At 41.0% G+C, this 134,944-nt stretch overlaps 5 protein-coding genes across 5 annotated transcripts; 4 read left to right on the forward strand and 1 right to left on the reverse strand.

Moving 5' to 3' along the window:
• Positions 1 to 4,006: 4,006 nt before the first annotated feature.
• LOC310992085 (transmembrane emp24 domain-containing protein 9-like) lies at positions 4,007 to 10,394 on the forward strand. Its single transcript, XM_083980065.1, has 6 exons — positions 4,007 to 4,158; positions 4,948 to 5,048; positions 5,955 to 6,089; positions 7,181 to 7,330; positions 8,184 to 8,299; positions 10,229 to 10,394. The coding sequence occupies exons 1-6, from the start codon at positions 4,134 to 4,136 to the stop codon at positions 10,230 to 10,232; spliced, it is 531 nt and encodes a 176-aa protein (XP_083836191.1). The 5' UTR covers positions 4,007 to 4,133; the 3' UTR covers positions 10,233 to 10,394.
• On the reverse strand, positions 10,198 to 14,736 carry tmem216 (transmembrane protein 216). The gene is made up of 4 exons (XM_083980066.1): positions 14,628 to 14,736; positions 13,596 to 13,688; positions 10,426 to 10,627; positions 10,198 to 10,253 (listed from the first exon to the last, which is right to left on the reverse strand). Exons 1-4 carry the CDS (start codon positions 14,641 to 14,643, stop codon positions 10,238 to 10,240), a joined length of 327 nt encoding a protein of 108 aa, XP_083836192.1. The 5' UTR covers positions 14,644 to 14,736; the 3' UTR covers positions 10,198 to 10,237.
• Positions 14,737 to 15,828: 1,092 nt separating this feature from the next.
• Positions 15,829 to 21,048, forward strand: LOC310993082 (transmembrane emp24 domain-containing protein 9-like). The gene is made up of 5 exons (XM_083981345.1): positions 15,829 to 15,997; positions 17,027 to 17,127; positions 18,241 to 18,366; positions 19,291 to 19,437; positions 20,564 to 21,048. Exons 1-5 carry the CDS (start codon positions 15,847 to 15,849, stop codon positions 20,711 to 20,713), a joined length of 675 nt encoding a protein of 224 aa, XP_083837471.1. The 5' UTR covers positions 15,829 to 15,846; the 3' UTR covers positions 20,714 to 21,048.
• A 3,912-nt stretch (positions 21,049 to 24,960) lies between these two features.
• shtn3 (shootin 3) lies at positions 24,961 to 79,377 on the forward strand (the record flags this gene model as incomplete). Its single annotated transcript, XM_083981174.1, has 16 exons — positions 24,961 to 25,038; positions 38,404 to 38,464; positions 58,329 to 58,423; positions 59,913 to 60,084; positions 62,083 to 62,180; positions 62,289 to 62,370; positions 63,325 to 63,419; positions 64,196 to 64,342; positions 65,141 to 65,294; positions 70,823 to 71,042; positions 72,251 to 72,321; positions 73,364 to 73,467; positions 74,944 to 75,009; positions 75,764 to 75,893; positions 77,691 to 78,045; positions 79,257 to 79,377. The coding sequence occupies 16 exons, from the start codon at positions 24,961 to 24,963 to the stop codon at positions 79,375 to 79,377; spliced, it is 2,049 nt and encodes a 682-aa protein (XP_083837300.1).
• Positions 79,378 to 87,349: 7,972 nt separating this feature from the next.
• Positions 87,350 to 93,447, forward strand: thoc3 (THO complex 3). The gene is made up of 6 exons (XM_083980500.1): positions 87,350 to 87,522; positions 88,251 to 88,407; positions 88,519 to 88,723; positions 90,859 to 91,020; positions 92,328 to 92,428; positions 93,270 to 93,447. Exons 1-6 carry the CDS (start codon positions 87,367 to 87,369, stop codon positions 93,431 to 93,433), a joined length of 945 nt encoding a protein of 314 aa, XP_083836626.1. The 5' UTR covers positions 87,350 to 87,366; the 3' UTR covers positions 93,434 to 93,447.
• The last annotated feature ends 41,497 nt before the right edge of the window (positions 93,448 to 134,944 follow it).

Here is a 134,944-nt window from a genome sequence, read left to right on the forward strand (position 1 = left end):
TTTCTTTCTTTTTTTCTTTCTTTCCTTCCTTGACCCAGGAGGACAACCGGAGGGTTAAATGTGCTTTAGAAATAAATATTGACTTTTTTATATTCTGCTATTTAGAAACGTGACATGTTGTTTCTTTCTGTGTCAACATGAGGAGAAAAGTTGTGTTCAGATCATTTAGATTTGTTATAATTAATTTAAGATGTGTTCAGTTTGAATCCTGACATTGAAAGAGATGTAGAATATATATATAGCCTACAGTATATGTATGTGTGTCTCTACAATCCTCACATTGTCGAACGAGCTTCATGCAAATAAGGCGACAACACAATCAAATGTTTTGATTGTCTATAAATAGTAAATCGGCTCAGTAACACTGTGTTTTATGGATCCAGTTTGATTTTCAAGAATTTTCCTTGAGGGGACTTTGTCATTCTGGCATTAACGAGGAAAATGGGATTATCGCTCTATTGATTTTTTTTTTTTTTTCCATTATGGTGAAATATGCTGTAACGTGTGTGAACCTCTGTTTGGCCTCAAATCCTTAAAAAAACACACAAGAGAGATGTGAAAGACCGAATTTAAGAATAAAAATGTTTATTATGAAGCATCAAACTGCAGGTTTTTTCATGTATTGATCGTCTCTGCAGCCGGTTTTGTTCTCAGACCTGTGGTGTGTTTGACTTTCAAAAGAAAATATGTAAAAAAAAAAAACATAAATCACAGCGTGCATTTTTTTTTTGTGAAAAGTTTCTGACGGCTGTGTGTGAACATGTCGTGCAGATGAAGCCGCAGTTATGAAGAGAGGTCGGTGTTCAACAAAGTGGCACAATTTAATTTGTGTGGCAGGAGCTGCTGGGCTGCGATAGGCTCGGTAATGAAACCTCTCAGCTTTAAGTTTCTGTCTGCTTTATATTCACAAAGAGAAACGAGCAGCGAGGCAGCCATCGTGGAAACATGCAAATACACTGATCTCTCTAATACGAGCTTCACCCAATTGGACGGTGACTTTGACAAGCAGAACAAATGCTCAAACGTGCAGGTCAGGAGGAGCGGCGCTGATGGCCGAGGCAGAATTCAACTTTTCTTTATCCTCTTTTCAACGCCGGCAGTCACATTCTGTCTGTTCGCTTACTGTTAAATTAGTCATCTCAGATTAGAGGCGGCTTAAGGAAGAAAACTTTCCAAGAAAAAGTTGATAAAGCTCTGCAACTTTATGTATATTGAGCATATGCAAAAACAAAGTGTGGGTGAAGTAACTCCATGTTTTTTTTTTTTTTCTTTTTTGAAAGTTTAGGCTATGTGACTTTTTTTTTTTTTTATCTCAGGATAAAATAAATGGAGTTCAGCAGGAGGAAGGAAAGATTCAGGTGTTTCATCATGATTTCAACTTAAAGGGATAGTTCAACATTTTGGCAAATTGGCCCATTGCCATAATCCCTGTAGTCATAGCAGTAGGTTCGTTACCTTTAATTGTCGGTGCAAGCTATTTTTAGAATGGAGGAGCAGAGCGGCGAGCTGCTCAGAGCTACACTACGGAGGCTCATTATGGGATTTCTTGGTTTCCCTCATCAAACTCATCAAATACACAATCCAACAACTCCACAACGCTCTGGTGGACAAGTTGTGAACTGCACATTCACCACTCTCAATGGTAAATTCATGAAAACCACTGATGCACAGTTTTTTTCAGAAAAACTGTCCCTGAAGGCAACATGCATCAGCGGTTTTGCATGAATTTCCCTCTAAAACAACTCTGTCTGGTAACGTTGTGTTATTATCTCATAGCGTGGTGAATGTAGGTCACAACTTGTCCACCAGAGCGTTGTGGAGTTGTTGGATTGTGTATTAGATGAGTTTGATGAGGGAAACCAAGAAATCCCATAATGAGCCTCCGTAGCGTAGCTCTGAGCAGCTCGGCTCTGCTCCGCCGTTCTAAAAATAGCTTGCACCGACAATTAAAGGTAACGAACCTACTGCTATGACTATAGGGATTATGGCAATGGGCCAATTTGCCAAAATGTTGAACTATCCCTTTAACAATCCCTCTAAACATGGCCTGTTTTTTAAAATTGCATTTACCAAATATAAAATATTGGCCACCACGCATTTGATGATTAATGTTGGCATTATCAGTGATGTTGCTAGGTGCGTGTTCTGCGTCCCTGACGCGTTAAAATCTCAAAGGATGCAGGTTGTCGACCTTCTTTCCTCCCTTCCTTCTGTCTCTCCATCCCTCCTTCCTCCCTCCTTTCTCCACTCCTTTCCTTCCTTTGTTCCTCCCTTCCTCCATCCTTCTTTCCCTCCTTTGTCCCGTCTTCCCACCATCATTTCCTTTCCTTCATTCCTTCTTCCTTCCTTGACCCAATCTGTTCCCTTTCTTTCTTTTTTCTTTCTTTCTTTCCCTCCATCCTTCTTTCTTCTTCCTCCCTTGACCCAATGTGTTTCCTTTGCCCATCCTTCTTTCCTTCCTTTCTCCCTTCCTTCTTCCCACCATCCTTTTCACTTCCTTCCTCCCTTCTTTCCCTTCGTTCTTCTTCCTTCCCTGATCCAATCTGTTCCCTTCCTCCATCTTTCTTTCTTTCTTTCTTTCTTTCTTTCTTTCTTTCTTTCTTTCTTTCTTTCTTTCTTTCTTTCTTTCTTTCTTTCTTTCTTTCCTTGACCCAGGAGGGCAACCGGAGGGTTAAATGTGCTTTATATTCGGTTATTTAGAAACGTGACTGTTGAGTAAAGTTTGTTTTTCTTGTTTCTCTCTGAGTCAACATGAGGAGAAAAGTTGTGTTCAGATCATTTAGGTTCATTATAATTAATTTAAGATGTGTTCAGTTTAAATCCTGACATTGAAAGAGATGTAGAATAATATATATAGCCTACAGTATATGTTGTGTGTGTCTGTACACCAGGACAGAATCCTCACATTGTTGAACGAGCTTCATGCAAATAAGGCGACAACACAATCAAATGTGATGATTTATGTATTTCTATTTAGATAGATAGATAGATAGATAGATAGATAGATAGATAGATAGATAGATAGATAGATAGATAGATAGATAGATAGAGAATACTTTATTCATCCTATCTATTTACTCATTATTATTTTATGTGTTCTACCTGGTGTGTTTATTGTGCCAAAAAACAAACGGGAGAGCTTCAGACTTGACGCGAGACTTCGTATTACAGCTTTCTTGAAGTGAACAAACCAGTCTGTAAAAAAAAATTGCGGTTTTGAGGGATGTAGCTAAACTGCCCAAGATCCAATGCGGATGGATTTTAGGTTGTTTAGGCTGTTTGTAAACTGTTTTGAGGGATGTAAACAGCCTAAGATGCAGGGACAGACAGAACTACTGCAGGACAGGAGAAAATCGTCAGATTCATTCAGACCTAAAATATTAGGAAACTAGAGCCCCAATGTTGAAATGTAGCCTATCATAGGTGTAGCCTATCTGTTTTAATTTTATACATTAAAAAAAAAAAGAAAAAATACAAGTTTTTAATTTTATTTGTAACAAAAATATATAGGCTATATTGTTGTCTTTATGTTCAGGGTACCCGCGGGGTCTTAAAAACTTGAAAAAGTCTTACATTTGATAACCATAAATTAAGGCCTTGAAAAGGTCTTCAATTTAGTTTGCAAGTCTTAAATTTCATTCTCAAAGGTCTTATTTTTAATCTGCATGATACATCGCAACAACATAACTATAGGCTACTTGTAAAAAATCATGGAATGCTGCGTTGTAAAATGACTGTTGCGAGGTTGGTCTTAAATTTCATTAGATGTGGTCTTAAAAAGGTCTTTAAAAGTCTTAAATTTGAGTTGCAAAATTCTGGGGGTACCCTGATGTTTCATGTCTGTGTTTTTGTGTTTGAAACTCAAAACCACTGACAGGTGAACAATCCACACTGAGCGGTTGTGAGCATTATGGTTGTAAGCATATGTCTATGGTTTTACTACAACTCCCAGAATCCCCCGGGCGCGTCCTCCCGCCCGCGCATGCGCAGTACCGGGGGAGAAGATGGTGTCTGTGGCGGCGCCGCCGTGCTCGTTGTTGTCAGTGTTTTTTGTGTTGAGTTGTTTGTGTCGTGTTGTTCCCTCTCTGTATTTCCACGTCAGCCAGTCGGAGGTGAAATGTTTCACGGTGGAAATGCCGAACGACACGCAGCTGCTCGGTGAGTTAGGACGTCACGACGTAAAGTAGCGCAGACAGCAAACTACTTCCGCAAACAACAACAGTCAAAGTTGTATAAACTTTAAAAAAAAACTTGTATACATAAAGTTGTACCCTACAATGTTGCACATAAATTATAACAAATCAATTCAAAAGTAATCTGGTTATTGGTCTAGGATTGAACAATAATCCAGATGAACTAAGAGGCATTTAATGAGGAAGTTCCTATTGGATGATTTCCAGCTGAGTTTATTGATTCTCTGTTTGATAATTCATTATTTAATAATAATCCGAGTTGTGATGAGGAATATCTGCTCATTTAATCCACATCACATGTTAATGCAGGTTAAAAATGATTAAATAACCCAAAAATCTACCTGTTAACTGATGCAATATGTTGTTTTATTTACAGTAATAGACCAATAATTAACACTGATTCAGCTACATTTATAGAAGTTTCTATATTGTTTCTACTTTTACTTATTTAACTGTCCCTCCTTCTTGTCCTTATTATGTGCACTATTTATAATCTCTGATGGCTTGTAGCCTAGGTGTAGGCTAATAAATACTATGAAACAATAAAAAATAATACAATAAAACGTTAATTCAGATTATGATCCAATCATTTGTTTAGCTTTGTCCCTGTTTAAAACTGATCAGATCAATTTCTAGTCACACATAAATTGGCCAGTATGCACCGGATAGATAGATAGATAGATAGATAGATAGATAGATAGATAGATAGATAGATAGATAGATTAGATGTAAACTGGTTTGTTTACGTCTTTAGGAAACTTTGGGACTCGTCTCTACGACGCTCAGACGAACAAACACCTGTCGGCCCCAAAGGACCTCAAGGTGCAGCTGGAGGTCAAAGACCCTGATGACCAGGTTCGACTCCTCCTCCTCCTTCTCCTCCTCTTCCTCCTCCTCCTCCTCCTCCTCTTCCTCCTCCTCCTTCTCCTCCTCCTCCTCCTTCTCTTCCTCCTCCTCTTCCTCCTCCTCCTCTCTCCTCTCCTCTCCCCTCCTCCTTCTCCTCCTCCTCCTCTTCCTCCTCCTTTTTCTCCTCCTTTTTCTCCTCCTCCTCTTCCTTTTTCTCCTCCTCCTCTTCCTCCTCCTCCTCCTCCTCCTCCTCCTCCTCTTCCTCCTCCTTTTTCTCCTCCTCCTCTTCCTCCTCCTCCTCCTCCTCCTCCTCCTTTTTCTCCTCCTCCTCCTCCTCCTCCTCCTTTTTCTCCTCCTCCTCCTTTTTCTCCTCCTCCTCTTCCTTTTTCTCCTCCTCCTCTTCCTCTTCCTCCTCCTCCTCTTCCTCCTCCTCTCTCCTCTCCTCTCCTCTCTCCTCCTCTCCTCTCCTCGTCCTCCTCTCTCCTCCTCTCCTATCTCCTCTCCTTGTCCTCCTCCTCCCCTCCTCTCCTATCTCTCCTCTCCTCTCTCCTATCTCCTCTCCTCCTCCTTTTTCTCCTCCTCCTCTTCCTTTTTCTCCTCCTCCTCTTCCTCTTCCTCCTCCTCCTCTTCCTCCTCCTCTCTCCTCTCCTCTCCCCTCTTCTCCTATCTCCTCTCCTATCTCCTCTCTCCTATCTCCTCTCCTTGTCCTCCTCTCTCCTCCTCTCCTATCTCCTCTCCTTGTCCTCCTCCTCCTCCTCCTCCTCTTCCTCCTCCTCAGTCAGTCTGATGAGGCTGATCTCAGATCTGTGTGTGTGTGTGTGTGTGTGTGTGTGTGTGTGTGTGTGTGTGTGTGTGTGTGTGTGTGTGTGTGTGTGTGTGTGTGTGTGTGTGTGTGTGTGTGTGTGTGTTTTGCAGCTGGTTTTGTCTCAGGCTTCGAGCTCAGATGGAAAGTTCAGCTTCACGTCCCATGAAGCCGGAGTTCATCAGATCTGCCTGCAGCCGTCGGCCGTGACCTCCGACCTCCGGCCTCCGTCTGCTGGAGCAACGCTGGTGAGAAAGAACCATCACTACAAAACAACACAACAAACATTTAACACAATGAAACACAACAGATTGACACAAGGTTAATTTCTCCTTTTTCATCTGTTAGTGACGTTCAAGTCACATGATTCATGATTCACTCAGTCTCTGTCCGACGGAGTATTAGGGCCACATTGATGAATAAAACAATCACAAACTTCGAGAATAAAGTTGTAAATTTACGACTTTATTCTCGTAATGTTATGACTTTTTTTCTCGTATGAAATGTAAGACTTATTCTCGTAAACTGACGACTTTATTCTCGTAATTTACGACTTTATTCTCGTAAATTTACGATGTTATTCTCGTAAATTTACGACTTTATTCTCATAATGTTATGACTTTTTTTCTCGTAGGAAATGTACGACTTTATTCTCGTATGAAATGTACGACTTTATTCTCGTAAATTTACGACTTTTTTCTCGTAATTTACGACTTTATTCTCGTAATGTTATGACTTTTTTTCTCGTAGGAAATGTACGACTTTATTCTCGTATGAAATGTACGACTTTATTCTCGTAAAATTATGAATTTATTCTCGTAATGTTATGACTTTTTTTCTCGTATAAAATGTACAACTTTATTCTCGTAAATTTACGACTTTATTCTCGTAATGTTATGACTTTTTTTCTCGTAGGAAATGTACGACTTTATTCTCGAAGTCTGTGTTTTGTTTTGTTTTTTCTCAGTGTGGCCCTAATACTCCGTCGTACGTTCTGCTTCTGTCGACAGAAAATCTTTTCCTCCTCAGCCGAGAAGGGAAATGTCTTCATGAGATATTTCAAGATTTATTAGAATTTGTTTTTGGCAGATGTAAAAAAACAAAACAAAAAAAAACACCTTTGTCTCCTCCATCTTCAGGGAGAGGGTCCTGATGATCGATCAATGTGCTGATGATAATCCCTCATGTTTATATAAACACTGTTGTGATCCTCAAACACGTTCCTCTGGTTCAGGTTCAACATTTTTCACTGTTTAACAATTAAAAAACGAGATGGATTCAGAGCAGCTCTGCAGGAATCAGCCCAGAGTAGTTGTCAGATGTTTATTTGGTCCTGCAGGCGATCCACGTGGACGTGACCGTGGGACGGGGCCGGACCAACCGCTACGCTCAGATGACCTACACAAGATACATTTCGACGCTGCAGCTGAAAGTCCTACAGCTGACGGAGACGGTCAGACAGATCCAGAAGGAGCAGGAGTACCAGACGGTTGGTCTCATTTTACATTTTAGAATATCACATACTGTACTGTATATACGTGTATATATTTAAGCAATATATCACTGCAGGCCGTGGTATATGCTCATTATACCACGGCTAAGGGGCGTTGTTACCCCCTACACCCCTTAGAGTGGTGGTATAATGAGCATATACCACGGACTGGAGTGATATATTGCTTTTATAAAACGGTTACCAATAATGACAATATGAAAGAGGGATACGCAATCAATTTCATGTAGTTTTATTCAACCAGAAATACATATTATCCAATAAAATAGCCTCACTGTGAAAAAATAGTCCCACCTCTCCGGACGTTAGCTCCAAGTAGCTCTGCATCTCATCTTTTCCTCTGTCACTGCTCAGTCCCCTCTACCATTGTTAACCCTCCCCGCAGGTGAAAGTTCACCTTAAACATGTGAATTCAACTACTTTAGTCCATTTTTTAACATCGTAAAAACATCAGCTGTATTTGCTACGGACTGCAACAGCCCGTTGTCATGGATACATGACAACAACTTCCATTCATACCAGTCATAGCTACGTGCCTGAGGCGGAGTGATAGCCTACGCTGTGATAAGGCTTTAGAATAGTAGCCGTGGTATATGCTCATTATACCACGGTTAACAACCAATCAGATCGCCGGATTTCACCTTTACGTTTTATAATGACATATTATATATATGAGTGGAGATTTTAACCTACAGCCGCAAAATAACAAATGGTGAAGAACAGAAGGGGGTCTGAATACTTTCCGTACGTCCTGTTGACTCCGTGGTGCCGGCGTCCGGGTCGGACCGCTGGTAAACACTCTAACTCCTCGTGTGTTTCTTCTCCTCCTCAGATCAGACTGAAGCGTTTCAGCGACGTCAGCCACAACACCGAGATGTGGATCTTCTGGTGGCCGGTCGTCCGCTCGCTCTACGTGGTGGCCGTCATCACCTGGCACACACAGTCCTGGTAACACACACACGCACACACACATAGTGATGGGTCCTCTGACACCGAGGCTCCGACACATGCGCGGTAGCTCATGAAGCATTTGTATCGAACCACTGTGCCGAGGCGTGGTTTGGTCACGTGACTTGTGACGAATGAACCACTTGGATGACGTTTGAACCACCTCACTGCTTCAGTCATTCATGAAGCACCGTCAATGTTTTGGTTGTCTCGGCTCTTTATCTCTGTGAGAGCTGAGCTGAGCCTTTGAAGCACACAGAAACTGAGGCGGCAGAGATTTGGTTGGAAAGTGTAGCATTCAGTACCAGGAATTCTATAACATTACTAAACCATGATATGTGGAGCAGAGGAAATCAATGTATTTAAGCGTTGTAACACGCATATTTGTAAAGATTGAAGCGTCAACGACCGTATGAGCTAAAGAAATATTTAAAGGGATAGTTCAACATTTTGGCAAATTGGCCCATTGCCATAACCCCTATAGACATAGCAGTAGGTTCGTTACCTTTATTTGTCGGTGCAAGCTATTTTTAGAACGGAGGAGCGGAGCAGCAGGCTGTTCAGAGCTACACTATGGAGGCTAATGGAATTTCTTGGTTTCCCTCATCAAACTCATCAAATACAAAATCCCAAAACACTTTCGTGGACAAGTTGTGACCTGCACATTCACCACGCTATGAGATAATAATAGAACGTTACGAGACAGAGTTGTTTTAGAGGTAAATTCATGCAAAACCGCTGATGCGCGTCGCGTTCAGGGACAGTTTTTCAGCAAGCAGACTCTGTATTTACCTCGAAAACGGCTCCGTTTCGTAACGTTCCATTATTATCTCATAGCGTGGTGATTGTGCAGGTCACAACTTGTCCACGAAAGCGTTTTGGAGTTTTGGGATTTTGTATTTGATGAGTTTGATGAGGGAAACCAAGAAATTCCATTAGCCTCCATAGTGTAGCTCTGAACAGCCTGCTGCTCCGCTCCTCCGTTCTAAAAATAGCTTACACCGACAATTAAAGGTAACGAACCTACTGCTATGACTATAGCGATTATGGCAATGGGCCAATTTGCCAAAATGTTGAACTATCCCTTTAACACATCCCGTATGCAAAGCTGTTGTGAAGAGTGGCGCACCGTGATTACATCCGGCTGTCACTCCTTCGCCTTCTCAGACGTAGGATTGAATCCCGCGCTGAACTAGTCTTCCTTCTTTTCTATTTTGAAATGAGATCACATTTGCCATCTACTCTACACCATTTCATATCGTTTAAGCCATAAACTGTTTAGACTTGTTTCAGATGAGAATGTGATTCACAGCAGAGGCTAATACATCAGGCTAAGTAGCCTATAAGCAAAGCCTATCACAATCAGATATGCCAAATGAGAAACAGAGTAACTTCATGTCAATTTTATCATTTTTATATTTTATTGTGTCAGCTTGAAACCATACAACCATGCAATGTTAGTTGAAAAGAGTGAGCATGGCAAATCAAATCTCAGACAATCAATGAACCAATGAATGACACGTCTCAATTGCACTTCATTTTATTGAACACTAGATGTCGTACTGGAGCAACTGTGTCAGTGAAGCCTCGAATGAATGAATCATTACTGGAAAAAGGTGTTGAAGCCTCAACAAAGCCTTGATTGCCCATCACTAGCTATGACTATAGGGATTATTATGGCAATGGGCCAATTTGCCAAAAATGTTGAACTATCTCTTTAGGACCTGCAGGTCTCTGCATCCCTGGTCTCTCTCTGACTGTGTGTGTGTGTGTGAATATATAAAATAAATGACACAGACTCGTTTCTAATGAACTAGATTTTATTTACAAAACGTCTTGATGTCAGTTTGTATAAAAACAACAGATTTACAGTGAAGCGTTTTAATATTTACAAGCTGTTTTTTTAAAGTTCCTCTTGTTCTGTTTCAGGTGAACTCTTCAGTAAACTTTGGACCTGCAGAGAGAAAGAGAGAGAGAGAGAGAAGAAAGAAACAAAGACAAAAACCATAATCAAAGAATGAACTTGAATATTTCCAGACGCAGAAGAATCATTATAGATGTGAAGTGAAGTTGGAGGAGGAGGAGGAGGAGGAGGAGTCAGAGTCAGAGGAGGAGGATGTGGTCACCTGGAGAAGGCGGAGACTGACAGCAGGCCCAGCAGCAGCTCCAGGCCGTAGAAGCAGAGCAGGACGGCGCTGAGGACGAACTCCAGCCGCAGGACGAAGGTCTGCAGCAGCAGGAAGTAGACGGCCAGCGCCGCGCACGGGACCAGGATGAAGATGGACACCACCGAGGACAGAGAGCGCTCGCACAGGTTCCCCTTCCAGCCTGGACACACACACACACACACACACACACACACACACACACCGTCACACACCGTCACACAACCGTTCACTGACACACTGAAGCTTTTCATTAGCATTTAGGATCAGACACATCGACGTGGGCCGGTGTGAGGATGAAGAACCTGAGCAACAATATCACAGTTTAACGGAGTTATTGTGATCACAGCTGTAAAACCTGTTGTTTTGAAACGCCTGAGGTTAAAAAAATATGCAACTTTCCCATTGAACACAGTCTTTTGTTGTTAAAGGGATAGTTCAACATTCTGGCAAATTGGCCCATTGCAATAATCCCTATAGTTTTAGGAGTTTTAGAGGGAAATACAGAGTCTGCTTGATGAAAAACTGTCCCTGAACGCAACGCGCATCAGCGGTTTTGCATGAATTTACCTCTAAAACAACTTTGTCTGGTAACGTTGTGTTATTATCTCATAGCGTGGTGAATGTGCAGGTCACAACTTGTCCACCAGAGCGTTGTGGAGTTGTTGGATTGTGTATTTGATGAGTTTGATGAGGGAAACCAAGAAATCCCATGAGCCTCCGTAGCGTAGCTCTGAGCAGCTCACGCCTCTGCTCCGCCGTTCTAAAAATAGCTTGCACCGACAATTAAAGGTAACGAACCTACTGCTATGACTATAGGGATTATGGCAATGGGCCAATTTGCCAAAATGTTGGACTAACCCTTTAAATAACATATAAAATATTTTTGATCAGTAGTAAATGTTTATCAAATTAAAATAAATAATTGTATTATTCTAAACAAAATTAAAATAAATGCAGTCTTTTAAGGGAGGCTGTTTGTTGGAAACGTGTCCCAGTGGGTAAATCTCAAAACGCCGCCACAGAGTTTTCAGTAGCCTCGTCTCTCGGATACTGCGTCTAAATCGGCATCGATCATCATATTTGGACCGGTCAGTTGGCATTTAGTCGACAATGTTTGGAGTTTAAACTTTCTCTCTTTGACCAGACATAAAAAAAAACTGTTTTCATAACAAATTTTACTTGTGACTTGTTCCTACCTTGAGCCCAGTAGCCGGCCCATGTCATAAATTAAATTAAACAGTGAATAATAATAACCACAACCTGCCGTTCTCTGCACAGGTTCTTAAAGCAGAAGTGAGTGATCCGGTCGTTTTCGCTAATGCTGCGTTCCAGGCAGGATTTTGAAATCGTAAATTACAGCTTCAAGTCACAACTTACGACTTTGTAGCGTTCCAGGCAACCCACTCGTGTTTTTCCGACCTGTTTTACTATAACGGCCACTCGTAACTTCTGACCGGTGAACTCGTACCAGATCGAACTGGTACCACTTCACAGGTCGGAAAAATACAAGTTTCCTTGAACGCACCATAACAGTCCTCGTCGCTACGTCACCACATTCACGGCGTCCCTTGGCTGCACACACAGCCCTGCATGCCGTTCTCTCTCCTCATTGGATAAAAACTGTAGGATACGATAAATGTTTTCTCTTCGGCTCAGAGCAGAGCAGAGTGACTGAGAGACCCGTGTTTCAGTCCAAACACTCTATGTAAGTGATTGCTGTCGGAAGATATAACTATTTAAGACTTATATTAACACAAATATATCACTCACTTCTGCTTTAAAGCAGAAGTGAGTGATCCGGTCGTTTTCGCTAATGCTGCGTTCCAGGCAGGCTTTTGAAATCATAAATTACAGCTTCAAGTCACAACTTACGACTTTGTAGCGTTCCAGGCAACCCACTCGTGTTTTTCCGACCTGTTTTACCGGTGAAAGTCACTATAACGGCCACTCGTAACTTCCGACCCGTGAAATCGTACCAGTACGTCTTTTTGTACAGTCTATGTACCAGATCGAACTGGTACGACGTCACAGGTCGGAAAAAAACGAGTTTCCTTGAACGCACCATAACAGTCCTCGTCGCTACGTCGCCACCAAGGGGGCAGTTGTCGGTCTGAGAAGTGAAGCTCACTTCCGCGTTCAAAAAGCTGCAATCCCCCTGGCTGTCGCTGGGGGCTGGCTCCAGAAGGGAGCAACTCCAATTGAGCCCCATGTTAAAATAGCCGATTTTACAGCTTAAAAAAACATATTTACAGCCTGGTACATTTCATTTTTTTGGTCTCAACCGAAAGTTTCTACCCCCGCACACACTCTGAGGGGGGTGAATTTTTTTTAAACTCTACCGTTTTACTGTTATTAGGTTTAAAGTTCTGGCCAATTAGGGCGCAGAACCGTTGAGTGACAGGTCCGGCGACCGCTGCTTCGAGGCCAGTGGGCGGGCTCTCGGCCGGCCAACGGCCGCACCGCTCCAAATATGGCAAGTAGAATCCAACATGGCGCGGCTCAAACCCCCGTAGTAGCGGCACAAAACAGACTCCCCCAAACCAATGGGTGACGTCACGGACGCTACGTCCATTCTTTTTACAGTCTATGGTCGCCACATTCACGGCGTTCCTTGGCTGCACACACAGCCCTGCATGCCGTTCTCTCTCCTCATTGGATAAAAACTGTAGGATACGATAAATGTTTTCTCTTCGGCTCAGAGCAGAGCAGAGGGACTGACAGACCCGTGTTTCAGACCAAACACTCTATGTAAGTGATTGCTGTCGGAAGATATAACTATTTAAGACTTATATTAACACAAATATATCACTCACTTCTGCTTTAAGGTTGTTAGAATTAAAGATCCAACCTTTTATTCAGCAGCTTCTCACTGAACAAGAACCAACATGTTGCACTTCAACCAGCTACATGTTTTTTGGGGGGAAATAACCATCATCAGCCTGATTAAAATGCTGCAGTTTACAGTAATAAAACCATTTGAGAAGAACCAGCAGCTGGCGTCCACTGGGCGGCAGCAAAGAGCCTCAGACGGCTGACTCTTTTAGAAATCAAACCGACCAAAGAGGTTTTCAGATTAGTTCAGTTCAGTTTTCTAGCTGTCAGGACGTCGCTCAGTGTTTCTCTCTCACCGTAGAAGATCCTGAGCGTCTCCAGACAGAGGAAGATGAGCAGCAGCACCACGTCCAGCACCAGGTTATCTGACGGGTACGGGAGAGAAACTCCTGCTCCAACACACAAACACACAAAGTTCAAATGTTTTATGTTTCGTGTGAATTGAATTGTATCAAAATGAAGCGACAGATTTCAATTCTTTCTGACTTTAATTTGAGCCTTGAAGTGAGTCATCATGTGATCGTCTTGTCTTGTTTTCTACGTGCCACCAAAGTTTTATTTTTAAGTAAAAAAAAAAACCTTTTATAAATTGTTTTAATGCTGTTCTGTAACTTCTGCCTTCAGTGTACCAAAGACTTGTATTAACGTACTCTTACTATGTGATATGCACTTTGTTTTTGCACCTTCTTGTTGATTTTCTTAATGAATGAATGAATAAAAAAAATACTTTAAAAAAAATCTCTCCTGTGTGTTTTAGACACAAGTGTTTACGAGTTTTCTGATCATTCTGCACTTTCATTTGCCATTTTTTGGACTATTAACACATCTCTAGTTTTTTTTCATTCCACTATTTAGGGGCTGCATTCACACAGTTTACAGTTATTTCTTTATTATTTATGTCCAACAGTTGCATTTTTGTGTACAAACTGCACACCTTTCTGCTCTACACCCCCATCTGTGCAATACGTACTTATTCCTTCCAACTACCAACATTGTCTATTCTTGTAAATAACTGTCTATATTCCTGAAACATTTTGGTACATATCGTTTTATGTCTCTATATTTGCATATTCTTCTTCTTTTTTACATTTTATGTTACAAATGCTCCTGTAACAACCAGATTTCCCATGTGTGGGATTAATAAACAGTTTTATGTCTTACAGTAACTGAGACGAATTCCTCCAGATAAAGGCTCAGGACAAACTAACTCGCTGTTTTTAAGAAGCAGATTTAACAGAAATCTACTGGTCACCATGCATGCTCAAACTGGTGATTTTACAGATGCAACAATATCACTATATGATCTTTCCAGCAGCTCACACACAGACCTTTGTAGATGAACATGAGGGTCTCTGCCAGGTAGTAGGCTGCAAAGTACCAGCTGTTCAGGTAGAGGAGGACCTGCAGGGGAGTGGAGGAGAGCTGAGGGGGACAAAGTCAAGGAGGACAGACAAACAGACCGAAAGAGACAAAAGAAATAATAATAGAATATAATAATAATAGAAACAAGCCCAGTGTCACAGTTCTGCACTGGCTTCACATGAAGGATACGATAGGTTGGCTTCCTGCAGAGTAAAAGAGAGAAAACAGATGTTAGAGGCGAATTACAACAGAAACTGTGCTTTTCTTTTATTAGCAATTAGATAACAAAGCGTGCTATAAATCTTTTATGTGTAATATCACATTTTCCGTACCTTACTTTGATAAATATAAACAAAACATACACGCATTCAGCCAAAGGGGATTTAACATGATGAAATTGACTGGATGTCAGCAACAGTAAGTGAACGTTAGCAGTAAAATATATCAGCAGTAGTTGCATTATTAGCGTTAGTAGCACAAGTAACGTTGTTTTAATCATTAATTTATCGCCTAATATCTGAACATGTACCGATATAAAGTGATTTAACTCTCAGCTAACGGCTAATGTAAAGGAAAAGCGCTGCGCTGTTCGGATAAACGTCTTATTTTTACAACGTTAACGACGCTAATGTTCGAGTTGTGCTGACGGTAACGACGTGAACCATCTGGTTTTACTCGTTTTTACTTTATTCGTTTATTTACTGAACAGTTTGTTTAGAAATTTAAAATGTTTCTCACCAGGCGCCATGTCTGATTGCCATGGAAACCGCTTACAGGAAGTGATTCTTCTACCTCACGCTCTTTGCTAATGCTGCGTTCGATACGACTCGGATCTCAGTGTTTTCCGACCTCCTACTTTAAAAAGTGCAATCAAACTTTTCTTTTTTCAGTAGTTTTTTACCCTTTGTAGTGTTTTAATGCCTTGCGTAAAACATTTTGAATGCAATAAATTTGTCCTGGACTGTTATGTTTTGGGTTATTCTGACGCGTTGAAGTCGGGAATCGGAGTTTTCGAGTTCCGAGTTGTTCTGAACGCACCGTTATTCGTAGTTGCGGCGCTACAACTACAATTCCCAGCATGCTCCCTGTCCGTGCGGCGCGCTGATTGGTCGCCCTCTGGCCATGGTTTACGTGGCATTGCTGTGTGTGCGCATGCGCAGTCGGGTTTCCTCCCGGTGCGTGAAGATGGTGACTGTCAGGATGAAGCAGCCGTGTGTGTTGTCGGTGTTACTCCTCCACGTTTACTGCAGCGTCGTCTCCTCTCTGTACTTCCACATCGGAGAGACGGAGAAGAAATGTTTCATAGAGGAGATCCCGGACGAGACGATGATTATCGGTGAGTGTAGAAGAATAAAAAAGAAAGAGGAGGACTCAGGCTAACGTTAGCCGTTAGCTCTCCAACTTGAGCTAATCGGCTAACTGAGCTAAAGTCAGTTTGTGTCCTCAGAAAGTGACATTTCCTGTTTTCTATTTAACTTAACAGCTCAATAAACACACACAGTCAGCGGCGGCAAACTGTTTTAACACATTTTAATGGTGTTTAATGTGTTAATTAATGCAGCAGCAGCAGTCTCGTTAATGTAGTTTTTTACTATAACACGATATATTCACTCAGTCTAAATTCTCCTCTTGACGTAAGTCACGTTAATTTATCTAAAGGGACAGTTTACATTTCTACAGGTACTTACTTTATTACAGTATCAACATGTACTCTACTTGAGTGTTTGCTCTTACTTTGACAACTCCGGCTAATCGATTCATTTGATGGTTAAATAGATTAAGTGGCAGTTTTAATCCCGCTCTTCCAGTGCAGATGTTTGTTATAAATTGTATGTTTTGGCTTTTGGGATCATTAATCAGAAAAAAAAAGAAACCTAATTATGTTACAGTTTAATTCAGATGCAATATGAATCATTTTGAACTGCAATACATTTATTTAAGTCAGCTACTTTGACTCTGCTGGTCAAGATGAGTTATATAGTGTATCACATATATAACCTACAACTTAATCAACTCATCATAGACTTAACACTCTGTATAAACACAGACGACAGTAGTTTAAAAGCAGCTGTTTCTTCCTCTTCCCGGGTGTTAAAGTGTTAATAGTAATACACCTGACTGTCCTCATTGTATCAGCTCACCTGTTTGTGCAAACACTGACCTGAGACCTGTGTGAGTCAGAGGAAACCGGCTCTCCCTCAGTAGACAGGAAGTGGCGGCCGTGTCACTTCTAATGCTTCTACAGTAACAGCTGTTTTGTTTTCCAGAGGCCATTTCTCTTGTCATTGATTATTGATCAGCAGATCAGAGTTATTGATGGGATGTGAACACTACAGGTGTAACAGGTGTGAGCGTGTCTCTGCAGGTAACTACCGCACTCAGCTGTACGACAAGCAGAGGGAGGAGTATCTGCCGGCCACGCAGGGCCTCGGCATGTTCGTGGAAGTCAAAGATCCTGATGACAAGGTGAGCTGCTGCAGGACTGAAGGAGGAGGAGGGAGAGTCCAGTAATCTAATAATCGGTCTCAGAAGTTTCTTTGTGATTGTTGCGGCCAAAAATCCTTGATTATGCAGCATGTTTTCTTAAAAAATGCGATGGAATATGCAGAATATTTATGTAATTTTATGCTATGAAATTGCAGGAACTTGCAAAAACTGTGGTTTGATGAATAAATGATTCCCCCAACACTCTGACAAACTATGATAAGCAAGCAGCAAACTAATACTAAGTTCTCATCTTGTTTTATTTCAGACCTTAATAAACACACGGCGCAAACTTACAAAATGATGATGAATCTAACAAGTTGTGTAGCTTTACAAAAAGAATCAGCTACAACTTCTATAAAAATGAATAAATTAAGCAATAAAATGAAATGTGTGCTTCCTGTTTTACAGAGGTAGCTCTACAAAACAGACCTTCTGTTAAAATACGTGCTTCTAATGCACAAAGTGCAATCTCTTACTGTAGCGTTAATTTACATGCTACTAATAGACTTACAACTATAAGGCTTTTACTATTTTACCATGGCTTAAACTATTATGATTTTACCAACTGATAACAAAAAAGTTCAATTGTCACTATGTAACGTTCCCAAGGCAACAGGAGGAAAATGTCTGCTCTTGTGTGAAGTAAACGCAACTTAAAGCAAAGATATATGTGACTTTTTTTGCAACTAAAATACGGGGATTATGTAATCATGCAAGCCTCGTGTATTTTGTGCATTTCATGCGTTGAATTATGCGATGGCATAATCGCATTTTTCTGGAGAGACTGAAGTCCAGTCCAGATTCTCTGATTCCAGCTTCTTCAATGTGAATATTTCTGGTTTCTTTGTTCCTTTATGACAATAAACTGAGTCTCTCTTTGGTTTGTGGACAAAACAAGACATTTGAGGACGATGTCGTCTGGTGGTTTGAGAAACACTGATTGATGTTTTAAGACATTTTATTGACCAAACAACTGATCGATTAATTGTTTAAATAATCAACAGATTAATCTTTAGTTGCAGCCCTAGAGGAGTCTCACCATTGTGTGTGTGTGTGTGTGTGTGTGTGTGTGTGTGTGTGTGTGTCCTGCAGGTGATCCTGTCTCGTCAGTACGGCTCCGAGGGAAGATTCACCTTCACGTCGCACACACCTGGAGAACATCAGATCTGCCTGCACTCCAACTCCTCCAAGTTCTCCCTGTTCGCTGGAGGCATGTTGGTGAGGAGACGCACAACAACACAACAACACAACACATAACATCAACAACAACACAACAACAACACTGGAGTTCAGCTTTAATTTACACTTTAAACAGAGAGGAACACTGATGCATTCAGTGATCGACTTGTCGTTATCATTATTGTTATTTACGCAGGAATATCCCTTTAAATCTTCAACTGCAGCTCCATTTGTCTGCAGTTTAAAGGGATAGTTCAACATTTTTGGCAAATTGGCCCATTGCCATAATCCCTATAGTCATAGCAGTAGGTTTGTTACCTTTAATTGTTGGTGCAAGCTATTTTTAGAACGGCGGAGCAGAGCTACGCTACAGAGGCTCATTATGGGATTTCTTGGTTTCCCTCATCAAACTCATCAAATACACAATCCAACAACTCCAAAACAGAGTTTTTTAGAGGTAAATTCATGCAAAACCGCTGATGTGTGTTGCCTTCAGGGACAGTTTTTCATCATCAGTCTCTGTATTTCCCTCTAAAACAACTCTGTGTGGTAACGTTGTGTTATTATCTCATAGCGTGGTGAATGTGCAGGTCACAACTTGTCCACCAGAGCGTTGTGGAGTTGTTGGATTGTGTATTTGATGAGTTTGATGAGGGAAACCAAGAAATCCCATAATGAGCCTCCGTAGCGTAGCTCTGAGCAGCTCACGGCTCTGCTAATGAACCTACTGCTATGACTATAGGGATTATGGCAATGGGACAATTTGCAAAAAATGTTGAACTATCCCTTTAAACAGAGAGGAACACCGATGCATTCTGTGATCGACTCGTCATTATCATTATTATTATTATTTACACAAGAAAACCCTTTAAATCTTCAACTGCAGCTCCTGTTTGTCTTCAGTTTGAATCATGTGGATGTGTTGTGATGGTGCGTTGTCATGACGACTGTGTTGCGTTGCAGAGGGTTCACCTGGACATCCAGGTGGGCGAACACGCCAACAACTACGCCGAGATCGCGGCCAAAGACAAGCTGACGGAGCTGCAGCTGAGGGTCCGGCAGCTGGTGGAGCAGGTGGACCAGATCCAGAAGGAGCAGAACTACCAGAGGGTCGGTCGCCATGGCAGCTGCTGTTTGTTTGTTTGTTGGGATGTCGCCATGACTGCTTTCACAATTCACCGACCGTACAGATTCACTCGCCAAAAAAAGAAAAGATAATGTCACAACTATTTAAGCAACTCGCACAGAACGAAAACAAAGTTACACAACAACTTTGTGTTTGTTCATTCGTTAAAGTTCGTCAATTTACACTGAATTGGTAGGAATTTAAATGTTTGCATCATTTGTAATTAAACTAAAGTTAAACATTTGGTTTAGACGACAGTTAATGACTTTAACATTTCAAACATTTCCCCTGGAGGATTAATAATTAGTCCTATATTAATAGATACTTTAAATATTTTGTGAGACCTTTTATTGATCCATGTGTGGGAAATTCAAAAATATAATGACTTTGCTTTGTACACAAATATATAATAGTAGAAATTTAAATGTTTGCGTCATTTCTAATTAAAAAAAAAATATATATAATATATATATATATATATATATATATATATATATATATATATATATATATATATATATATATATATATATATATATATATATATATATATATATAAATTTAAACATTTGGTATAGGTGACATTTCAAACATTTCCCCTGGAGGATTAATAATTAGTCCTATAATACTATATACTTCAAATATTTGTGTAATTATTTAAGACATGAGGCATTTTATTGATCCAATGTGGGAAATTCACTTGCAACAGGACAGGAATGAAAATATAAAACAAAAAAATGTACTGTTACAAACTAAATATTATTTAAATAGAGAAAAATTTGCACAATTTGCAAATATTGCACAGTGGGTGACGTGTAGAGCTTGTTTGACCTGAACAAGGTAAATATATACAAGGAAAAATGATATTAAGTTATGCAGAAGAAAAATACTTTATAAATATTTTGACTAGATTTGATTTACACATTTATAGTGTTGTGAAATTAATAAATTAATACATAATAATGGTGATAACTGTGAAACCGTTCATTCTGGTACCAAGAGAATCAGTAATGGTGACATCCTTAGAATAATAACACACAACTCCAGTGTTTTGTCAGTGTTGTAACCGTGTGTGTGTGTGTGTGTGTGTGTGTGTGTGTGTGTGTGCAGTACCGTGAGGAGCGTTTCCGTCAGACCAGTGAAAGCACCAACCAGCGCGTCCTGTGGTGGTCCATCGTGCAGACGCTCATCCTGGTCGCCATCGGCATCTGGCAGATGAGACACCTCAAGAGCTTCTTCGAGGCCAAGAAGCTGGTGTAGCCTCCATCCTTCCACCTGGAGGAGAGAGTGTGTGTGTCTGTGTGTGTGTGTGTGTGAGAGAAAGAAAGAGTGTGTGTGTGTGTGTGGTCTCTACTGATTGATGCAGTACTGAGCGGCGGCGGTCGTCGCTGTCGCCGCGGAGACGAGAGGCAGAGAAATCCATCTGCACGGTTCGGCCTGAAAACAACATCCTCATCCTTCTTCTTTTTCCTTCTTTATTAAAGGACGATTCCGGTGCAAATTCAACTCGAGGCTGTAGTATGTTCCTATAACATTTTAGGTCTAAAAAGAAGATTTTCAGTTTAATGTCTCCTGTTTTGCGGTAGTTGTGTCTGTCCCCGAGTCGCCACGGCAGCCATGAATGGGAGCGGATTGAAATTTACATCCCTCAAAGCCACAGACAGCGTCAGACGGCGACTCAAACATGCAACCAGAAGTTTATTTACTTCAAGCAAAGTCCAGAGGTGACGTGTTCACTGCAAAAACTCAAAATCTTTCCAAGAATATTTGTCTTATTTCTTGTCAAAATGTCTCATTTCTAATCAAAACGAATCTCTTTCCACTAAAAATAAGACTTGTCACCTAAAAATAATATAATAATAACTTGTTTTTAGATCATTTTCACTTGTTTCAAACTAATTTTTACTTAAAATAAGTAGAAAAATCTGCAAGTTTTTTGTGCTTGTAATAAGAAAGAAAAACTTGCTCCACTATCAGATTATTTCAAGTGAAAATCTGCTTGAAAGAAGGAAAATGATCTAAAAACAAGCTACTTTTTATGTGATGAGTCTTATTTTAAGTAGAAAGAGATTTGTTTTGACTAGAAATTAGACATTTTTGACTACAAATAGGACAAATATCCGTGGTAATTATCTTATGACACAAACGGGAGCTTCCGACTGCACGTGAACACACCGAGCTTCAACTTGGGTCTCGGTTTGCTTGAAGACAGACACAACTACCGCAAAACAGGAGCAACTAAACTGAAAATCTTCAGATTCCTTCTTTTAGACCTAAAATGTTATTGGAACATACAGCCCCGAGTTTTTTTTTAATTTCCCCGGAATTGTCCTTTAAAGTCGTCTTTGTTCCCCCTCCCTCCCTCCTTCACCTTTGCAGTAAACCATCAGGGGAAAACGTGAATCTATTTATTACTAATTAGTTTTTTTGACCTGGACGTGTTTTTGGTCTCGTTGTCGTCGTCGACGCTGAAACCAAAACCCGGTCCAGCGTTTATTTTGACTGATTTGCCCCTTTTCTTTTCTTTTCTTTTCTTTTTCTGTTTGTTACTGGCTGTGGTGAACCCCTGACCTGTTACTGGCCACTAGAGATGTTGTTGAGGAAATAAAAGTCGGGTTTTCACAAACTGTCGGTTTGAAGCTGTTGGTCTGTTTTTGCTCCTCGACCTCGAGACGATGACGATGAGTTACCGATTCATCTGTGACGTATTTCCCTCTTCTTCCTCCTCCTCTTCTTCTTTCTGCAGCAGCAAAACTCAACTGAACTCATTAAAATCGTTAAAATCTCGTAAAAAAAAAATCTCCTTTTCGCATTTCAATCACGTGCTCGTCGCTTTCTTTTTCCTCAGATAGCACGACCGATAATCAATCGATCGATCGGAGAGATGCTGCAGCGATGTGGCGACGAACTCTTCGATCGTTTCTGTCGCCAACTTAACTTTCCTCCGTTGTCGGTCGTTCTGTTGCCACGACGCTCGTCAAGTATCGGAGGTCGAACTCATTTCATCACTTCAGCTCCTGAATTGCCGGGTTTAAAGGGATAGTTCACCCAAAATTAAAATTTCACTCATTATCTACTCACCCTCATGTCGACTAAGGGGTATTTGTCCATATACCAACTTTCTTCATCCAAAAAGACACACCAAAAAACATCCAAATACCTCCATGCTGCTCGTCTGTAATGTCCCTCTTGTATTGAAGCCCCGACATGAGAAATTGTTCCGCCGGTCAGTGCAAATCACACGAGATCTGCACTGACACAGGAAGAGCAGTGAACTGAGACACTGGGAGCTTCTGCTACAAACAAGCTTAAAATATAGACTTTCTCATGTCGGGGCTTCAATACAAGAGGGACATTACAGATGAGCACTATGGAGGTATTTGGGTGTCTTTTTGGATGAAGAAAGTTGGTATCCATTCACATTCACCATTATATGGACAAATACTGCTGCGCGGACCCCCCCCCCCGTAACTCAGAGAAGGAACGGAGGACTCTGGGTGAGTAGATAATGAGTGAAATTTGAATTTTGGGTGAACTATCCCTTTAATTTGAGGCTTCGCTCGATCTTTCTGGAACCGGTTCAGACTCGACTAAAAGAATCTGTCCGTGGATCGCGTTAAAAATCGTTTTTTTTATTATAAAAATATAATAATGTTATTGAGAGAATAAAACAGAGCTGAAGACGTCGCGGTGAATCTGATCTAAGTTTTCCTGGTTCGTTTTCTAAAAACCGACCAAATGAGACGGCGGCGTTGCGTTGCGTGGTTTTTGTCGCTTTTTTTTGTGTTTGTTGCGTTCGAGTGAAGCTGGGTTTTTACTGCGCTCACACTGAATGTGTTTTATGTCGACTCTCTGACTCTGGCTTTGTTTTGTTTTGGAGGAAAAGTCCCAACGATCGTTTGACGTCAGAAGGAAAAACACTGCGTCGCTCGGACAGTTTCCTCCATCTTAGATTTTATTTTTTTCCTTTGTGCTTTTAAATTTTTATTTTCTGGTGGTTTGTGCGAAACAGTTTGTCGCTGTAGGAGTCAGATGTCAATTTTTTTCTTTTTTTTTTTTTCGGGGTTAGATTTTGAATCGTTGCCATAAAACAAAACAAAACAAAAAAAAACAGGTTTTAGGCTGGAGAGGGGCTTGAATTATTTTATTTTTAGAGAGATTCTGTCCATGTGAAATCTGTCTATAATTGCACTCGAAATAAAGTTTTGTCACATTTGGTTTAATCGATGCTGTTTCTTTTATTCTTGCAACATGAGAAGTTGATGGTGAAACTGCTTCATACTGTCCTGTAGTGTCACGTTGAGGCCTCATGGTGGCGCTGTAGGGCAGATATTCACACAGAGACTGTAGAAACGTGTCAAACTCTGACCTTTGCTGATCTGAGTTCAGTGGAGAAAACAAGAAAACTGATGATTTCAGATATGCAAATCAGACTGATTATTAAATTATAAGCCAATTAATGACGGTGTAATTTAAAACTATTGATACTACTGTAATAATATCAGTTATAATAAATGTAATAAGAACAATAATTAGAATTTTAAACTGTGTTTTGAAGTTAATGAACTTATTAATTAATGCGAATATTCTGGCTGTAGGCTACCATTGTTGTTGGTGAGTTCAGTATCTTATATGAACATTATTCCTGAGTCTCTGTGACATATTAGGATGATTTTACGGCCAGTTGCTTTAGATTTCTTTAGTATTGTACCTTTAATTAATCAAATAATATTCATCTGAATTGAATAAACGTGTTTTACTAGAGAAAAACTAGTTGGAAATGCAAAATTAGTAAATATTGTACCTTTGATTAATCAAATAATATTCATCTGAATTAAAGAAACATGTTTTACTAGAGAAACACTATGGAAATTAAGGGGAAATGCAAAATTAGTAAATATTGTGCCTTTAATTAATCAAATAGGACCTAATATTCATCTGAATTGAAGAAACATGTTTTACCTAGAGAAAAACTAGTGGAAATTAAAGGGGAAATGCAAAATTAGTAACAAAATAACTAAGAAAGGTACAAATATTTAACATTTGCTTTTTCTGTTTTGTATTTTCTGTCTGTATAGTTTATATTTCCTATGTTAAGTGCAATCCTTGACTCTCCCATCATCACTTGAACGCACCTTGATTGTTTCTAAAAGGATCTTTTGACTGTAGCTGATGATGATGATGCCTTCAGGGCCAAATCTGCCTGCAGCTGCGGGAAGAGGAGGAAGGGAGAGGAGGAGGGGTCCAGATGATGCTGACAGAGAGGAGGAGGAGGAGGAGGAGGAAGAGGAGGACCCGCCGGCAGCAGCAGCAGCAGCAGCATCGAGCCGCTCTCCATCCCATGTGTTTGGAAGAAGAAGAAATCCAGATGATGGTGGTGGGCTCGGGTCCAAACATGTGCTGCTGAAAGAAGAAAAGGAAGAAGTGTCGCTTTGTTTTCTTTCTAAATCACAGTTTGCATCTGTAAAAAGAAGAGGAAAAAAGAAGAGGAGGAAAGGGTGAAGAAGATGCTTCCCTGCTCATCATCATCATCCTCCTCGGCGCAGATGGAGGGAGGCGAGGAGGAGAGACTCATGCAAACAGAGGTAAAAACCCCACGAACAGCTCCGGTGTTTCAGTTTCATCCCTTTTATTCTGCATTTAGATAAAAAATAATAATTAACATTTAAACCGGAGAGGAGATGATGGTGCGTTCACGGGTTTTTTACGGGACATTTTGCATGGAGCTGATTCGCCGGCCGGCTTCTCTTCTGGTTATTTATTGTAGCTAGACAGACATATAGGCTAATGAAAGCGGCGGACGGACGGACCCCTCCCTAAACCTAAACCTAAACCTCCGGCTGCTCCCGACATTTATTCAGCCGACCGGAGAAGAATAGAGAGAGAAAAAAGAAGAAAAAACAGAATAAATTCACACCTAAGCACCGTTTTCTGTCGGTTGCAGGGTTTTCTTGAAGCTCTTTGTTGTTGTGTGTCAGGTTTATTCTGGTCTCTTATCGTGTCTGAATTGAATTGAAGCTTTTAAACGGACAGTGAACGCCTCATCTGCAGGTTTGAGCTGCTGCTGATGTGGAAGCGGAAATATATATTTTATTTTTTAATATCTATAGGCTATAGGCTATAATCGGTTTTATCCTGAAAACCAAGACTGCATGGTGATGTCCTGTAGAATTTTACCTTGAACGCCCCATTGCAAAGATAGAGGGGATGTGGTGAACCCTGCAGACCCCCCCCCCCCCCCCCCCCCCCCCCCCCAGTGGCAGTGGTAGTAGCTATAATAGTGCCTTATTGCTTTATTAGGAGGGAAGTGAATGCACCATCCAGTTGGTGTTGAGTGGCTCCACCCTTTAACCTCCAAGGACGAACATCAAACCCCTGCACAGTGCAATGAGATGGTTTTACTGCCTTGCTTCATTCATATTCATTAAAGGGATAGTTCAACATTTTGGCAAATTGTCCCATTGCCATAATCCCTATAGTCATAGCAGTAGGTTCGTTACCTTTAATTGTCGGTGCAAGCTATTTTTAGAACGGCGGAGCAGAGCCGTGAGCTGCTCAGAGCTACGCTACGGAGGCTCATTATGGGATTTCTTGGTTTCCCTCATCAAACTCATCAAATACACAATCCAACAACTCCACAACGCTCTGGTGGACAAGTTGTGACCTGCACATTCACCACGCTATGAGACAATAACACAACGTTACCACACAGAGTTGTTTTAGAGGGAATTGCAGAGACTGATGATGAAAAACTGTCCCTGAAGGCAACGTTTTGCATGAATTTCCCTCTAAAACAACTCTGTCTGGTAACGTTGTGTTATTGTCTCATAGCGTGGTGAATGTGCAGGTCACAACTTGTCCACCAGAGCGTTGTGGAGTTGTTGGATTGTGTATTTGATGAGTTTGATGAGGGAAACCAAGAAATCCCATGAGCCTCCGTAGCGTAGCTCTGAGCAGCTCACGGCTCTGCTCCGCCGTTCTAAAAATAGCTTGCACCGACAATTAAAGGTAACGAACCTACTGCTATGGGATTATGGCAGTGGGCCAGTTTGTCGACCTATCCCTTTAAGCTAAACAGGGAATTGAACCCTCAACTTAGTGCCTTGCTTCTCTCATTGACCTACATTTACAGAAATTCACTCTACACATTGCAGTGCATTGGGAATTTAACCTTTTAGCCTCTTGATGCCTTGCTCATGGTCAGTAAGGGACTTGAATCTTTGCCCTTCACAGTAGCCTATTTGTTAGTGCCTTGCTCACCTGCTCTGTGAGGAATAGAACCAGCAACTCTGCCTTTCTCTCTATACCTGCTGAGTCATAATGATGATGTCAAACTGCTGAGTCACCAGTAATCAAACCCTCAACCCTACCAGTGTGTTAGTGCCTTGCTGATGGGGAATTTAACCTTTCAACCTGTTAGTGTCTTGCTCTATAGCCACTGACTATCACAAGTCATTGTTGTTGTGTCCTCGGCTTTCAACCACATTTCATGGTCTTCATTGAGGTAATTGACTGGGCTCAGCTGTGTCGTCATTGACGACCGGCGTCATGTGACCACGATCACAACCTGAGCCGGCTCCATTCACTAAATGAAGACCATGAAATGCAGTCGAAAGCTCATAAATGGACCTTTGAACTTTGGTTATTCTGTTGTATTGATTTAAAAAAAAAAACATCTCCCACAATTCCTTTGGTTTTTACATGGGAGGAAATTTCAATGTCGCTTTAAAAGCTTTTAGGAAACTACACTTCCTGTTTTCCAGAAGCAGTTTATTGATTAATCAATACTATTTTCAGAAGACAAATCAATAAGTGAAGAAAAACACTCAAGTTGAAGCTTTGTAGAGAAACAAATGAAAGGAACCTTAATGATAGACTATTTGCTGCTGTTTGGGCTTCAGCTCCACATCCTGTCATGACGGGGGCTGGTCTCCTCCCCTCTGGTTAAATTATTCAAATAATCTGCTGCTCCAACATTTTTAACACCCAGCTGGTGTTTAAAATAAATACATGAAGTGTGTAAAATGCTTCCTAATCAGGCATAAAACTGTTTCATGGGAGCACAGCTAAGCAGCAAACAATAGGCTACATCACTACTTTAGATTTTTGTGGCTGAAAAAAAGGCAAACTACATGTCAAAGTGTTGTTTCATTTAGTTAAACATGTATTTTCATATTAAATCAGTTTTGTTGTTATTGGCTGCACAGCGATTAAGAAAGGAAAAAGCTTAGGCTAGGCCTACGTACTAATGTCAGTGCGTTAGCATTAAAAAGTTAAGTTCCTCTGGCTGAAAAATTAATGTGTAGAGCAGTGCGAAATAATAAAACAAACAGTATTTAAAGAGCTGTGTAATATTATAACCTTTCATTTAGGTTATTCATTCATTAACCTTAATTACCTTTCTTTAACCAATTATCTTTCTTTTAAATGACTGTCTTCTGCCTGCTGTTTCGGACATCTTCTCCCTACAGGGATAAATAAAGATTTTTAATCAATCAATCAAAAGCCAATAAATCTGCCAGCTGACAGGAGCAGCACAGCAAAAATAGGGACAAAAAAAATAGGCTATCGCGTATTTTTGATTTCTGTGGCTGAAAGAAAAGGAACATCATTTGGTCAAATATATATCTTCATAATTGCAATTTACAGAATTCATTATTGTTGCGCCGCTGCACAGCAACAATTAAGAAAAGGAAAAGGTGTTAGGCTAAAGTTAGCAGATAAAAGCTAAGTTCAGTCTGGGAGCGGGGCCCGGGGCCTGGTCCTCTCCCCATGGCCGAATATTTTAAGGATGTGTTATTATAAAATAATTGTTAGTACACACAGTAGTGCAAAAAATAATCAAGATAATTGTATAAAGAGCTGTCTAACATCATCACATCAAACTTGCATAAACCTGCCAACAGTCGCTAACAGGAGCAGCACAGCTAAGCTAGCTGTAGGAGAGAAAAAATCTACATTTCTGTTCTTTATTTTCTGAATTCTGTGGCTAAAAGAAAAAGCAAATCATTTTGTTGAATATGTATTTTCATAACTGTAATTTACAATGTCCATAGTTCAGTTATGTTGTTGCATCGCTGCATAGCAACAAGGAAAAGCGAAAAAGCCAATGTAGTTTGCTAAGTGTGTTAGCATTGAAATACTAGTGTCTGTTCTGCACAGATCTGACAGCTAAATGGAGGTTTGAGTTTTTATTTAAAGGAAATTGTGCGACCGTGTCTTCTCCTACTCGCTGAGCTACAGCAGCAGCAGCATCACGGGGGAATTGAACCTGTAACCCCGTCCCCGGCCTGGCTGCGTCGTCGGTGAACTCGCTGCCCTCGCTGCGTTCCTCAGGGAGATGTGAGCTGACAGAGTGTGAGGCTGCAGGTAGAGAAGGAGAAAGTGGGCCAAGTGCTTCCTGCTGCTGCTGCTGCTGGAGGAGACGGAGCTGCAGGCTCAGTCCTGCTTGTCCTGTTTGTCCTTTTGCTTTTTAATCTCAGTTTGTCGCAGTTACAACCTCAATGTTCAAGTTTTAACCCTTCACATCCACTTCCTGTCATGCGGTAGGCTACACAGTAGACTGAGGTAGGCTACGTCAAGCGATGCGAGGTCACTGAACACACTCTGAAGTTACCCTCTCATTTATATTTAAATATTATTATAATAAAGGAGGCAATATGTTAAAAAAACACAAACACTGATTGATTAATTTGTTTATTTAAGTGTCATGCACACTAGACAATATAAATACAGACATTCAAAGACTAACGAGTCTACTCATGTGTCCATTGACTTACATTGACTTGAAATTTTCTGCCTTTGAAAAAACAGACAGTTACCCAAACCAATATTGGTAAATCGTCTTACAACATTGGATATAATGTTTTGTGTCTCAGAGTCCATGTTTTTTCAGTAAATCTGGCCAGGACATGGATCTCCTCCTTGAAAAACCAGCTCAACATATCACACTCAACACAACAGCAACTAAAACACTAACTCGTGATTTTGATTACTGCAGTTACTTATGTTACACATTAATTAATTATAATAATAATAATAATAATAATTAATATTGTGTACAGATAAACAGAGGAACTTCACTATATTATGTGATAATAATACAAATTTCCTATAAATATCTTGTGTGGTCCAGGCTGAGGTTTCCTTTAATACTCCATTAGTCAGCTTGGTCTCATTTATTTACCAGTGACTGATGATGACCAGCTGATCCTGGCTTTACAACTGTACAAAGAATCCCTGAATGCATCATTAACCCATTCATGGACCTGTACGGTACCATGCTGCTGCTGCTGCATTTGTCATGTGTTATGACCTTTTTATGTACAGTCGATGGTTATTATGAGTCATCAGAGTGTCAGTTTGAAGCTGCAGGGTGGAGATGTTTCTTCAGGGAGCCTCCACTCACCTGCACCAAAGTCCGTCAGGCCTTCTCTCAATTTTTCCAAAGTCTATTTGTCCAAACCAGAATAAGATAGTACATGAATTAGTTTAAATCTCAAACCTAACTTTGGGATTTCTTGGTTTCCCTCATCAAACTCATCAAATAAGTAAGTAAATACAGAGACTGCTTGATGAAAAACTGTCCCTGAAGGCAACACGCATCAGCGGTTTTGCATGAATTTCCCTCTAAAACAACTCTGTGTGGTAACGTTGTGTTATTATCTCATAGCGTGGTGAATGTGCAGGTCACAACTTGTCCACCAGAGCGTTGTGGAGTTGTTGGATTGTGTATTTGATGAGTTTGATGAGGGAAACCAAGAAATCCCATGAGCCTCCGTAGCGTAGCTCTGAGCAGCTCACGGCTCTGCTCCGCCGTTCTAAAAATAGCTTGCACCGACAATTAAAGGTAACAAACCTACTGCTATGACTATAGGGATTATGGCAATGCGCCAATTTGCCAAAATGTTGAACTATCCCTTTAACGTCACTGCACTCAGGTTCAGTCAGAGGTAAATATTTTAAATGTGAACATGTTTTGCGTCTGATTTTGATGAACCTTCAGTGGTCGTTTACCAACTGGATTTTGGGCTTTTGTGTTTTTCAGTTTTTTTTTTCATTGCATTGCTCCAAAATAACAAAAATACCTTGGACGTCTTCATTATCTATATAAGTTTATAAGTAAGAAGTGGTGGTGCGGTCAGTCTGGACCGCTCTCTCTCTCTTTGTTTACTGTTGCTTTTGCTGCACAGGAGGTCACTGACTGATTCACGAGGTCCAATTACCGTTTTAAATGAGGTGCATGCAGAGGCCAGCGGCTCTGCAGATACTTACTCTGTTAATGGCTGTGGTGGTAACTGGGGGGGGGGGGGGGGGGGGGTCGGCCCTGAAAAAGAAAAAGAGAAGAGGCAGCAACTTCAGGGTCTGCTCAGAAATGAGATGATGTCATTCTTTTGTTAGTTTGAAAGGAGACAGGAGAGGAAAAAACGGACGACTGGGATGAGAGGGATTCACCAGAAAGAGCTCAAATAAGTTATTATCTTCACTCTCAGGGAGAGGAAGCACAGTTTAATAGTGGAGGGGTGGGGGGGTGGGGGGGGTCGGGGATCAACACAGAGATTAACGGTCCCTCAACGGTACAGAAAGCTACTGTATGCTGCTTTTCTACTGAGAGAAACAGGACATTTTGTGTTTCCACCTTAAAAACACAGGACTGCAGTAAAGAGTTCAACTCATTTAAATGGAAATTGGCATCAAATTAAAGCACATGTCAAAGGGATAGTTCACCCAAAAGTGAAATTTCACTCATTATCTCCTCCCCCTCATGTGGACTAAGGGCTGGGAGAAGTTTCAGAGTCCTCCGTGGCTTCTCTGAGTTACAGGGGGTCTCGGCGTAGCAGTGCATGTCCATATAACGGTTGCAAATGGATACCAACTGTCTTCGTAACAAAAAGACACACCAAAAAACATCCACATACCTCCATGCTGCTCGTATGTAATGTCCGTCTTGTATTGAAGCCCCGACATGCGAAATTGTTACGAAAAAAATTTAATAAGTCTATATTTCAAGCTTGTTTGTAGCAGAAGCTTCTCTTCCCGGTTCGTCACAAACAAGCTTAAAATATAGACTTATTTAATTTTTTTCGGGACAATTTCGCATTTCGGGGCTTCAATACAAGACGGACATTACATACGAGCAGCATGGAGGTATTTGGATGTTTTTTGGTGTGTCTTTTTGTTACGAAGACAGTTGGTATCCATTTGCAACCGTTTAATGGACATGCACTGCTACGCCGAGACCCCCTGTAACTCAGAGAAGCCACGGAGGAAATTTCAATTTTGGGTGAACTATCCCTTTAATTACTACTCATATCACATCTCTATGTTTTGTCCACATTGTAGAGAATTTACATCTTTGTGTCTCTGAATACTACAAAACCCACAATCCCAGTGCTGTTTACTATAGACTCTCATTCATAAAGCTCTGTATTTCCATTTGACTCATCATCTCCCTCTTATGTATCATTGCAGTGTAGTTGTGAGTCAGTGTTGTTACACCAACGCCAACGCCTCTACACCTTTTATCGACCTGCTAATGGTCTGTTTCAGGCTCTGGAGGCAGAATAACAACACAACACAGTCAAATCGATCAGGATACAGTTACTGTGGAGAAAATGTATATATGATATCGATCGTGTGTGTATGAATGTGGAGAAATGTCTAACTGTACTGAAGGTGTAGTGAGACACCTGTGACCTTGGAAGACATCGGAAAACTGTTCATTTATAATATATTTACCATATATTTAATAACCCCAAATCTACTGTAGTAATTAAAAATAACAATAGTGAATGTTAAGGCCTAAATTTACTTTCCATCTGTCTGTAGTTCATCATTGTCAGATTGAAATATAAATCTGAGTCAAAGACGTAGTTTGATTTGTGTTTTTTTCTTTTTTGACACCCATCACCCTATGATTTTGGTGTGATGTACCGTCCATATTTTTTTTTGATCCCTCCACCCAATAAGGAGTCAAAAAGAAGTTTGTCCTTGACCAACATCCAACATCCGAACCACAGCTGCTCGTCCCAAATATAGCACAAGGGATACTTAGGAGGACAGATCCAGTGGATGTGAAAATGAGTAGTTATGGCCTTCTTGCCTTTTTTTTTCTTTCTTTCTTTTTTTTTTTTTGTAGGGCAGCCGTCAAGTCAGCAGAAGCAGAGATAGTCCGGGTGTTATCAGAAGTGAAGGGCTGTCGCTGTTATTATTAGGGAGCTGACGGACGGAGAAGGGCAGTGCCGTCCTCAGCAGGGAGGGGGGGGGGGGGGATCAGGCAAAATGAATGTTTGTAATGGAGAAGATGCTGAGCAGGAAATCCACTTGTACCACTGCATTTTCTCTGCTGAGACACCAGACACAAACGTTAGCTGCTAAAATACCCACATTTCAGATCTGTCTGTATCCAGACACAGTTAATACGAATGTGCCTATACTATACTGTAGCAGATACGAAGTACAGAAAAGATAAATTCCATCTTATTCCACATATTTAAGTAAGTATGTTTCACTTTGAGCGGTTAAAAAATTTTGACGGATCATTTCTATGAATTATTAATTCACCATTGAGTTAATAATTCATCATGGTGCCAAACATCCACAAGGTTAAGTGCAGGTGTTTGATGTGTTGAAGCTTGTAGACTGACTCCTGCTCACCTGGGACCTGGATGTCACCTGGTGGAACAAGTAGAGGTGGAGTCATACCAAGTACAGTACAGTATTAATTTAATGACATTGCAAAGTACTGTAGGTCGTTCAGTTTATATTTGAAAAGTTTGACAACTTGTCTACTCCTGAAACTACTCAAACTCCTGATCAGAACTTTGCGCCTGCTGTGACTATGCATGGTATCTCATAAGGAAGCGCTTATTAAGAAATAAAGGAGTAGGCTATAAATGGGTAATATCATCAAAAAGCACAATACCAAAACAGTACAACTGTTATATTTAAAGAAAAAAAAAGTAAAACAGATTGTAAAACAAAACAGATAGTATCTCTGGTATCAGAAAATGCTGTCCAAAGATAATAAACTACTTGTGACTGTGGACAAGAGTGAGCGTGGAAAGTCAAGTTGTCAACTCCGGTTGGCAATATTTTTTTTCGTAGGATGAGTCCGGGAAAGTCCCGCCTTCCCCGCCTCTGATTGGCTGGATGAATTCTCCTTCGATTGACGTCATCTCACAACAGTACTCTAGTAAATTAAAATACACACAACTGAAACATGAAATGTAATCAGATGCCATGGCGTAGCGGTTTGCATTTTCACCTGCGGTGTGGTGAATCCGAGTTCGATCCCCGCTGGTTTCACATTTCAAAAAAATGTAGTTTTTAAATTTATATTCCAAGTTTACATTTTGAGTTTGAGAGAAGTGTAATTGTGCCATTGGTTAGGTTTAGGCAATGAAGAAAGGAGTTGGTTAAGTTTAGTAAAAAGACCAGGTAGGGTGTAGACAGGCCAGATAAGTAGAGAGAGTCCAAATAGATCCAGGCACTTATCACGCTTTGCCGACAGCCTGCGTTTCACAGCCGTTTCACAACAAAAACAAACAACCAATCAGGCGAGAGCCCTTCTAGCCAATCAGAGTCGAAAATGGAGCCCATCTAGCCAATCAGAGGCGGGAACGGCGGGAAAGGCGGGACTTTCCCGGACTCATCCTACGAAAAAAAATATCGCCTCCGGTTGATAGGCTACCAGTAACTGAGTGGTAACCGGGAGGGTCGGGAGGATCCCCGGTGCACCATTAGGAAGTTTTGTCCAATTAATCGTTGCGTGTATCAACAATATTACATTATATTAAACTAGGCGAAACCTCATTGCAGCTTATTTTCTTTCCAGCATAACAAAGTCAGTTTTTCGCAATAAACAGTAAATGTGCGCCACCCCCCTCCTCAAGTGGTACAACCCAACCTGCTGTGTTGCCTAGGTGATACAGCTGGTTCCGGGCGCCGCTCCGCCGTTACCAGGGCGTCGTCAAAGCTCGGCTAGCAACCAAGACAATGCCTAACTACTTTGCCATGAAAACTCGAGTCTTTTTGTAATTATATTTTTCATTGATACATTTTTTCCACTAATTTTTTTGTTTTATTTTTGTTTCGGAGAATACTGAGTCGGTAAGGTAAACTCAAAACTCAAGACTCACGTAGTAACAGCCTATCAGCCTGAGGACTGCTGCGCTCACAAACGGTCAGTGTCGGACAGCTCAGCTCCGGTTAGCTTATATTAGCAGGGATGTGTGTTGAACTTGAAGGTAAGAGACAACAGGCTTTAAAATCTGCTGGTGTTGTGATATTAAACACCGCACTGCTCCACACTGAACCAAAAACAACTAAAGTTACACACTGTCACAGAGACGTTTAAGTTAGTCAACACACACTGGACAGGAGACAGAGAAGCTAACGCTAACTGCTAGGCTGCAGTTACGAGCTAACGTTAATGTAAACAAAGACTGAATTTGTGAAATTTGTTAAAATGAGCCACTAAAACCAAGTTCCTGTCATCATAATCAGCAGTAAAATAACTTCTGAGTTCCCACTGCTCCTGACACAACATAATGTAGAGGTACTAGGCTAAGTAAAGTTATTGATTTTATTTGACAAATTAAGTAATTCAGCAGCATGAATTATTAATTTATGTTAACACATTATTAATGAGATTGTATTTTTAATCCTACATTTATCAGCAACACAAGCTGACTAATATTTTTTCCTTTCATCCTGTAGAGACTCTAGTAAATCATAATGTACATATTAATCCATCCCCTACCTGCATACTTATCTAGTATTTATTATTTATATTGAATAGTGTTGTAGTCAAGACCACCTAACCCGAGACCATTTCCAAGTCCATCACTGTCCCCAGTCCCAGTCCTCATAATAATCATGTGTCTTGATATTTACATTTTTCCAACACATCTAAAAAGAAAAAATGATTTGATCTAAAATCTAAACCATGAACAAAGTTTGGATTGAACAGAAGAACACAGCACACAGGGTATCCGCGGGGTCTTAAAAGGTCTAAAATTTGAAAATCTAAATTTTAGGCCTTAAAATGTCTTAAATTTGATGAATTATTGTGTTCAAGTCTTAAATAATTTTAGACAGGACTTAAATGTTCTTATGCCCACCATGGGCGAGCATTTCACTCGCATTTGCCTCTACATGTGTGAACCAGGAAAATCACAAAAAAGAAATAGCACAACCTGCGATTGGTCAAAAACTACAAATCCCACAATTCTCTGGCCTCAACAATAACAGTAGTTAGTGTAAGTAAGAGAGAGTGGAGCTGTCGGTGAAAAGAGGAAACAACTCCACGTCTGGTCCTGTTCTTGTTGTTCGTTCACACCGTCACCGTTTATTCGTTACGTCCGCGGTGTAAAAGGCCGTGACGCAAAGACGCGATTAGGCGCGAGACGCGGTATACGCGACTTTTTTTTTTTGCGACAATACATGCGATTTTTTTTGGGCGACGGGACCTTCGCGTCTTCGTCTATTTCAACGCTTTTTTTTCGCTCGAGTTTATACGCGCAACCAAACGCGAGATATGCGAGTTAACGCTCGATCGTGACTTTGACTTTTCGCGTCTTCACGAGCTCGCCCATTTTCACTACAACAACAACATCTCTGCTCTCACCAACCATGGTTGAGGTCACAACGCTGCGCTGTAGCTGCTCTGGAAGTCAGAGGACTCGTCTGAGGCCAAACGCCGCCGGCGTTTCTGCTCCGTGACGGCGAGTTCCGGGCTGATGAGCTACAGAGACTTTAGAGTCAAAGAGGAGCAGTGCGTCGCTGTGTCTGACTGTTTGTTTGGATTTAATGAAGAAGCTGCACAGAGTCAGGTGAGCAGAAGCTGCCCCCCCCCCCCCCTCACCATGGAGCCGCTGCTGTCTCACAGCCACCACCGCCCCCTAGAATAAAACACCACCGACCCATAGAATAAAACACCACTAAGCCGTGGATGATGATCGCTGCGTGGCTGAAATGCCGACGGCCAAAACAGCCGCCACCAGGTCACTGAGGCGTGTAGGCAGGAGTGGGCCTGGCCGAATCACTGGCCCGCCCGTCCACGTTTCATAAGAAGAAAAATGTAATTGATTAAATTAAATTAAATTAAATTAACTGCAGTTAATCGTTTTCAATGGGAGTTGTTCTGTGAAATATAAACAAACAAAGCCGACAGATAGCGGATCTCTGTTTAAAACGTTGGTGCAGCGCACTGAGCACACAAGGGAGAGAGGAGGTGAAAAGAGACAATGTTACCTGTTGTAGCTATAATACTGGACTCAGCCATGTAGCACGGTCGCTAAAACACCGAGACCAGTGAGTAATGAGTCAAAAAGCTGCAGACACTGATAACTGATCACTGCCTGAAGAGTTTAAAAGCAGCCTCTAACTTCATGAACGCAGCTCAAACAGACCCGCTGCTTCAGCATGGTGGTGACGCTTTGATAAATACAGCGGATCTGCGCTGGTTTACAGTATCCTCTCTCGTATATTAGCCGGTCGTTACCAGACTGTAAAAAGAAGGTCGCTACTGGAGGTAATTAAAAAAAAAAAAAAAAAAAAAAAAAAGCGCTCCTCGCGGTGGAGCTGAGAACAGCGGAGTTTCCTCTACTACAGCTGATCTGTGATCTGTGGTGAAGACGTACAGAGACCTGCCACAGTGTCACGGTGCATTAATATAAACTTCAACCTCAGAGCTGTCTGTCCTCAGACTGTCCTGACTGTCACTGAACGCCACACAGAGACAACATGGAGCTGTGTGACAGGTTGAGTTTTATTTATCATGATAATTAATACATACTTAGTAACAAGCCTGTAAGTTCAACAAATCAGTAATGCTACTGTAATTTAACTAGCCTAGTTAAATAAAAATATTTAGTTTAATACCATAATATATAGGGGTGACCAAAGGCCAATGTATTTACTTCATGTGTCAAATATTGTGTTGGTCATAATACAGAACAGGTTATGGCTCGTGTCTGTTGATCAAAGAAGTTGAAATTTTACTTTAGGCGTGCTTTAGGCGTGCTCCTTGGGAAAAATGTTATGGTAGAGCCCTCGCTACTGCAAATGCTCAATAAAATGCTCCCGACACTTCATTGTGCTTTATTGAATGTATTTTCAACTACAAACAAGCCTAACACGCAACTTATATATTGCAATCAATTTTTAATTTTGTGACTCCGCATTTCTTTTGTACGTTTTTTATTTGTCATGATAGGTCTTAAATTTCATCCATAATGGTCTTAAAAAGTCTTAAATTTGAGCTGGTGAAACCTGCAGAGACCAGGGCACAGAACCTGCCGAAGTCTCCTCCCACTGTCGACACTAGTGACACCAAGTTGTTACCATGGTTACACAAGCAGATACTGCAGTACAACTATTTAAATTATCTTAAAGTTATTGAATTACATCACATAAACCAAAGTGAGACCGGGACAGAGAGACATTTGTGGTTAAAAAACAAGAAAAAGACATCACTGCTCGACTGAGACCAAGACAAAACCAAGACCTTGAAGATGTGGACTAAAGACCGGTCTGGACGACTACAACACAAATTTTAAAGCTCTACTTTCATTGCTTCGTTGCTCTATGTCTGAACTATCGACCACTCTAACTGGAATATTTATTTTTATTATTTTTTGCATCAATCTTTACATAACATTTCAGTTTCTTTGTTGTCCCTGTTTCCAACTGTGTTAAAGTGTTTAAAGATGAAACCAGAGCTCTGCAACGGCCAATTGTGCAAACCCTGTGTGTGTGTGTGTGTGTGTGTGTGTGTGTGTGTGTGTGTGTGTGTGTGTGTGTGTGTGTGTGTGTGTGTGTGTGTGTGTGTGTGTGTGTGTGTGTGTGTGTGTGTGTGTGTAACAGTACTCTGCTGGTATCGGTGACCTGTTGTGTGTTCAGTCTGTAGTGGAACGTGATCTAACGGCTTCACTCTGTCTCTGCAGTGCAACAGACTGACGGAGGAGCGAGACGAGGCCGAGAGACAACTCAAGCACATCAAGAGAGGTGAGTGCTGCCTCACCCTCACCCCCCTCACCCCTCCTTCACCCCCTTCACCTCCTCCTCAGACTCCTCCATCATCACAGACACCACACAAACAACCCAGACTCAGACATGACACTGTGTCTCTCCGGTTCCACAGCGATGAACTAAAACAACAAGGATGATTCGGGATTATTTAAAGACAGGTTACTAAAGTTAGAGTCTCTTATTTCTCAGGTTAGGTCGACATTTAAACATGAAGGCTGCTCAGTCAGTGTTTTTTCATGTTTAAACTTAGCAGTGATACTGTCTCTAACTATGACAACATGCAAAACAAAGTCGACTTCATGTGTTTCTTATCTAAAGTTACCGTGTTAGGATGATGTGTGTGTTATGCAGCCGTTGTTCTTGGTGATTTCTATTTTATCAGCACCCAGGTCTTATTTAACCTTCCTGTTGTCCTCCTGGGTCAGGGATTGATTGATTGATTGATAGATTGAAGTGTTTATTTCGAATATGAAAATAAAATAATAAAAAAAGAGAATAAGACAAAACATTTAAACATGAGATATAGAATACATATTCGAAAAGGAGTGAGAAGAAGTAAAACTTATAAACTCCCACCCCCTCAAAGGGACAAAGGGAGAGATGGGAGGAAAGAAGGAAGGGAAAAAAGAAAGGTAAGATAGTTGAACAGATTGAGTCAATTGGGTCAAAAAGGAAGGAAGAAGTAAGGAAGGAAGGAAGGAAGGAAAGAAAGAAATATGGAGGGTGGGAACAGATTGGGTCAATTGGAAGAAGAAGTCAGGACGAAGGGAAGGAAGGAAGGGGAAAAGGATTGTGGAAAGAAAGAAGGGAGAAAGGAAGGAAGGAAGGAAGGGAACAGATTGGATCAATTTGACCGAGAAGGACAACAAGAGGGTTAAACGGTTTGGTCAGTAATTAAAAGCACTGTACACATTAGCCATGGGCATTTCAAGTAATTTTCTAACCGAGTAACCTAACCTGGTCTTACTAAAGTAACCGATTACTTTAATAAAAATAGAATGACTCATAAATGCAGTTTTTTTTTTTCAGTCATTAGCGGTGCTTATTTATTAGTCCTCACTACATGTTGGCGACTCCGCTCCTCTCCGCTTCGCATCGTCTCAGGAAATAACTGGGAAGGTTTCAGGATGTTTGTATTTTCTAACAGAAAGCTCCCTACGGCTTCACCCCGAGGGAACAACCACACATTCTGGTCAGAGGTTTGAAAGTTTGAGGCGTGATCTAAAAATGCTTTTACACAGCAACAAACCACGTTGTTTGATCCGAAACTGTTTAACGCTACGAAAAACCCGAACCATGGCGTTTGATCCGACACTAGACTCTGTGCTCTAACATGCCATTCTTTTAATCCTAGGTTAACTGGGTAATAATTTGTAACTGATTAGCAGATACCGTGCGCATGCCTAGTACACATCAGATTAATTTATGAGCTTTACGACAAATTTTAACAAATGTGAATGTTTGCAGTTTACATATAGTTTTTCTATTTTGCTTGAACTGCTTTTGATTCACTGCACTTGTTGGAGGATGATAAACAGTGTTTCAGGTGCTCTCAGGTTTGGGGTTTAAACTGGTTAGTTAGTTTGTTTTTTGCTGCGTGAGGTTTTCCTTTTCATTGCTTCTTCGTTAGATCCCAGATCAGTGATGAACCAAATGAAATGAAAATAAGAAACAGAGAATAACTGAGTCAGAGGTTAAACTCGCTGAAGAGGTTTCATGTTTCTCAGACTGACACCTCACACCCAGACAGCCGACACCTCCACTTCCACACGACATGACATCCCTCCCTGACACCACCTCGTCCCTCTGAATGGGCGGCCGCGGGGATGCATGGGTATCCCCGTTTCCGTGGCAACCGCCGGGTCACCTAGCAGCCAACCGAACCGTATAGCGAGTAGAGAGAAGCGTTTGTGTTTGAGTTTAACCTCCGGTTGTCGTGTCACAGTTCAGTTCACTGTTAGAGAGAGAGACAGAGGAGTGTGAGTCATGACCGTCGTCCACACAGGTAAGAGGCTGGAGCTGCTTCAGATGATGGGATGTGATGTCGTAGCAGCGTTTTTCTAGATGTTGCTGTTGTTTGAGTTTGATGCGTTAAGGCTAAAAAAGTTGTTTTGTTCCAGCGTGTGTAGCTACAGGATCAAGACTGAAACAACTTGTGTTTTAATTCTGTCTCTGAGAGCAGCTCCATCTGGTCCAGGCCTGTAGTCGACATCACTCTGCTCTGAGAAACCCAGACTCCTAATGTTTGTTTATCCATTTTTATTAAAGAATAGAGTAAATAAATAGACAAGGATGGAAACATTGAGGCGTTAGACGGTAGTTTTTCTCCGTACCGAACGTTACAAGACTGAACAGGCAGAGTGATAGAGGTCAATGTAGAGTAGAGCTGCAACAATGAATCAATTAATCAAACAATAATGGATTATTACATTAACCGTCAACTGTTTTGATAATCTAATAATCGGTTTGAGTAGTTTTTTAAAGAAAAAAAGTCCAGATTCTCTGATTCCAGCTTCTTCAATGTGAATATTTCTGGTTTCTTTGTTCCTTTATGACAATAAACTGAGTCTCTCTTTGGTTTATGGACAAAACAAGACATTTGAGGACGTCGTCTGGTAGTTTTGGAAACACTGATTGATGTTTTTCAACATTTTTTAACATTTTATTGACCAAACAGCTAATTGATTCATTGTTTAAATAATCAACAGATTAATCGATAATGAAAATAATTGTTAGTTGCAGCCGCTAATGTAAAGGAGACATTTGCTGCGTTATGAAGTATCACCCATAAAAACTAACAGATATTGTCATAGAACAGTCAGAAAATCATCTGGAGACAGTAATGTTGTGTAAATTTAAGACTCAGATTCATTATTGACTTGTGTTGATGTGTCAGTCGAGATTAGTTCCAATCCGTTTTCCATTTTATTTATAAAGCACAATTTTAAATGAACACAAATGTTTCCTAAGTGCTGTACAGTAAAATAAACACAATACAAACATGATAAATAAATAGACTGTCCACCCCAGATGAAATATCCATGCACATAACATCAACAACCTACATGGTATAAAAGCCAAAGATAGAGTTTTGGTTTGGTGCAGGACTTTGATGCATTTAAAGGAAAAAGATGCATCAACTTTTTGATACTTGGTGCACAAACCGTCTCTTTTTTTATACAAACAGCATTTCTAATTATGGGCATGTTGTAGTTTTGTTGCTGGGTTTTGAGTTTGAGTAGATGAGAAACGTCCAGTTTGTCCTTTAGATGAGTGAAAGACAGGATAAAAAAAAGACACAGGACAGAAACCTGAGCTGAGGGAGGCGACGCCAGCTGACGGTTTTGTTAATGTGTTCATTATATATCAGATGTCCCGGGCTCCGCCCACGACGGGCTGAGACGACCTCACGTAGAGACACACACAGGCCTTGATTCAGGGTTAAATAAAACTGAGATGAAGGAAGACGATGGGTCTTTAATTCAGTCGGACGTCAAAAACTTGTCTGCAGCATCAAAACTGGACGTGAAGCGGCCGTCGTCGTCGTCGTCGTCGTCAGCTCGAACTCTGATCCTGCCGTTAATTTCAGGCCTTTCATTCATTCACTCATTTATTTATTCATCCCCAGAGGAGGCAGCAGTCGCTCCTGTCATGTTATTCCCATGAATTATTGAAACCTCATGACATGAATTATTCAGCAGCTGAAAATGGGGGAGGACCAGTGTGTGTGTGTGTGTGTGTGTGTGTGTGTGACTCTTTATCCATTGTGGTCCTTGAACGAGCCTTTTCTACCTGCTCCTCCATATTTGATGTCCACATTTTAACAGCTTTAATGAGCCGGTGGTGGTGGTGGCGGTGGGGGGGCGTGGCGGGTCAGGTACTTGATTTCATCCTCGTTTTGAATCTGAAAGGCCGAACCGACCGAGTGGAGCACAGATTAACTGACTGGAGCTCAGTGACAACTATATGTCAGGATTATACATTTTCTTGGTACGATTATTGTCAGATAAATAATCACAGTGTTACGATTATCACGATTATGCATTAATTCATTTCTATGAATCAACACTATTAATGTGTATAATCAAATATAATCAAAATATGATTACAATACTAATTGTTTACAGAAAATATTTCAAGTATCTATTAATATATGACTAATTATTAACTCCCAGTGGAAGTGTTTGAAATATTCAGGTTATAAATTGTCATCTAGACCAAATGTTTACACTTATCTTAGTCGTTTTTTGTTTTGTTTTGTTGTTTTTTTTTAAATACAAATGACAGGCGAACATTTAAATTCCTACCAATTTAATGTTACGTTAGTTAAATGGACCAGTATCTGAGCATTTACCTTTATTTTGGCGCTCATCTGCCAATATGGTTACGACATAATCTTTTTTGGGAAGTGACGGTATTTAGGAATCTTTACGATTAATTAATTGTGGTGTTTAATACCGCGATTAATTGTGAAAAGAACTACCGGTAATCGTGACATCCCTAGTGACAACATGACCTGCCCTGAGTGAGGGCTGATGGGAGATAATCCACCACCAGGAGCTTCATCAGGGTGCAGGTTGAAAAGAGATTTTCCTTTAGTTAAAATAGGAAAGTATTGGATGTGTTTGGCTGCAGATGTTCGTGACCTCCTGAGGATGAATCTTAACGACTCTGGTGTTTCTCTGACTTTTCCATCTGGCGTCACAAACTGGTCAAAATCTCCACCGTCCAGTATTTAAAGCTTTATTGCGTAACTTCTATCGCCCCCTAGAGGATTTCTGCGTTATTACAACGATACGGCCGGCGCCTCAATATGGCGTATGGCCCGGTGTAACCTGCCCCTCGCCTCCCCACAGATACCATTTGTCTCTCTCTTTCTTGGCCAACAGACCTTCTGCCGAACAGGAAGGCTTTTTCTTTTTAGTAAGAGCCACTTCTGAACCTCTTGTTCGCTTCTTCTGGTTCTCCGCCATGTTGCTTCTAGCAGCGCTCTCCTCCCCCCTCCCTTCTCGTTGTCAGGTAAAACCCAGTAGAACGCGTTATTTCCTGTGCGCCAACGCGGGAATGTCGCCAAAGACACCAAATACAAAAAGAACAAATACTGAAAAATACCGCGAGGCGTTAGGGGAGCCGAACGTCTTCATCAGCGTTGTATCATCTCCTCTTGTAGTGGCTTGGGTGAAACGGATATTTACAGACACGTAGAAGTTACGCACTATAGCTTTAAGTTCAACACACGATGCATCAGAAAAAAACAGTTCCTCATTTCTAAAGGAGGAAGATTTTAAGTAAAGATGACGCTGTCACTGGTGAAGACCAGTCACAAACTGAAGTCTCTATTTTCAGTCTCAACTCCACCCATGTCCTTCCTCTTTGACCATATTTGGATTATCAGTGAGTTAGGAGGCGGAGTCAGACAGAAGTTATTTCCTGCAACTTGCTGGTTGGAGACAAATAAACATGGTGGTGATTCAGTTTAATATATGATGAGATCTGCAGGAAAACACAACACTTTGTGTCTGTGTTTATTTATTTCTTACAACGAAGCTCGGCCACAGTGATTGAATTTCCTCCTCTGTGTCTGTGGTTCATCCATGTGATGTGATGCTGCTGTTGTTTCCTGTGTTGGTATTAATTTCATTTAGATTTAAAAACAAATTTAAAATCCCAAAAACTTTATTTGTCCCCAGAGGACAATTCTAAGGCGCATAGAGAAAATAAAAATGAGACGACAACATAAAGTGAAAATTAGGATGAGACGAGTCTGATAATGAAGAATATTTATACAGGACTGGGTAGCAGCGAATAGAAAATATTGTAGCATATGAATAAATAAATAAAAATACATCAGACGGGTTAATGATGAATCAATGTAGCAGTGATAAATAAATCTGAAATACAGACAAAAATGATGTAGAGTTAAGGTGAGTGCAGATACGATAAGAATATATGTAGGACCATGTAGTACAGATATATATATAAACAGCTATAGCATCAGATGTATAAATCTTAAAGCAGATGAACACGTCTGAATCCTGCAGCAGACAAACACAGAGACTCGTCTGATGCATCTTCTTCTTTTTTTTTTGGAGGAGCTGATTCAGAAAGTTTAAGAGAGCGTCGTCGAGTGGTTTCTTTGCCTTCAGCACAGAAAACCAAGAGAAAAGTTAAAGTGCTGCACTCGTCTCCTCGTCTGTTCTGTTCAGCTGCGGAGGAAGACGGAGGAGACGCGTCCTCACGACAACTCTGTTTGATTCCTGCTTTGTATTAAGGCAGAGCAGCAGAACGAGCCGAGTGCCAGACTCTGAAATAGAAGATAGAGTGGGTTACTTTCATAACATCCAAGATAAGAAACAAGGTAAAAAAAAAAAAAAAAAACACATGTGCACAAAGTTCTGCAGAGAAGCTCACACAGGAAAGTGAAAGAAAAAGCCACAAAAATAAAAGAAATTCACTACATTAGTTTACTTGACATCTTGAAAATTGTAAAAATATAAAAGTTAGAGAAAATATATCAATGGTGTGCATGTGGGAGGAGTTCCTGTGACCAAATTTGGCCATTTTTTTAAATAAAAAAATTGTGTTTATTTGAGTTTTTCTGTACCATACATGAATTAATCATGGTAATCTCCATCAAAACGAAATTCTCATGCCAAGACAAAAAGAAAATGTGGTCAGTTGTCTCTGTAGGATGTATAGATCAGGAGCTATATAGATTTAAATGTTTCATATTTTACAGTCGGAAATCCAGGATGGCCATGCGTGAGACGGTAATTCAAAAAAATTCATTTACAAGACACCTTAAAGGGATAGTTCAACATTTTTGGCAAATTGGCCCATTGCCATAATCCCTATAGTCATAGCAGTAGGTTCTTTACCTTTATTTGCAATCTATGCAAGCTATTTTTAGAACGGCGGAGCAGAGCCGTGAGCTGCTCAGAGCTACGCTACGGAGGCTCATTATGGGATTTCTTGGTTTCCCTCATCAAACTCATCAAATACACAATCCAACAACTCCACAACGCTCTGGTGGACAAGTTGTGACCTGCACATTCACCACGCTATGAGATAATAACACAACGTTACCAGACAGAGTTGTTTTAGAGGGAAATACATGTAAAACCGCTGATGCACGTTGCCTTCAGGGACAGTTTTTCATCAAGCAGTCTCTGTATTTACCTCTAAAACAACTTACAAACAAAACATAATTATTATTCTTTTTAAAATTCTGATTAAAACACCACACACAATCTCAAACAACTGTATCTCTACTTTAACTTTCTCGAATATAAATCGAGTTCAAATAAAATGCAGCATATAAAAACATCTTGGTTGACAGGACGCCAGAAATTTGTGATGTCAAAACGGGGTCACGAGCCAAAACAGGTTGGGAACCATTAATGCCTCAAGGATCACAAAAAGCTAAGTTAGAAGAATATAATATATTTTGGTTGAGACAGGTATAAAACGGGAGCAGCGTACGGCTCGTTACCCATGAGCCCTCGGTGCCGCGGTGGTCTAATGCTGCGGTGGCGGAGCATGTGGCTGCAGGCGAGCGGTGATACCACTCAGCTGCAGCAGCCTAGTTACTCACTCTACTGTGATGCTGCTCACACACACACACACACACACACACGCCCGTGGCTGCACTTTCCCTGCATTCAAGTGCTGCTGCAGGAAAACACAGTAATTACACGCTGAGAGCACACGGTCGACCAACAGGCTGGTGGTGACACGACGGGAGGAAGAGACGTACAGTCACTGTCTCTCCGGCTAATTATAATGATCTTATTGTTGTGTGGTTGTTGTTGTGTTGCAGTGTGTTTGTAGGTCACACAACGGAGTGAATATTGGATATTTCTGTAGCACCAAGCAGATCAATCGCTGTACTTATTATTATTATTATTAAATAGATGTAGTACTCAGTAGTTAAACCTGCACTTGTAAATAACTCTGGAGAAAAGAAATTTGAATGTGTGGTGGTGAGTTCAAGGGCAGGTTTTGACAAAAGGAAATCTCAGCACCGTGAGTGGTTCCTCTGAACTGTGACTGCAACTCAGTGATTTTACAATAATAACACCACTACTTGTAATATTAATACTAATACAACTAGGGCTGTGTTTAAAAATAGATTTTCAGATTCATATCGATCTTCACAAAGATCTGATATCGATTCATTAAATCCTTAGATCGATCTTTTAACGTAGCCATTGCACTGTTACTTCTCAAGTGGGTCAAATGTGCAGAAATGTGCATTGATGTAACTGCTTTTCGGTCAATTTAATGTAAACGTGAATATTTTTATTAATGCACCACGTCGTACAACATTAGTTTTGTGAAAATCTCTTTCATAACCAAGCACATTAGCATCAAAGCTGAAATATCAAAATTTATCAATATTGAATCAAATCGGGACCTTGTGAATCGGAATCAAATCAATCCAATAAATCAGTAGCGATACCCAGCCTTATATACGACTACGACTACTAATAATAATGTATTATACACAAAAAAACATCATATATTGTCAGTATTTGGGCAGATATTGTGATTTTGAGCGACACCTCAACTGTCACAGTGTCACCTTGAACCAGCTGTTGACTAAACAGGGGGTTAACTCTTCACACGGCTGTTTCCATGGTTACATTATCATCATTACCTCGTTGTTTTTGACAGTTTGTGGTCGTGTGTGACTCGACAAAAGAAGCAGTAATTAAAGTCCTGTGTGTGTGTGTGTCAGGTGTAGATGAACCACGGCTGCTTCACTGACTCAGGGTTCAGTTTGTCATCAACAACAACGACGGTGAAAACTCCGGAGGATTAAAAGAAGCACTTGAAGGCAGCGTTAGCCTCCTATTGTCCACAGCTTAGTGAGGGTTAGTGTTACAGCTCACATTAACAATATGTAGGAAATCTGCCTGAGGCCGAGCAGCAGAGAGACACGACAGGAAGACTTTATGAAGCGCTGAGGATCAGATCACATGAGAGACACTCTGTCCTCAGCTCTGTTTAACCAGGGGGCGACTGACAACCTTTAGCATTAACAGGGTTCTTATGGATCCTCAAAAAGTCTTAAAAGGCATTGAATTCATTAAAGGGATAGTAGCATTTTTTTAAAGTGGGGTTGTATGATCTACAAATAGCCCCTAAGTACTTTAATTGCAGTAGAAGACTCTCTGCACTCCTCCCGTTAGCAACGCCATTTGATTCCATTGTTCGCTATAATCAGGGGTCGCGTTAACCGGATATTTTCCGTCATTGACCGTTTTTTTAAAACGGTGACGGAAAAATTTTGAGGCCATCCGTCATTTTGACAGATTGCAATTCACACCCATGGCCGTCTGGCCATGTGCATTTGTTTACAATGAAGCCGGCGGATAATCAATACATGGAGCGGTGGATAACGATATAAAACATATACAATGTCACAAAGTAACTACGGTGAGAATTAGATTAAAAAAGAAAAACTCACAGCTGGCTGGTGCGCTCAGTAGAAAACGCTGTAGTACATACCCCAGGCCTGTGTGGAGCGTGCGTGGCGCTGTTAGTGCTGCCACACAAACACCAACAACAGAGAAGAAGACAGAAAGCTTCCCCGCAGTATTCAAACTCCTTCAAGTGGATTAAATGTTGACTGGGAGTCGTGTCACTGCAAATATGACGGTCGATAATGATTTAACGGGCGAGATTTAGCTGCAGTGTCCGAGGGACCGACAGTAGTCAGCTGTTAAGTTACGTAGCTGTAGCTACAGCGGTGTGTCTCGGTACAGGTAGAGCGGTGGGGGTAGGACATCACCGTTTCACACACTCGCCGCGCACAACTCTTCTAAAGGTAACGTTAAGCCTTATTTTAATGTATTTTGCCCGCCGTGGCATTGTTTATAACACGTAAAGCTGAGTGGGTTGGTCCTGTCTGAATTTGTGCTGCATCTGGCTGTGTGGTCTATAGCTTCAGTTGTTTCAGTGATGCGCAATGGCTGCGTGCGTGCGTAAAAGAGAGATGAGAGGCAGAGAGAGAGAGAGAGAGAGAGCTAACGCCAGTGCACTATGCGATGTCTATGTGAAAACGTGCTCCTTTGGATGTTTTGGTATAACACATGGGTTAGCATGTTGATTGTTGACAGAAAACTGATGTCATCATCAGGTATTTACGTTGTATTTAGATGTTGAGTGGTAGAAAGTGACCCCCGCATTCACTGATGACCCACGGTTAGATGTGCTCTGACGCAGACTCTGCTCCGGAGCATTCTCTGTTCAATTTGTTTGGACTAGATATGAATTAAACATGAATTAAAATTGAATGCTATTGAATATGGCATTATTATCATTTTAAAAAAATTAAAGTGACCGGTAAAAATAGATTATGACGGAATTTTTATGACCCCGTCAGTCAAAATGACCGGCGACGAAAAAGTCTAGCGCAACCTCTGCTATAATACAATTTTTTCCAGCCCTTCAAAATGCAGGAAAAACGCAGTTTTTATTTGGAGCTAACCAACTGCTGATAGGTGGGCGCTAACCCTGGGCGGAGGGATACGTGACTTGGTTAGCTCCAAATAAAAACTGTGTTTTTCCTGCACTTTGAAGGGCTGGAAAAAATTATATTATAGCGAACAATGGAGCTGTGTATTTTTTTTTTCAGGTAAAACCTCTTTTAGGCCACGAAAATAGGCCGTTTCTTTGGGTCCATTCACAACACTGTATGTTGTAAATCTCTGGGCAGGGCTATTATGGGCTGGCGTTGCTAACAGGAGGAGTGCAGAGAGTCTTCTACTGCAATTAAAGTACTTAGGGGCTATTTGTAGATCATACAACCCCACTTTAAAAAATGCTACTATCCCTTTAATCTAAAAACAAGGCCTTGATTGGCATTAAAATGTCTTCAATCAATTTTTCAAAAGTCTTAAAAATGTTAACACTTGGTAAGTGGTATTTTATGGTTGTAATTAGTCTCAAATCTCAAAATAATTGGTAACATTCCGACATAGAGAAGTTAGTGGCGGCCGTCAACGCTACATTTCTCACCGCCTCCAGCTCCAGAGTCAGTGTTTTTTTTTTTTTTTTCAGACTTTTTATGCATTTATTTTGAAAGGACAGCTGGAAAGAGACACAATCCAATGTTCATGTAGCAGTCACTTTACCTTGGATCACATAGGAAAGTGGGTAAAATTGTCCCTAACCTTATGTAATTGATGTGGTGTTTTTTTTTCTTTTTTCTGCATTTGTGTTTATTATGAAGTCGGTCTTAAATTTCATTTCAAGTGGCTTTAAAAAAGTCTTAAAAAGTCTTAAATGTAACTTGGCTGATTAAAGGAGCTGTCTGTGCCCTTTCCCACTCCCCATTAGAACCCACTCAGAGCCACAAAACCTATAATAACACGAAAATGACAAGCGTGTCTTTGGGTTGTGAGCGCACATGACGTGTCTACATTTAAAGTAATGGTCTGTGATATACTTGCTGCAAACAACGCGAGGCATCGTGACGCTAGATGCAATATTGACGTGACCGCTAGAGACGCTTGTAAACGAACACGGTGAGCTCTTTTGTGACGCGTCCAAAAACTCCAAGGCTCCATGATCAGTGTTTATTGTAACACAAATACAAAAGAGCCAACAAGCAGTTATCGCAAAAGGGAAAACATAATCTGTGCCTTTCAATAAATAATAAAGGTGAGATGGTAAAGTGAAATTAATGGTAAAGTGAATGAGCTTCTATTTCTCTCCCTTTGTGTTCAAACGTACACAACGTTCGATCAAGTTCCTCTTTAAGCAATTGCATCAAAATATTTAGTGAGTAAATATACATTTTTGCTGATTTCTACTTTTGTTGGAGCAAAAAAAAGAACAAAACAATTAATGACTGTGACTGAATTTATAATAATTTTCCACATGATGTAGAAGCTCTGCACTGCAAAAACTCAAAATCTTTGCAAGAATATTTGTCTTATTTCTTGTCAAAATGTCTAATTTCTAGTCAAAACGAATCTCTTTCCACTTAAAATAAGACTCATCAACTAAAAATGAACTTGTTTTTAGATAATTTTCACTTGTTTCAAACAAATTTTCACTTGAAATAAGGTGAAAAATCTGCTAGTGAAAGCAAGTTTTTTTTGTGCTTGTAATAAGAAAGAAAAACTTGCTCCACTATCAATTTTTTTCTACTTATTTCAAGTAAAAAAAATCCTTGAAAGAAGTAAAAGGTGTCTAAAAACAAGCTGCTTTTTATGTGATGAGTCTTATCTTAAGTATAATGAGATTGGGCCTCATTCACCAATATCTTCTTAAGAATCTTCTTAGATTCTTTCTTAAAGCAGATATCAGCTTCACGGCCGTTTCGGCTAATGCTGCGTTCAAGGCAGGCTTTTGAAACCGTAAGTTACAGCTTCAAGTCACAACTACGACTTGGTAGCGTTCCAGGTAACCCGTAGCTCGTGTTTTTACCATCCTGTTGTCTGTGAAAGTTCCCTATAACGGCCACTCGTAACTTCCGACCCGTGAACTCGTACCAGATCGAACTGGTATGACTTCACAGGAAGGAAAAACACAAAGTACGAGTTTCTTTGAACGCACCATGAGTTAGCAGCCCCCGCCCTTGTCAGGCATCAATTGGTCCTCGTGCTACGTCACCACATTCACGCGCATCCCTTGGCTGCACACACAGCCCTTCATGCCGTTCTCTCTCCTCATTGGATAACACTTGTATCCCACAAGGAAAATTTTCTCCTCGGGTTACAGCAGAGCAGAGTGACGGAGAGACTCGTGTTTAGGCTGAAATACTTCATGTAAGTGATTGCTGACGGAAAATAGGACTATTTAGGACTTATATTAACAAAAACATTCCACTGATATCTGCTTTAAGTTGTTCTTAAGAAGTTCCTTAAGAAAACCCTACGTCAGATTCATCAACGCGTTCGTAAGCCTCAGAATTGTTCGCAGCTGTGTTCTTATGCCATCTCCTCGTAAGTTGAGGGCGTGTGCCAGGTGAGTCTAATTAACATAGGATTAGCATAGGTAACAGCCCCATCAATGCCCGTAAAAGGGCATGAGACTGCAGGGCCGTGTGCACACAGAACCCACAGGCACTGAGCAGAGAAGGTGAAGTGAGAAAGAAAGTTGAAACGCTCAAATGAAAATCTGGGAGGGAGCACCAGACTCCAAACGTAAAAAGAACTTAAGTAGTGAAGTGGCGCTACTGCGGCAGGAATGAAACAAAGAAACAAACAAAAGGCTTATATTTAGTTTATATTTTTGTATTTATATTTAGGCTATAGTTAGTAGCGTCAGCAGTGGATGCAGCTCTTCGGGTTGTTATCAGAGAGACCACACTCTCACGTGTGCCATCATAAATATCATCATATTATCACATATGAAAAAAAAAAACAGTTGTGTGTAGTGTGAACACTTACAGTAAGTGCACTGTTGCAGCCCGCAATTAGGAAAAAAAAATCATATCGGCAGCTGTATGTTGCGCACAACAACAACAAACAACACATTTACCCCCCCCCCCCCCCCCAAAAAAAAGAGAAAAAAAGAATTGATATGAATTAAGTGTCTATAATGTTTTTTTTAAGAAACTGCAATGATTTGTCAATTATTATTATTAATATATGATTATTAAAAACATAATAAAAGATAAGAAAATAATTCTTATTAAAATCATATTATGTCATACAACTGCAGAACAAAAGAAAACGCTATAATCGGTTATTTTTGCAGAAGTCTCAGCACTTAAAAGTGCGTAAGTATACTCCTGACTGTTCGTAGATTTTGTTCTTAGTTAAGAACAAATTCTGGATAAGAAAACATTCATGAATGCCACAATCTTCGTAAAAACTTCGTAAGTAGGACTTAAGAACAAATTTGTTCTTAAGAACGGTTCGTGAATGAGGCCCACTGTTTTGAGTAGAAATAAGACAAATATTCTTGGTCAGAGTTTGAGTTTTTGCAGTGTGCCCCAGGGAGCAGAATAAAGACGTACAGTGGGTTTGCGGTCGTCTCGGTGTTCGCTAACAGAAGATCCTCCGTCGTCTCCTGAGTGGCGGCACCAGCTGCCGGTTCCTCAGACTAAAAAGCAGAGCAGAATAAAAAAGCAGAGCTATAAATAGCGTCGTTGTGACCCGTCCGTGTGAGCGGCGGCCGATGAAGCGTTGGTTAAAGAGACTGAGCGGAGTCGCTGCACTGACGCTCGCCCACAGGAATAAACTCTGATGCAGCGGTCGCTCTCCTCCTCCTTCTCCTTCTCCTCCTTACATCACCCTCACTTCCTCTCCCTCATGTTTCCTCACTGAGCTTCATCAGAGGTCAGAGGTCAGAGGTCACCGTCTGCAGCAGCTCATCGGCATCAGGCTCATAAGATCTGTTGGTTCAAAGACATTGATTCATAAGACTTTTTGTCATTTTTTAGTAATGCATTCATGACGGCTTCATAAGGCATGACTCAGCATTCATACATCGGCTTACACTGCTATGGAATAACAAACTCAGAATCGTTTTCAAAATAAAATTTCCCTAATTGCACCTGGAAATACAAGAACAGTAGCCTAGAAATCTAGCTGCACCCTAGCGGCAGCAAAAATATTTGCTCCGTAGGTGGGTCTAGAAACGAGCCATAGGAACTTTTTCATAACAGCGCTCTATCTGTTTAGAGAGTCGTTGGGCGGCTTAACGCCATGACGACATACATTTTAATTGGCTTGTCAGGCTAACGTCATCCTGCTCTTTGCTCTGATGGTCGTGCCCAATAGGCCTATTTCACGACTTCCGGGTTTAGGTACTTCCGGTTTCCGTTACAGGGTAAAACTACTTCCGGTCGGGGAAGCGCAATGGCTGAATCCAAAAATAAAAGCTTCAGCTGCACCTCAGTGTACAAATTCTAGACAAAAACAGCCGTACTTGCATTTCCATGAGTTTCCGAAAGAAAGACCTGAGAAAGAAGTGGGTTTTGGCTACTGCTAAAAAAACAAAAACAGCAAAGACCAGCATCATTTCCATGCTGGTTTTTCTAGCAGGGTAGGCTATACGAAGAGATGATGGAAAAGACTTTGTTTAGCTGGCTTTTGAACGGCAAAATATTAAAACTAAACCGTACACTGGTTTACAACCGTTACTGAATTACTGTATATCAATGTCAGTTCTCCAACAAAATCTTCTTGCTTCAAGGTTTTATTTGTCACTGTCCACATGGAAGATTAGCGGCTAATCATTAGCCTACTGTAATAATGCCATACATAAAACATATTAAGCGGCAATATGTAGGCTATTTAATCATCAAAGTGGTTCACTCAAACCCACATTATTTGAAACAACCTTCAAACCACACACAGCCAGTACCACTACTAAGCATAAAGTCCGTTAGCTTAATGCTAACTAAGCATAACGTCCGCTAGCTTAATGCTAACAAATTAGCATCGCTATCGCCCGTTCAGCAGCAACTGACGGTGATAGCAGTAAAGCTGCTAAAAGTCTTAATATTCTTTAATGCGAGAACATCGCAGTTAAATCCGCAGCCTGTTGTCAGTTTATCCAGATATCGCCTGTTAGGAAATGTGCTTGTTTGGGAGAAATGCAAAGGGAGCAGCGACCGGGGGCTATAGTAGGCAGATGCTCGTAGCTACATCCAGGTAACTTTATCCACAGGTTTTTAGAGGTTTACCGCTGACTGGTTAGAGTTTTTTTTAGGAGATTAATGTTAGTCTCACTGATGAAATCTTTTGTGGCGGTCGTATTAGTTTGTTTGAATGAAAAGTGTCGCCACTCTGTCAATCGCTCTAGCTGCAGCTGACCGGACCGGATGTAGATTTACCCTGTGTGACGTCACTTCAGAATCTTGTGAAATAGGCCTATCGGTGCAGAGGCAGTTTGAAAGACAGCCTTCATCCCGCCCCCTGGATTGAACCGAGATCTACCGGCCGTTTCCAGACTAGACATTTTAGTGATATAGTCTGGCTTGTCAGGCTACAAGAACAGTTCATTATCCACACAGTGACCCAATGTATGAATGCTGAGTCATGCCTTATGAATGAGCTCTGCACCGACTGGCCAAGTAAAGTTTAACCGTTTTTTTTTTCTTAAAAGGTTAAAATGTGTCTCAACATTGTTGGTCATGGTCGGCATCATATGTGTTGTGTTGCTATGGAGACGCCCTGGACAACGCATCATATTCTCCTGTTTGTTTGGTACAAGACCAACAAACATCATCAGTTTATGTTGGTTTAGACTTTTTTTTGTTCGTTAGTCTGTTCCACTTTTCCACAGTGATGTAGAGTCGTCCTGTAGAGACCTGAATGGACTCTGAGGCCTTTCTTTCTTTCTTTCTTTCTTTCTTTCTTTCTTTCTTTCTTTCTTTCCTTTTGCTTTCTTTCTTTCTTTCTTTCCTTTTGCTTTTTTTTGCTTCTTTCTTTCTTTACTTCTTTCTTTTTCTTTCTTTCTTTTTCTTTCTTTATTTTTATTTCTTTACTTCTTTCTTTTTCTTTCTTTCTTTCTTTCTTTCTTTCTTTCTTTCTTTCTTTCTTCCTTTCTTTACTTCTTTCTTTCTTTCTTTCTACCTTTCTATAGTTCTTTCTTTCTTTTTCTTTCTTTGTTTCTTTCTTTTTCTTTCTTTCTTTCTACCTTTCTATACTTCTTTCTTTCTTTCTTTCTTCCTTCTTTTCTTTCTTTCTTTCTTTCTACCTTTCTATACTTCTTTCTTTCTTTTTCTTTCTTTCTTTCTTTTTCTTTCTTTCTTTCTTTCCTTCTTTCTTTCTTTCTTTCTTTCTTTTTCTTTCTTTCTTTCTACCTTTCTATACTTCTTTCTTTCTTTCTTCCTTCTTTTCTTTCTTTCTTTCAAATCTACCTTTCTTTACTTATTTCTTTTTTTCTCTCCCCCCCCATCTCTATCCCTCTCTCTGTCTCTGTGGGTTTGAATCAGTCAGTGAATCTCTAAATGAAGTCGACTCTGTCGACTCTGTGATCAGAGACCAGATCAATACAGAGCAGAGCGACGCTGCAGCAGCTCAGACACTGACGGCTCTGTGCCCTCAACGCATCGCTGCATCATGATGCAGCTACACAATACACACACTCAGCTACACACACACACACACAGAGCCTGGTGTGTGTGTGTGTGTGTGTCATGCAGCCTGAGAGGAGGAAACCCTTCACCTGGTGGAGTCGGGGGTGAAGTGTAACGTCCTCACTGACACAGATACAGGTCACGGTTGTCATTATTTTTCTTGAATAGATCTTTCTTTATTTATTTATTTATTTATTTATTCAGACTTATTTTAACCTTTATTCTTCAGCGTCTTGATCTCAAACAGTCAGTGCTGTTTTATTTAAACCCAAAACAAGGAGAGAAGGAAACTGTGGCTCATCGTGACCTGAGGACTGTATTTTATTTCTGTGAATCGACCAAACTGAATCCTGCTGATTGGAAACATCTTAATTATGATTGATTATTGAGTGTCAGACGGGTAGAGCTGGTGGGGGAGGGGGGGAGGGGGAGGGGAGGGGGGCGATGAGTCATGATGAGTCATCAGAAACAAGGAGCAGGTCACGTTTATAAAACCAGAGCGGTGACGTAACATTAACCTCCAACCAATCAGGAGCCGCTCTGACAGCGTTTACATCTCTGATATGAGTCTGTATTTTAACTGTGGTGTGTTATTTATTTATTCATGATGATGTTGTGTTATGTTATTTATTTATAAATACCAGCTGACTGAGTTACCGTGAAGCCGCCTGGCTCTGAGAGCAGCACCAACATGGACGCCTCTCTGCTGCTGCTGCTGCTGCTGCTGTAGCTGCTGCTGCTGCTGTTGTTCTCAGAGACTTTAATCCCATTTAGAGCTCGTTCATCAGGACCAGGACTTGTGTTGTTGTTGTTAATGGATCAGTGTTGACAGGAAGCTTCCTGTCTGTCGGCCGTAACACACTCAGCCTCAGCAGCCGGGAGCAGGAGGTCGGACACAACAACAACGTCTGTGTTTATACGTCTGATTTGTACACATGTAGGGCTCCATAAAATCTGTTTTTTTTTTTCCTAAATTCCATTTTTTCCGCTTTGATTTGGGGGAATTCCGTTTTTTTTTTTTTTTACCTTTTACTCTCATTTTACTACCAAAAACTGTGTTTTTTTAATATTAAAGCAGAAGTAAGCGGACTGTTTGTGTTAATATAAGTCTTAAATAGTTCTATCTTCCGACAGCAATCACTTATATAGAGTGTTTGGTCTGAAACACGGGTCTGTCAGTCACTCTGCTCTGCTCTGAGCCGAGGAGAAAACTTTCCTTGTATCCTACAACCTTTATCCAATGAGGAGAGAGAACGGCATAAAGGGGCGGTCCTCTCTGCGTGTGCAGCCAAGGGATGCGCCTGAATGTGGTGACGTAGGGACGAGGGCGGGGACTGCTAACTCCATCTGCTGACAGGAAGTTAGCCAAAACCACCGGATCGCTTACTGAAGCTTTAATGACTAGAGTGATTAAATAGAAATGACTTTAAATGTATCGAGGTAACAAACAAGCACAAATACTGCATGATGCAACATAACACTGCACTATAAATACTTCAAGTACCAATAAAATATGAATGCTTATGAGCTTTAAACTGTTTCCAGTAGGGTGTACTAGCAGTACAATTTTCCCAGACATTCGTTCGTCTTCCACACGAAAACAACATTCCGTGTGGAATAAAATAATCTGAATAAAATAGGAATACATTTCGATCCGAATACAATTGTGTCATGCAAACACGTCGATTTCAAGTAAAGGACCAATTATTAATCCTTCAGAGGAAATGTTTGAAGTACTAAAGTATTAAAAAATGTCTTACAAAATGGAAGGGAAAGAAAATGAAGCGTTTCTGTTGTGTGAGGGTGGCTTCCTGGCTGGTACCATTTTCTCCTGATTGCTTTCATACAAGCTGCTAACAAGATGTTCAGTAAATATCTGTCCTCTTTTACCACAACCTTCCCTGTCATGCTGCCAAAATACAGTAATATATCGGTACAAGACTTAGATACATCATAGCACAAACCTTTAACAACAACTAGGAGCTGAACATCTTCCCAAAATGTTATGATTTTTGGACAACAAAAAAAACATGAGAATGGTCTCTACGTTTATATCTCCACATTTTTTACAACATTTTCATTGTTCCTAGATTTGGGTGCAACAACTTATCTATTAATTAAGTTCCTCCAACAATATAATAGATAAATATTCACACCCAGCTCTCTCTCTCCCGCTGGTGAACGTCTCTTTTTAATGTGTAAAGACGTTGTTTCCTGTCATTTTGATGCCTGAACGTCTGAACAGAGGTTTTTAGACCAAATGGTGTCTTGGTGCAGAAACACTGAGAGTCTAAATTGGTAAAGACGACGACACCGAAGTGTAATAACGAAGATTTATTTGGATTTTCATTGTAATTTCTCATCATGAAAGTCAAAGAGTGACACAGAGGAGGAAGAAGAAGAGGGGGAGGATGAAGATGTGAGAGGATGTTGGTTCTGTCGGAGTCGAGTTTCCCCAAACTCTTCATATCTGGGTCGTTTTAAAATCGTCTCTGCAGCTCCACTTTGTTCTGTGGTGACGCTCATGTGTAAAAAAACCAGGTGTTTTTTTTTTTTTTCTTTCTTTCTTTATCGTGTCATCATCATCATCATCATCGTGTCGCTATGCAACCGACACCAGAAATACTGTAAATAGATCAAAGGTGTCGAATGTGAGTCACATCGACTCCATTTTATTTGATTCTAGAAGCTTCAGCAGGAAAAGAAAGAAATAAGAAATAAAACAGGAGCCTCCTGATGATGGGAGAAGAACAAAACATGGAGCTCTCTAACTTCCTGTTTTCCTCTCAGTGTCTCAGATGGTGATCGAGGAGGTGAGCGTTCTGCAGACTCAGCTGGAGATCGAGAAGTCGTGCAGGGAAAATGCAGAAGCCCTGGCTACAAAGGTCAGACACACGCACACACACACACGCACACACACACACACACGCACACACACACACGCTCAGTAATCAATGCTATAGGATTAGCTGTGTCAGGCTGCAGCGGGCGTTAGCAGGCCAATGAAGTGTGAACAGTCGAGTCAGGATGAGTCTGCACAGACGTGATCAGACTCCACTAGGGTTGCAGAATTCCTCGGGAATTTATGGGAATATATGGGAATTAACAGGAATATATGGGAATAAACGGGAATAAATCCGAAATTTACAAAATTTGAGGTTGGCCCGTTATAGGGAATTTACATATAGTTGGGGGAAATATATTGTAGCATAATCTTGGCTAAAACAACCAGATTTAATGCAAGTACACTTGAATATCTAAGCTATTCCTCAATCACATGCACACAGCACACTGCTTACTTGTTGTAAAATTCCCCAGTTTAACTTCCCATAGAAAGTTTCTGGAAATATTCCGGAAATTTACTGGAAATGTTCCACCCTTTTGCAACCCTAGACTCCACTGATGTTTAGAGCTGGATTTATGTATTTATTTATTTATTGATTGATTATGGTTTTTTTTATTAATTATATATTTCTAAGGCAACACACTAACAGGCAAAAACATTGTTGTTTCATGCACTGAAAATCTTTTGAGATTTTAGGCTATTTTGCTTCCTCAACATGTTTTCTTTCAGAATAGTGGAAATAAATGGTAGAAAATCCACATTTAGGTTTCTATTTATTTACTTCATTTTGTCTCTGTTGGCGGTAGATTTCTCCTAAAAGTTAGTCTGAGCCGTGTCATGTCAGGTGTCGTTGTAAAGCTCTCTCTCTCCTGAACAATGATCTGGGCTCCAGAAATTGTCATTTCCTTTGTATCAGCAACCAATCATAAAAGTACAATTGATAATAACAATCTATAGAATTTTACATTTTAAAGTCTTTAAAGGCTGTATTCGCTAAAATAGTTTTTCCTCAGACTCTGAGCTAGAAATCTCCACTTCAGCAGCACTTACAGACACCAAACCTTCCAGTTTGATCCCTTTCTATATTCTGAAGGTTTTTACAGAGGGGATTGTTGATATATCATTCACAGCCTCATTTATACAACATTTTATTACTAAAAACATGTAGAAATTTGATTTTTTTTAAAAGCTGGTGACAGTATTTTCTCATTTACAGAGTGATAAAAAGAGATATCCAAAATCCTCTCTGGAAAAACTTCTGACTCTAATAGGTCAACAAAATAAAACAAAGTAGCTTTATCCATTGTTCAGACTTCGGTTCTGGAAATGTATGCAAATTAGCACATATTTCATTAGATATTGCCTCATTTACATATTTAAACATAAAATTTGACAAAACTTGTTATACAAAAAGTATTTGTCTTAAGTTTCATGGTGATATCTGTTAGTTAAAACTTTTACCCTATTCACCTGTAGTGTCTCAGCTTATTCCCACTCTGAACCTTTGACCTTTGACCTTTGACCTGCAGCTCAACAGCGAGAACAGGAAGCTGAAGTACCTGAGCCTGTCGTCGTCCGGGCCGTGTCTGGACGAGCTGCTGCCCAGCATCTCGGACTGCATCGCCATGGAGACGGACACAGACGCAGACGCCGCGGACGGCAGCGCAGACACCTTCACGCAGTATCAGCAGCAGGTTAAAGGTACAGTACAACACATGTCCTGACACTGAAAACTAATTATGACCTTATACGACTGTAACTGGACGACTGAAGCTCATGTTAGTCAGACTCAGACCGAACCTTCTAGATCCGACTAAAACATCCAGATGATGTGATTGGACGCTGGTTTTCTTCTGCATGTAAACACCTTAATCTGGATGAAACTGGACAAAACGCGTGTGCTGCTTCATAACAGTAGAGACGGCACAAAGTGGAGCAAAGAACCGGCCAAAAACCAGCAAGAAGGCGTGTTTCATTAAGGAAAGGGAAGCTCGTGGTCCAACACGACCCGAGTCAGGGTTCCCACACGTCCTGGAAAACCTGGAAAACCTGGAAAATGGTTGACCATTTATTTGGAAAACACATTGAAAAATGAGAAAAAAAAAGGTCAAATGTCCTGGAAAATGATTTATCACATGGTGACATCAGCTACCACAGCTCTGTCTCACTGTGAGTTGATTTCCAGTGTTCGACTAAAACATCCAGATAATGCGATTGGAAACTAGTTTTCTTCTGCATGTCAACGCCTTAATCCGACTGAAACTGGACAATACACGTGTGCTGCTTCATAACAGTAGAGACGGCACAAAGTGAAGCAGAGAAGTCGACCTGAAAAATGGCGATTGAGTGCGTTTCACACAGTGCAACACGACCAGAGTCATTTTATATGACTATTTATTGTTGTATTTTTTTATGTTATGTACTTTTTTATGTTATGTACTATTATGTACTTTTAGTCACTATGTACCTCTGGTTTGTGTCCTTAATAAAGTCTTTATTATTATTATATATTTTTATTATATATTTTTTTTTTCAGCCCAGACCTGCGCGACCGGTCGGGAACTGTAGTTGAGAACTCCCAAGTTATTTATTTCCAGTTTTTCACTATGGCGACAGAAAAGTCAACAGAAAGTGGTCTGTATCACAGGTGCAAACCAAAATTATAAAATATGAAACACTTTTACAAAGCTTGAGACAAATTTACATTTTGGAAAACATTTTGACACATCATAAAACAAAATTACATTACACAGAACACAAGTCCCGAAACACATTTGTAAAAGTGTTTCATGCCTTGTTAATTTGTTTTCTGAAATGTACTAAATGAATGAATGAATGAATACTTTATTTCAAACATGTGAATAACATATTACACTTGAAGCACTAGTCGATAAAAACTTTGTATGTTTGAAAAGGAATAGGAAGAAGCATTAGCTTATTAATTCCTACTCCTTCTCCACCTAGAATCCTAGGTTATCTTACTTCCTGTATATCCTGTTTTTGTTGTTGTTGTTGTTGTTTTTAATACTCTCAACAAAACAAACAATCACCAACAAACAACAACACCATGACTGCTTGTGTCAAAATAAATACAATGTGTTCTGGTTGTGTAATTTTGTTTTATGATGTGTCAAAATGTTTTCCAAAATGTAAATTTGTCTCAAGCTTTGTAAAAGTATTTCACATTTTGTCATTTTGGTTTGCACCTCTCAGCCACCGTACCGCATTAAAGGGATAGTTCACTCAAAATTCAAATTTCAACTCATTATCTCCTCCCCCTCATGTGGACTAAGGGCTGGGAGAAGTTTCAGAGTCCTCCGTGGCTTCTCTGAGTTACAGGGGGTCTCGGCGTAGCAGTGCATGTCCATATGACGGTTGCAAATGGATACCAACTGTCTTCATAACAAAAAGACACACCAAAAAACATCCAAATACCTCCAAGCTGCTCGTATGTCCGTCTTGTATTGAAGCCCCGAAAGGCGGAATTGTCCCGAAAAAAATTAAATAAGTCTATATTTCAAGCTTGTTTGTAGCGGAAGCTTCTCTATATCGCCACCTATTGTTGAGGAGGAGCACATTTTTCTGTCATTTACTTGATTTTCACTGTTGTGTGTCAACTGGAGCTAAAGTTACTGTTGATGTGAATGTACTGAGTGTTGTTGTTGTTGACGCTCGTTGTTGTTTGTGTTGTCGTGGCAGAGCTGAGGGAGACGGTGAACAGCTTGTTGGAGGAGAAGAAGAACTTCGTCTGTCAGGTTCATGACCAGCAGAGACGGATAGAGGAGCTGACTCTGCAGGTGAGGAGGAGGAGGAGGAGGAGGAGGAGGAGGAGGAGGAGGAGGTTCAGATACATACATACTGTAATTAGATAAATAAAATATAAAAATAAATAAATCCTCCTGCAGACGGAGAAAGAGCAGGCCGAGGCCAAGGAGCTGCGTGAAACTGTGGAGCAGCAAAACAAAACCATCAAGAGATTCAACAGAGGTGAGAGAAGCGTTAAACATGAAGAAATAAATATAGCTGTGAAGTGAGTCCCCAAATAAATAAATAAATGGGATGATAAACAGATAAATATGTATGAAATATATACAAATAAATATTAAAAGTAAACTAAATAAAATATAAATCCTTTTTTTTCTTACAACATTTTTATTTTCTCAGGAAGTTTATTTCCTAATGCCTCATTGATTCATTTCCTGATACTTTTATTTCCTAACGTCATATTTTTGTTTAAAAATAAAAAAATATATATTAATCTATGAATTTACGTATATTTCATTTAATTAAGTTTTAATATGTATTTTACAACGGAGTATTAGGGCCACATTGAGAAAAAACAAACAAACACAAACTTCGAGAATAAAGTCGTACATTTCCTACCAGAAAAAAGTCATAGCATTACGAGAATAAACACAAGCATTTTATACAAATAAAGTCGTAAATTTACGACTTTATTCTTGAAGTTTGTGATATTTTTATTTCTCAATGTGGCCCTAATACTCCTATTTGTATATATTTTATACATATTTAATCTATTTATCATCCCATTTATTTGTTTCAGGACTCATTTATTAAGTTATTTAATTATAATAAAAATGTTTTTCCATAGCGGGATGGAGGAGTTAACACGTTTAAAACTCAAAGTTTTCTGGTTTAAATTTACACATTGATGAGAAAAATCTGTTTTTGACATAAAAAAGTCACAGATTTACATGAAAAACAAGACATTTTGTGGGTTTTTTTGTATTTAGTGAGAAATAAAGTCAGTCTAAGTGTGAGTTAGCATTTCAGAATCAATGAGTGTGTGTGTGTGTGTGTGTGTGTGTGTGTGTGTGTGTGTGTGTGTGTGTGTGTGTGTGTGTGTGTGTGTGTGTGTGTGTGTGTGTGTGTGTGTGTGTGTGTGTGTGTGTGTGTGTGTGTGTGTGTGTGTGTGTCCAGTGTCCATGATGGCGGCTCAGGAGTACGATGGGATGAAGGAGCAGCTCGACCTCGAACAGAGTCTGAGGGTCAAAGCTGAGACGTACGCACACGAGGTAAACACACACACACACACACACACACAGTACAAACACACACACACACACACACACACACACACACACACACACACACAGTACAAACTTGTTGTGATAATTGTCGTTGACTAATTAATGAAACGTCCTGGATCTGGTTTATTGACCTGAAACATGAAACAGCCTGAAGGAGCCAATCAGAGGGAGGGACAGAGTCACATGATCACATGATGATGATGATTCTCCTTCTTCCTCCTTCCTCTTTCTCCTCCTCCTCCCTCTTTCCCCTACTTCATCTCCTCCTCCTTCTCCTCCTCCTCCTTCCTCTTTCTCCTCCTCCTTCCCCCTCTTCTTCCTTCTCCTTCCTTTTCCTTCTCTTCCTCCTCCTTCTTCCCCTCTTCTTTCTCCTTCTCTTCCCCCTCCTTCGCCCTCTTTCCCCTACCCCATCTCTTCCTCCTTCCTCCTGTTCTTCCTCTTCCTCCTCCTCCTTCCTCCTCTTCTTCCTTCTCCTGCTCCTTCCTTTTCCTTCTCTTCCCGCTCCTTCTTCCCCCTCCTCCTCTTCCTTCTCCTCCTCCCTCCTCCTTCCCCTCCTCTTTCTCCTTCTCTCCCCTCCTCCTCCTCCCCCTCCCCTCCCCCTCCTCCTCCTCCTTCCTCCTCTTCTTCCTTCTCCTCCTCCTTCCTCCTCTTCTTCCTTCTCCTCCTCTTCCTCCTCCTTCTCCCCCCTCCTCCTCTTCCTCCTCCTTCTCTTCCTCCTCCTCCACTTTCTCCTCCCCCCCCCCCCCCCCCTCCTCCTCCAGATGCTGGTGAAGCAGAAGGAGGCCAACAGACAGAGCATGCTGCTCCTCCAGAGCGCTGAGCCGAGCGTTCAGCTGCTCAAAGCTCTGGAGGACGTCGCCTCCGTCACCAAGACGATGGAGGAGGAGCGGCTGCAGCATCAGCAGCAGGTGAGAGGAGGGGGTAGCCATGGTGACCGCTGGGGGGGGGGGGGAGGGGGGAGGAAGGAGGAGGAGGAGGAGGAGGAGGAGGAAGAGGAAGAGAAGGAGGAGGAGGAGGGGGAAGGAGGAAGGGGAAGGAGCAGGAGAAGGAGCAAGAGGAGGAGGAGGAGGGGGAAGGAGGAGGGGGAGGAAGGGGAAGGAAGGGGAAGGAAGAGGAGGAAAAGGAGGAGGAGGAAGTGGAGGAAGGAGGAGGGGGGAAGAAGGAGGAGGAAGAGGAGGAGGAGAAAGTGGAGGAGGAGGAAGGGGAAGGAAGAAGACAAGGAGGAGGAGGAGAAAGTGGAGGAGAAAGAAGAGGAGGAGGGGGAAGGAGAAGGAAGAAGAGGAGGAAGGAGGAGAAGGAAGAGGAGGAGGGGGGAAAGGAAGAGGAAGGAGGAGGAGCAGGAGAAGGAAGAAGAGGAGGAAGGAGGAGGAGAAAGAGGAAGGAGGAGGGGGGAAAGGAAGAGGAAGGAGGAGGAGCAGGAGGAGGGGATGGAGTAGGGGAAAGAGGAGGAGGAGAAAGAGGAAGGGGGGAGGAGGAGGTTAATCTGTTACTGTTTAACCCTGTTGAAATGAAAACATGTGCGTGAGGAGGAGGAGACACAAACTATCATTCATCAACACTTAAGACAAAGGATAATGTGTGTGTGTGTGTGTGTGTGTGTGTGTGCGTGTGCGTGTGCGTGTGCGTGTGCGTGTGCGTGTGCGTGTGCGTGTGCGTGTGCGTGTGCGTGTGCGTGTGCGTGTGTGTGTGCGTGTGTGTGTGTGTAGGTGCAGGCCCTGCAGCAGCAGCTGGAGCAGAGCAGCGTGAAGCAGCAGCTGGAGGCTCTGCAGCGGCAGCTGGAGCTGCTGGAGGAGGAGAAGAAGGAGGTGGAGACACGACTGGAGCGAGCAGAGAAGAAGAACCAGGAGCTGGAGAGCAGAGGTGGGCGGAGCCACACACACACACACACACACACACACACACACACACACACACACACACACACACACACACACACACACACACACTGTCTTTATAAATTACAGACTAATTAGTACCACCATTCATTATTTATGAATGAAGAAGTAAATATTTAATAATGTTTAACCGAGGCTCATTAATGTGTAGTTATTATAAATGTAATTAAACAGGTTTTATTAATGAATCAAAGTGAAGAAATCAACGATCAATAACTTAGTGATACTCAAGATGGATTTTAAAAAAAGACGTGTGGTCAACATGCTGTTCATGTGTTCACAGCTCTGACACATGCACTGATACATTTTTCCATAACGACCCATGTAGTTGAACCTGTGGTTTGAACTCTGCACACAAACATCACATCGCATATTAAAACACATTATATCATATAAATTAGGACATAACATTAGGATATAATATAAAAGGACTGAAATGACAGAAGCAGCTGCTTCTCTGTTAAAAGCCTCTATTACAGGGCTGCAGACTGCCACTAAAAGTTGAGACAGTGAATGTTTTCATCTACTTGCACATGTGCAACCAGCAAAGAATCAGAACTCTGTCATTACAGTGTGTGACTCACTTTTCGGAGCATGATGTATCCCCTTTTTTTATCTCATTGCTTTTATTTATTTACATATTTACTCTTAACTTGTAGGAAATTTTGCTCTTGGTGTTTTTAATTTTTCTTTTTTAATAACTATTTCAATTATGTGTTTTTAGTTTCATGTTTTTTACTTTCTATATTTATTTCATGAACTGCAACACTTTCTGTCGAGTCCAATCTGTCTCTTGTTTTATGTGTATGCGTTCTTTTTAAATGTCCTGTTTCTGATTTGATTGTTCGTTTTCTGTTGCTTGTTTAACTCTCGACTGCAAAACTAGTTTACCCTTGGGTATCAATAAAGTAACCTGAACCTGAGGATCAGGAGTCAAATGGAAATGTCAATATTTACTTTGCAAGTCGATTTGCACCCTTCAGCTTCCTGCTTACGCTCCTAAAGTTTTAAGTTAGCGAGCCACTACGCTCCTAGTAAAAAACAAAGTGAGTCTGTCTCACGTGATTCAGGATGTTCAGACACCTGCAGAGCTGACCCGTCTTCTCTCAGGCGTTTATTTAATGTAGAACAAAGATGAAAACTCCTCTCCACTGGTTCTGTTGTTCCTGTTTGAAAGAGTCGTATCCAGAGCAGCATCATTTACTGGTTTAATCAGCTCACATTCAACAAGACAAGGTCTGAGCTGCAACACCCGCGGGTCGGTCCGGGTCGTGTTTTAATTTTCCGTCCCGTTGAGAACTGGAGCAGGAATGAAGCAGCTTAGAAAGGGCTCAAACAGGCGATCGTGGGCTTTGGGAGGTTTTGTTCATTCACAAGAACTTGTTGTAGAATATAGAAACAGACCCGACTTCTAACTGAGCCAGACCCGGTCCAGTACAGGCAAGGCCATTTTATTTTAACAGCATCATGACATCATCCTCTGACCTTTGACCCTCATGTTGACGGGGGGGGAAACCGGCGACTATTTGAGACTCCTCAACTAAAACTGTTCCAACATCTTGTCATGAAGCAGCTTTAATTAAACCTGTTTCCTGCTGAAGCAACATAGGCATCCACTAGAGCCACAACAATTAATCAATTAATCGATTATTAAATTAAGTATCAACTATTTTGATAATCTAATAATCAGTTTGAGTAGTTTTTAAAGAAAAAAAGTCCAAATTGTCTGATTTCAGCTTCTTAAAGGGATAGTTAAACATTTTGGCAAATTGGCCCATTGCCGTAATCCCTTTTTTTAGAGGTAAATGCAGAGACTGCTTGATGAAAAACTGTCCCTGAAGGCAACGTGCATCAGCGGTTTTGCATGAATTTCCCTCTAAAACAACTCTGTCTGGTAACGTTGTGTTATTATCTCATAGCGTGGTGAATGTGCAGGTCACAACTTGTCCACCAGAGCGTTGTGGAGTTGTTGGATTGTGTATTTGATGAGTTTGATGAGGGAAACCAAAGAAATCCCATAATGAGCCTCCGTAGCGTAGCTCTGAGCAGCTCACGGCTCTGCTCCGCCGTTCTTAAAATAGCTTGCACCGTCAATTAAAGGAAACAAACCTACTGCTATGACTATAGGGATTATGGCAATGGGACTATTTGACAAAATGTTCAACTATCCCTTTAAATGTGAATATTTCTGGTTTCTTTGTTCCTTTATGACAATAAACTGAGTCTCTCTTTGGTTTGTGGACGAAACACGACTTGAGGAAGTCATCTGGTGGTTTGGGAAACACTGATTGATGTTTTTTAACATTTTTTAACATTTTATTGATCAAACAACTAATCAATTAACCGTTTAAATAAACGACAGATGAATCGATGATGAAAATAATCGTCAGTCGCAGCTCTAAACTCCACGCTTTCTGTTGTTTATTTAACTCAACTGAGAATGAATGTGAGAACTGAGGCGTCGGTGTTAAACAGGGTCTCTGGTGTCGTTGCTCACACATCACTGACCGTTTGTTGTGTGTGTGTGTGTGTGTGTGTGTGTGTGTGTGTGTGTGTGTGTGTGTGTGTGTGTGTGGACCCATCTGCTGCTGCAGGAAGTCTGGCCAACGTGTCACACGGCGTCTGTTCGTCTGGTAAATAGGTCACAGGAAGAGAGAGAGAGAGAGAGAGTCGATCAATCAACAAACAAACAAACAAACAAACAGAGGCGTCTTTCTTTTTTATTTTTTATTTTTTTGATCAAGATTTTATTTCATTACTCAAAAATTAGGAAAAACGTCTGTGAATAATACAGGGCACAAGGGAGTGTAATAGATAGACAATAGACAATACTCACAAAAAAAAACTTTAAACGTACAATTATATTATGAAAGAAAAAAATAAAAAATAAAAGGATAAAATAGACGGATGAATGACAAAATAAGTAAGGATGATAATTAGAATAAATAATAAGGTAACTTTAACGTATAATTATAGCCTACTGTGAGAAAAAAAAAGATAAAAGAATAGGGTAGCTGGTTAAATGACAAAAATTAAATAAAGAATAATAACAATGATGATAGCAATAAAAAAAATCTGGTGCGGCAAGAAATGTTATACCCAAAGCGGTAACACTTAAAGCAGATATCAGCTTCACGGCCGTTTCGGCTAATGCTGCGTTCAAGGCAGGCTTTTGAAACCGTAAGTTACAGCTTCAAGTCACAACTACGACTTGGTAGCGTTCCAGGTAACCCGTAGCTCGTGTTTTTACCATCCTGTTGTCTGTGAAAGTTCCCTATAACGGCCACTCGTAACTTCCGACCCGTGAACTCGTACCAGATCGAACTGGTATGACTTCACAGGAAGGAAAAACACAAAGTACGAGTTTCCTTGAACGCACCATGAGTTAGCAGCCCCCGCCCTGGTCAGGCATCAATTGGTCCTCGTGCTACGTCACCACATTCACGCGCATCCCTTGGCTGCACACACAGCCCTTCATGCCGTTCTCTCTCCTCATTGGATAACACTTGTATCCCAGAAGAAATGTTTTCTCCTCGGGTTACAGCAGAGCAGAGTGACGGAGAGACTCGTGTTCCGGTCGAAACACTCTATGTAAGTGATTGCTGACGGAAAATATGACTAATTAGGACTTATATTAACAAAAACATTTCACTGATATCTCCTTTAACTTGAATAGGTATTCATAAGACTGACATAACACCAGGGGTCGCGTTAACCGGATATTTTCCGTCATTGACCGTTTTTTTAAAACGGTGACGGAAAAATTTTGAGGCCATCCGTCATTTTGACAGATTGCAATTCACACCCATGGCCGTCTGGCCATGTGCATTTGTTTACAATGAAGCCGGCGGATAATCAATACATGGAGCGGTGGATAACGATATAAAACATATACAATGTCACAAAGTAACTACGGTGAGAATTAGATTAAAAAAGAAAAACTCACAGCTGGCTGGTGCGCTCAGTAGAAAACGCTGTAGTACATACCCCAGGCCTGTGTGGAGCGTGCGTGGCGCTGTTAGTGCTGCCACACAAACACCAACAACAGAGAAGAAGACAGAAAGCTTCCCCGCAGTATTCAAACTCCTTCAAGTGGATTAAATGTTGACTGGGAGTCGTGTCACTGCAAATATGACGGTCGATAATGATTTAACGGGCGAGATTTAGCTGCAGTGTCCGAGGGACCGACAGTAGTCAGCTGTTAAGTTACGTAGCTGTAGCTACAGCGGTGTGTCTCGGTACAGGTAGAGCGGTGGGGGTAGGACATCACCGTTTCACACACTCGCCGCGCACAACTCTTCTAAAGGTAACGTTAAGCCTTATTTTAATGTATTTTGCCCGCCGTGGCATTGTTTATAACACGTAAAGCTGAGTGGGTTGGTCCTGTCTGAATTTGTGCTGCATCTGGCTGTGTGGTCTATAGCTTCAGTTGTTTCAGTGATGCGCAATGGCTGCGTGCGTGCGTAAAAGAGAGATGAGAGGCAGAGAGAGAGAGAGAGAGAGAGCTAACGCCAGTGCACTATGCGATGTCTATGTGAAAACGTGCTCCTTTGGATGTTTTGGTATAACACATGGGTTAGCATGTTGATTGTTGACAGAAAACTGATGTCATCATCAGGTATTTACGTTGTATTTAGATGTTGAGTGGTAGAAAGTGACCCCCGCATTCACTGATGACCCACGGTTAGATGTGCTCTGACGCAGACTCTGCTCCGGAGCATTCTCTGTTCAATTTGTTTGGACTAGATATGAATTAAACATGAATTAAAATTGAATGCTATTGAATATGGCATTATTATCATTTTAAAAAAATTAAAGTGACCGGTAAAAATAGATTATGACGGAATTTTTATGACCCCGTCAGTCAAAATGACCGGCGACGAAAAAGTCTAGCGCAACCTCTGCATAACACTGTCATAAACATCAGTGAATACTTCTGACAGCTGTGGTTAAGTGTCATTCGGTAAGTTATGTCACTTTTAATGCAAAGTTGACATTGTTTGAGATGTTTTTGTTCTGACAACTTGACATAAAGACAATTTAAACTGTCGTAGCAGACCTAATTGCCAAACTTTAAACAATTATGTCAAGTTCTCATAACAAGGAACATCTCAAATAATGTCAACTTTGCATCAAAAGTGACATAACTTACCGAATGACACTTAACGACAGCTGTCATAAGTATTCATTGATGTTTGGTTATGACAGTGTTAGGTCAATCTTATGAATACCTAGTCAAGTAAAGTGTTACCAACAAAGCTGCTAGTGGTCATTAACACACTTTGAGCCATTTTACCCGGACAGAAAAATAAAAAAGACGAGAACAGAACAGAGGCGTCTTTGACAGGATCAGAGATAGTGAGACGGGGTGAGACGTATCACTCCGAGGGAGGAAACTGAAGAACTACAATCACCTCTCTCTCTCTCTCTCTCTCTCTCTCTCTCTCTCTCTCTCTCTCTCTCTTTCATCTCTCTCTCTCTCTCTCTCCACAGTCCACGAGCTGCAGGAGACCCAGAAAAAGATCACCATGACGACGACCAGCCCAGCAGCAGCAGCAGCAGCAGCAGCAGTAGCCGTGGCAACTCCTCCTCCTCCTCCCCCTGAACCCGGCGTGGCCCCGCCCCCCGCCCCTCCCCCGCAGCCGCCTCCTCCCCCTCCCCCTCCCCCTCCTCCTCCTCCTCCGCCGCCGCCGTCCAGATGCAACCCCCTCAGGTGTGTGTGTGTGTGTGTGTGTGTGTGTGTGTGTGTGTGTGTGTGTGTGTGTGTGTGTGTGTGTGTGTGTGTGAGGACACAGAAACCACAGACATGGCACCGTGTGATGCGTCTCAGTCTGACAGCGATCGGCTATTTATAGAAACACGTTGAACAACCAGTTCTACAAAGTGCTGCATGTGTGTGTGTGTGTGTGTGTGTGTGTGTGTGTGTGTGTCTATGTGTGATGGAGTCAAACACAAGCACAAAAAAACAACAAAATAAAAACACATTAAAATAGCTGTGAGCTTTCCACTGCTCCTTTAAAGGATAATTACCGTTTTTTTTTACAACCTGGAGCTTATTTCTAGCATAAAATCCGATCATTTCCTCCCCCAGATAACTTTGGTGTCATTACAAGTGGTTGTGATGAAATGAGCTCCAGCCGAGAGGCGCGTATATCCGTATAATGGAGTCTACAGGGCAGCAGAATGCAGCCTCTAAATAACACATTATCTGCAGAGAAACTCCTTCATTTCACCAATATTTAGTTCTGATAGGCTAGTGCTATTCCCCTCTGAGTCCGGGGTTAGCTGTTATCAACATCCGGGGTCTGTAGGTTGACCTACTGACCTCTGACCTGGATGATGTCATCTCCAAGCGCTGCCCGGCTCATTCTGATAATAATCATTCTGCTTCAGCATTCGGGTCCATTTTTATCTCAACTAGCCGGAGCTTTAGTGAGTCCAGGTTGAGGAGAGGAAGCCTGTGGAAGCTGAACTTCATCCAGCTGCTCATTTTGTTCTGACAAGTCGGAAACACGCAGAAACGAACCGTAGCATTAGCGGTAGCAACAAGCCGCGCCATGCTAAATACTAAATATTGGTGAAATGAAGGAGTTTCTCTGCAGATAATGTGTTATTTAGAGGCTGCATTCTGCTGCCCTGTAGACTCCATTATACGGATATACGCGGCTCTCGGCTGGAGCTCATTTCATCACAACGACTTGTAATGACACCAAAGTTATCTGGGTGAGGAAATGATCGTATTTTATGCTAGAAATACGGTCCAGATTGTAAAAAAAACGGTAATTATCCTTTAATCATGTTGATTATTGGTTGATTGATCAGAGCAGATGAACCTGATCAGGTCCGCTTCACTGGAACCAGGTCTGATGTCTCTCTCTCTCTCTCTCTCTCTCTCTCTCTCTCTCTCTCTCTCTCTCTCAGCTCTCTCATCGCCATCATGAGAAAAGGTTCAAAAGGCTCCAAAGCTGCAGTGAAGGCCGAGCAGCCTGCAGGTGAGTCAGAGACACTTTATTGATCCCAGTGGTGTTGGAAGCAGAAAAAAAAAAGTCCTCTGGAAAATATTTACTCTATAGAAAAACTTTTCTGCTTCAATTAAGCTTCACTTCACATTTTTGGCATATAGTCCCATTGCCATAATCCCTATAGTCATAGCAGTAGGTTCGTTACCTTGCAAGCTATTTTTAGAACGGCGGAGCAGAGCCGTGAGCTGCTCAGAGCTACACTACGGAGGCTCATGGGATTTCTTGGTTTCCCTCATCAAGCTCATCAAATTCACAATCCAACAACTCCACAACGCTCTGGTGGACAAGTTGTGACCTGCACATTCACCACGCTATGAGATAATAACACAACGTTACCAGACAGAGTTGTTTTAGAGGGAAATTCATGCAAAACCGCTGATGCACGTTGCCTTCAGGGACAGTTTTTCATCAAGCAGTCTCTGTATTTACCTCTAAAACAACTCTGTCTGGTTGAACTATCCCTTTAAGCTCAATGCACCAGAAAAACGTAAAAATGTCTTTAAAAGTCAGATGAACACATTTTGAAAAATTCAAAATTCATTTTAAGGTTGCACGTTCAGTTTTTTGTTTCCCTGACTGATAACCGACATTCGGATTATCAACCTGATAAGATTACGATGCTCTGTTAAACATATGTGACTTGGCCTGTGTCGATCGGCAACCTGATCCTCTACTGGCGACCGAGAGGAGATCACACGCTGCTTCAGCTGTACATATAATAGCTCCGACACCCATAATATAATAAAATATATTATAATATATTATCATATAATGTAATATAATATAATATAATACAAGGGCTCAGTAAAGCACAATAAAACAGAGATAAGAAAGTAAGAAAAAAGTGTGTTCCCCTGATGTTTAGGGTTTTATTACACAGGGTTGAGTGTTACAGAAGTCATTGTTCCCACATGTTAAATGGACCATGAACTCATCGTCTCTCTCTCTCTCTCTCTCTCTCTCTCTCTCTCTCTCTCTCTCTCTCTCTCTCTCTCTCTCTCTCTCTCTCCAGCTTCTGAAGGTGCAGACGACGTGAAGTCGAAGGCCGTGAACGAGATGATGGAGAGGATCAAACTGGGCGTCGTCCTGCGGCCCGTCAAGAGTCAGGAGAGCAAGGTGACACGGAGAAACTCTGAACACTGAACCCACTCTGGTTCATGTTTCTAAAAGAAGATGAAACCAGGACAAACACAGTGTTATTGTTGTTTTTAATCTAACTGTCTACTAATATTGATCTCAGTCCGAGCCTCAAACGTCCAGAGAGACGATAATATTCAGTTCCTGTGTTTTCTGAAAATCCTTGAGTCAATGAAAGACAGAAAAACAAAACAGAAATCAAATCAGGAAGTGTTCAACCACAGATCTTTCAAAATAAAATAAAACCTCCAGAGTCCTGTCACCCTCCATGGAACAATAGTGAAGGGTCAGGGGTCAGAGGTCAGAGGGCAAAGGTCAAAGGTCACATCACCCTGACAACAGATGTGTTTAAATATTCCTGAGAAGTGAAATAAACAAAAAAAATCAATAAACTCAGAGTCAAAGCAGCAGAAGATGAATTTACTGCTTCGTCATCAGTTTCACTCCGACTCCGACAAAAACATCATTTGCACTGCTGTTAAAGGGATAGTTCACTCAAAATTCAAATTTCTACTCATTATCTCCTCCTCCCCCTCATGTGGACTAAGGGCTGGGAGAAGTTTCAGAGTCCTCCGTGGCTTCTCTGAGTTACAGGGGGGCTCGGCGTAGCACTGCATGTCCATATGACGGTTGAGAACGGAGCTCACTTTTCTTCGTAACAAAAAGACACACCAAAAAACATCCAAGTACCTCCATAGTGCTCGTCTGTAATGTCCCTCTTGTATTGAAGCCCCGACATGAGAAATTGTTCCGAAAATAATTAAATAAGTCTATATTTTAAGCTTGTTTGTAGCAGAAGCTCCCAGTTTTTCGGAACAATTTATCATGTCGGGGCTTCAATACAAGAGGGACATTACAGACGAGCAGTATGGAGGTATTTGGATGTTTTTTGGTGTGTCTTTTTGTTACGAAGAAAAGTGAGCTCCGTTCTCAACCGTCATATGGACATGCAGTGCTGCACGGAGCCCCGCTGTAACTCAGTGAGTAGAAAATGACTGAAATTTGAATTTTGGGTGAACTATCCCTTTAAAGATGAACTGCTTTTTTGCACTGATTCATTTATTCATTTGATTCATATGCAGATCTGTACTTTTGCATTCTTTGGGCGCTTCTTCCACTTCCTTGTAAAGCTCACATTGTCTATAAAACATGTCCGCTCGTCTGACTCCGTGTTACTGATGCTCTCTCACTGATTGCTCTCCTCCCCCCTCTGCCTCCCCCCTCTGTCTCCCCCTGCTGCCACAGAGACCTGCAGCAGTAAAAGTGAGTATATTGACATTTGCATCAATCTTGTCACATGAAATCTGCAGCTGCTCCTCAGGGATAAAGACACACACACACACACACACACACACACACTCCAGTTAAACACACGTCTCTTTAAACATGGCGTCTCTCTGGGTCCGATGTGGGATGTCTGTTTTCAGATCTGTGTGTTGTTTTGTATTTCTGCAGCCTCCTCCGCCCTGTGAGGAGAAACAGCCGGAGAACAGCGCCATGGACGAACTGAAGGGCATCCTGGTAATAACACCGATCAATACGCTGATCAATCAATACTGATACCTTTATTTGCATCTTTATTGAACTTTTCCTCATGTAAAATAAACTGAGGAGCGCTCGGTCACACGCTCACAGTCGGTACAGAAAGTATTCAGACCCCCTTCACATTTTCACCATTTTTTTTTACGTTGCAGCTTTATGTTAAAATCAATACAATTCCAAATTTTCCTCATCAATCTACACTCATCTATGAAAGAGCATTTTATTCTGAGATAAAAAAAAAAATTAAAAAAACTCTGAATTTCTGAGAAAAAAGTCAGAATATATGAGAAAAAAAAGTCAGAATTTTTTAGATAAAAAGTCTGAATTTCTTAGATAAAAAACTCAGAATTTCTGAGAAAAAAGTCAGAGTATATGAGAAAAAAAGTCAGAATATATGAGAAAAAAAGTCAGAATTTTTTAGATAAAAAGTCTGAATTTCTTAGATAAAAAGTCAGAATTTTTTAGATAAAAAGTCTGAATTTCTTAGATAAAAAACTCAGAATTTCTGAGAAAAAAGTCAGAATATATGAGAAAAAAAGTCAGAATTTTTTAGATAAAAAGTCTGAATTTCTGAGATAAAAATTCAGAATTTCTTAGAAAAAAGTCTGAATTTCTTAGATAAAAAGTCTGAAATTTTTTTTGATAAAAAGTCAGAATTTCGGAGAAAAGAGTCAGTATTTTGGAGATAGCAGTGTTACAGTGTTAAATACTGGACTTCCTGTTGGTTGCCTAGGAGACCGTGAAGAGGAGCCCCAGCAGAGGCTCTCAGGAGTCGGGGCCGTCGCCGCCGGGGAAGAAGGACAGCGAGCTGGAGGTGATTCTGAGGCGTCGCCGCAACAAGGCCGGAGAGGCGGGGTCGGGAGGTAAACACACACACACACACACACACACACACACACACACACACACACACACACACCAGTCCACCTACATAAATAAACACAACATCGCCTTAACCCTCGGATGATCCTTCAATTTGTACCACTTCCATGACCCCTGGACAAAATTTAGACATCAGAATTTAGACACCAAAATATGTGTGATGCATATCGTATATCGGGCTGGGTCTTGACTAAACATGAAAACCACTTTTGACATGGGTTTCAACATGTTTAACCTCTTCCTGGCCAGTTGTTTTAGCTGCAAAAACACAAAATTTATATGGGGCTCTATGGGGTTTATGGCTGGTGACAGTATTTTAGTGATAAAAAGAGATATCCAAAATCCCCTCGGTGAAAACTTCTGACTGTAATATGTCAACAAAATAAAACAAGAATTTTGAATGGGGCTTTATCCATTGTTCAGATTTCTGGTCTGGAAATGTATGCAAATTAGTGCATATTTCATTAGATATTGCCTCAATTACATATTTAAAGGTTGAATATGTAGAATATTTATTAAAAGCTATATTTTTTCAAAAATAATACATCCATGGGGCCTTTAGAGGGGTACAGAATGAAAGTATTGCTTTTCCACAAAAACATTTTTTTTAGTCTGAATTATTATTTTTAATTTATCTGACGGGCTCGACAATGACTATCTGTCAACGTTCTGTTTACATTCGTACCTGCCTGTAGCCGACATGTGGCTCAGTTCGCTGTTTTCCTGCCTCCTCCCGGTCGTATGCGTTTGTTTCCAACCAAGCCTTTTTAATAATCAATCGGTGGATCAATGGATTATCATATACTTGTTAGGATGGGTGTATTTGTGTTAGTCTTATCGGTCATAAACACGTTTATCGTCGCGGACTTTCGGTGCCACGGAGCTCCTTTTTTTTTTTTTTTTTCCAACTTGACGAGAGCAGAGACAGCGGAGGCTCTGAGCAGCAGCGGTGTGGAAGGCAGAGAGCCTCCACTGTCCCTGTAACAAGCTGCAAGTCATTTATTATGCTGTTAATGACGGTAAAAATGAAACATAAGGTAAATATCCTGCTTAGTTCTCCTCCTCTGCTGTCCTCTGATCAGAGCGGAGTCCCTAGCAACGGCCCGTTTTACCTAGCAACGGTCTGGTAATCGACTGCTGGAATTCTTTTTCTGTTGTTGTTCTTGTAATTCTACATAGTCAACCTTTAAACATACAGTAGAATTTAGTATTTAGAACCAGTTTGATCTGGTACGAGTTCACGGGTCAGAAGTTACGAGTGGCCGTTATAGTGACTTTCACAGGTAAAACAGGTCGGAAAAACACGAGTGGGTTGCCTGGAACGCTACAAAGTCGTAAGTTGTGACTTGAAGCTGTAATTTACGGTTTCAAAAGCCTGCCTGGAACGCAGCATTAGCCAAAACGACCGGACCACTTACTTCTGCTTTAATTTAAATAAAAACACAAAACTAACAAATATATGTAAATAGAAACAGAGAGAGTGAGGTCAGACTGGAGCTGAAGCTGTGACATCACAGACTGACTTCATCTCCAGAACATGTGGCGTTAACGCTGCAGAGGTCACAGGTTCGATTCCCGCTGAGACCGCACTGATGACAAAACCTCCTCCTCCTCCTCCTCTCCTCCTCTTCCTCTCCTCCTGCTCCTCCTCCTCCTCTCTTCCCCCTCCTCTCCTCCTCTCCTTCTCCTCCTCCTCTCCTCCTCTCTTCCTCCTCCTCTCCTCCTCTCCTCCTCTCCTCCTCCTCCTCCTCTCCTCCTCCTCTCCTCCTCCTCCACAGATGAGCGTGACGGTCAGATGATCCACGTCTCCTCCTCCGACAGCCTCAACGGGGGGAGAACCAGCAGCGACTCGGGCAAAGAGCCAGACGGACCGATAGGAGGAGGAGGAGTAGGAGGAGGAGCTCGCGGCGGCGCCTCCTCCCCCTCCCCCTCCTCCTCCTCCTCGGACTCGGCGGGGCCGCGGGGCCAGGAGCGGCGCGGCTCGGGGCCCGGCCCCATCGTGGCGAGGAGGAGGAGCTCGGACACGGGGAGGAGCTCCAGGACCGGGTCGTGGCAGGAGAGGAGGTCGTGCAGCTCGCTGTCGGAGAGGGAGGGGGAGGGGGGGCGGCCGGTCAGCAACGGCTGCATCAACAGGTCAGTGATCAGCTGATCGATCACATGATTATTGGTTCATTGATCAATATCAGTATGATAAATCAGTTAAAACCTTAAAGTGATACACCAACATTTATATTTTCCGGTCTTGCCTCACTCCCGAGTCCATGACCAGCAGGTAGACACCATCCTTTCGACTGTGCGCGCAGTAACAAGGGAGATAGAGCCGTATCGCTGTAATTAGCTTAGCTCAAACACTGGAAGTGTATAGGTAGTGTTAGCCTGCCTCCTACCGGAGCCGAAACCAGCAGTCAGAATCTGATTTCATTTTAGCTCTAAACTCTTTGAATATATCACTTTATCAACATTTCAAACATTTTTAAGGCTAACACTACCCACACTTCCAGTGTTTGAGCTAAGCTAATTAGCGACTTTAGGTGGAGGCAGGCTAACACTACCTATACACTTCCAGTGTTTGAGCTAAGCTAATTACAGGCGATACGGCTCTATCTCCCTTGTTACTGCACGCACAGTGGAAAGGATGGCGTCTATCTGCTGGTCATGGACTCAGGAGTGAGGCAAGACACGAAAAACATTTTTTTTGGAGTATCCCTTTAAAGCTCAGTGATTGATCAGCAAACACTGTCGACGAGCAGGCTGGGATCGATTCCCAGCTCCTCCTCCTCTTCGTCTCCCTCCTCTTCCTCTTCCTCCTCTTCCTATTCTTTTTCCTCTTCCTCTTTCCCCCTCCTCCTCTTCGTCTCCCTCCTCTTTCTCTTTCTTTTCCTCTTATTTTTCCTCTTCCTTCTTCCTCATCCTCCTCTTCTTCCTTTTCTTTTTTCTCCTCTTCCTCCTCTTCTTCCTTTTCTTTTTTCTCCTCTTCCTCCTCTTCTTCCTTTTCTTTTTTCTCTTCTTCCTCCTCTTCCTCTTCCTTCTCTTCCTCTTGCTCATCTTCTTCCTCCTCCTCCTCCTCCTCCTCCTCCTCCTCTCCAGTCTGTATGAATCGTCCTGAGGCTGAACACTGATCGATCGGTCTTTATTGATCCCAAACTGGAACCTTCATGTTGTTTGTATTTTATATATTTTAATCTTGTGTTGTTGAATCTGTATCTGATCAATAATCAATAATCAATAATCACAATCTGAGCTGTAACTAATCAATCCACTAACAACTGAACCAGCTGATCAGACAGATTGATTACTAGAAGGAAACAGGAAGTGAAGTTGAACTTCCTGTTGTTTCTCCTCAGCGTCGTGGACGAGGATCAGAAGTCGTTGCAGTCGAACGGCGTCGACCACCGTGAGCAACGCCAAGACGCCACCGCCGCCGCCGACGCACCGGTCAACGGCAGCAACGACGCCGAGTGCTAGGACGGACTCAGAGGATCCGGGGTCGTCTCTTATTATTGATCGACGATGATGTAGTTGTCGTAGTAACGGAGCTGCTGCGTTCACAACAAACACGACAGAAACCGAAGGAGAAAGTTCAGACTTTGACTTTTTCTGTTTCTGTTTCAGACTAAAAAACGTTAAATTGATAATTAACCCGGAGAGAAAAGTCACATGACAAAACACGTAGCAAAATGTCGTTGTTGTTGTTGTTGTGAACGCAGCCTCACACGTCCAGTCGCTGCAGAAACACAGACGGTGGCTGTTGCTCGTCAATAATTAACTGTTAATAGGTGATTAGTTTTTATAAAGAGTCTCAGATATCGAACACGTTTCATATTTACAGACTCGATCGGGACGCTTCTGGATCAATAATCATTTGAAATAACTACGATCGATCAGGACAAAATGATCGAATGTTTGTGTGCGTGTGAGACAAAACTGAAGTTAAACCTGCAGCAGAGATTATTGGATTATTGGATTAGGAAAAATCTAATCACATTTATTGGGTTGACTTGTTTGGTCTTCATAGTTTCTCCACCGAGGCCTCGTCCACACGGAAACGGAGCTTCACCACAAAACCATCTTTTACTTGTTTATTTCCAGAAATATCTTCGTTTTTTTTCATTAATTAGTTTATTTGTAATAATAATAATAAACTTTATTTCTATAGCACCTTTCAAAACCAAGGTGACAAGGTGCTTCACAAAATACAAAATACAAAATCACTGAGAGAATAAAGCAATCAAAAAATTAAGAAAACATCATACATAAAACAATGAACAAGCATAAGATAAAATAATGGAAATAGATAAGACAATAGAAACAAAGATCAAAATATATGTAAAAAAAAAATGGGACTCTGCATATTCATGAACATACAAAAAATAGTAATAATTTGTTGTAAATATGCTAGATTTAGCTCAAGAGCTCATTTCCATCTGCAGTCCCATGGTCCAATACAATAAAATTACAGTTAGACAAAGACAAAACGAATGATGAGCAGAACTCAAATACAATACATCACAAATTCATGTACAAATTATTACATTTTCTTCATTTAAAAAAATGCAACACTCGCATTTTGTAATAATTTGGTGCATTGTGTAGTTCATTACACATTTGCGTTCAAGAATTTTAGCACGAAATGTGGCAGATTATTACAAAATGCGTCATTATTACATCACAAGGTGAACATTTATTACAGTATTACATAATGTGGCGCTACATCGCCCCCCAAAAAACCACAGTTTCCATGTGAACGAAATGCAGAAATGATAATAAAAAAATAAAAATAAAACAAACTTAAGCCGATTCACTGAAACCCGTATCCGTGTGGGCGGCCTGTGATGCGTTTAAGGGTCTCACACAAAAAGGCGGAGACTCAGATGCTCTGCTCATTTTCCTTCAGTTTTCCGTTTCAGCACCGACACTAAAACGAAACCAGTGAAACTAAAAGCAGCAGCTCCCACCTGCAGCAGCAGCCGCCGTCTGTGGATCGCAGCGTTTTCCCCGTCTCTTCTTCTTCTTATTCTTCTCTTTCTCTTCTCGACCCGTCGGACCCTGGACGAGGACGAAGTGACTGAACCGTTTGAGGGAAGCTGCACTCGTTTTGCACAGAGCCTCGGTTTGTTTTTGTCCTTCAAACACTTCGACTTGTTCAACGACTGCTGAACTTTTAGGTTGATGTTTCTTCTTCTTCCTCTTCCTCTTCTTAGTTTTTCTACTTGATGCACAAAGTGTGAGTTCGACTTTGTGTCATCAGAGGGAATGCACTGTAACTCCTCCTGCTTCTCCTCCTCTTTACTCCTCCTCCTCGTCGTTGTGAGGGCTGCACAATTGATTTATGTATAATCTTATTACAAAGAAGCTGCAAAATGAAACTATGCTAAATTATGGTTTTTGAGACTAAATCTGCATGTTGTTGCATACGAAACAATATTTTTTATCACCGGTTGATTTTACACACTCAGCTTCCTCCCTGTCGCTGGAGTTGGAGTTTCATTATTGATCAGTTGTTGCTTCAAAAAAACAAACTACAGGTTAATCCTCGGTTCTTTAACTCCAACCAGACTGAATTATTATCAGAACAAACATGTCGGAGCCTGAAATGTTAAAGGATAATTACCGTTTTTTTACAATCTGGACCTTATTTCTAGCATAAAATCCGATCATTTCCTCACCCAGATAACTTTGGTGTCATTACAAGTGGTTGTGATGAAATGAGCTCCAGCCGAGAGCAGCGTATATCCGTATAATGTGAGTCTACAGGGCAGCAGAATGCAGCCTCTAAATAACACATTATCTGCAGAGAAACTCCTTCATTTCACCAAAGTTATCTGGGTGAGGAAATGATCGTATTTTATGCTAGAAATAAGGTCCAGATTGTAAAAAACTGTAATTATCCTTTAACATTTGTCCTGGGGGTAAAAATAAACTGGGTTCATCTGTTCTGTTGGTGGCGCTAGAGGAAAAGATTATTGATATATCAGTAACTGATCCCAGTCCGATTGTTTGGCAAAACGATGTAGCACAAGTTCAGATTGATTTGTTTTTTTAAAGCAAAAACTGCAGATGATGATGAAGGCCATGAGCTGTGGCTGAAAGCTCCAGTAAACACATCCTGAGATCAGAGTTCATGTATTTCTGAGTGACGTGGTCGTTGTGCAGCCCTGACCGTCGTTCCCAGGTATTTAGATTTAAATACTCACTCACGTTCTGGTTTAATCTCCTGAGTGTGAACGGACGGAGGCTGAAAAAACAAACAAACACAGGAACAACTTTTTACAACCAGGGTTCAAAACAAACAAACAAGTGGAATAAAAGGCACCAGTCCTTCTTCTTCTTCTTCCTCCTCCTCCTCTTCAGCTGCTGAGGCTCCTGTTTCAGGTTTCATTCAGCGTGTCGACTATCAGAGCGTCAGAGTCGGGCTGCGACGTGGAAATAAAAAAATAAATCAAGACAAAGGTGGAAATAAATAAGGAACGTGAGGTTTAAGATCCAGAGGTTTCTCCAGTCGGTGGGTTTCCATCCTGAGTTTGAGTTAAATCACTAGAAATTCACAATGATCCTAAATCGAAAAACACTTTTGACTTTGATAAGAAGAGATGAGGAACTTTAATCACTGCTCAGATTAACTCTGGAAACAAACAAACTCCACATTTCCATCATATTTTTACACTTTTCTAACTGGTCTAACAGCATCTGATTGGAAGAATAGCGCCACCTGCTGCTTGAATCGATTAATTTAAAGTTCCCATATTATCCTCTTCCTCTGTGTGTTTTATTCTGAAGGGCTGATCCATGAGAAGATGTGAAAAAAAAACATCTCAGTGTAGTTTTCCATCTCCTCTCTCTTTCAGCTTCTCTCTGGAGCTCTAGTGACAACAGGTCGGTGTCAGCCAATCAGAAGAGAGGAGGAGGCTCTGAGCCTCTCTTCTCATTGGCTGACTGTTTTCTAAAGCGATCCAATAAAAAAAACTGAGCAGATTTCAGAATAAAACACTCAGAGAAACTAAAAATCCTGCAAAGTTGTTGTTGGATGGATGGTGTCGTCCAGGTGGTGAGGGGGCGGGGCTTAGTTGTGACATCACAAAGTGACAGGAAGTCCTGACGGCTGGTTTTAAGGCTCAGTTTCTTCTGTTTCATATTCACACCAGCACACATGAACATCTGCCTTTATTTTATTCTAAACGTGACTGTTAAATATTCACATGCAACATCTGGATGGAAACCCACCGACCTCGGCCTCGGCTCCAGATGTTCTCAGGGTCACACGGGACAAATCCGCCTTGACAAGACAAACAAACAAACACATCTGGGAGAAACCTGACCTCGTCCGTGTGTCTTTGAACGAGTGGTGAACTAAACTTTAAAAAAAAATGATTTAAACAACGGTCAGAACAGCTTTGGAGGACTCGTGCGCTGCTCGTGCACTCTGCCTACCTCTCCACACGTCATAGCCGCTCCACCAGAGATACGATACGATGTCTTCCACACGCCGAATTCCTCCACTCAGTGTCCACACCAGAGTCCTTTTAACGGCCTCATTGTTTCTGTGCTCGGTCGCCTCGCTCACGTTTCACACATCTCACATCTCACCGTGCATTCCTTCACTTTTATTTTGTAGCCTGTCGTCTATAGAGAGCCGAAGCGGAAGCAGGAAGTAACGGTCGCCATGGGAAACTCAATTCGGAAAAAGTTTCAGTGTAAGTTTTATTTCGTGATCCGATTGAATTGCACCATGAGAAAAAAATATGACCTTAAAGGGATAGTTCAACATTTTGGCAAACTGGCCCATTGCCATAACCCCTATAGTCTTAGCAGTATAGGTGTGTTACCTTTAAAGGGACAACAAGGAGTTTTGGAAAAGCGAAGTGTTTCCACACTACATTTATGAGCCTCCGCGCACCGTGAAATTCTTTGACCGGCGCAAGACAGACTCATGTTTTCATTCATCAAGAATTAAAGTCACAGGTTGGAAGACGATCACATACCGTCGTAGTTCCGACCATAAACGGCGATTCGGCGGCGTTATTCTCATGACTCGCCACGAAACCGAAAGTAAAGAAACGCTGGTCGGCTCGACCAGCATTTCCACCACCACTAATAATAACAAAATAACGATAGAGACAAAACCATAGATTTATAGAAAATGGGCCCATTAACAAGTGGTAACGTAGATTCATCCACATTAACGTGAGACTTTTTTATAACCAAATAGAAACTCCTTGTTGTCCCTTTAATTGTCGGTGCAAGCTATTTTTAGAGCGGCGGAGCAGAGCCGTGAGCTGCTCAGAGCTACGCTACGGAGGCTCATTATGGGATTTCTTGGTTTCCCTCATCAAACTCATCAAATACACAATCCAACAACTCCACAACGCTCTGGTGGACAAGTTGTGACCTGCACATTCACCACGCTATGAGATAATAACACAACGTTACCACACAGAGTTGTTTTAGAGGGAAATTCATGCAAAACCACTGATACACGTTGCCTTCAGGGACAGTTTTTCATCAAGCAGTCTCTGTATTTCCCTCTACAACAAGCGTTGTCACACTAAATACATTCTTCCGTTGCCGTTTTACAACAAACTGCTGATTTCTCTTCATGAAACGTGATGTTTTAAATTGGTCGAGGTCATATTTTTTTCTCATGGCGCACAATTAAATCGGATCACAAAATAAAACTTTGACTCCCGTTCACTTACATGGAGACTTTTTCCGAGTTGAGGTCCCATGGCGACGTTACTTCCTGCTTCCGCTTCGGCTCTCTCTATATATACGTATATATATATACAGCTTTCCTGACACATTAAGAACAATTTTGAAGAGTATGCAAATTACATAAAGGCACATTTGTATGATGCTTTCACACCTTGTCGTTCTTTCTTAAAACCACACGTTTAAAAAGTGCATTTTGTTCTGTCCTTTAACTGTATTTTACTCTAATGCAAAGGACCGGATGTTCGCGAGGTGACGAACCCGTCAGGCTGCACATTATTAAAAACAACACCAACCCATCAGAGCTATTAATTAAAGAGTCACCGGCGTGAATATTATGCATATCGAGGCCGTGCACAGGCCTTCAGACGACTGCAGCTCTGCTCCCTGTCGGGTCTTTTGCATCGTTGTAGTCGAACAGACAGGATTTACTGTATCTGACAGAGTTTGGGTGAACATAGATATTGTGTGTGTTTGGGATATAAATGGAGTGCTAAAAGTTTTTTAAAACATGGATTTTCATTTTAGCATCACTTGAAATAAAATTGCAATTCAAGATAAAATGAGCTTCGTTTGTCTTTTTTTTGTTGTGTGTTTAGTTTAGTTTGGTCTTTGGTACCTCATTGTGCAATAGAAATTATAACTCAACATAAACACAGCAGCTAGACAACCTCCAAGGAAAGATGACAAAACAAAAATGAAATGAACAAATAAATAAAGAAGTCGTTCAATAGACATTTAGACCAAGAAGGTATAGGCTGAAACAAATCTTATTTTGCCTATTCTATTACAAAACAGCTTATGTTACATTATGCAATCTACAGTTTTTGCATTTTTATCAACAAACAAGGTCAAAAAAGCTCTACAGCATAGCAGGCACCACATTACATAGTTCTAAATTATAGATTCTTGGTGTTCATATTGAGACAGGCAGATGTGTTGGCACAGCAGAAGAGTTTGTAATTTATGTGACATCCAAGAGGTGGAGAATGAAATTCATTTTGTGTTCTACTGTCCTTTCTATGAGACAAAAATTGTTTAGTAAGGTAGATCCAGATAAGGAATTTGTGTGGTTGGACGATGCTGAGAAGCTAAAACATCTATCTTTTACATTTTCTTTATTTCTTGAAAAGGCTTGGGCAACGAGACGAAGAGCGATATATAGTTGAGTACTGAAAGTATTCTTAAATAGTTTATTTATGTGTCACACCTGTGTGGCAGCTAACACCAACAGGGAGGACTGTCTAGTCTTTTTTTCTTGTATTTGTCATTAAATGTGTCTTGTAATCCCATATGGGACGGGCCACAGTGGCATGACACAAAAAAAAAAAAAAATTCATTCTAAATTATAGAAGTTGATCATCCTACTTTTACATGTTTTTTTTTAAGTAGGCCTATGGTTATTGTTTGTAGGTCATTTTTCAGATTATATCATAAATTGACGGCATCTTTGTTTTGTGTTAGCTCAGATTTTTGTCTTTATGAATAAACATGCCCCTCTGAAGTTTGTCAATGTCATTTGTCATTTTATTTTTTTGGAACATTTTCTGAATACAAGTCAGGTAGCGTGTTGTTTTTAATTTTGAACATATCGGTGCAGTTGTAAAGTTCACCAGTTCTTCTGCTGGAGACGACGCACCGCCACTTCCACACACAGAAAACCTCACAACCGAGAACACACTGAAACAGAAGGAGGAGGAGGAACAGGAGATGGAAAAGGTCCGGCTTCTGGCTGCTCTGAAGGAAACTGACCAGTGATTAAAGAGCAATAATGTCAAAGAGCAGAAGGAGGATGAGGTCATCCTTTGTTCATTCTGCAGACTCATCTCATCTCAACTCATCATGACTCTGCAGGAGTCGGACCACTAGAGGGGTCAATGGAGACCAAAAAGGCCCAGCTGGACGAGCTGGAGAGAAAGGTCACAGAGAATAAAAGAGCATGATATTTAAAAAGGACACACACACACTTAGTCTTTATTTTTTACATTATTAACCGGTGTAGAAACATAGGCTATCAAAGTTATTTTCTCATCACAGTTTTTGGAGAAAGTTCATTCAAATTCCACCAAAAATTAAAAATAGGAAACATTATTGGATTTGTGGAAAACACAACAAACTAGCTACTACACAGTCTGAGTTGGAGATAATTTAATTGAAATCTGATCACACCTGCCATACTGCTGGAGTTCAACAATGAAACGATGAAAGCAGGGTTTATGGAGGTAGATTTGTGTCTTTATTCTTCAATCAAAAAAAAAGGTTGCTTCAATCCAAAAATATATTTTCAATAAAAAAAAAACTCCACTTCAATAATAATAAAAAATATATAGCTGAGACTAGAGTGCCTATAGGCACCTATAGTACTCTATAGGCACTCTAGCTGAGACTAAGAAAAATGCATTTGAACACTGTTTTGTTGGCAGTGTTGTTCTCCATCCTACTGAAAATAAAATATAGCATCACATCAAACACAGTAAATTGTATAGTAATACTGTTTTTTTTTTCCAATTACAAAGTCTTGCATATCATTCCAAAACTTATTTGAATGATAAAACCATAGACTGTAAAAATAAAACAGATGAAACGATGTAGGTTAGTGCATTTCCGTCCTCCTGAACACAAGACGGCGGTGTTCTGATGTGACGTGACGCTGGTTACGTCGTGACGGCCGCTACGTTACGTTCTTCTCTCTTACGTTACGTTACGTAGAGTTCCAAGATGGCGTCGCAGTCGCAGTACTACCAGGAGATGCAGGAGAGCTTCAGAAACAACAATAAAAGCCGAGAGTTCCCGGCTCACACCGCTAAAGTTCACTCGGTGGCCTGGAGCTGCGACGGCCGCAGACTCGCCTCCGGATCTTTCGACAAAACCGCGAGTGTCTTCGTCCTGGAAAAAGACCGTTTGGTGAGTCACTGCGAGGCTAGGCTAGGTAGCATGCTAACGTTAGCCTCGTTGAAATGAATGAATGAGTGAGTGAGTGAAGGTGATAAACATTAGTAAATGAGTAAATCTGTTATTTTATCGACTGTAGCTGTTTCAGACATTGAACATTGTCTTAATCTCAAATTTCATATCCCATATAGAAATATTCTGGTTAAATATAAACTTCTCGTCCTAAATTAGCTTAACTCTTGATTTTACTGATATAAGTTTGCATATTGTTTATATAAAGTTGGAACAATCAGCGTGTGGTTCAGCTAAATGTGCTCTAATGTTGTTAATATGTGATTTTATTCAGATTATTTACATTTTATTTAGTTTAATGGACTGTCTAATTTGTCTTGTGTTTTTAACTGGACCCAGTATCTATCTATCTATCTATCTATCTATCTATCTATCTATCTATCTATCTATCTATCTATCTATCTATCTATCTATCTATTTATCTATCTATCTATCTATCTATCTATCTGCTTTCCCTAAGTGACAAATGCAAATTTTATTTTATCCCTGTTGTAATTAAATGATCAATCTGCACTAAGTTTTTACCTGATAACGACAAAAATCTGCCTGAACTCATTTTTATTGATGGTTATATTATTGTCGTGATTTTAACCGTTTTATTTATACAACTGTCTATATTGGTATGGTTGTTATTGTCGTCCGCTCTCTGACCTGGTCTCTGTCCCCAGGTGAAGGAGAACAACTACAGAGGTCACGGCGACAGCGTCGATCAGCTCTGCTGGCATCCGACCAACCCAGACCTGTTCGTCACCGCGTCCGGAGACAAGACCATTCGCATCTGGGACGTCCGCACCACTAAATGCATCGCCACCGTCAACACGAAGGGTGAGACTCGTTCACATGGAGTTACATTAGGACACGACAAGTTGGAAACATGATGTAAAAAACCCGAATGACGAAGTTAAACTTGAATCTTGAATCTCAAACGACTCTCAGGAGAAAACATCAACATCTGCTGGAGCCCCGACGGACAGACCATCGCCGTCGGCAACAAAGACGACGTCGTCACCTTCATCGACGCCAAGACTCATCGCTCCAAAGCCGAGGAGCAGTTCAAGTTCGAGGTGAACGAGATCTCCTGGAACAACGACAACGACATGTTCTTCCTCACCAACGGCAACGGCTGCATCAACATCCTGAGGTAAGAAACCAAAAACATCCTGAGGTAGAAACCAAAACTTCCTGAGGTAGAAACCAAAAACATCCTGAGGTAGGAACCAAAAACTTCCTGAGGTAGAAACCAAAACATCCTGAGGTAAAAACCAAAACATCCTGAGGTAGGAACTAAAAACATCCTGAGGTAGAAACCAAAACATCTTGAGGTAGAACCCAAAACATCCTGAGGTAGGAACTAAAACATCCTGAGGTAGGAACCAAAACTTCCTGAAGTAAGAACTAAAACATCCTGAGGTAGGAACTAAAACATCCTGAGGTAGGAACCAAAACATCCTGAAGTAAGAACTAAAACATCCTGAGGTAGGAACTAAAACATCCTGAGGTAGGAACCAAAACATCCTGAAGTAAGAACCAAAACTTCCTGAGGTAGGAACTAGGGATGAAACGGTTCTCGGTAAAATACCGAACCGTTCGGTACGGCCTGCACGGTGCAATACGCTCTGGGACCGCGGTATTTCAGATTCAGCTTCCATCAGCTCTTACTGCTTTACAGGCAGCTGTGCCGTGTGTGTGTGTGTGCTTGGTCGTTTAAGGCGAAAGCCCGCCCCCTCGAGTTGATGTCCAATCACTGTTGAGCTTCCATACACTCTCCTCCTATCACACTGCTGCAACTGAAAGTGCAGCAGCTCACACACACAGAAGAGGGGGGGAAAAAAGAAAACAAACAGGCGGCAGCATGGGAAAATGAATTAGTTATTAGCGCGATTTAGCACATTTAGCTTTTATTAGAGTTCCAGCAGGACTGTGTCCATGCACACTGCATGTGTGTGGTCGCGTATCCGCGCGCGATAGAAAGACGATGTCCAGCAGGAGGAGTTGACTGACAGGGATGAGAGGTAGTGAAAGGCTGTTTTTAAAAAAAAACACACAATAGACAAACTCCTTCTTTCCCAGTGAGAGACTGTGGCTGCCAGCATAGTGACGTCTTCCATGACGGCAATATAGCGCCATCTCTGTTTGAAAGTGGCTTCAGTCTAGTGAAAGACTAAAGGAGTGTACAGTAGTAGCCTAATATTAGAAATAATATACATTTTAACATTATTTTGGGAGAAAAAAAAAGTTCTCTGCACAAAACACATACCGAAACCGTACCAAACCGAGGTACGTATTGTACCATGGGCTACCTGTACCGTTGCACCCCCCCGATCATCTGTAAACGTCACATTTTCTTCCCCACGAGGTAAAAGGAATTGTTCAAAAGGTGTAATCTGGATAAAAATTATCCGGATTTTGAAATGCCCTTTTTTGCTATCCAGGATCACGTGATCTGTTTTACTTTTATCCCAGTTGTTCAAAGCAAAGTAGGATTGGATCAGTCTGATCCAAATCCAAATTTTCAAGATTACCAAATCCGGATAATGATGCTCTAGATGGGACTGTGCATCACACTGAAGGCTGATTGGTCTGTTAACAACAGGTAGAACAGCAGCATGAGGTCTCTCAAAGTGTGTTTATTTGAAAACAGAGTGTATGTGTTGTTTTCTGTGCTCTTTGTTGTTTCTTCAATGTCTTTTAAACAGCCAGACTCCATCTGGTTGGGCTGTTACAATACATTTAAAAAAGCAAATATACAGTTCATTAGTGAAATTGTGAATATTTCCCCATGTGTTTAAAATTCAAACTTCAAATTTCATTAAATTCAGTTTGGGGAAAAGTTTTTCAGCTGTAGAATATTCAAAAGTTAACATTATTTACTAATCACTGTTGTGGTTTAAAATTAGGTAAAATATAAATCAAGAACTGTATATATACTACTTTATGAATAGTGTTTATTTGACCAGTTTGAATTTAATTTAAATCACATTTTGTTCCTGAATCCACCCGACTGCTGGGATCAGAATAATCCAGATTTTTTGGATCAAAGTTATCCTGATCCTACTGAAAAGTTTTGAACAACACAAACTGAGGGTTTTATCCAGATCAAAACCAAGACTGCATCACGTGATCTGATCCGATCTCAGAATCCGTTTTTGGTTTTGAAACAACCCATTTTCAAGATTTGATCCGATCCATTATCCAAAATCCGATTGGATGGTGAATAAACGGTTAATCTGTGTGTGTGTGTGTGTGTGTGTGTGTGTCTGTGTGTGTTTTGTGTAGTTACCCGGAGCTGAAGCCGATCCAGTCCATCAACGCTCACCCGTCCAACTGCATCTGCATCAAGTTCGACCCCACGGGGAAGTACTTCGCCACGGGAAGTGCCGACGCGCTGGTCAGCCTGTGGGACGTGGAGGAGCTGGTGTGTGTGCGCTGCTTCTCCAGGTCAGTGTGTGTGTGTCCGCCGCCGCCGCTCTGATCCATAATCAATAATCAATACCCGGTCAATATCCAGACTCTTTGTTGCACTTTGATTTCAAATATTCAGTTTGAAAACTTTAAAGTTGTTTATAACTGTTTGTACATGAACTCAACACAGAATCTGTTAAATTCTAATGCATTTACATAGAAGTTTAACTCCTTTAATAAGAAGTTGATGTGTTAACTACAGCAGCAACAATATTGATGATGATGATAATAATAACAGTGATTGTAACGATGTGTATATAAACATTATATTAGAATCAGATCAGATATGAAAAAAAGAGGATTGGTGATTCTCTAGAAAAGATGACTCACTTTATTGTGACCTGCTCCTGTAAGAAGAATGAATGAATATATATATACATATATAATAAAAATAATAATTTAATAATATTAAAAGATTCAAATCATACACTGCAAAAAGTCTTATTTCTTGTCAAAATGTCTCAATTTTAGTCAAAACTAATCTCTTTAACTTGTTTTTAGATCATTTTCACTTGTTTCAAACAAATTTGAAAATCTGCCAGTGAAAGCAATTTTTTTGTGCTTGTAATAAGAAAGAAAAACTTGCTCCACTGTCAGATTTTTCTACTTATTTCAAGTGAAAATCAGCTTGAAAGAAGTAAAAAGTGTCTAAAAACAAGCTGCTTCTTAATGTGATGAGTCTTATTTTAAGTAGAATTAGATTAGTTTTGACTAGAAATAAGACAAATATTCTTGGTAAGATTTTGAGTTTTTGCAGTGCAAGTAATGCACAAGTTCAAAATAGGAGTGAGAAGCAGCACTCCCTTTCTACTCATCATGGTTTATATATCTATCTACTACATAATTATCTATCTCAATATATTTATCCATATCAATATATGTATACTACATAAATATCCGTATCAATAAACATTATTACATCCATTAAAATACATTAAACATATGTATAGGGAAATATCCATATCAACGTATAATATCCCATATGTTTAGCAATTTATTTTTATCCCTCATATACCATATACCTATTTAAAAATTATTTTCTATTCCTCTTTTTAAATATATTATTATTCACAGGCTTTTCATTGTTGTTCTTACTTAATGTTTTTTAAAGTTCAGATCTCTTAGATTACAGCCTCCATCTCTTTCTTACCCAGATATTCTTTTGCCAGTAGATTCAGAATATTAATTACTTTATTAATCCCCACAGGGAAATTCATTAATAATGTAACGTTGTGTGTCTGAATGTGTCTTTGCTCTGATTGGATGGATTTGTGCGTCTGCAGGTTGGACTGGCCGGTCCGCACACTGAGCTTCAGCCACGACGGTAAAATGTTGGCGTCGGCCTCCGAGGATCATTTCATCGACATCGCAGAGGTGGAAACAGGTCGGTCCGAGAAAAAACTGATTCTGGTTTTTACCTTTTTACACACAGTTTTCATGATTGTTAAAGGGATAGTTCAACATTTTGTCAAATTGGCCCCTTGCCATAATCCCTATAGTCATAGCAGTAGGTTCGTTACCTTTAATTGTCGGTGCAAGCTGTTTTTAGAACGGCGGAGCAGAGCCGTGAGCTGCTCAGAGCTACGCTACGGAGGCTCATTATGGGATTTCTTGGTTTCCCTCATCAAACTCATCAAATACACAATCCAACAACTCCACAACGCTCTGGTGGACAAGTTGTGACCTGCACATTCACCACGCTATGAGATAATAACACAACGTTACCACACAGAGTTGTTTGAGAGGGAAATTCAGAGACTGTTGATGAAAAACTGTCCCTGAAGGCAACGCGCATCAGAGGTTTTGCATGAATTTGCCTCTAAAACAACTCTGTCTGGTAACGTTGTGTTATTATCTCATAGCGTGGTGAATGTGCAGGTCACAACTTGTCCACCAGAGCGTTGTGGAGTTGTTGGATTGTGTATTTGATGAGTTTGATGAGGGAAACCAAGAAATCCCATGAGCCTCCGTAGCGTAGCTCTGAGCAGCTCACGGCTCTGCTCCGCCGTTCTAAAAACAGCTTGCACCGACAATTAAAGGTAACAAACCTACTGCTATGACTATAGGGATTATGGTGATGGGCCAATTTGCCAAAATGTTGAACTATCCCTTTAAGTTTTTAAAGAGCCGCAGCAGTGGAAAAGATGATAACTTTGACATGTTGTTCCTCCCTCTTCCTCTTCTTCCTCCTCCTCCGTCTCCATGGTGCTGGTGGCGTTGTGCAGGAGAGAAGCTGTGGGAGGTCCAGTGCGACTCTCCGACCTTCACCGTTGCCTGGCACCCGAAGCGGCCGCTGCTGGCGTACGCCTGCGACGACAAGGACGGGAAGTACGACAACAACCGTGAGGCCGGCACCGTCAAACTGTTCGGCCTTCCCAACGACTCCTGAGGACAAACCGCTCCATCTGTGAGCTGCAGCGACCGTCGTCCGCCACCAGAGGGCGCCGGACCCACTCATTCCTAACAACGACAACTCTCTGTGCTGTAATATATTGTTTTTTATGTAAAATATTCCTGTTTTTGATATTAAACTGATCTCTTTGTAACTCCTGAGAGTCCTGAGCAGAGATTTGTCCAAACACCGACTCTAATGATGATAACCCATTATTATATTTGTCATATTTATCAGGTTATTGATAAATACTGCAACAATTCATCAATTAATCGCACAATAATTGATTATTAAATTAATTATCAACTATTTTGATAATCTAATAATCAGTTTGAGTAGTTTTTTAAAAGAAAAAAGTCCAAATTCTCTGATTTCAGCTTTAAATGTGAATATTTCCTGTTTTTGATATTAAACTCTGATCTCTTTGTAACTCCTGAGAGTCCTGAGCAGAGATTTGTCCAAACACCACCTCTGATTTTTCGATTTAGATTTAGAAAACTTTATTGTCCCGCCAAGGCAGGAAATTGATGATGAGGTTTTATTATATTTATCAGGTTATTGATCAGTATCAATCACGTGTCCATATTTATTCCTACAACAATTAATCGCTCAATCAAACAATAATCAATTATTTTATTAATTGTCAACTATTTAGATAATCTAATAATCGGTTTGAGTCGTTTTTTAAAAGAAAAAAAGTCCAAATTCTCTGATTCCAGCTTCTTCAATGTGAATATTTCTGGTTTCTTTGTTCCTTTATGACAATAAACTGAGTCTCTCCTTGGTTTGTGGACAAAACAAGACATTTGAGGACGTTGTCTGGTGGTTTGAGAAACACTGATTGATATTTTTCAACATTTTTTTTATATTTTATGGACCAAACAACTAATCGATTAATTGTTTAAATAATCAGCAGCTTAATCGATAATGGATATAATCGTTAGTTGCAGCTCTAAATGCGTATGCAGGTCACTCACACATCTGCACCTCATGTCGACTCTTTATTAAATATTAAATACTGTTTATAAATATATAAATGGAGGCCGACTTCACTGAAACTGAGCCAACATGGCCGCCTCCTGTCTGTTGTTCACATGATCCCACTCAGGAAAAGGTGGATTTCACCAGTAACGACTAAAATTTCAACCAGACTGATTCAAAATTAAGTTAAATATAATGAAAATGTTGATTAAAACCCTCCTGTTTCCAAATTTACCCAATCTGTTCCCTCCTTCCATCTTTCCTTCCTTTCTCCCTTCACAATCCTTTTTCCCTTCCTTCTTTCCTTCCTTCCTTCCTTCCTTCCTTCCTTGCTTCCTTCCTTCCTTCCTTCCTTCCTTCCTTCCTTCCTTCCTTCCTTCCTTCCTTCCTCCCTCCCTCCCTTCTTTCCCTTCATCCATCCTTCTGCTTCCTTCCTTGACCTAATCTGTTCCCTCCCTCCATCTTTCTTTCCTTCTTTTCCTTCCTTTTTCCCTTCCCTTTTCCTTCCTTCAGCCCTTTGTTCCCTTCGTCCTTACTTCTTCCTTCCTTTTTGACCCAATTGACCTGATATGTTTCCTCCCTCTTTCTTTCCTTCCTTTTCCCTTCCTTCCTTCTTTCCTCCCACCTTTCCCCTTGTCCAATTGATGAGGTTTAACCCTCCTGTTGTCCTCCTGGGTCAAGGAAGGAAAGAAAGAAGGAAGGGGAAAAGGAAGGTAAGATAGAAGGAGAGAGGGAACAGATTGGGTTAATTGTGTCAAAAAGGAAGGAAGAAGTAAGGACGAAGGGAAGGAAGGAAAGAAAGATGGAGGGAGGGAACAGATTGGTTCAAGGAAGGAAGGAAGGAAGGGAGAAGGGAAAAGGGAAGGAAAGAAAGATGGAGGGAGGGAACAGATCAGGTCAATTGGATCAAAAGAGGAAGGAAGTAAGGACGAAGGGGAGAAAGGAAGGAAAGAAGGAAGGGAATAAGGATTGTGTAAAGAAGGAAGGATGGAGGAAGGGAACAGATTGGGTCAACTTGACCCATAAGGACAACAGGAGGGTTTTAATATAATGAAAATGTCGATGAGAAACAGGATTTGTGTGACGTTCCTCTGTGTGAACACCAGGGGTCAGTGTTGACTGGGTTTTCCTTCACATCAATGATCGGTATTGAAAGTTCACACATAAATCTTGGTGTTGAACATAAATAAAACCATGAGGACACAGTGGATTTGTCTAATCTGTCCCCTGGTGGCAGCTGGTCCCTCCCTCTCCTCTCCTTCTTTCCTCCGTTTTATTTTAATTAAGTTGAGCTCCACATGAGACCTGAGGCGTCCAAGAGGAAACCTGCTGCTGGGAGAAATGAACAAGATCTCATGTTTTGATATGAAACAGTTTATTATCTACTGGAGGAGAGAAAATAATTCATAAAGAAAGAGAAGAGAAGTTTGTTTAAAAACAGGACTAAACCAACTCGCTATACAACAACAAGACCGCTGGAGAGCGTTGAGGCTTGAACCATGCACACATCTTCTTTATATAATTGTATAAAAATGAGGATATAACTGGCAAAATGTTAACTCAGTTGTTAAAAAAAAATGTTTTGGGATATGAAATCCCAAATACTTGTCCAGTGATGTATCTCGGGAAGATTAAGAAGGTTGTAATGAAAGAAGATCTGTACTTGACTAAAGTACAAGAAACTGGCTCAATGTGTAGACTCCAAACCAATTGTCCAGGAAATCCTTGTTATGGAAAAATGTACATACCTGTTGAGAGAACGTATTTGAAAAAAAATCGGAAAAATTGACCATTTATATGTACGAAGGAGTATTAGGGCCAACCAAAAAAAAAAAAAAAAAGCCAGCCAAAAAAAAAAATTCCGGCAAAAGGGGAAAAAAGCAGGCAAAAAAAAAAAATTTGGCACAAGAAAAAAAAAAATCAGCCAAAAAGAAAAAAAAATCCAGAACAAAAAAAAAAAAAAGCCAGGCACAAGAAAAAAAAAATCCAGAACAAAAAAAAAAAAAACAGGTGAAAAAAAAAAAATGCAGAGGCTTGACCACGTACCACAACAAAGCGACAAGCGACTGACAGCTCAATGACAGCAGCAGAGTGACAGGCTGCCAAACTCTGCAGCGCCATAAAAGTGAACAATAAAGCCGATTAACTTTGACTCAATGCCGGAGTATGACAATGAAAACAAGAAAACTTAAGCGGTAGTCCTACTTCAGAATCGGCACACGAATCACTTCCGTGTCCAACCCCTGCTGCTAACGTACAGCAATCAGCAATGCATGTTCTTCATTGCTGTCCCCCATATCTATGGCTGCCCCCCACACAAACACACACACACAATCATTTATAAGTTACATAGAGACGTTATGAGCTAACGTTGAGCGTGACTAAACGTGACTGGAAACACCTCCGTGACTAGACCACCGTGATCCAGGTCTCTGCCTCCTCCTGTAGTATTTACAAATACAAATACTATACAGGATAGGCCTATCTCCTCTCCTCCTCTCCTGTAGTATTTGTAGTATTTACAAATACTACTACAAGAGCCTGTCTGTCACCCTGCTGCTGTCATAGAGCTGTCAGTCGCTTGTCGCTTTGTTGTGGTACGTGGTCATGCCTGCATTTTTTTTTTTTTTTCGCCTGACTTTTTTTTTTCTTGTGCTGGATTTTTTTTTTTTTGCCTGAAATTTTTTTTTTTTTGTGCCGGATTTTTTTTTTTTTTTACCTGACTTTTTTTTTCTTGTGTCGGATTTTTTTTTTTTGCTTGCTTTTTTCCCTTGCGCCGGATTTTTTTTTTTTTTGGGCTGTTTTTTTTTTTTTTTTTGGTTGGCCCTAATACTCCTTCGTATATATGAGACGTGACACCAACTGAATGAATGCTAAATGCTAGGTATGTTAGTGTTATTATTGTTACTCTAACTTGTACCTTGTTTGCTGTATTGTTTTTGCCTTCAGTACATGTGAAAACTTAATAAAAAATATATAAAAAAAAAAAAACAGGCCTAAAAAACCTGAACACGTTTAGCAACGTTTCATGGCTGCAAAGACAATAAGCTGCCGAACTGTTGTAAAAAAATAAATAAAATTTGTTCCTGAATCCACCAAACTGCTGGGATCAAAATAATCCTCCTTTTTTTTTGGAGAAAATATTTCCTGATCCCACCAAGAATATTTGTCGTATTTCTTGTCCAAATGTCTCATTTCTAGTCAAAACTAATCTCTTTCCACTTAAAATAAGACTCATCACCTAGAAATTAACTTGTTTTCAGATAATTTTCACTTGTTGAAATAAGTAGAAAAATCTGCCAGTGAAAGCAAGTTTTTGTGCTTGTAATAAGAAAAGAAAAACTTGCTCCACTATCAGATTTTTCTACTTGTTTCAAGTGAAAATCAGCTTGAAAGAAGTAAAAAGTGTCTAAAAACAAGCTGCTTTTAATGTGATGAGTCTTATTTTAAGTAGAATGAGATTTGTTTTGACTAGAAATAAGACAAATATTCTTGGAAAGATTTTGAGTTTTTGCAGTGTGAGGGTTTAAATCAAGACTGGATTACGTGATTCAATCCGGTTTTTAGTTTTGAACAACCCATTTTCAAGATTTGATCCGATCCATACTCCAAATTCTGATTAGTTTAGATTGGATGAAACTGGGCCCTGGTTCTGGTTCTGGTTCTTCAGTCCTCCCTGTTAGTTATTGTGGCACAGACTTTGTGAAGAGGCCGGTCAATAAACCGTGGATGTGATTGCCAGAGAGCATCATGGGTAATAAATCAAAGCCGGCTGCCCATCAGTCACCGGGGTTTTGACGTTTTAACGCGTCGTCGCTGCGTCTCGGTGGGACGGGATTAAAAATGGCTGCTGCTTCTTCCTCTGTCGCTGTAGAGGAACTGTCAGAGCTTCATGGTGGAGAGGAAGTGTTAACTTATACATGACTGATAGACAGTCGCCTGCAGCAGAGGCTACGGTGGCCCAGAAGGCTTTGTCGTTAAAGGGATAGTTCAACATTTTGTAAAATTGGCCCATTGCCATAATCCCTATAGTCATAGCAGTAGGTTTGTTACCTTTAATTGTCGGTGCAAGCCATTTTTAGAACGGCGGAGCAGAGCCGTGAGCTGCTCAGAGCTACGCTACGGAGGCTCATTATGGGATTTCTTGGTTTCCCTCATCAAACTCATCAAATACACAATCCAACAACTCCACAACGCTCTGGTGGACAAGTTGTGACCTGCACATTCACCACGCTATGAGATAATAACACAACGTTACCACACAGAGTTGTTTTAGAGGGAAATTCATGCAAAACCGCTGATGCGTGTTGCCTTCAGGGACAGTTTTTCATCAAGCAGTCTCTGTATTTCCCTCTAAAACAACTCTGTCTGGTAATGTTGTGTTATTATCTCATAGTGTGGTGAATGTGCAGGTCACAACTTGTCCACCAGAGCGTTGTGGAGTTGTTGGATTGTGTATTTGATGAGTTTGATGAGGAGAAAGAAATCCCATGAGCCTCCGTAGCGTAGCTCTGAGCAGCTCACGGCTCTGCTCCGCCGTTCTAAAAACAGCTTGCACCGACAATTAAAAGTAACGAACCTACTGCTATGGGATTATGGCAATGGGCCAATTTGCCAAAATGTTGAACTATCCCTGTAATCTCGTTAACATTTACCAGCTCCTAACGTGTTGAACATGTGACGGAGGAGAAGGTGAAACAGCTCGGCCTCCATCAGCCTCTCGTCCATCAATACTGATTCATTCAACAGCAGCTTCTTCCCAAGGTGGTCGTCCTCCTTCGTCCACTACTAATGCTGCCAGACAGGCTGTGTGTGTGTGTGTGTGTGTGTGTGTGTGTGTGTGTGTGTGTGTGTGTGTGTGTGTGTGTGTGTGTGTGTGTGTGTGTGTGTGTGTGCGTGTGCGTGTGAGTGGATCTGTTAAAGGACACTTCCGGCATTCTGGATAATTGCTGCGCTGCATTGACCTCAGGCTTTCAGATTGATTTTTAGGTGTTTTGTTGAGATGAGATTCTTTGATGCTCAGTCACACACACACACACACACACACACACACTGAGCCTCAAGGGACAAAACCAACAAGAACAAAATGTGATTTCAGACTCGAAAAACATTAGTTTTAGCTGAAGGAGCTCGAAGCTGCAGCAGGTTCACACAGCACCGCTGATGAAGACGTTCATGTCGGTGGAGTAACGATCCGGAGGAAGAGGAGTGTCACGGAAATAACACATCAAACTAAAAGGATAAGAAAAGAAATGTGGAAATATAAACATGAATAAAATCATCTATTAAAATGTGGAAATGTAAAGAGAAATAGGGTACCGTAAAATTTGGTGTATAAGTCGCACTTTTTTTTCTCTAGAAAACCTTGTTTTCCCAGTTTGAGACTCTCAAAAATAGACTGCGACTTACATTCCAGTGCGACTTATATTCCGAATTTTACGGTAATTACACAATATTAAGCATTAATTAAACACAAGTACAGTTAATTCTGAATTGTCATGATATATTAAAATATTCTAATCTGTTGAGATCATAAGAGATCATAGTTAATTGATGAACTCACTGACGGTCATTGACAGTCTACTACTCACACTGCAAAAACTCAAAATCCTACCAAGAATTTCTCGTCAAAATGTCATTTCTAGTCAAAACAAATCTCATTCTACTTAAAATAAGACTCATCACATTAAAAGTAGCTTGTTTTTAGACACGTTTTACTTTTTTCAAGCATATTTTCACTTGAAATAAGTAGAAAAATCTGATAGTGGATCAAGTTTTTCTTTCTTATTACAAGCACAAAAAACCTGCTTTCACTGGCAGATTTTTCACCTTATTTCAAGTGAAAATTAGTTTGAAACAAATGAAAATTATCTAAAAACAAGTTAATTTTTAGGTGATGAGTCTTATTTTAAGAGAAAAGAGATTAGCCTTGGCCAAAAAAATCAGACATTTTGACAAGAAATACGACAAATATTCTTGGAAAGATTTTGAGTTTTTGCAGTGCATCAAAGATCTAACTGCTGTCTTTAAATTAAAGTGATGAATATCGATTTGTTGAAATGTTCAGAGATTTACCTCTGAATGCCAAAGAGCATCATGGGAAAATATAATAGAAAAATCTTTATCCTCTTCTTGTTTTCTGTCTATGGAGCAACTGCGATGTCATGAATGAATCTGCTTCATAAGTTGAAAATCATCAATAAACTTGATCAATATTAGAACAATGACAGGGTCCTAAAGACTGAAGCTGCACGGAAATAATAAATAACATGTAGGTGAGGAGCTGGATAAAAGCGCGTGTGTGTGTGTGTGTGTGTGTGTGTGTGTAGGTGTGTGTGTGACAACAATGGAGGATGTCCAGTTTGTAATTTGTGTTTGTGAGCTGTGGGAATCAGATTAGCAGCAGGAGTCAGGACTTTTCTTTCTGAGGCGGTGAAGATGAAGTGCTGACGGCGGCAACGCTCGGCTGCCTCGACCGCCGGCTGCGGATAAACACAACCACACACACACACACACACACACACACACACACACACACACACACACACACACACACACACAGATATTAACACACACTGTAGAGCAGCAGAGTGAAGTGAAGACAGCAGCGTCCATCTTATCGACAGCTGTTTATTTCTTCCTCTCCGCCTCCTGATTAAAAACTTCTGCTGTTTTATTTTTATAATTGAACATAGTTACTTTAGAAATGCTTTGTCTGCATATTATCAGTTTAGGTGTTGATTATTTTTCTATATAGGCCTAAACGGTGTCAGAAACCTTCATCACCTTCAGCTGTGCAGTGTTTGGTGCTAATTAGCTTATTTTTAGCATGCTAACATGCTTAATTCATTTCTAATGAATTCATTTATTTCTATGGGACTCTGCATATTAATGAACATAGAATAAAACTGTTGTAAAATACGCCAGATTTAGTTTAGAAGCTAATTTCCATCTGTAGTCCCAACTAACACTGTACCTGCTGTAAATGAGCATGCTAGCTAACATAGCAACATAACGCCTCAAACGCCAAAATTATTATTATTATTTTTTTTAAACATGCAGATTCACTGAACCCTTAAAGCCTCAGTAAAGTAGCTGCAGATTAAAGTCCAGTTCAGACTAGAATGATTTCTCCAGAGTGATTTTCTGGGACACGTTCAGTGCGTTGGTCAAAAATCATTATGAAATAAATAACAGGGGCAATTACATGTTCATGTATATTTTGACAATGTCTAAAGAAAAGGTGCAGCCAATAAGAACTTTAAAGGTACATTGTGTAGGAATTCCTCCCATCTAGCGTTGTGGTTGTATATCTCAAGCAACTCAATCGTATTTTTCATGCTGCATTCACCTGAAATTGGGCAGACGGCAGACGGACAACAGCCGCTGCACGTAACGGCATAAACAAGCCTCTATGTAAACAAGTGGTCCGTCAGCACGAGGCAAAACAATACACGTGACAATATGTTGTCATGGCGATGTGGTATTGTTTACCTTCTCTGGACTTCTGTGACTAAAATGACATCTGGTTTGTTAGCGACGGCCGTCTGCCCGACTGCAGGTGAATGCAGCATCAGTGTAACGCTCCATTCCTCCTCACTGCGTTACCGCGGTGACTTTTCACAGACGCCACCTCCACCTGAGCCGACAGCTCCGGTGTCTCCGCTGAGTTTCCGTGGTTTCCTACCGTCACGCTGCCACTGAACGTAAAAACATGGCGACACCACATGGCAGCAGCACCGAGCTTACCCGCTCCATGGAGATATGAATGATATGAACGGCTCATTCAGAGCTGAAAGGAACACTTCACTTTGTTGATGGGGGGGATTACTGGTTAATGACAAACACACTGAAGAACCAAATAATCCATTTTCGTGAACAGATAACAGAAGAAGTTACACTATGTCCCTTTAAAAAAATCGAGTCCCAACCAATCGCCTATGTTTGAAATATGCTACATCAGAGGTTCCTAAACCTAAAGTGACACTTTCTAATGCAAAGAAAATAAATAAAACAGGTTAACCCATGCAACAAAATCGACAAAATGCTACTAAAATGAAAGAACAGCCTGCTCTGTTTATTTACCATCTGCAGCCTGTAACACTACAGCTGTAACAACCAAAGACGTGTCTGAGCTGATTCAGATTCAAGATTGATCAGCGACCACTTCCTGTTTCACCTGCCGACTCCTTATCACGTTTTTTTTTTTTTGTACCTGACAAATTCTACAAGCTTCACCGTGCGACCTTTGACCTCCTCCTCTCTCCTCCTCCTCCTCCTCCTCTGCTGTAACGAGGAAGAGCTGCAGCAGCAATTAATCTTATGTTTTTCGAATGAAGCGACGAGCAGCAGTGATGGATCAGGCAGCGAAGCAGGAGCGATGGCTTGTTCACCGATGATAAACTGGACTCCTCTCTGAGACTAATGGACTAATCAGAGCTGCAACACGACGCAGACCAGGAGGAGGAGGAGGAGGAGGAGGAGGAGGAGGAGGAGGAGGAGGAGGAGGAGGAAGAACGGGCCTAAGACAGTGAAAACAAACACAGAAGCTTCAGTCAACCAGTTTCAGGACGGAAAACTTCAACTGATAAATAAATGAGCAGCTGCTGACGTCAACAGAACCGGTTCATGACAACAAAACGGGAAATATGACAGATTAAAAGACCCCCAAAAAACAAACAACAACAAAAAAAAAACATTAAAGGTCCAATGAAGGGTTAAAACCAGCTGTCAGGACTTCCTGTCACTTTGTGATGTCACAACTAAGCCCCGCCCACCACCACCTGGACCCACCATCCAACAACACTTTGCAGGATTTGGTTTCTCTGAGTGTTTTATTCTGAAATCTGCTCCATTTTTATTGGATTGCTTTAGAAAAAAGTCAGCCAATCAGAAGAGAGGCTCAGAGCTTCCTGCTCTTCTCTGATTGGCTGACACCGACCTGTTGTTACTATAGAGCTCCACAGAGAAGCTGAGGAGAAAGAAGATAGAAAACTACACAGGTTTACATCAGCTCTGAATTAAATCAAATGTGTTTCATAGAAAAACAGATGAGGATCAAAGATGTTACTTCAGGAAAGATGCACCACTCAGAGAAAAAAAGATGTATTATATCAATACAAACTAATCTAATGTGAAATTTTAATTTGTTTTCACGTGTTTTTATTTAGAGCCAGTTATTATTTTGTATTTCTGTGTTTGTGAAATTAAACCCAGTTAATAATGGAAGTTTCAAACAGCCCATAATGATGAAGCAGATCCAACATACCTGTGCAGGTTTAAGGTTTTCTTTATTTAAAAAATATATGGATGACAAGTATTTATTTCATTTTATTTCATTTAACTCTAGCTGCTTTGAGACTGTTGTCGACTTATTCAGTTCACCTTCTTGGACAGTTTAGGTACGACAACAACCCGAGCTGGTACAGGACAGCTGACCTCATGTTATATATGAATATTCATCCATGTGTTTGTCATTTTTAAACATTTTATTATGATTTGCAACTGTTTATCTTTGCCTATTTGTAGCTTCATTTTCTACGCTATATATTTCTATGCTCATAATTTTCTGTTTTCATTTGTCCTTAAATTTTACCTTTGTTTTTGAACCAGGATTGAATTTCTGACATGTTCAAAGGTCTCACTGCAGCAATACACAACAACATATAAACAGTATATTGTACAGCATGTGTTGTATTTCATGGTCAGTGAAGCTGCGGTTCGGCCCGCGGACTCTTCAGACCTGAACATCAGAACAAACACTGAACCAGATCACTTCAATTAGCATTTTGTCTTTCAGGAGTTTTTCTATTTAAAGACGACGAGGCTTTAATGCAATTACACCAAACATCCCATAGACGCCTCATCGAACAGAAAACATACAGCACAAGGTCCGCTTCACTGTGAGTGGAGATGAAATGAAGCAGCTTCCTGCAGCGTATGAATTATTACAGAGTGTTTGTTTCAGTTTCAAGTCAAAGACGAAGGTTTAGAAAAAAATGACTGAAACAAACTTTATTTAAAAAGACAAGAAACAACGCTTTAATTTACAGGCCGCTAATTACATGATAATGTCTATAAATAGCCTAGAAATAACAGTCAATTCCATATGGCGAGAAATATAGCTAAGAAATAACAATTGATTGAGTAGAAATATAATATCGGTCAATTCTAAAGGACTTGGTAGAGAAAAATTCTGGCCTTTATCAAAAAATTAAAATCATGAAAAGCTTTTATGAAAAACATGACATTACCATGAAATTGGCCGTTATTTCTTGACATTATCACGTAATTAGCGTCCTGTAAATTAAAGGGTTACCTATTTTGTTTTGTTTTTTTACGACTTTACTTTTCTAATAAACTCAAATTATTGGTTTTTAATTCAGCCAATCAATCAATCAAACTTTATATATCACAAAAGTCAAAAATCAAATAAAAACAAAGCAACATGAGCAACAATACTAATAACTACAGTGGCCCTGAAGGCTCAACTCAGTTCCTCTGCCTCGTTGTGTAGAAACCTCTCAGCTGATTATTGATTAGACCGATCTCCTCCTTCAGTCTCGTCTCATCATGTCTCTTTGTCTGCAGATTGAAGTGTTAATATTTTATTATCTCGTCACCGCGGAGACACTTTACGGCCACACTTCCTCACCAACGAGGCCGTCTCGTGATTGGCCATTAGCCGGCTGCGGTTCTGGACGACAGACCGCCGCGTTGCCCGTAGGAACGATCCGACAGGACGAGATGTTGCAGATATGTGATTCATTTTCCCATGAGCCTTTGCTGCACTTTGTGTTTAGTGCTAATTAGCAATTATCATTATTCCAATATTTTTTACTTTTCCCTCCGTTTTTGCTTTTTGTGTTAAAGGAATAGTTCAACATGTTGACAAATTGGCCCATTGCCATAATCTCTATAGTCATAGCAGTAGGTTCGTTACCTTTAATTGTCGGTGCAAGCTATTTTTAGAACGGTGGAGCAGAGCCGTGAGCTGCTCAGAGCTACGCTACGGAGGCTCATTATGGGATTTCTTGGTTTCCCTCATCATACTCATCAAATACACAATCCAACAACTCCACAACGCTCTGGTGGACAAGTTGTGACCTGCACATTCACCACGCTATGAGATAATAACACAACGTTACCAGACAGAGTTGTTTTAGAGGGAAATTCATGCAAAACCACTGATGCGCGTTGCCTTCAGGGACAGTTTTTCATCAAACAGTCTCTGTATTTCCCTCTAAAACAACTCTGTCTGGTAACGTTGTGTTATTATCTCATAGCGTGGTGAATGTGGGGGACTTGAGGTTTGTTTGTGGAACATTGAAGCACTGACATCTGAACAGCAGCCATCATTTTGTTCCAGTGTAAACAAAGCTTTAAAAAGAAAGACATTTTTTTTTTATCTTCATTTAAATTTAAATTTAAACTTAAACAACGTTTAAACCTGAGTCACTTTACCTCTGTGGAAACTTTAACACACCTGAGCAGAGCTGCTGTCGCTGTGTTTGCTGTTGCACATCTGACTCTGTCGTGTTGTTAGCGTGACGAGTGTGTGCGTGTGTGTGTGTGTGTGTGTGGGGGCAGCACCTGTCCTGTGTGTTTGGACAGTGTGTGTTTGCTCAGTGATAGATGAGGTTGGTAATGACACTTTAACAATGAGTGCATTAGCTTTACAGCAGCCGTCACATCAGCAGCCTGCAGCTATAGAGCGCTCTGAGAGACGACGGCACCTGAATGCACCAGCTGTGTTTATGTATCCACAATGCTGCAGCTTCTGTTTCTCCACTTTCTACATCAGAGTAATGTTTCCTAAAGATGGACGCGTTTAGTATGGAAGAGCATTAGGGTCACTCATGGAAAAAAAACATGAGAGGAGGAATATTTATTTTCATTTTGCACTTTGAGAATAAAGTAGAAATGTCGAGAAAAAGTCAAAATATTGTGGAAAAGGTTGAATTGTGAAAATTTGAAAACATGTGATATGATATCAATTAAGTATTGCATACCTTCAGAAACCTAACTTCATTCTCGACCTTGTATTCCACTTTATTCCCAAAAGAAAATCTCCCTTCTCTCTATTTTTTTCAGGAGAGAAACTGTCAACTTTGCCAAACTGCAAAAATAAAACTATTGTAGCACTACTACAACTACAAAGAACCTTTAAAAAGTCTCTTGTTTCTTTTTTTTTTTACACTTCTGACGTGTCATCAGCCTCCAGATGTGTCGAAGCTACTGAGTCATAGGAAGTTCTGGTCCAGTGGGCGGAGCCAACAGATGGTTTACTTGTTATGTGATGAATAAAATCTTTATCTTAAAGGTATATTGTGTAGGAATAGCGGTGCGGTTGCATATCGGAACGTATTCTTGATGTTGCATTCACATGAAATTGGGCAGACGTCAGACAGACAACAGATGCGGGTGTGATTCGACTAAAGTGAAAGCAATATTTCAATTTTGCTAATAAAAAGCCAAATAAGTTACACACTGGGGCTTCAAGTCATTTTTTCTTTCTAAATTAATTCTCTGAAGATTAGAGTTTTTTTTGACTGGACACTGGAGGTGAAGCTGCTGAAGTTTGAGAATAAATTCAGTTCTTCATCTGAGCAGCTTCACAAACATTAGTGTCTGATGTGTTTTACTGGATTTTCAATTTCTTTTACCTGCAAAGGATTTTGTTTTGTTCGTTATGTCTCCTGTTTATTTAAAGCCCCAGTGTGTAACTTCTTTGGCTTTTTATTATCAAAAATCAAATCTGTCTTTCATTTCACTGAAGTGGAATCACAGCCGCATACAAATGAAAGCTTTCTCGTACCTTAGAATGGGTTGTTACAAGTCGTTACAAATACATAAGTGGGCGACGCACCGAACCGAGGCGGCCATGTTGCATCGTGACCGTAGGTAACCACGGAAACTGAGCGGAGCTGTCGGCTCGGCCTGTTAAAACTGTCACCACTGTGTAGTGTGAGGAAGGACGGAGGCACTGGTGTTGCATTCAGGTGCAGTCAGGCAGACGGCCGTCGGCAAACCAACCGGATGTCATTTTACTCCACCAGAGAAAGACGGTAAAACAATACCACATCACCATGACAACATGTTGTCACGCCTGTATTGTTCTGCCTCGTGCTGGCGGACCACTTGTTTACATAGACGCTTGTTCATCCTGTTACATGCAGCGTCTGTTATCTGTCTGACGTCTGCCCGATTTCATGTGAATGCAACATCAAGAATACGTTCAGATATGCAACCGCACCGCTAGATGGGGGGAATTCCTACACATTATACCTTTAAGTCATTTTTTCTTTCTAATTTAATTCTCTGTAGAGATTAGAGATTTTTTTGTTGGACTGGAGGTGAAGCTGCTGAAGTTTGAGAATAAATTCAGTTCTTTCATCTGAGCAGCTTCAGAAACATTACTGTCTGATGTGTTTTACTGGATTTTCAGTTTCTTTTCACCTGCAAAGGATTTTTTTGGTTCGTTTTGTCTCCTATTTATTTTAAATTACCTTTTATTTTTTCAAAAGTAACAAGTTCAGTGAGTGAAAACCCTGATTTTTACACAAAATAAATTAACATCTCTGTTTCTCTGCTCTCTTGTGTTTCCTGTTGCTCCACCTGTTTCTCTCAGTTAAAGGTGATTTTTTTGGCTCGTTCTCGTGACACCTCCTCCACCTCCACCTCACCTGCTGCTGCTACAGACTGCACGCGGACACAGGCTGCGGCTGTTTGACTGGTTTCATATTGAACCATCTCTCTCTCTCTCTATATCTCTCTCGTCGCCATATGCTCCATCCCTGCACGAGCGGGAGGCTGTGTGAGTGAGGTAATAGGCTAGTGCGCACGAGGAGGGGTGGCGGTGGTGGTGGTAGAGAGACAAAGGGAGAGAGAGAGAGAGAGAGAGAGAGAGAGAGAGAGAGAGAGAGAGAGAGAGAGAGAGAGAGAGAGAGAGAGCATATAGGACGGGCAGCGCGCGGAGCTCCGGCTGCAGACTGATCCGGATCCTTCGGCCGCTTCAGACGCTTCAGCAGCAGGTCAGTAGGAACCAGACTGACTGGGGTGTGTGTGTGTGTGTGTGTGTGTGTGTGTGTGTGTGTGTGTGTGTGTGTGTGTGTGTGTGTGTGTGTGTGTGTGTGTGTGTGTGTGTGTGTGTGTTTGGAGGAAGATGTGAGCTCGCTCGGTGTGAGGAAAAGGAGGAAGAGGAGGATAGTGATGAAGGGCTTTTTAAGGCGTGAGCTGCCGGAGTGTTTGTGTATCCAGATCCAGATCCAGACGCATCCATCCATCCGTCTGTTCCTCTGCAGACAGGTGTAGCCCAGTCTGTATCAGTCCGCTTCACCTGGCCGCGGTATTTAGAGCTGCACGCGGAAACAGGAGCAGCAGGAGGAGGAGGAGGAGGAGGAGGAAGAAGAGACGCTCGTTCGTTCGTTCGTTCGTGCGCTGTGATGTGATGTGATGTGCAACAGAAACCTCTTGGTTTTTTTTATGTCTCAGTGTTTGGCGCCTGGAGCTCGTGCTGCTGTTGCTGCGGTGGTGATAGCTACACACACACACACACACACACACACACACACACACACACACACACACACACACACACACACACACACACACACACACACACACACACACACACACACACACACACACACACACACACACACCCTCCTCGGTGTTTCCATCTCTCGGACCAGGTGAAGGCGGGTCTGTCTGTTGGCGCCATGTCTCTGTAGGTGCGAGTAGAGTGATGATAAAGAGGAGGAGGAGGTTTCATTGAAAAACAGTGTTGGGGATTTGTAGATTCTGAATGAGCCGAACCAGGCCGAACCGAACCGAGCCCCGGTCCTCCGAGCAGCAGCAGCAGCAGCAGCAGCAGCAGCAGCAGCTTCTCTGCTGGTGATGGATGGTGGAGACTAAATTATTTATAGCTGCCAGTGCATTGATTAGCTTTATGTAATGCACCAGTGTGTGTGTGTGTGTGTGGGAGGTGAGGGGGGTGTAATAGTGCAGGGTGGTGGTGCTGGTGCTGGTGTGTGTGTGTGTGTGTGTGTTTGTGTATCAGTGAAATACAGTTTGAAATCAAAGGTGTGTGCTTACATGTCAGATAGATGGAGTTTGGGTAACACTTTACAATAAGGGTCTCTTAATTAACGTTAGTTAGTACATTATTAAGCATTAATATATAAACTAATGTGTTAATTAATGCTGAATAATGCATAAATAATGATATTATTCAACTTTTGCATGTATTAACTAACTTCGAGTAGTAAACATTAATTAACTTAATTGGCTACATTAATTAATGTGTTTCCTAATCCTAAGTGATACATAAAAATGATTGTTAATATATCTGTCAACAGTTAATTAATGCTTAATAATGTACTAACTAACATCAATTAAGGGACCCTTATTGTAAAGTGTTACCGGAGTTTGAGAGCTGCTTGTGTTTGTGAATGGGTGTGAGAAGCATTCAGCCAATCACATGCACGGAGACGAGCCTGTGCAGCTTCACTCATTCATTTAGAGCAGGAAACATGGAGGTGGCTGACAGACAGGTGGAGGTGGAGGTGAAGGGGGCGGAGCCACAGAGAGGAGGAAGAGGAGGAGGATGTTGTGAAGTGAGACTGAAGCTCTGACAGTTTCATTCACAGTTCAGCAGCTGAATCTCACAGGTGTACGGTGGCTCTGCAGGGTCAAAACACCGCAGCTTCAAAACAGCTTCAACAGGAAGCTGTCTGCACAACGTTTAAAGTCAAGAAGAAGAAGACGGCTGTATTCGAAACCGCATACTATACTGCTAGTATGTACTGATTTGGCCAAAATGCAGTATGCATCTGACCAGTCTACATTGCGTACTGTATCCCACAATGCAATGCACCCCTGACGTCTAACCGTAACCACAGACGGTAGTGAAGTATCTTTGCCGTGTACCGTAACAATGTTATATAGTTAAATAAAATAAAACTGCAGACCGATCGGTTCATTGTAAAACGTTTATTTATTGATGTAAATGTGGTGGTTTCTGTCCGTAGGCTCCAGAGCCCCGAGGCAGCGCTGCTCTTCTGTCCAATACACACGGGAAGCTTCACTTTTCATTCAAACAAACTAATCCAACTGCCACAATTGTTAGATTTCATCACTGAGACTGGCATTTATTAGCCTCGTAAACCAGCCTCTCGCGGAAATGCATTTCATTTCATTTCTCAGAGAGTCTGGCCTCATCCCCCCTCTAAGCGTTTGGGGTGGGCGGGAGCTGGGCGGGAGTAGTAGCAAAGACGGTTTAATATCTTTGGTAGTAGCGTTGACAGACAACCCCATTCAGCCAATCAGCAAGTTGGTGTAGTGACGGGGCGTTGCACCAGTCGGTCCCTGATTGGCCAACGTGCTGTGTCAATCACAGCGGGCGACGCTGATTGGCTCGGCCTTCTGAGGGTTTCAGGCGAAACGCTTAGAATGGGGATGAGGCCAGACTCTCCCTCGGAATGAAATGAAATGCACTTCCGCGAGAGGCTGGTTTACGAGGCTAGGCATTTATCTCCTAAAAATAATTTAACCAGCCGGTGGTAAACCTCTAAAAACCTGCGGGTAAGTTAATTTGCGATCGTTTTCTCCCCCGGGATGACGATGGAGGTTGGCCGGCCGACCAGCTCTGCAGACCGGCTGCTGTCTCTATGATGTCGCAGTCGTTGCGGAGCCATAGTTTTTAGTGACGGTTAAAAAATTCAGGTGTGTAAATAAGACAAAAAAAGACACATTTTCAGAAGGTGGAGTGCGAACATATCGGTAATTTCTGCTTCAAATGTGACAAAAATATTTCACAACAAATAATAAAATACATTTTTAGAACAGCTGCTGGACCCATAAAAACTGCTAATAATTAAGCAATAATCATTAGATAATTCTAATCATCATTAGAGTCATCAGAGGATCATAACATGAGAACGACAGGAGAAACCAGCTGAGTGCTTGTCACAGCTTCCTGTTTCTAACCTGGAGGGGGCGGGGCCTGATGCACTGCAAAAACTCAGAATATTTGTCTTATTTCTAGTCAAAACTAATCTCATTATACTTAAAATAAGACCCATCACATAAAAAGTAGCTTGTTTTTAGACACTTTTTACTTCTTTCAAGCAGATTTTCACTTGAAATAAGGAGAAAAATCTGATAGTGGAGCAAGTTTTTCTTTCTTATTACAAGCACAAAAAACTTGATTTCACTGGCAGATTTTTCTACTTATTTCAAGTGAAAATTTGTTTGAAACAAGTGAAAATGATCTAAAAACAAGTTTGTTTTTTTTTAGGTGATGAGTCTTATTTTAAGTGGAAAGAGATTTGTTTTGACCAGAAATGAGACATTTTGACAAGAAATAAGACAAATATTCTTGGAAAGATTTAGAGTTTTTGCAGTGTGAGGTTTGATTGACAGGAGCGCTGAAGGATTCACCTGCTGCTGTCTGATAAACAACACACCTGTATGTGTGTGTGTAGGTGTGTGTGTGCGTGAGCTGATGTGTCCATCACTCACTCTGAGTCTCTGACACCTTCACTGTCATAGTATCATCTTCATCCTCCTCTTCCTCTTCCTCAGCTGCTGGAGACAGATGTGACTGGTTTGATTAAAAAAAGGGGGCGGGGTCAGTGAATGGCAGCCATCATTCATGACTGACTGTAACAGGCTGAGACACCTGTCAATCAAACACAGTCAATCCCCAAAATATCCTCAGAGCCTCAGCGAAGTGTCTGTTACTGCAGGACTGTTATGGAGTTGACTTTAACGATGCTGCACTTGAACACAACACAGATCACATGACTGCGTTTTCTTTTTATGATTCAAGATTTGATTCATTGTCATTTCCTTCCGTCTCTACTGCTCTGACAGCAGCTGATGAGAAACATGTAAACACAACAGAGGGTGTGTCGCTTTGACCAGATCAGTGCAAAGGCTCATGGGAGTGTTTGTGTGTGTGTGTGTGTGTGTGTGTGTGTGTGTGTGTGTGTGTGTGTGTTTAGTTGAGAAGGAGGCGTCTGTATCGATTAATGACCAGCAAATGTTTCTGTGGTTCAGTCCATGTTGGATAAACACTGATATAATCAAACTGTGTGTGTGTGTGTGTGTGTGGTCCTCGCTGCAGGAGCGACTGTACGTCAGTGAGAATTCATAAAAGCTGCATTATTTATAACCGACTGAGAAAAAGCTTCAATTAGACGCCTGCAGCTCTTGATTTAGACTGAAGCTTGAGGGACTCACTCTCGTCACCACTGTTGTTGCTGCTGTTCACTACTGTCGTCACTACTGTTCACTATTGTTGTCACTACCATTCACCACTGTTCACTAATGTTTCACCACTGTTCATTACTGTCGTCACTACTTTTGTTGCTGCTGTTGCCACGACTGTTCCCTTCTGTTCACCGCTGTCGTCACCACTGTCCATCACTGTTCACTACTGTTTATCACTGTTCACTACGGTCCATCACTGTTCACTACTGTTTATCACTGTTCACTACTGTTCACCACTGTTCACTACTGTCCATCACTGTTCACTACTGTCCATCACGGTTCACTACTGTTCATCACTGTTCACTACTGTCCATCACGGTTCACCACTGTTCACTACTGTTCACCACTGTTCACTACGGTTCACCACTGTTCACTACTGTTCACCACTGTTTACTACTGTTTATCACGGTTCATCACTGTTCACTACTGTTCACTACTGTTTATCACTGTTCACTACTGTTTATCACTGTTCACTACTGTTCACTACTGTTTATCACTGTTCACTACTGTTTATCACTGTCCATCACGGTTCACCACTGTTCACTACTGTTGTCACCTCTGTTAACTACTGTTGTCACCACTGTTCGCCACTCGTGTTCACTACTGTTATCACCATTGTTTACTACTGTCGTCACCATTATTCACTACTGTTGACACCACTCTCCACCACTGTTCATTGCTGTCGCCATCACTGTTGTTGCTGCTCTTCACTGCTGTTACACTACTGTTCATTACTGTCGTCACCACTGTTCACTACTGCTGCCAGCCTCCTGGTTCGAGTGACGTCCTGTGCACGTCGACACGTTACTGTTTTATTTATCTGCCGTCTGGAAACATGACAGATTTACAGTAAACGCTCATCTATTATCTACAAGTGATGCAGACCTACCTTTATACTGTATGGAGCTTCATGGCTGTGTGTTTGTGTGTGTCTGTGTGTGTGTTCATGGTGATGAGGGAACATGTGACCCAGTGACACTGTTCATCTCACTGACGTTTTAATTTGAAAGGACAGAACTTGTTGTTGGAGACGTTAATTGTTTCGTCCTTTAACCCTGAAACTTCACAGCACTGAACCCAGATCAGTGAACTCCTCCTCCTCCTCCCCCCCCTCCCTCCCTCCCCTGCTGCTCTACAAGCTGCTCCCTCTCTCTCCGTCCTCAGTCATCTGGAACGTCAGCGACTGGCAAACACTATAACACGGTGATCCACAGCAACAGGTGCCAAAGGGTTGTTGCCGGGGCAACATCGGGCGGCACTTTGCATCAGCTATAGGACGGAGTTAAAGACAAGGAGAGAGATAGAGAGAGAGAGAGAGGCCGACGAGTTCATCTGAGTTTAACAGGCAGAAACAGCTGCTGCTTGTACAGTAACTTACACTGTCAATGTATTGATGAGAGTATTGATTAAGAACATTTCATCTGCAGCAAGCACTCATTATTACATTTCTCTATGCGATCAATATCCAAGAAAAATAAGATGCAAAGAAAAACATAATAGAAGTTAAAAAAAATATTTCATTGTTTGTTGTTAAAGGGACAACGAGGAGTTTCTTTTTGGTTATAAAAAAGTCTCACGTTAATGTGGATGAATCTCCGCTACCCACACTTGTTAATGGGCCCATTTTCGATAAATATATCCTTTTTCCTCTATCGTTATTTTGTTATTATTAGTGGTGGCGGAAATGCTGGGCGAGCCGACCAGCGTTTCCTTACTTTCGGTTTTTGCAGACGCTGCCCGGTGAGTCACGAGAATAACGCCGCCGAATCGCCGTTTATGGTCGGGACTACGGCAGTATCTGATCGTCTTCGAACCTCTGACTTTAATTCTTGATGAATGAAAACATGAGTCTGTCTTGCGCCGGTCAAAACATTTTACGGTGCGCAGAGGCTCATAAATGTAGTGTGAAAACACTTCGCTTTTACAAAACTCCTCGTTGTCCCTTTAAAGGGGGAAATAAAATCAAAACAGAGAATTTGAAACTGAACATAAATTAGGATTACTTTATTTGACACCTGAGGCCCTGAATGCATCACAGAGAAAAAGGGTAGTGCTCAAACTACGGTGGCTGGGATGGACCAATCCAGCCATCTTGGTCAGTTCCAGATTAAATTTTGTGACTCAGAATTTGAAAATCCGACTTCCCAGGTTGAACCTGAACGCACCAGCTCAAAGTGCTGCTGATTAAAATAACGTGTAATTTAAAGAGTCTCTATGAATTGATGATCATGAATCAGCAGCAGAAACGAAACACAGAGGAAAGCGAGGAGTGTTTGTGTTTCATCAGGAGACACGAGGTCAGAGCGTCGTCGCCTCGTTTTGACCTTCAGTCCATTAAACGTCTGAGAGCTTGTTAAAAACCAATAAACGTCAAAATAATTTCACTACGACTCATCTAATGGAAAACAGGAGAGAAATGTGCGACAGGAAGAGACGACGGTGACTCAGACTCAGACTCAGACTCAGGGATTTAGGATGAGTCAGAGGAGCAGGTCATCAGAGAGCCAGAGCAGGTGACAGAAAGATATGATGAGGACACGATCAATAATCAAAGTTATTGATTGTTAAACAGTAAAATGTTGAGAATTTGAGGGTTTATATATAAACATGAGTCCGTTTTGTCATCAGAAGTTTTTCTCTCTCCAGTTTCTGTCGTGTCATAGTGACTCTGTCCTCAGACCCGAGGTCTCGGTGGACGACGCTCCGTCACCCCTCAGAAAGCACTCCGATTTATTGTTCAATCAGCCGTGTAATGAATCCCTCTGTCCTCCGTCCTCAGATAATTAACCGCACAGCAGGTTCAGTTAAAGAACCTGTGGCTGCGACGACGCTTCGCTTCAGTCCAAACAAATATGTAAAAGTCTGCAGAGAGGAAAAAAACAAAGGGACCAGTCAGGTCTTTGTTTACGGTGTGAACTGTCGCTCTCTCTCTGACATCATGTAGAAACTATAGAGTGAAGATGTTCAACACCGGATCAATACGTTTATTGACAGAATTATAGATCCAAATCCTGTTTAGATACCAGGAAACAAAGATGGACGTCTCCTCTGTGGCTCCGCCCCCTTTGGTTTCTGAAGCTGCTGGACCGAGTCTGACTTCAATCCAAATATGGTCAAAGAGGAGGAGGAGCCTGTGTGGAGCTGAGAGTGTTTGTAGCAGAAGCCACGCCCCATAAACAGTCGTCAGAGAAACCAAATCTGTTTCTGTACCAGACCATAACAAAGACGGTTTAGAAACAAGACGCTCCACTACGAGTCAGTTTCCTGTTTCTGTGTCCCGTGGGTTTCTCCATGGCTCCGCCCCCTTTAGGACACCAGCAGACCATGACTCCGCCCCCTTTAGGAGACCAGCAGACTGTGACTCCGCCCCCTTTAGGAGACCGGCAGACCGTGACTCCGCCCCCTTTAGGAGACCAACAGACCATGGCTCCGCCCCTTTTAGGAGACCAGCAGACCATGACTCTGCCCCCTTTAGGAGACCAGAAAGCCGTGACTCCGCCCCCTTTAGGAGACCGGCAGACCGTGACTCCGCCCCCTTTAGGAGACCAACAGACCATGGCTCCGCCCCTTTTAGGAGACCAGCAGACCGTGACTCCGTCCCCTTCAGGAGACCAACAGGCCGTGACTCCGCCCCCTTTAGGAGACCAGCAGGCCGTGACTCCGCCCCCTTTAGGAGACCAACAGACCATGGCTCCGCCCCTTTTAGGAGACCAGCAGACCGTGACTCCGTCCCCTTCAGGAGACCAACAGGCCGTGACTCCGCCCCCTTTAGGAGACCAGCAGGCCGTGACTCCGCCCCCTTTAGGAATCTATAGTCTATTGACTCCAATGGGGGAAGTGAACGTGAGCTCAGATTATGGTCGATTCTTTCGCTCCAAAGTAAATATCGGACTCATTTTTCACACGACACATCTCTTCTGAACATTTTGACACTAAAATGGACGAATCAGGAGAAAATGAACTTTGTTTCAGTCCAGACCTGTCTCTATAGAAACTGACTCTAGTCTATAGAGACTGACTCTAGTGGTCAGGAGAGGACCTGCAGCTCCTCTGACCTCGCCTTGGTATTTATTTTTAAGACAAACAGGAAACAGTTGTTCAGGTGATTTGATGTCACCTGTCGCCGTCCGGACTTGAACGCACCATTACACTGATACAGAAACAAACAGTCGTCTGATTTAGCATCTCTAAACGAAGGTGCTGTTCGCCGCCGTCGCCGCCAGCGTATTTTTAAACTCTGCAATTCCTCCTGTCGTCTCCTCAGCTCTGTGTTTAATGTTAATCATCCATTGTTCCTGCTTTGTTAAAGAGGAGGAGGAGGAGGAGGAAGGGGAGCTGTATCCAGTGTAACTTGATTATAGACCCCCCCCTCCACACACACACACACACACACACACACACACACACACACACACACACACACACACCCGATGTTTACTGACTAAAACAAACGCTCCTCTGGACGACGTTCAGCTTCACAGACTTTAGATCTTCAGCAATTAGCAACAGAAAGGTCAAAGGTCGACGTCTGTGCTTCTATAAAAAGCCTTATCACAACACACACACACATGTTTGGAGAAAAACCAGATTTCCTCCACAAAGCCAGACATCCGTTAAATCAATCAGACATATGACAGAACATGATCAATAACAATCCTGATAATCACTTTAACATTTGTTAAATTTTTGTGACACGTTCCAGATTCAACATTATTCATTCGCACTCATTCGTTAAATAATCGATCAGTTAATTGATAATAATCAGTTGCAGCTGCTCAGGAAATAAATAAAATTCAAATGTTTTTTATTTTATTTATCTTGATTTGTTTTGTTTATATTTTTTAACAGTGCAGCAGCAGCAGCAGCAGTGTCACTGTGGTCGAACAAACCTCTCGCCCACACATCATTGTCTCTGTCTCTGAGGACATTCAAAGAGAAGAAGAAACAGAGTAAAAACAGCAGCAGCTTCATGTTCACGTCCTCAAACAGAACGAGTCATTTTGATTTCAGGCAAAAACGTTATTTAAACAAACAAGGTTGATTCAGCTGATGTCAGGACCATTAAAGGGACAACGAGGAGTTTTGGAAAAGCGAAGTGTTTTCACACTTATGAGCCTCCGCACACCGTGAAATTCTTTGACCGGCGCAAGACAGACTCATGTTTTCATCCATGTAGAATTAAAGTCAGAGGTTCGAAGACGATCACATACCGTCGTAGTTCCGACCATAAACGGCGATTTGGCAGCGTTATTCTCATGACTCGCCACGAAACCGAAAGTAAAAAACGCTGGTCGGCTCGCCCAGCATTTCCACCACCACTAATAATAACAAAATAACGATAGAGACAAAACCATATATTTATCGAAAATGGAGCCATTAACAAGTGGTAACGTAGATTCATCCACATTATTATGAGACTTTTTTATAATCAAATAGAAACTCCTCGTTGTCCCTTTAACAAAGAGAAACGTTCAGATACCTCAGTGTCAGATTTTCAGGAAGCACTTGTCAGTAATGGGCCATAACATCTGACAGTTGGTGAGTTGAAAGTTAAATTTCAGGTCCCAGTTTTAACGTTTAATTCTTCAGATTCAGATTTCAAATGTATTTATTTTTGTAAAAATGTGAACAGTAGGCTACATATTAATGGACATTGACATGTAAATATGTGGGATGGTAGCCAAGTGGCTAATATCCATCCCCAGTCCCATTGGCAGGTTGATGTTAGACATAAAAAACAATGACGATAAAAAGTACAAAAAGTAAAAAGTACAAGAGGCAGGACTAGGACAACAAAACACCTTGACATCTTACACAAAACATATATGAACGACATACATAAACCACCAGTTAACAGACCATAGACGGTTAAAAGAGTGGGTAAGGGGACCAAAAGATTACTGAGAAGTTATAAAGTGTTACAGTGCTAGTTAAAGTGCTATGTGCTAAAGTGCTGTTTGCTAGAGTGACGAGTGCATAAGTGCAAGATTTAATTGAATTGCACAATGCCCCAATAAAGTGAAGGATTGACTTAAATTGCACTATCCCATAGCACACGATTGCACATGCAGATGTGTGTCCAATATTGCACAAATTCTTCAGTTTAGATGTTTTCTCGTGGCTAAAGCTGTGTCGTCATGTGACCTGACGTCTCATCGTTGTTGTTGTTTTTTAATGAACTTCCTGTCTAATTCATGTTTGGAAACGGAGCTGGAATACAAAGTCTCATACAGTAGTCAGGTTGACATACCCAGTGTGTTTACAGGTAGAATAAACAAGAGTCAGATTCACTCTGACTGCTAAAAGACGTTGTGGCTCTGGGTTGATTTTCCTTTGTTGATAAAACAAACAGGAGCTTCAGACGACCTACAGTATAAACATACTGAGCCGTCAACTTGACTCTCACGCAAAGCTTTGTGTTCCTGTGCGTTCACACCAAAAGCTTCCAAAGCTTCTAAAATGCCAGAAGTCATTCATTTTCAAGGAGAGCCCAAAGCGTCAACTGCCGTCACACTGCAAAAACTCAAAATCTTCCCAAGAATATTTGTCTTATTTCTTGTCAAAATGTCTAATTTCTAGTCAAAACTAATCTCTTTCCACTTAAAATAATACTCGTCATCTAAAAATGAACTTGTTTTTAGATCATTTTCACTTGTATCAAACAAATGTTCACTTGAAATACTGTAAGTAGAAAAATCTGCCAGTGAAAGCAAGTTTTTTGTGCTTGTAATAAGAAAGAAAATCTTGCTCCACTATCAGATTTTTCTACATATTTCAAGTGAAAATCTGCTTGAAAGAAGTAAAACGTGTCTAAAAACAAGCTACTTTTTAATGTGATGAGTCTTATTTTAAGTATAATGAGATTTGTTTTGACTAGACTAGACTTTGGTGTGAAGGCACAGTCACAGCTCCGTTTACAAAGATGTCGTCTCTCTTGAAGTGACCCCTCGGTGTCTGTCTGATGCTGTCTGTTTTATGGGATGTAAACAGCCTAAGATCCGTCTGCTTCCATTCTACGCTGCTGTGGTGATGCAGGGACAAACAGAAAGAACTACTGCAGAACAGCAGAAATATTAGAAACTACTGTAGAGCCTCAGGTTGAATTTGAGTGGAATCGTCCTTTAAGTTAAATTCACTCAAAACAGCTTCTTTTCCTCTTTGACTTTCTCTCCATCATTTTCTCTCTCATGTTTTCTGTCTCCACCACATCCCCCCTCTCTCTCTCCATCTTCATCCTCTTCACCCTTTCTCCATCTTTCTACCCGACCATCTTCCTCCTCTCTTGCCCCCCTCCCCCCTCCTCCTCCTCCTTCTGCCCTCATTTCTCCTTCTTATCCTTCCTTTCTCTTCACGTCCACCCCCCTCCTCCCTCCCTCCCTCCACCTCCACCCCCTCCATCCCTTTATTCTTCTTCTTCAGCTACTCAACCACAAGACAAATGGACCGATGCCTCATTGGCGATATAGAGCTGCTTCCTCCCCCTCAGTCCTCCGTCGCCTGAGGGGAGGAAGATGTGGGAGGTGGGGGGTGGTGAGGGGGTCTGTAGAGCCTATAGACCATGTACATGTGATCTTATTGGCTCCTGACCACAGATTCTGCCGTCGTGTTGAATCATTTTGTCTCATCTTTAAAGGGATAGTTCACCCAAAATTGAAATTTCACTCATTATCTACTCCCCCTCATGTCGACTAAGGGCTGGGAGAAGTTTCAGAGTCCTAATGTCTGTCTTGTATTGAAGCCCCGAAATGCAAAATTGTCCCGAAAAAAATTAAATAAGTCTATATTTCAAGGTTGTTTTGTAGCAGAAGCTTCTCGAAGCTCCTCTTCCCGGTTCGTCAAATTTGGACGAACCAGGGTCTGTCCTCTTCCCAGTTCGTCCAAATTTGACGAACCGGGAAGAGGAGCTTCGAGAAGCTTCTGCTACAAAACAAGCTTGAAATATAGACTTATTTAATTTTTTTCGGGACAATTTCGCATTTCGGGGCTTCAATACAAGACGGACATTACATACGAGCAGCATGGAGGTATTTGGATGTTTTTTGGTGTGTCTTTTTGTTACGAAGACAGTTGGTATCCATTTGCAACCGTTATATGAACATGCACTGCTACACCGAGACCCCCTGTAACTCAGAGAAGCCATGGAGGACTCTGAAACTTCTCCCAGCCCTTAGTCCACATGAGGGGGAGGAGATAATGAGTGAAATTTCAATTTTGGGTGAACTATCCCTTTAAGTTTCAGTTTCAAAATAAAATCACAGCCTGACAAGAGCAATTTCAACATAAAAGTCTTGGTTCCCTATAATAGTTGGTTGTTTATCAGTTCATTTATATTTAGATAGAGTCAATTCAGTTCATTTAGTCTTATTATTTATTTTGTTTACTCTCTTTTTGAATCCATCCTTTTTGGATGGATGGATGGATGGATGGATGGATGGATGGATGGATGGATGGATGGATGAAGGTAGAGATGGATGGATGGATGGTTGGATGGATGGATGGATGGTTGGATGGATGGTTGGATGGATGAAGGTAGAGATGGATGGATGGATGGATGGATGGTTGGTTGGTTGGATGGATGAAGGTAGAGATGGATGGATGGATGGATGGATGGATGAAGGTAGAAATGGATGGATGGATGGATGGATGTATGGATGGATGGATGAAAGTAGAGATGGATGGATGGGTGGGTGGATGGATGGATGGATGGATGAAAGTAGAGATGGATGGAGGGATGGAGGGATAGATGAAGGTAGAGATGGATGGATGGACAGATGGATGAAGGTAGAGATGGATGGATGGATGAAGGTAGAGATAGATGGATGGATGGATGGATGGATGGATGGATGGATGGATGGATGGATGGATGAAGGTAGAGATGGATGGATGGATGGATGGATGGTTGGATGGATGAAGGTAGAGATGGATGGATTGATGGATGGATGGATGGATGGATGGTTGGATGGATGAAGGTAGAAATGGATGGATGGATGGATGGATGAAAGTAGAGATGGATGGAGGGATGGAGGGATAGATGAAGGTAGAGATGGATGGATGGATGGATGGATGAAAGTAGAGATGGATGGATGGATGAAGGTAGAGATGGATGGATGGATGGATGGATGGATGGATGGATGGATGGATGGATGGATGGATGGATGGAGGGATGGATGGATGGACGGATGGACGGTGACATTCTGAATGGATGTGAATAGTAAAACACCGGCGGATAATGAAATGTCAACAAACGAGTGCAGAGTGTTTGTTTCTCTTTTGTCTCGTTGCTTCTTTTGTCTTCGGGCTCCATGAGTTTGTTCTGAAAATGTCACCGACTCTTTGATTCGTCTTCATCACCACGTTTCTCTTCTCCGCCTGTTTCTCCTCTTTCGTCCTCTCTCTTTGTTTTATTTGTTTGTTTGCGTCTTTGACTTTTTAATCTTCCACACATCACACAGCAGCGACGACGACACTCGTTCCTGTTGTTCTGTTGTTCCCTGTTGTTTTGTTTTAATCAGGAAAAACAAGAGGGCTAATAAAACAAGAAAACAAAAAAAAACATGTTAGTTTGTTGTTTTAGCTGAAAGATCTGGAGGTTGTCATGGCGACCGGCAGGGTTTAGAGTTTGTGGGATTGGCGTAATAATTTGAAAAACGGAATTAAACAAGATTTTTATTGGATGCAAAAACGAGGAAACGAATGAATGAATGAATGAATGAATGAATGAATTTGACAAACACAGAGACTCAGGTTGAAGCTGGAGCCACGTGAGGCGTTCACTGTCACTGTGTGAGTTTGAAGACTGTGAGGTTTTTAAAGGGACATTGTGTAACTTCTCCTGTTATCTATTCACGAAAATCGATTATTTGGTTCTTCAGTCTGTTTCCATTAACCAGTAACCCCCCCCCCCCCCCCCCCCCCCCCCCCCCCCCATCAACAAACTGAAGTGTTGCGGTAAGGCAACATATTGTCACGTGTATTGTTTTGCCTCGTGCTGACGGACCACTTGTTTACACAGAGGCTTGTTTATGCCGTTACATGCAGCGGCTGCAGGGCCGGCCCTAGGATTTTGGTGGCCCCCTAAACAAGGTTTTTGTTTGTGGCCCACTTTAAGCGCAAACACCAAATCACTGGTTAAAACTGAATACAGACGTGTTTATGCCCTCTGAGGTTTGAGGCCATTTTCTCGACTTTTACATATTTTCTTAAATGTATCTTTTTAAGATACTTGCAGATTTAACAATACTCAAGTGTTTTATGTCTAAATATTAGAACCTCCGCTGTAAGCACACTGAGGCCAGTTTGTCCTAGAACACTGTATAAAGAAATAATTTAGGCCAAATGCTGGAAATTTGAGGTCTGCTTTTTGAAACATTTCAAATCCCTTGTGAAAAGGAAAACCCACCTTCAGTCATGAGAATGAACTGTTTTGGTGCTTGAAATAGGATATGAATACAGTAATAGATAAGTGTAGAAAACAAGTCTAAAATGAAATTTTGTAAAATTGCTTTTTGAGCACAAATGTTGTCATTGTGCCATTCTATTTTCACCAAATGTCTCAAATGTGAGATAAAAGAAGCTGAATATTGACTTCACATTACATATAAAGCTCATAGCTGCACGTGCAGACCTCAGGTTGTTTAAATGACTTGATGAACCCCGGTACCTTTCTGATCATGTGGCCCCCCACCTAACGGCTGTGGCCCTAAACAACCGCATAGAGTGTTTATGCCAGGGGCCGGCCCTGAGCGGCTGTCGTCCGTCTGCCGTCTGCCGAATTTCACGTGAATGCAGCATGAAAAATACGATTGAGTTGCTTGAGATATACAACCACAACGCTAGATGGGAGGAATTCCTACGCAATGTCCCTTTCAAACACCGGTTTATCTTGTGTAAACGATCTGTTGTCTGTTCTGCATTAAGCTCCGCCCACAGCGTCGCATCGATGTCATTGTTTGTGAACAGATGGTCAGAAGTCTGAGAGTCTGATAATCAATCATTTTTTATTTCAAGAAAACATAAAATTTTGTTAAAAACAAAAATGATTTTCCAGTGTGACCTCATCATAATGAACCTTAGCCACAAAAAAAAAGGAAGGAAGTCGCTGCTCTAATGAACTTTTTTTTTCAACTGGGATTAAAATATTAAATATGCAAAGTTAAAATTAGCTTCCTCCTCGAGCTGCTTCAGCGTCGACGGGAAGAAAAATGAGCCAGTGGTGTTGCCGTCCTCTGCCTTCCAGTCTGAACCGAGGGAATAATCCATCACGGCCGAGTCGAGTCACATGAATAAATGATGTCATCAGTTCCTGCCGGCTGATCTCAGAGCAGCTCATCAATAATTCATCCAAACGGCCCAAAGTCTGAGAAATGAACTTCACATCAGGAACGTCGTCCATGTTTACAGTACGTACAGTACACGACCTGGACCTGAGACAACTTCCTGTTCCCTCAACCTTTATTTACAAAAACAACGCCAACAAAGACAGCCTCAAGGTTTTATATAGTCGTGTTATTCTTGTCAGTATGTACTGATATAAACAGTAGAGTCCAAAAGAAACTACTTAAGTTGAAAACTAATAAGAAATTTATGAGAAAATCATTGATAAACATATAGATTATAACATGTATGTTGATTTAATTAACACATTTAGCTTCATATAAACTTATATTCATGATATCAAATCCTCTTATAGTTAACATATGGCACTCATGCACTATGCACGTTATGCACATTTCAGGTTTGTGATTGAAATATTTTTTTATTTTTAGTTTCTCCTATTTTTTTTTTTTTTTTTTTTTTTACACCTTTCATACTATCTTTTTGTAATGTAATGAAGGGAGGCAATGCACTGCAAAAACTCAAAATCTTTCCAAGAATATTTGTCTTATTTCTTGTCAAAATGTCTCAATTTTAGTCAAAACTAATCTTTTTCCACTAAAAATAAGACTCATCACCTACCAATTAACTTGTTTTTAGATAATTTTCACTTGTTTCAAACTAATTTTCAATTGAAATAAACAGAAAAATCTGCCAGTGAAAGCAGGGTTTTTGTGCTCGTAATAAGAAAGAAAAACTTGCTCCACTATCAGATTTTTCTACTTGTTTAAAGTGGAAAATTAGCTTGAAAAAAGTATAAAGTGTCTAAAAACAAACTACTTTTTTAAAAAAATGCGATGAGTCTTATTTTAAGTATAATGAGATTTGTTTTGACTAGAAATGACATTTTGACTAGAAATAAGACAAATATTCTTGGTAAGATTTTGAGTTTTTGCAGGTAAGAATTTCATTGCATGGTTTTTAATCTGTGTATATGGCAGTAAGCATCTTGAAACTTGAATCTTGAAAGCATCGCTATAGAGATATAATGGTATATCACATGTGTGTGTGTGTGTGTGTGTGTGGCCTGAGAGCTTTGTCCTCAGATGGACTCGACCTCACCTGGTCTGGACGCTGCACGGTCACGGTATTGATCTGTTCATTCAGCTCTGACTGAGCGTCTCCCGGGTCGAGTCATCAAGCACCGGGTGAAAGGCTGCTGTGTGTGTGTGTGTGTGTCCTGGTGTTTAACATCTGTCCTTGAACGCTGGTTGAAGGCGACAGCAGCGTTTTACCTCTGATTGATGTGGCTCAGTGTCTCTGCAGACGGACACTCTTCCTCCTGCTGTCGGAGCTCGTTAGTCCATCACTTTCTCTCGCTTTGATCTGTGTGACGAACCAGAACCAGAACCTGAACCTGAACCATTTACTTTAGGGCTGCAACTAACGATTATCTTCATTATCAATTAATCTGTTGATTATTTAAACCATTAATCGATTAGTTGTTTAGGTCAATGAAATGTTAAAAAATGTTAAAAAATATCAATCAGTGTTTCCCAAACCACCAGACGACGTCCTCAAATGTCTTGTTTTGTCCACAAACCAAAGAGAGACTCAGTTTATTGTCATAAAGGAACAAAGAAATCAGAAATATTCACATTGAAGAAGCTGGAATCAGAGAATTTAGACTTTTTTTCTTAAAAAAACGGAGGATCTTGACCTACAGCAGCACCAAACATGGATTAATCCGCCACTGAAAGTAGTCCCTGCTAAATTCCTCTGTAACAAATAGGAATGTAGTCACGATTATGGATAATTGCCAGAGAAATAATCACGCTATTATGATTATCACAATTATTATGCATTAATTATTGCACAACATTATGATTGTGTAAAAATCAAATATCTTCAAAATATAATTACATTTATATATAATGATACAAAATATTTTAGGTATCTATTAATATTGGACCAATTATTAATCACCCGGGGGAGGTTTGAATTATTTTAGTGATTATTTGTCATCAATAGACTGAATTGCCTTGTTGTTTACAACTAGCCTACTTCCGGTAGAAAACCAGCACTTAATTTGAATGAGAACAGTAGAACGAGAGTTTAGCTATATATCATATTTTTCACGCCCTATCACCGTTTAGACAAATCTGAAATGATTGAAGAAACATTACTATTTCTGTGTGTGTTTTGTTGCTATGTGTTGTATTTATTCAGTTTGGGGGAATCGCAGTGTCTAGAAAGCATCAGTGACTAACAGCAGCTAAGCTAACAGCAGTAGCAAAGCTAATGGCGGTAGCTAAGCTAACATCAGGATGTCAGCTGTTAAAACCCTCCCGTTGTGGGAGTGTTGTAACTCAGATATCCGCTGGAGAAAATATTTTTTCATGGAGCGTTTATTGAGTCACTGAGTTATTAAAGTTAAACAGGTAGCTAACCGTTAGCCCGGCTAATCTATGATAACCATGACTAATTACAAAAACGTGTGCACACATAAATAGTAATGTTTGTCCAATCATTGGTTTTATAAACTTTACAAACATCAGATTAGTCTAAACGGTGATATAGTGACATGAAAAATGAGAGCGAAACTCTCGTCCGTCACTATTGTTCTGATGCTGGTTTTCTACCCAGAAGTAGGCCTAGTTGTAAACAACAAGGTGATTCGTTCTATACCAAATGTTATTCTTATTGCAAATGATGATGAAGTTACGCTTGTTTACAATAGCCTATGTTCCCGACATAATCTTTTTTGTAAAGTGACGGTAGGCCTATTGAGGAATGTTGACAATTAATTGTGAAGTTTAATACCGCCATTAATCGTGCAAACCAGTAATTGTGACACACACTTGTTGTTTTGCTGACGATGATAAATGTGCAGCATCTTTACAGTTTGAAGCTGAAAGCAGAAACTCAGCAGAACGGTAGTGAAGGAGTTTCCCTGACGACAGCAGCAGCAGCAGCTGTGGTAATGGAGCTGTCATCATCTCTGAGCTGCAGCGACACATCCACACACAGCGTCTTTCCCTCTGCAGCACGTTTTCATTAACATGTTATACTCTGACAGACTAATGTTCGCCTTCCCGAGCTGCTCCCATCCCCGGCCCCAAACGAAACAACTCGGAAACAACTTCCAATTAAGTGGATAGGATCAGCGCGGCGTCCTGCCCGGCCCTGATAACATTATCCCACATCACGCACCGCTGCCAGTGCTGGGATTATGAAATTAAAAAAGAAAGGAGAAGAAGGAGAAAAAGAAGTGGAGGATGGAGAAGAGGATGGAGGAGAAGTGTTTTGGTGCTGGGGGAGGAGAGAGGATGGATGGATGGATGGATGGATGGATGGATGGATGGATGGATGGATGGATGGTGTTTGCCCTGCAGTGCTGTTGTCAGTGATTGTGTGGTGCAGCAACTCGTCCCCGTGTAAAAGGCACCAGGGTTACGTAAGGTTGTAAAGCTTCAGTCTGTTGTTTGGAGCTGCTTCAGCTTCCAGTCCAACGACGACGACGACAACGATGCCCACTGATCAGCTGATTACGTAACGAGGCGCCGTTGCCGCGGCCGCCGTCGCCGTGCAGGAGTCGACTTCCTGATAGGTGCAGACAGGTGGAGACGATCTGAAAACAAACAGCTGAGAGGAGATAAAAGGTTTAAAGGACATGAACACATAAACGTACGGAGGAGCAGCGACGTCACAGGAAACCTCATAAACTTAAAATGCAGTCATTTAAAAAATATATATTATTTAATCATAAATTGATCAAAATGTTGTTTTAATTAATGAGTTTTCTGCTGTTTTTGTTAAAACCATTTTTAAATGTCATCAATGTTTATTGATGGGTTCCTAGTTGATTTATAAATTATTTTCACAGTTCCTATTTTAATTCTTTGTGTATAATATGAAACTAAGGAAATGCCTTTTCGCTTTTCCTTTAAAGGGATAGTTCAACATTTTGCCAAATTGGCCCATTGCCATAATAATCCCTATAGTCATAGCAGTAGGTTCGTTACCTTTAATTGTCGGTGCAAGCTATTTTTAGAACGGCGGAGCAGAGCCGTGAGCTGCTCAGAGCTACGCTACGGAGGCTCATGGGATTTCTCAAAAAGTTCCTATGGCTCGTTTCTAGACCCACCTAGGGAGCAAATATATTTGCTGCCGCTAGGGTGCGTCTAGATTTCTAGGCTAGTTTTAGAGGTAAATTCATGCAAAACCGCTGACGCACATTACCGTCGGGGACAGTTTTTCAGCAAGCAGTCTCTGTATTTACCTCTAAAACAACTCCGCCGTTCTACAAATAGCTTGCACCGACAATTAAAGGTAACAAACTATGACTACAGGGATTATGGCAGTGGGCCAATTTGCCAAAATGTTGAACTATCCCTTTAATATGTTACACATACAGAGATACAGTTGCGTAGGAGAAGACTGAAAAACATTGTAAAGGCACAAACAGTCAGAAGGATTTTCAAATTAAAAGTTTTCCATTTAAATTTCATGAATTGAAATAAAAAAGACAGGAGTTTATTGTGTTGGAGATGCTATAACCATAATCTATATGTACAGTTTAGAGGAAGTAGATTAAAAAAAATACATAGTATATGGTAAAATAAAAATAATTTTTAAAATAATATTAAGTAATACATTTGTAAATATGTTGAATATGCAGCTTTCCATAGAAATAATTCTGTTATTTCCTTTATTTATCATTATTATAATTAATTTGGATTGAACAGAAGCTGCAGCCAATTTAATGTTTAAGTTCAAATGTTACAGTAACACGTTAGTTTTATACTTCATACTTTAAACAAATATTGTTAAAGTCGTAACAGACAATGTACGATTTTTACACACCAGAGACGTGACGAATAAAAGACAAAAATGTGAAATATTTGCCTGTGAATATTTCACATCAGAACCATTCATACCAGTGGCAATGGGAAAATGTGACGATCGTGATCCAGAGTTTAAAAAAATAAATGACTCTAACATGCAAATTACCCACACAAAATATATGTCCCCAGTCCAAGTGTGTAAAAGGGCCTTAAGTCATAAATTATATACGTAGATGGAGGGGTGTGTGTTGTTGTGTATGTGTAGGAGAGCAGAGATAAAGCAGCAATAAAAGGAGGGAGGGTGAAGACAAACAAATGAATGAGATGATTAGTGACGGAGAGAGAGAATGAGCAGAGATAAAGAGATGAGCAGATAACCAGAGCAGAAGCAGAAGAAACGAGTGGCGTCGTCTTCTGTTTGTTCCGACATTAACTGGAAACATTGAACTCATCACGTACTTTTTTTTAACCTGCACAGAAAAAACAAGCAGCGCAATTTAACTGGATGTAAGTGAAGGCATCGTCCAGTCTGAGCTGATCAATGACCAGCGTTCAATATTTTATTGTCACGGATTCTGACTTTCATGTCAAGGTTGGGAACCGGTGTGTGTGTGTGTGTGTGTGTGTGTGTGTGTGTATGTGTGTGTGTGTGTGTGTGTGTGTGTGTGTCCTCTTCTTCCAGATGTCCTTGTCAGAAGAACAGGATCTTTCCTTTATTCCATTAACGTGTCCTTGAGTCTGTTTCTGTGACGATAACAGAAAATGTTCTGCTGCCAGAAACACTGGAGGCCACACACACACACACACACACACACACACACACACACACACACACACACACACACACACACACACACACACACAACAACAACAACAACAACAACAACACACACTCACTCGAAACCACAGCAACAAAATACAAAGAATATAGAAAATAAAATAAACATCTGTTTTAATCCAGAACGTGAAATTATCTCATTGTTCTTTCTGAGTGAACGTTTAGACAAATAGAGCCCACTGCAAAAAACTCAAAATCTTTCTAAGAATATTTCTTTTATTTCTTTTCGAAATTTCTCATTTCTAGTCAAAACTAAACTCTTTTCTCTTAAAATAAGACTAATCGCCTAAAAATTCACTTGTTTTTAAATAATTTTAATTTGTTTCAAATTAATTTTCACTTGAAATAAGTAGCGTGAGAAAAAGCTCCCGCACACTGTCATCACTTGCAGAGGTACCTGACGAAGGTCTCAGGACCGAAATGTTGCTCAATAAAACCTCTGCAAGTGATGACAGTGTGCGGGAGCTTTTTCTCACGTTGCTCGACCACCAGGTCTTCTCCTACGCACCTGTCCGGCCGTGCCGGTGTGCACAAGTTTCAGCCTGACTTGAAATAAGTAGAAAAATCTGCCAGTGAAAGCAAGTTTTTTGTGCTTGTAATAAGAAAGAAAAACTTGCTCCACTATCAGATTTTTCTACTTATTTCAAGTGAAAATCTGCTTGAAAGAAGTAAAAAGTGTCTAAAAACAAGCTACTTTTTAATGTGATGAGTCTTATTTTAAGTGAAATGAGATTTGTTGTGACTAGAAATAAAACAAATATTCTTGGTAAGATTTTGAGTTTTTGCAGTGCCTTTAATTTACAGTAACTGTAATTATCCTAATGAAGATCTGTGGGGTCATGGTGTCGTTTTGTTGCTAGGCGACATCTAGTGGTCATAGTGATGATGACGGGAGGAGGAGGTGGTGATGGTGGTGGATGGACGCCACCGTTTACCAGGACGACGGTGAACATCACACGTTGATGGAACGACTCACGCTTACGTAAACCGTCCGTGACCTTCCTCTTAAAGGGGACTTGCCGTTTTTTTACAATCTGGACCTTATTTCTAGCATAAAATCCGATCATTTCCTCCCCCAGATAACTTTGGTGTCATTACAAGTCGTTGTGATGAAATGAGCTCCAGCCGAGAGCCGCGTATATCCGTATAATGGAGTCTACAGGGCAGCAGAATGCAGCCTCTAAATAACACATTATCTACAGAGAAACTCCTTCATTTCACCAATATTTAGTTCTGATAGGCTAGTGCTATTCCCCTCTGAGTCCGGGGTTAGCTGTTATCAACATCCGGGGTCTGTAGGTTGACCTACTGACCTCTGACCTGGATGATGTCATCTCTGAGCGCCGCGCTGCGCGGCTTGTTGCTACCGCTAATGCTACGGTCCATTTCTGCGTGTTTCCGACTTGTCAGAACAAAATGAGCAGCTGGATGAAGTTCAGCTTCCACAGGCTTCCTCTCCTCAACCTGGACTCACTAAAGCTCCGGCTGTGATTTTGTGATTCATGTTTACTGTAAAAGTTGCAGCTGCAGCCGAGTGTTTGGTTTTGATTGGAGACGCCACACACAGGCCTGGAGGACATACACTACAAAAACTCAACATCTTTTCAAGAATATTTGTCTTATTTTTAGTCAAAATGTCTCATTTCTAGTCAAAACTAATCTAATTCTACTTAAAGTAAGACTCATCAAATTAAAAAGTAGCTTGTTTTTAGACACTTTTTTACTTCTTTCAAGCAGATTTTCTCTTGAAATAAGTAGAAAAATCTGATAGTGGAGCAAGTTTTTCTTTCTTATTACAAGCACAAAAAACTTGCTTTGACTGGCAGATTTTTCTACTTATTTCAAGTGAAAATTTGTTTGAAACAAGTGAAAATGATCTAAAAACAAGTTAATTTTTAGGTGAGAAGTCTTATTTTAAGAGAAAAGAGTTTAGTTTTGACTAGAAATGAGACATTTTGAGAAGAAATAAGACAAATATTCTTGGAAAGATTTTGAGTTTTTGCCGTGTATATATAGTGTGTGTGTGTGACACTTGTGAGAAATGGAGGACGGGACAGGAAATGAGGAGAAGCTCTGAATTCATTATGATCACCCCTCTTTCTCCTCCTCCTCCTCCTCCTCCTCCCTGAGCTGGATGAAGGAGATAAATACGTGTGAGTCCCACTTCAGGAAACGTCGCTGTGAGGTTTTTTCTCATCAGTGTGAAATGAAGAGAGCTCAGTAATCTGCTCGTCCAGCGACAGAAACACAGACGGATTCTTTCTCCAGGACGTCAGAGATCTGGACACGTTTTCTTTTCATACCAACGGAGATAAATGTTCACAACAACAACAACCCACATGTTGCAGCTACACCTGCTGGGAGGAGGAAGGTTCGATTCCCTCAGGTGAACGTTGCTGCTGACCGCTGTGAAGCCATTCACATCTCCCTATCTAATGGGGGTCAGCCCTATGTTCCCTCATTTCTAAGATTTTTCTTATTTCTAAGAATTTTCTCAAAATGAAACTCCAAGTCAAGTCTTTTTTTTATTTTTATACCGCATTTAAAGGGATGATTCAGAGTAATTTCAACCTAGGGTCCTTCCTTCGCAAACCCCCCCCCCAGAAGCTTGTTTTCTCTTGCTCAAACAGTGGTCGAGTTACCGCTAATAACCGAATGGTGCTAACGTTACCAAGCGGCTATCTTAAATTACCCCACTAATAACGTCTGGAATTCCTGGTGTACTTACTGTACAAACTTTCTAATGCTTTGTTTACTACTACTAACGCTATTTGTACTACTGTAGAAGTTTGTTGTCTAAATTGCACTAACTCATGGAGGTGGGTTTAATTTCGTATAAGGGTTCGTCACTCAACCCTATGTTGGAGTAGCGGTGTTGGAAGGGGTCAGCCCTGTGTTCCCAGGGCCCTATGTTCCCAGATTTAGCTAAAAGCTACATTACATCTGTAGTCAACTGCTACTGGATAATAGGTTGGGTGTAATTGACTACTAAATTGGGAGAAATTGGGATCAAATCTGATGCAAATTGATGATAAAGGAAATGTGGGAACATAGGGCCTAATTTTGGAAAGAAAAAAAAAAACCTTAGAAATGAGGGAACATAGGGCTGTGGGAACATAGGCACGCTCCCAGCTAATGTGTGCACGACCACACATCTTATTCTCCCCTCACAAGGTTAAGTGTAGCATTTGTGTTTCATATTTTGCATTAGCATACATTTGCGGCCCTTTTATTGAAACCCTGAGTGTGTGTGTGTGTGTGTGTGTCTATGGAAATGAGGCTCTTCTTCCCCTGAAGCGCTCGGTCACGGTTACAAATGGATTGCCTTCCCCTCGGCCTCGTCTCCCCTGTTGCATCCCAGAATAAGCTGCTGCTCCTCCTCTCCATCCGCCATCACCACCGTCGCCATCGTCGCCGGCCCGTCTCAAACCGCCTTCGCTCAGCGCCGGCAAATATTGGCGTAGCGAAACGACACCAAAAATGGAAATGCGGTTCTGTTCTGGTTCAGCAGCTGCAATAGATGTGGAAGAAGATTTCATCTGAGCTGACGGAGGTGAAAAAGAAAAGAAAAAGAAGAAGAGTTTATCAGATGGAAACAGAGACAGAGACGAGTCGGCGACGATCAATCAGGAGCCAGGATCAAGCAGCCGACACCAACGTCCAACTTTATTAAACACAACTCAAACTCAAACTGAAAACTCAGAGACTTTAGAGCAGCAACAACAACTTCATGGACAAGTTCGTACAAATTTAAAATATACGTAGGAATCATGAAGTCATGCGTTTCCATGGTAGCGCGTCCGGTTTACTGTGTTGGAAATCCGGACCTTTTCTTAATGGGATAGTTCAACATTTTATCAAATTGGCCCATTGTCATAATCCCTATAGTCATAGCAGTAGGTTCGTTACCTTTAATTGTCGGTGCAAGCTATGTTTAGAACGGCGGAGCAGAGCCGTGAGCTGCTCAGAGCTACGCTACAGAGGCTCATTATGGGATTTCTTGGTTTCCCTCATCAAACTCATCAAATACACAATCCAACAACTCCACAACGCTCTGGTGGACAAGTTGTGAGCTGCACATTCACCACGCTATGAGATAATAACACAACGTTACCACACAGAGTTGTTTTAGAGGAAAATGCAGAGACTGCTTGATGAAAAACTGTCCCTGAAGGCAACGCGCATCAACGGTTTTGCATGAATTTACCTCTAAATGATACAAAGACTGTGAATAATACAATGAATTAATAACTTGTAAACTTGTAAATTACAGATTAAAAGTTAAAATTAGCATTAAACATTAGTAAAGTGCTGTTGTATTGACAGTGACTTGTGAGAAATGAATGTTCACATTGCTGCTGCTGCTTGAGCCGATGTTTAACTTTGATTTGAGTTGATAAAATGGAAACTACATTACATCATCATCATATTACTATTATTTAATTACTGAATGCAGAGGTTTTTAAATCCTGAGGTTTCAGCTGCAGAGCCACAGACAGAGGGAGTGTCTCTGCAGGATGGATGGAGCTTCAGAAAGTGAGACCATCGTGGTTTATGAAATATTAACGACCAAATATGGACGTGACCATCTTTTATTATGAAGTCCACTTCCTGTTTCCTTGTGTGCACAGTGTGTATACTATATATTTCATTTCATTTTCCTTTATTTGTTCGAGAGGGATAGTGTACATTAATGAACATTTTAAAAAGATAAAATGTAAATGCACCCAATTATAGCCAATAGGCTAATTTCCGTTGGCAGTCCCCCTGCCGGATGGAGCATGGCAATGAGACCTATAATAAAGGTATACAAATTACATTAAGACAAATAGCACAATATCTACAACAGCAACATTACACTTTAACCCCCACCCCTCCTACCCATACGCACACATGCACAAACACTATCCAATCCACAACCAGTACTCCCTTTACCCCTCAACCACACAGTAATGTATACATCCCCCATTCAGACAGGGGAATATTCATATCAACAACAAGAACAACAAGTACATGTCAAATTACACTTAATTAATTAAGCCATGTACTACAGGGGATTCAGGGACTAGTGTTCACAAATTTGGTTTTCTATTAACCATTTCTTTAGATTGGCTTTAAATGCACCGTATGAAATGGACTCTCTTATGTTTTGTGGTATTGTATTCCACTCTTTGCCTGGCTGCCCTACAGGAAAACACTGACTGACCAAATAAAGTTTTCCTAAATGGGATCTCGCAACCACACAGTAATTTT

Source organism: Trachurus trachurus (assembly GCF_905171665.1).
Source record: "Trachurus trachurus genome assembly, chromosome: 10".
Taxonomy (NCBI): domain Eukaryota; kingdom Metazoa; phylum Chordata; class Actinopteri; order Carangiformes; family Carangidae; genus Trachurus; species Trachurus trachurus.

Excerpts from the sequence above, each read along its gene's own strand:
- LOC310992085 (XM_083980065.1), top strand. The coding sequence starts at position 4,134 with ATGCCGAACGACACGCAGCTGCTCG. Across the intron at positions 5,049-5,954 it reads TCAAAGACCCTGATGACCAG|CTGGTTTTGTCTCAGGCTTC; the intron begins GTTCGACTCCTC and ends TGTGTTTTGCAG. Across the intron at positions 6,090-7,180 it reads CGTCTGCTGGAGCAACGCTG|GCGATCCACGTGGACGTGAC; the intron begins GTGAGAAAGAAC and ends TTGGTCCTGCAG.
- tmem216 (XM_083980066.1), bottom strand. Across the intron at positions 10,628-13,595 it reads GACGCTCAGGATCTTCTACG|GCTGGAAGGGGAACCTGTGC; the intron begins GTGAGAGAGAAA and ends GTGTGTGTCCAG.
- LOC310993082 (XM_083981345.1), top strand. The coding sequence starts at position 15,847 with ATGGTGACTGTCAGGATGAAGCAGCCGTGTGTGTTGTCGGTGTTACTC. Across the intron at positions 15,998-17,026 it reads GGACGAGACGATGATTATCG|GTAACTACCGCACTCAGCTG; the intron begins GTGAGTGTAGAA and ends GTGTCTCTGCAG. Across the intron at positions 17,128-18,240 it reads TCAAAGATCCTGATGACAAG|GTGATCCTGTCTCGTCAGTA; the intron begins GTGAGCTGCTGC and ends TGTGTCCTGCAG.
- thoc3 (XM_083980500.1), top strand. The coding sequence starts at position 87,367 with ATGCAGGAGAGCTTCAGAAACAACAATAAAAGCCGAGAGTTCCCGGCT. Across the intron at positions 87,523-88,250 it reads TCCTGGAAAAAGACCGTTTG|GTGAAGGAGAACAACTACAG; the intron begins GTGAGTCACTGC and ends CTCTGTCCCCAG. Across the intron at positions 91,021-92,327 it reads TGTGTGCGCTGCTTCTCCAG|GTTGGACTGGCCGGTCCGCA; the intron begins GTCAGTGTGTGT and ends GTGCGTCTGCAG.